General features: G+C 40.9%; 4 protein-coding genes across 10 annotated transcripts in view; 3 read left to right on the top strand and 1 right to left on the bottom strand.

The window, feature by feature from the left end:
- LOC127653188 (mitochondrial import inner membrane translocase subunit tim16) overlaps positions 1-6,796 on the top strand; it is a 173,255-nt gene extending 166,459 nt beyond the window's left edge. The window contains exons 1-5 of one of the 2 annotated variants that reach the window (XM_052139771.1): positions 1,102-1,255; positions 1,862-1,946; positions 3,341-3,477; positions 3,639-3,704; positions 6,259-6,796. In XM_052139771.1, coding sequence (XP_051995731.1) covers positions 1,253-1,255; positions 1,862-1,946; positions 3,341-3,477; positions 3,639-3,704; positions 6,259-6,354 — 387 coding nt within the window. In that variant the 5' untranslated portion in view covers positions 1,102-1,252 and the 3' untranslated portion in view covers positions 6,355-6,796. Of the gene's footprint in view, positions 1-1,101; positions 1,256-1,861; positions 1,947-3,340; positions 3,478-3,638; positions 3,705-6,258 lie in introns of those variants that run through there. The other variant, XM_052139772.1, reaches the window with a different exon arrangement.
- Positions 6,797-9,709: 2,913 nt separating this feature from the next.
- Positions 9,710-68,370, bottom strand: LOC127653027 (zinc finger protein GLIS2-like). Of its 4 annotated transcripts, none has more exons than XM_052139511.1 (7): positions 67,619-68,370; positions 22,057-22,282; positions 21,168-21,301; positions 14,576-14,758; positions 14,267-14,400; positions 13,457-13,575; positions 9,710-13,374 (listed from the first exon to the last, which is right to left on the bottom strand). In XM_052139511.1, the coding sequence occupies exons 2-7, from the start codon at positions 22,253-22,255 to the stop codon at positions 12,653-12,655; spliced, it is 1,491 nt and encodes a 496-aa protein (XP_051995471.1). In that variant the 5' UTR covers positions 22,256-22,282; positions 67,619-68,370; the 3' UTR covers positions 9,710-12,652. The 4 variants fall into 4 exon arrangements, with proteins under 4 accessions (XP_051995471.1, XP_051995472.1, XP_051995473.1 ...); XM_052139512.1 differs by having other exon boundaries at positions 21,168-21,298; XM_052139513.1 differs by having other exon boundaries at positions 22,066-22,282.
- A 9,070-nt stretch (positions 68,371-77,440) lies between these two features.
- Positions 77,441-95,070, top strand: LOC127653421 (transcription factor AP-4-like). 2 transcript variants are annotated; one of them, XM_052140107.1, is made up of 7 exons: positions 77,441-77,765; positions 83,684-83,849; positions 85,019-85,117; positions 85,324-85,494; positions 90,118-90,273; positions 90,823-90,990; positions 92,085-95,070. In XM_052140107.1, the coding sequence occupies exons 1-7, from the start codon at positions 77,677-77,679 to the stop codon at positions 92,232-92,234; spliced, it is 999 nt and encodes a 332-aa protein (XP_051996067.1). In that variant the 5' UTR covers positions 77,441-77,676; the 3' UTR covers positions 92,235-95,070. The 2 variants fall into 2 exon arrangements, with proteins under 2 accessions (XP_051996067.1, XP_051996066.1); XM_052140106.1 differs by having other exon boundaries at positions 85,321-85,494.
- Positions 95,071-100,196: 5,126 nt separating this feature from the next.
- LOC127652282 (sarcalumenin-like) lies at positions 100,197-130,456 on the top strand. 2 transcript variants are annotated; one of them, XM_052138425.1, is made up of 7 exons: positions 100,197-100,396; positions 117,504-117,602; positions 118,234-118,329; positions 123,306-123,341; positions 126,414-126,530; positions 126,785-127,018; positions 128,000-130,456. In XM_052138425.1, exons 1-7 carry the CDS (start codon positions 100,339-100,341, stop codon positions 128,809-128,811), a joined length of 1,452 nt encoding a protein of 483 aa, XP_051994385.1. In that variant the 5' UTR covers positions 100,197-100,338; the 3' UTR covers positions 128,812-130,456. The 2 variants fall into 2 exon arrangements, with proteins under 2 accessions (XP_051994385.1, XP_051994386.1); XM_052138426.1 differs by lacking the exon at positions 123,306-123,341.
- Positions 130,457-131,269: the final 813 nt, after the last annotated feature.

Genomic DNA, 131,269 nt, shown 5'->3' with positions numbered 1-131,269 from the left:
TAGCTCCACCTAGTCGTAGTTTTAGATGGTGCAACAGGTGTAAATATTTATCACAAGTCTGGACCATAGACTGTAAAAAAAGATGGACGACGCCCCTTCGCTCTTTTCCATTGGTGAGAACTGAAGCCGCCAGTGTCCCGATATGGCGCTGACATCTTGGGACTTGAGTCTGCGCAGTTGCGATTTCGGGACCAGACCTGCGCAGTAGTGAGCAGGAAGTAAAGTCACAATATCAAGGCCCCGCCCTCACTCTCGCTGAATCAATCGCAAGCACACGCCCCCGCACTTTTGACTTATGACTTATGACGGTGTGAAATAATTACTTCAGTGACTACTACGCTCAGAGAACCTGTCAATCACAGCTGTCAATCATGATGTCACAGCACCGTTTTTATAGCATCAAATAACTAAAAACAAACTTATTTTGAAAACAAACACTTGAAATGACATCAACGTGATAGAAACTACAGTAAATGACAGAAACTATCTTTGGAAAAAAGATATGTGAAGTGTAATTTAATTGTTTAGTTGGTCTCACGTCCCAGTGAATAACATGGGGAGGAGGGGTTTATGACCTATACTAGGACCAGTCACCGGGGGGCGATCGAGACGTTTTGGCTTCACTTTTGAGGGCTTGTGCGGCACACTTGGGCTGGACGTAGCTAAGCCCGGCGTAGGGCTTACACCCAACTTTTTTACGTCCAACTGGTGCAACCGGCCCCAGATCACTAAAGTAGTGTGAAGTTCCCTGCAGCTTTAAATGCTCCACCATCATCCCTGTCCCAAATAAACCCCAAATCACATGACTTAATGACTACAGACCTGTTTCTCTGACATCTGAGGTCATGAAGTCATTTGAGAGACTGTGTTGGCCCACCTGAAGGACATCACTGAACCCTTTCTGGATCCCCTGCAGTTTGCTTATTGAGCTAACAGGTCTGGATGATGCAGTCAACATGGGAATGCATTATACTTCAACATCTAGACAGACCAGGGACATATGCAAGGATCCTTTTTGTGGACTTCAGTTCAGCTTTGCAAAATCCATGAAATTATTATGACGCAGGGTAAGAGAATGTTCTGTGACATCATCCGTCCAATAGATGTCAGTGTGTGTCGAGTGGAGTTTGCGCGCGCCCTGTTCTTCCTCTCCGGTTCCATCAACCTTGATGGAGTTGCACGTGAAAATACTCTCCCTCAGCTGAACTGTGTGTTACTGTAAACTATCGCAACACACACTCACAGATCACAGATGGTATGTTCGTTCATGCATGTACATTTCTTTATTTATTCGTCTATTTCAGTAAGCGCTATCTGTTAGATTGAAGATTGTGTTCCTGATCATTCCATATCAGATGATCTTATGCAACGACCTTGTATTGCATATTGTAAACATATTAAGCATGTATCTGAAGTATGTGGATTAAAGATGATTAATGTACGTTTATGACAGCAGAGGTAACGTGAAGCGCACAGGCTATGCTAATGCCATGTTGTGCTATGATTTATCTAATAATGACATTACCTTTGCTTGGACTGCCATGTCCATACATAACATGGTTTATGAATAATTCAGTGCCATGGTAGATATCAAAGTATCATGGTAACACCATTTGTTACATCATTGCACCATGGTATTGCCACAGTAGTCACTCCTTTATATGGGGCATGTGGTATAAGTTATTATCAGTTAAATATATGGACTGCTTGTTACTTATTTCAACAGGATTGACCACTGTGTCAAATGTAAAGTGTATTTGGACAGACTCTCTTGTGCTTATGTTGATGTCTGTCTCCAGTCATTTTGTGACATTTTATTCTTCACTAAGTATGTTTATTGTGTGTTTTTGTGTGCACACAGGCGAAGTATCTGGCTCAGATCATTGTGATGGGGGCTCAGGTGGTCGGACGAGCTTTCGCAAGAGCTTTAAGACAAGAATTCGCAGGTGGAAAGCAAATTAGTATTATACATATTCTTAAATATTAATATAATTTAAATTAATGTTGTAGGCATACTTTTTATTTTATTTTTATGTCTATACAGGCAAGTAAGCAACTGGTGGGATTACTGGTGTTTCTAAAAGAAGATATTCTGAGCTTTTTTATGTGGTACTAAATGTTTGGGGTTGTGATATTAATTATTCATGATCCTTTAGGAATATGAAGCAAGAATAGTATTAAAATAAATGAGTTGAGCAGTACTAATGTAAAATATTATAATAATAGTACGATGGGGGTCTTGGGTTGCTCAGTGAGTATTGACGCTGACTACCAGCCATGGAGTCACGAGTTGGAACCCAGGGTGTGCACAGTGACTCCAGCCAGGTCTCCTAAGCAACCAAATTGGCCCGGTTGCTAGGGAGGTTAGAGTCACATGGGGTATCCTCCTCGTGGTGGCTATAATGTGGTTCTCGCTCTCGGTGGGGCGTGTGGTGAGTTGTGCGTGGATGCCGCAGAGAATATCGTGAAGCCTCCGCATGAGCTACGTCTCCACGGTAACGCGCTCAACAAGTCACGTGATAAGATGCGCGGATTAACGGTCTCAGACATGGAGGCAACTGAGATTCGTCCTCCGCCACCCGGATTGAGGCGAGACACTACGCCACCACGAGGACTTCGAGCACATCGGGAATTGGGCATTACAAATTGTGGAGAAAAAATAAATAAAAATAATAGTATGATGACATATAATTGTATTTGTTTTCTATGCAACTATTTTTTTTCTTCTTGTTAGCTAACAATTAGCATGTGGTACACCTCGGCCACCAGTTGCCACTATCAGTAAGCATGAAGTCTTATATTGAGATGGTGAGAGAATGTGTTTAAGGTCATCAAACAATCAGAAATAGCTCCCATTGTCACATTTAACGACGAATGTCATTTGAAACAAATGCAACCTGAGGTATATTCATTTAATTGTGGGATTTGATGTATTAGAAGACTCTGCACCATTTTTTCTCTTGATGAAGATTTTCAAAACATTCTTGTTATTCTATTGTACTGTAACTATACATTTAGACATCAACAGATAAAGTACCAGAGACATTCTGTCACCTTGTCGGCAAAAGATTTCATGTTTCCTCATAGTGGCACCTGGTGGCCGAGGCTGGTATCACATGCTAATTGTTAGCTAGCAAAAAAACACCTAGTGATTTAGTTTTCACTTTGTAGTTCAGGGCTTCCGTATGCAGCAAATTGTGTATTGTAAAAAACATCTTAGTGTCTCAGGAGGATTTGACAATGTTGCATATTCCCAGTACTCAAATGTCATCATTTAAAACATGACTAATGACTGTTTACAGTAATAGTAAGTGATAACTGTTGTATTGTGTGAATACAGCCAGTCAGGCGGCTGCAGAGGCCAGAGGTCGAGCAGGCAGACAGTCTGCGGCTGCGTCGAGTTTCACCGGAATGACTTTACAAGAAGCCCAACAAATACTGAACATATCCACGTTAACACCAGAGGAGATACAGAAGGTAAGAGATGCCAATCACTGCAGCATCTGTGCTTACATTTATTATATCATATATTTAACATTCACTGTTAATCAAACCACAGCACTAGTCTGTAAAGGTGTACGTTCTCTGTACAAATTTGACCGGTCACTGTCATTTTGATGATTTAATTTTCTCTTTAGAATTATGAGCATCTATTTAAAGTCAACGACAAAGCGGTTGGCGGCTCTCTCTATCTTCAGTCAAAGGTAAGACTTCACAGAACGATCATCTCAAGTGTGTTTATGCCAAAACAATAAGATGTTTTTGATGGGTCAGAGGCCTAAATGACACACAATGCTATATTGTGATCACAGGAACTGGGTCACACAAGGCTTTTGGACCCATAATTTATTAGGGATGCACTGATGTATTTGGCTGCTGATATTTATTGGCCAGTTATTAACCAAATTAAAACCATTAGTATATCGATTATGAAAACGTGGATGTGAAATACCGATGGTTGTTTTATAATTAATTAGTTACACACTTTGTAAAAACTCTGTTTATTCAAATGCACAATCCGGCAATAATAATAGCCATAATATGTTGAAGGGTTGGGACTCCATGGAGCATGTCATATTTCATTACTGAGGAAAAACCAGCATTACAGATGTGACCGTTGGTTCACCTCGTGGCGCCAAAACAGCTCTGACCCATCGAGGCACGGACTCAACAAGACCTCTGAAGGTGTCCTGTAGTATCTGGCACCAAGACATTAGCAGCTGATCCTTTAAGTCCTGTAAGTTACAAGGTGGAGCCGCCATGGATCGGAATTGTTGGTCCAGCACATCCCATAAATGCTCAATTGGATTGAGATCTTTGTCATGTTCCTCAAACCATTCCTGAACAATTTTTGTAGTGTTACAGTGCACAAACAGGCCACTGCCATCAGGGAATACCATTGCCATGAAGGGGTGTAAGTGGTCTGCTACAATCTTTAGGTAGGTGGTACAGTACGTGTCAAAGTAACATCCACATGAATGCCAGGACCCAAGTTTTCGCAGAAGAACATTGCCCAGAGTATCACAGTGCCTCTGCCAGCCTGCCTCCTCCTCATGTGCCCATTGTAGGCGCTTTCGGCGGTGGACAGGGGTCATGAACAGTGTACTCTGACACCTTTCTATCATGGCCAGCATGATGTTTTTCAGCAGTTTGTGCTACAGTAGCTCCTCTCTGGGATCAGACCAGACAGGCTAGCCTTCGCTCCCCACGCGCATCAATGAGCCTTGGCCACCCATAACCGTGTCGCCGGTTCACGGGTTGTCCTTCCTTGGACCACTTTTGGTAGGTACTAACCAATGCATACCAGGAACACCCCACAAGACCTGCTGTTTTGGAAATGCTATGACCCAGTTGTCTAGACATCACAAATTGGCCCTTGTCAAAGTCACTCGGATCCTTACGCTTGCCCATTTTTCCTGCTTTCAACACATGAAATACAAGAACTCACTGTTCACTTGCTTTTTAATGTTGTGGCTGTAAGTGTCAGTGTAAGCTACATGATGAGGGAAACCATCCAAAACACTTTGAAACCTGCAAACTTTGTCTTCTGAGACATCGTACGATATTAATTAATGCTGCATGATTGACTCAATCTGGCTTTGCACAATTACTCAACCTAAAAGCGCTATGTTTAAAGTCTAAATTCAGTGCTTTAGTCAGCGTTGTGTGAGCAGGCGGCGCCCTCTAGCGGTATGAATGCTTTGCCCACTATTATACCACTATTATAAAGAATTTAAAGGGGGGTTTAAACTGTTTAAATTCATCATGGCCTTGTTTCGACAACCTTATGTAACGCTACAACATTTATTTCCATCCAGAGTTGCTTTAGTCTTTGGCCGAGATCTTGTATTGATGACGGGAGAGTCGAAACACTCTGTAAAGTCTTCTCCAGCACATCCTAAAGACTTTCAATGGGGTTAAGATCAGGATCTGTGGTGGCCGTTTCATGTGTGAAAATATGATTCCTCACGCTCCCTGAACAGCCCTTTCTTAATTTGAGGCCGTTGAATCTTGGCATTGTCATCCTGGAATACTCTGTGCCGTCAGTTGACTTAATTTTATTGCTGTATAATGTCGCTGAGCCTCGACCTGACCAACTGAAGCAACCCCAGATCATAACACTGCCTCCAGAGGCTTGAACAGTGGGCACTATGCATGATGGGTGCATCACTTCATGTGCTTCTCTTCTTAACCTGACAGGCCCATGACTTTGGATAAAGTGTAAATTTGGACTCATCAGACCATTATGTACATAATTTTCTGGCAACAGACAACTAAAGTTTTAGACGATACAAAAAGTGACTCAAAGTATTGTTTGCTTTGTTTGGCACTAAGATGGATTGTTGGCCTAACATTCATCTGCTCTATATTTAATTGTTGCATCAAAATATAAATTTTACAACTTTGTTTTTATTATTTTGCAGTGGTTGAGAATTGTAACCAATCAGATGTCCAATGCTCACTTTGTGTACAATTTATTCACAATTTGAAAAAGACATAATTTACTAATGTATAAAACAATCAAGCAATCACAGTTTTCAACTTATTTTGGACGTGAAGCCTTCATATAGAGTGTGCATGCAGATGCCTCACACGAAACAAGTATTTAAATCACAATTACAATATCAAGGGAAATAATCAACAATAATTGTCATAATCGTGCAGCTCTAATTGCAAACAAAACTCCTGATAGTGAAATGGCAAAACGTGTACGCTTGATGAAGTTTAATTGCAATCTAAATGTTTTTGTGGTCGTAGGTGGTGCGGGCAAAAGAACGTTTGGATGAAGAACTCACTATTCGACAACAACACCCAACAAAACCTCCAGCAGACCAGCAGCAGCAGCAAACATGAGCTTCACCTCCACATCCGCCCACTGTAATTACAACCCAAAACCCCAATAAAGTGTTTTCTTTTTGTAGACTGACATGTCAATCATTTCTTACTCCGTCAGACTGAATGAGTATTTTCTGTGTATTTTGTGTTCATGAGGAAAACTTGTAACAATAAAAGCATGCGTGCATTCATCCTCTGAACAACACAATCCCTCCCGGAGTCCCGTCATACTCGACTTCTGTGTGCAGTTTGACTTTGGTCCATTGTTTCAGAAGAAAAGCTCCATCTGTGGAATCTTTTTTTTCCTACTCTTGAGTTCTAGAATGTTCTATCGATGTGTTGCTCTTGGAGAACATGTATCTTGTTTGATTTGCTCATGGAAGAATATTTAAAAAGTGTGTGTGTGTGTGGTGACACGGTCAAGGCCACATCCACAATAAAATGTTTCTGTTGGAAAATGCATGGAGTTTGCAACATTCACTCCTCTCACCCACACTAGAACGGTGTTTCCCTTCTCCAAAAACGGTCCTTGTGGATTTGTCCAGGACTACAGTAAAAGTCTCAGCATATTCTTTTTTGTTTAGCCTCCATATTTAACCCTATAAAGCAGTATCAAATATGATACACAATGATTTGACGACTCTTGTTTCACTCTCTGTTCAAGCTAATGAGCCAAACAACCTGTGGTATGTAAGTTTAACATGTTTATGGCACCATCTAGTGGTCATTTGTGGAAAAAGCGGTTTCAATGTTTATATCGATCTATTTAAAATCGTGGAGGACTTGCGTGAAAAGTGACTTATGTTGGGATAAATGAGAGCTTATTTTAATAAAGTAAAAGTGAATCGAGTAAAGATGCTGATTACCACACCTGGAGTCATGAGTTGGAATGACTCCAGTCAGTTCTCCTAAGCAACCAAATTGGCCCGGTTGCTAGGGAGGCTAGAGTCACATGGGGTAACCTCCTCGTGGTCGCTATAATGTGGTTTTCGCTCTCGGCGGGGCACGTGGCGAGTTGTGCGTGGATGCCGTGGAGAATAGCGTGAAGCCTCCACACTTGCTATGTCTCCGTGGTAACGCGCTCATCAAGTCACGTGATGAGATGCATGATTGACGTCTCAGACGCTGAGTCACTACGCCACCACAAGGACTTGGAGCACATTGGGAATTGGGCATTCCAATTTGGGGAGAAAATCCCAATGAGTATTTGTTGAATATAACCTAACTTGTGCTTGGTTAAAATGTTCTATATTATTTTATTGAAAGCCCTACTTTGATAGCATGTATCAAATATGAAACATCAGGAGATATTTGAGATATCTTACAATTACTATTACATCCCGTTCATGCCCACCACACACACGCTCAAAGTATTACAAGCTATTATAATGTAATCTTACCTCAAGTTCATGAGACCCAGAGAAAACGTTTCTACAATGTCCCATTTGGTGCATAAAATACATATGATTCAGTTGCTTTGATGAGTGATACATTTCAATCCATATTTATAGAGCAAGGAGAGGAAGTTGTCATGGCCAAACATTTGGGATCTCTGAAAAGCCCAGAGAGTCCTCTGATAATACCCCAAGAAGAAGAAAAATTCAGGAGGATAATGGCCTTAAAAGCCAAATGTATCGAAAATGATATGTAAAAAAAAAAAAAGTTTATTTAATTTTTTTTTTACAATTTATTTTTATAGTTTGTCTAACGGTAGCCTACTTTGAATTTTCGGTCAATTCTTTCATAATGTAATGTCTGTACAGACAGACATTACAGGATTAAGTGCGGTTGGTTGCCTTAAATTACGGTAATAAAAATGCCATTGAATTTAATATATGAAATAAATATTTTACGAGTAAATATTAGTGTTTCAAATATTATTTTTTTTAAATAATAACAATACAACAAATGATAATATTTGAAGGAATAAATATGTATTTTATATAATAATATCAACAATATTATAATTATACCCTTGTAATTGTATTTTCATTTAAAAATAAATATTATTTGAAACTCTGCTTAGCATTGAAGGAAATATACAGTAAATACAACATGAAACAATGGTCAATGTTTACAATGATTAGATTGTATCGTCTGTGCAAACACTGATTATTGAAATATGAGTATTTGGGATAATCATAAACACTTTGTATTTATATTGGAATCACTATTGTTTATGTTTTTAATTACTCGAGCAAGGATCGGTTAGACAAGGCAAGTGAAGCCAAACAGATGGAAAAGACTCTTTACAAGAATAACCAACATAAGTCAACAAAAACGACACAAAACACAATAAATCAAATGCAACTTTATTCAACATTTGTTTCTTTTGTTTTCATTGACATCCATATCAACATCGTAATAAAATTCCTCTAAAACAGAAGAACACACCTATTTTGTACCAACTGGAGACTTATAACAGCTTTAAAATTCTGCGTGTCCGGCTTCAGAACATTGTGCCGGCAAAAATATATATTTATTTATTTATTTATTTTTAATATACTGTATTACATCTACATTTCAACTATAATTAAAGGCACTTGGAAAAAAAATGAAAATACTGATAATAAAATATCTCAAAATGTGCAAAAACAAAAGTAAAATAAAAAAGATACCGGCCTTCTCAGGCCATAGTCTTATTGTTAACCCTATGTGCATCTCTGTGGCACTTTAAGAACCGTCTATGTTTGTTTGTTTATTTTATGTGTTGAAACTCGAATGTTTTTTTGATTATATTCAAATATGGTGCTTGATTTCTGTACCGTACATTTGCTGACTTAGATGGGCTTTAATGCATTTCATATTTAAATTTGAATATCTAGCTATGACGTCATTCCTGCCATTAAATATATTGCTTAAGTTTCAAACTATTACGGCAAATTAATTCGAGTCCACCGCCGGCTCGGTAAGGCTTTTGGAATATCTTGGTCGTCCAAGTTGGGAAAGTCCTGGTGACACCAGAGTGCTCAAAGGGTTAAAGGTTTAAACAGCTTATTTGATATTGAACATTGATGTAGACCTTGATGGGTCTGTGTCAGTGTCAGCTTTCTCCAACCAGCAACAGTATAGAGATTCGGAATGTCGGAATTTTAGGCGAGCTTGTTTGGTTCCAAAAACACCTAATTGACAGCAGAGCAAATCAAGGAAGCACCATCATACTGCTGTCTAAACTGCAGATGAGGAGTGGTGGCGGCGTAGTGGGCTAAAGCACATAACTGGTAATCAGAAGGTTGCTGGTTCGATCCCCACAGCCACCACCATTGTGTCCTTGAGCAAGGCACTTAACTCCAGGTTGCTCCGGGGGGATTGTCCCTGTAATAAGGGCACTGTAAGTCACTTTGAATAAAAGCATCTGCCAAATACATAAATGTAAATGTATATATATATATATATATATATATATATATATATATATATATATACCAAGCACCGCCCACATAGAGGTCACTGCCAAGTCAAGCAACTTCATATTGGATAACACTGCAAATTCGCGTGCCAAAATGAAACCCCTCGCAAAATTCGTGCTACGAAATTTCTTCGCTATCGAAAGTTTATCAGGTGAAATTCCTGATGCCACGGATTCCCATTGACATGACTGTAATTCGCCCATGGAATTTCCTCATGCAAAGATAAATGTGACTGAGCCTTAACTGTATATTAAATATCAAATATTGACCAAGTCTGGTCATACAAATCACTTCTCGCAAGTTGTCTCATGGCGTCTGGTTAGGACAGTGTCGACGACATGGTGTGATTTTTGTTGACTAGACTTTAGGATTCCCGACTCATAACACTCCTCCTATTTTTGTATATGATCTCCTCTAGACCCCTTGGCTGGAGAAAGCTGACCACAGAGCAGCGATAGCAGAAACGAGAAATAAAGCAACTTCAACATTAAGAAATGTCACGTCCAAATAAGACAGAAGAAATGTTAAAACAAAAGCGCATTAAATGTATAGTTTCCACAAACTGCGAAACATAAACATTATGGAGTAAGACTCTGAGTGGACAAAAGGTTTTGGAGGGAGGGCGGGGTACATGCTTAGGGAAGTGTGAATACTTCAGTCGGAATGTTTGCCACTAAAACTAAACTTTACATGGGACAAGGGACAATAATACGGAAAAAACTTCCCCAGAGAGGATATTCCATGTTACGTGCCTGATTTCTAAATCATAAGCGTACATGAAATGCGAATGATATCGGGTGGAAATACAATCTCCAATTTGGTCGCAACTCAATCCATTAGTCCCGCGCTCTTAAGTCACGTTAATGCTTCAATGCACCTACAAACACAAGCATGCCGCTTTGACTTCCACATGTAGAGCATTGGTTGGAAGGCCATTTTTAGCAATTAGCATAGAATATATATGGTGTATTGTATTGTATTGTATGTATAATGTATTTCTCAGAATGTCACGATGCACCTTTGACGATATGTCGCACAGAATCACTCTCCCATCTTAATACGTATTAATGCATCATGGCTGTGCATGGAATGGTCAGCGGTAAATGGGATCAAAGAGGCCGTAACTTGATGCTTAGCTCCGTAGAGTTTAATTCAGTTATCAGCGTATTTTTGTTACACAAGTCAAGTAAAACTGTCTTAATTCTTATCATTTTAAGATGTTCTGTTTTGCTATATAGCCGAAATTGTGCTTTATGCACGTTACTATTAAGTCCTTGCGTCAGTAATTTTGGCACAGTGTTTCTTGATTTTAAATGGGGCAGTGAAACACTGAAAACAAAGTTGCATTAAAAAGATAGGCCTTTAATCATTGCGATACACCAAAATTGGTACATGCATGTGTCAAACATTCCAGGCCAACCAAAGGTCCTTCGTTTTACCCTGCTCTGCATGTACACTGCAAAGCGGGACAATACTGTTAAATCAGGCCCTTGGTTCACCCAGTAGTGTGCACTACATCTGATGACCAGAAGATGGCACTATTTGCAAAATAGTGACGTGTTGTTTTCCTATGGGCTGTTAGCATAACTGCTAGCTGAGTTTGTGCCCTTGTCTGACTTGAAACTCAGTTACTCTGAGCTTTGCGTCTGTAAATCTCTTAACATAAAAAGAGTAAGTCAAAATTTTTGATTTCTCCCCCCATTAGGAGGCAGATTGTAATTCATACACTTTATCTATTCGTAATTCAAGGAAATATGTTTGCGTTGCAGTGACATAGCTAGCAGCATAAACAAGGTTTGTCATATAGCTCACAATAGCACGAGGGAAGTTCACTTGTAAGTGTGTTGAGGGTACCTGGTGCCTGAGGTGGGACTCAGGAGTGCTAGCGCTGTTTTATTGTCTGATATGACAGACACTGATTGTCATTAGAAACTAAAAAGGCTAAAAACCAAGCTCTAGTAAACTCAAGTTTCACATACAAGCTTAGCACCCCTTAGCAAACTTGACCAATCCTGTGTAAGCAGGTGGTTTCCCCTTGAGAATATTGGAAGCTCAAGCACTCTTGCTTTAATATGGATCGCTTTACTGTCAGACTGGCAGGGTACCCTTTAAGCATTTTGCCAAATCAATACAGGACACACACTGCAAAAAAAAAAAAAAACATTCTTACTGAGTATCCTTACTAAGGTTCCCCTTTATCTGCGCTTTTTTGTCTCGCTTGAGCATTTCACCACCTAAAACATAGGATGTTTATTTTGGGCCAAAATACAGAACATTGGGGTAATTTCGGCCAGAATATGGGACAGTTGGCAACCCTATGTGAAAGTGAGTTAGCCTCAAATATTTCTAGCTAGCTATATGCAGTCTTAGAGGTATTTTCATAACAGAATGGCTTGAGGATCCATTTCACAATATTGGTTCTCAAAGAATAAAAACGTACGTGTCTTTAGCGTATTGCATACACTATCTTGCTTAAAAATGTATGGCAATGGTCTCTTGAAACAAGGGCACCGATTACTAAGACTACCGTTTAGATCAGTGCTCTCGTGAAATTGAAAAAAAGCAGCATACTAGCAAGAAAGAAAGAGAATTGAATGGAATTGAATGTTTGGCCACTGTTGATTTTGAGAATATTTACACTAATTTTAAGGCTTGATTTGTTGGTTATCCACCTCAAAACACTGTTGCAATTACCACAAGAAATAAGTAGCAGAAAGTTTCAAATTAGGAGTGAAATTAAATGAAAGCAAAATGTTGAAGGTGGTGTCACCTCCAAGCAGTGCGGACTGCATTAGCTTTGTGAAAACCCCCCACAGGCTTGCCTCTGACCTTTGACCCTTGCTCCACCCCCACCCTTCCCTCTCCTTAGCATGACCCACCCCTGGTGTTCCTCTGGAATGTGGGGCTCAGTTGACCACAGCTGGCTTCAGCACGACTTGGCCAGAAGGGATGACCACCCAAGACAGGGGATCATGGGACGCTCCGTTAGAGAGGTTGAGAACACCCCTATGGATCTCATCCTCGCCCCCATTCTCTTCCCTGGCCTTGCCCCTGCTGTGGTCCCTGCGCTCTGAGCCCAAAACTGGTATCATGGGTAGCCCAAGTGTGGAAGATGAGAAGGTAGGTGATAGCAGGGGTGATTTAGCCAAGCCGAGTGGGGAACCACTGAAGGACAGGATGGACGTCCCTCCAAGCCCAGCTGGAGGGGAGCTCGGGCAGCCCAGAGTGCTCAAGTCCAGCGGCCGGGGACTGAGGGGCGACAAGGGGAGGGAGCCTCCCAAACCCTGCAGAGCATGGCTGCCCAATAGAGCAGCTGCAGCACTAGGGATGATGATGTGGGCCCCGCTGATGTAAGTGAGCTCTGATTCTTTTCCCGCCCCTGTGATCTGGCCCGGCTTCAACAAGGAGCCCACCCCACCTGGACCTCCCTGATCCTGGGCTACAAAGTGCCCATGAGCCTTGATATGCTTCCTCAGAGAGCTGGGGTCTGTGTAGCGTTTCAAACAGCCCACCATCTTGCAGTAGTAGGGCTTGTCTACATAGTGCGTGCGCGTGTGCTTGAACCGATCGCTGGAGTTGGAGTAGCGCTTGTTGCACCCCTCGTATGGACAGATGTAGGGCTTCTCTCCTAAAACACAAACATTGAGTTAGCCAGGTCATTTGAGTCTTACATGCATGAATGTATACAGTTACCCTGCCTAGTGTGACACCTGTGTGTGAGCGGTTGTGAATTTTGAGGTTCTCGAGGCGAGAGAAGCTCTTGTTGCAGGTGGGACATCGGTGAGGTTTCTCATTGGTGTGAGTGCGGATGTGGATCAGCATCTTGTACCTAACAAGGAAAACCATTAGAATTAAGAAACATCCATACGACGTGGCGTGTCGACACATCCACACTACGACTGCTTTGTGATAATCTTTAGTACAGTCAATGGCAGGAGCATGCACCGACTGGACTGCACACAGAGAGTCCGCTCATCTTTTGCTAATGACGAAATTTGTGTCCCGTGCACGAGACATCGCGCCATGCGGAAGCCGAAGTATCCTTATGTTAGTCTTTAAGGGATATGCAGGACTGTAGCATGGAATTCTGGGACCCCTGACTATATTGGTCTAGGCCACTTTCATATTAAAAAATATGGTTTAAAATTTGTTGAGGGCCGCTAGAATCGTACCACCTTTAGCTACGGCCCTGGGGATAGTATACCCAAAAATTCATGTCATTCCAAAACATTCTTTACTTTCTTCCTTTTAACACAAAAGGGGATGTTAGACCAAATGTTCACCATTCTTTTCTTTATCAATGCAATTAAATTGAATGGTGACGGATGCTAAAGTTCTGCCTAAAATCTCCTTTTGTGTTCCACCCAAGAGAGTCGTTCCCCTTTATGTCAAGTGGTACGATAGACTTGTTCTTTCTTGCATGTAGACACATTTTATTTAAGGTTTAACACACAAATATTTCTCCATCTGTGTTAGGGGTAAAGTCATATATTTCATTAACAGATAAGTAATAAATGCACCTTGCATTGAAGCCCCGTCCTTTGCGTGCACACCCATCCCAGTGGCAACAGTACCCAGAGTCCTTCTCCGGCTTCACATGGAAGTCATTGACATGGTCCACCAACTCTTGCAAAGAGTCAAAAAGCATGTGGCACTGTGATGTGAAGACAAAAACCAAACTCACACACTTTGTAAGGACAGAACATAGCAGTTCCTACAATGAACCATCAATACACTAAATTTGCTCTCATGAAACTTTTATGCTATATTAAATTTTTGGGTGAACTATCCATTTATCAATAGCTTTTGCGTCATGTCTTTTGCATCACCTTCCTCCAATGACAGGCCAGCTGTTCATCTGCGGAGAGGTCCGGAGAAGCTCGCATGTCCTTGGGTTGGCGAATAAACATGGATGACGGCAGGTGAAGTCCTCCTCCTCCACCAATGGGCAAAAAGAACTGGAAAGCTTGAGAAGTGGCCCCTCCCTCCACGTAACGGATATGAGCCATATCCTGAGAGAACAAAACGAGGAAAGAGTTTAAGGCAAACATAATCCAAGCCTCTTATTTGTCTGTTTTACACCAGGCCAGCAATTGTAGTTAATTGTTGTTAAACTGACGGTAACAGCAAGCTACAGGAGGCCTGTGTTCAGTAATCGCCCTCACAGCAGGAGACTCTTACGAGCGTTTTGTTGGTTATGGTGGCTCGTCGCCCCTCTGTTTCTGCAGCCAGCTGTGCTGTTCTGAGCTAATGCTTCATCATAGCCTCCACACAAACACACATTTCACACTTTAATGAGAGAAAGTGAAGGCATGGCACCAATAAACATAACTCAAATCCCATGCACTCAAACTCACATTCAACACATATGACGTGATTATGCACAAATGCCCTCTTCTGCCCTCCTATTTAAAAATGATTTTGTAATTAATATGTTAGTGGTTGCTGCCCACAATGCAAGAGTTTTGTGAGTGGTTTCAGGGCATTGCTATATAGTTAATAATTCCTTACATTTATATAGCAATTTTCTAGGCACTCAAAGTGCTTTACATAGTATAGGGGGATCTCCTCAACCATCACCAGTGTGCAGCATCCACCTGGATGATGCAACAGCAGCCATAGTGCCAGTACACTCACCAGCTATTGGTGGAGAGGAGGGTAAAGTGATGTAGCCAAATAATGGATGAGGATTATTAGGAGGCCATGATAGATAAGGGCCAACTTGGGCAGGACACCAGGTTACACCCCTGCTCTTTACAGGATTTTTAATGACCACAGAGAGTCAAGACCTTTTTTTTTTTTTTTTTTTTTTTACAGTGTAGTGTCTGGGGCATTAGGACCCACACAGACCACAGGGTGAGCACATCCTGCTGGTCTACCTAATAACTCTTCCAGCAGCAACCTTAGTTTCCCCCAGGTCTCCCATCCAGGAACTGACCAGGCTCAAACTTGCTTAGCTTTAGTGGGCAACCAGTGTTGAGCTACAGAGTGATATGCCTGCTGACTGTTAGCAATGCCCTGGAAACCTCCCACAACACCCTAGCAACCCTTTTTTCAGTGTGTTGCTATGTAGTTGCTAGGGGGCTGTGGGTGGTTACCAGGGTGTTTTTATGTAGTTGCTAGGCGGCTGAGCGTGGTTGCAAGGGCAGTGCTATGATGTTGTGGGTAGTTGTCAGGGTGTTGTGAGTGGTTTCCAGGGCTTTGCTATGTTGTTGCTAGGGTGTTGTGGGTGGTTTACAGGCCATTGCTATGTAGTTGCTAGGGTGCTGTGGGTGGTTTACAGGCCATTGCTATGTAGTTGCTAGGGTGCTGTGTGTGGTTTCCAGGGCATTGCTTAGTAGTTGCTAGGGTGTTGTGGGGGTTTTCAGTGTGTTGCTATGTAGTTGCTAGGGGGCTGTGGGTGGTTTTCAGGGTGTTGCTATGTATTTGCTAGGATGCTGTGTGTGGTTTCCAGAGCATTGCTAAGTAGTTGTTAGGGTGTTGTGGGTAGTTTCCAGGGCATTGCTAAGTAGTTGCTAGGGGGCTGTGGGTGGTTTCCAGGGCATTGCTATATAGGTGCTATGGTGTTGTAGGATGTTTCCAGGACATTGCTGAGTAGTTGCTAAGGTGTTGTGGATGGTTGCCAGGGTGTTGCTATGTAGTTGCTAGGCTGTTGTGGGTGGTTGCAAGGCCATTAATATCTAGTTACTTTGATGTTGTGGGTAGTTGCCAGGCTGTTGCTATGTATTTGCTAGGGTGCTGTGGGTGGTTTCCAGGGCATTGCCATTACTATGTAGTTAGTATGATGTTGTGGGTAGTTGCTAGGGTGTTATTGGTAGTTGCTAAACCTTCCCGTTAGATGATTTGCAAGCAATTCTATTATGCATAATCAAACATCCGCCTGTTTGCATTGTCAGACATTATTATCCTTTATTTAAATATTGGCTCAATGATTAATGCATCATTAGTATTATTATTCTGTTTGCAGTCAGGCATAAACCAAACATCCCCGTACTCCATAAATGTAAACATTTTTAAATTACATTTTTTAGCACGTGTATGTAAGCCCTTGTGCATCTTTAATCAATATTCCCATACATTGCAAATTGCCCCTCCATCTACATTTTGGGACTCCGATTCCACCGGAGCTCAGCTGTTCCTTAATCTAAAGTTTGTCCATGTTTGTCATACCTACCGAAACATGTATGTTATACCTGTATACATGTATGTTTCGGTACGTATGTGGGAGGAGTGGCACATATAGACACACATAGGCATACAAAACACCATGCATCTTGCCCCAGTGAGCGAGCACAGCAAGCAGGCTCCAAATTGAATTTAAATAATTGAATTATACAGAGAGAGTTCAGTACCTCACTGTAAATCTGATTTAAACCTCACGTCCTGCCCATCAAGCCATGAACAGAGAAAAGAGAGATGCTTGTTTGAGGAGACACAGGGGGCATTTGGTAAAAAACACAGCCCTCAAATCTGGGTCAGTGAGGCTAACACATCTGAATGTCTCGTGTTGAGGGAAAGAAGGTGTATTAAATGTTCTCACACTGTCCCAGAATCTGAGTAAAAACAAGTCTTGGGCTGCTTATTAGACCCTAATGCTGCTCCTAACCTCTCTTGTTTTGCAGAATTAACTTATTTAAAGGTATAGTTCACCCAAAAATAAAGATTCTGTCATCATTCACTCACCCTCATGTTGTTCTAAACCTGTATAACTTTCTTGGAAGTGGAACACAAAAGGAGATGTTACGCAGGATGTTAGTCTTAGTGACCATTCACTTTCTAGCTATTAAAATATCTTAAAGATAAATCGCAAAGAACCCACCCCCAATATCTCTATGATATTCTGCTGCTGAGATATGAGTGTTAGAATACAATATGGGTCGTTAACAAATAAAGTTGTCCAAGATGATAAAAATGATACATTTAAAAAATATATACTTTAAAACATATTTCAAATGCGTAAAAATGTACATCCATTTGTCCAACCATTTATAGCATTTTCTAAAAACAAAGGCATTCAAATAAGGTGATCTGGATCTGTTATGTCAATTTGACTTCTGCTGACTCCCAAATTTGTATTCCTGGATGAAATCTTTGAATGACAGGAAGTGATTATTGTGCAAGAGATGATGAAGATGTGTAATCCCTTTCTGGTCCCATGTGCAGTAGTAAATAGAGGGGCTTTTCCACTGCATGTTTCAACTCGACTCTTTGGGGGTTTTCCACTGTGGATAGTTCCTGGTACCTGATACTTTTTTTAGTAACAAGCGAGTCGAGCCGATACTAAATGAGACGTCAAAATCCTGCAGATCACTGATTGGTCAGGGAGAATCGTCACTACCAGCGTCACTGGATTTCTGACACGGGACATCAACCCGCTAGTTTTAAAGTTAGCAACAGCGATAACGGTATCATTTGTTCACGTGCGTTTCAAATTGTGAAAAAAGAAATGGCTGTGTGCAAAACCACACCGTGGTCATTAAACAAGGTGCAGACGGTCCACTCGTTAGCGATGAGCGAAACCAAAAAGTCTCTCAGGAAGTGTCCGCACATGGCTACCACCGGACCTCCCAACAGTGTAGGGAAAAGTTACAAAATTTAACGTAAAAGTGACTACAGAACCATCAAGGAAAAGTGGAAGTGGTTCGACCAAATGGACGCTATCTAAACCAGCGAGCAATGGGAGGGAGAGTGCCCTGGACTGGCGTTGATCCATGATGGAGGATGGGACGTTTTGTTACGTTAACTCTACGCTTGAAAGCTTCACTTTATTTAGTCGACCAGCAACTGGAAAGCTTCTAAAACAACCAGGCCAATTTAACTGTTACACTTGTGTAAAATCACCATGCAACAACTGCTTTATACAGCACAATGAGCTAGTAGCTAACAGCTAGCGGTCGTGTTATTGTTTTGGTCAGTTTGTGTTGTGTTTAAGATGAATCATTCTATAATCCCACCCACATTGAGGGACACAAAACTGCAGTGGAAATGCAAGCTCAGAAAAGTAAAGCGAGTTGAGGCGAGTCGAACCATAACGTGCAGTGGAAAAGTGCCATAGGAGTCTTGTGAAGGTGGAAGTCTGGATTGTGCCAGATGGGGGTATATTTACAAGGTGTTAAAGTAGAATTGGTGATTCTCAAATCTTTCCACCAGGCTGTGTGTTTTTAAAACAGGTGTGGTTCTTGAGCGAAGTGTTGAGAAATGGCAAATCTGCAAGTGTGAGGTTTTTACAGTATGTTTGTTCCAGTTGTACCCATGAGATGTTGTTATTGCTTTGATGAATCCATTTTGCTAAATATTGCAGTTGATTTGCCAGATAATAATAAAGAAAATGTGGAGCTTCTAAACCTCCTTGGAATTTATTTTTTTGTAATGTAGAGTATATAATTTTTGCTTTTTTATTCTTCCAGTAAAAATGGGAGATTGAAGAGTTGAGCGGTTGAAACCATTTTTATGTAGGCATGACAGGGAGCATTGAGAAGACATAATAAATCTGAGGGAGAATTTTCATTTTGATGTTTGCTATTCATCCTATTAGTGAAAGAGGAAGATTCATCCAGCATCTAAGGTCATCATCCACTGTTTTAAGCACTGGAGTCTAGTTAAGTGAGAACAACTCTGACAGCCTGGAGGAAATACTAATGCCTAAGTACTTAATATTTCCAACACAGAGTGGAAGAAGTGAATCCTGAGCTGCAGAATCCCAAGCATCATCAGAGAGCTGGAGTATGGAGGATTTATTCCAGTTTATTGTGTAGTTTGATATTTTGGAAAAAGTATTGATTACTTCAAATGTTTCCTGGATTGAAGGTTTAGGGCTCTGCAAGTACAGTAAGATATCATCCGCATAGAGGCTAATTTTATGTTGTGCGTTTGTGGTATGAATTCGGGTTTTTTTACTGTTCTGTCTTATTGCTGCTGCGAGCGGTTCATTGAAACTGGCGAGAAGTGAAGGAGAGAGTGGACATCCTTGCCGTGTTCCTCGGTGAAGTGTGAATGCGGGCGAAGTGATCCCATTTGTGGTGACTGTGGCCTTTGCTGAAGTGTATAATAGTTTTATCCAATGGATGAACGACTCAAATGCTTTCTCAGCATCCAGTGATATAATGTTTGTATTGATTTTGGACTGTTGAGAAATATTTATTAAGTATTATCTGATCGGGGTGGATTAATGTGGTGGCACTGTTTCTAGCCAGGTGGCTAAAGCTTTTGCAATTATTTTTAGATCTGTATTCATTAATGAGATGGGTCGATAGCTGGTGGGTTGCGTTGGGTGTTTGTCTGGTTTAAGTATCACTTATAGCGGTCATGTTCATATGCTAAGGGTTTTTGAATGTGTGTTTGAATTCCTTTTGAATAATTGTAATAGTGTGTCCAAGAAATGTTTGTAAAATTCATCAGGGAAGCCATCAGGTTATTATTTGACATCTGGAAAAGGGCATTATGAAGTTCTTCTGATGGTAGAGGAGCATCGAGAGTGTCAACTATTTCTTTGGAGAGTTAAGGTAGGTCTAGGTTATTTAAGAATGACTGTATTTGTCCCAAGTTTGGTTCTTGTTCTGATGAATATAACTTATTATAGAAGGTGCGGAAGGTGTTATTTATTTATAGTGGCTCTTGGGTGATTTCTGCTGCTGAGTTTCTTATTAATGGGATTATTGTTTTGTCTTTGTTTCTCTATGATTTCTTCCAGTTGGTCTTGAGCATTCCTCAATTCAGATAGTATTTGATCATCTAAATTCTTAGTGTATCTTAGTGTATTCTGTTCCAGCTGATTTTGGGAAGGGGGGAAATGTGCCCCCACCTTTCCCACTTGATCTACTGCCCTGGCTGGACCAATTCCATATTGCACAACTTGCTTCTTTTAATGCATTACATTAGTTGAGTACTGACATACGAACAAAAAGGTAACCTCAGAAATATACAAAAGAACAGGGTAAGCCTGACGGATGGTGGTCTGCCTGGAATGGGGGCATCCGGTGGGGCTGGGGATGATGGGTGTGCCCTGGGCTTGGGAGCGTCTCATCGTGGCTATTCCTTATGGAATAGACAGATACCCTTATAATTGCCCCCACATACACATGCTCACACACGCACAAATGCACACACCCTGAACCATACACTTAAGTCCGTGCCCACCCATATATACATACAAACTACACATTAACACCTTTTAACACCTATAATCAACAATTTTGTTTTTGATTTGTCTCATCTTCTTGTCTCTTCTCTACTTGTCACTTGCTGCCTGCCTAACTCCCTCACTGTAACATGAGTACTTAGTATTTGTCACATGTAAATGTACCATCTTGTCTTCCAATAAATAAATTATACCAAAAAGTATTAAAATACCTTCCTTGCACTTTATTGACCCATTAGCATACAGTAGTGACAGACATCGCATGCGATATAGACATATCTCACCCCAGGGAAGATGGGAGTCGAGCTGTTCCCATTGGTGAAATCTGGAGAGCAGGCGGTGTTACGGGACGATGGGGACAAACTGAGGTCCACAGCCGGGGGTGTGGGGGTCTCGGATTTATCCTGCAGGACACCTGCTAACATCAAAACACAGAATACACACCAGATCTGTCATATTCTATGCTTTATAGTGTACAATTATATGTGAAGTAATAAAATCACAGCCAATCAGAACATATTTGATGATTAAAGATTGATTTGATGATTAGTAGTGGCAAGAAAAAGTATGTGAACCCTTTTGGAATTACCTGCATTTGTTTAAAAATTTGTCTTAAAATCAGGTTTGACCTTCATCTAAGTTACAATAATGAACAAGCACAATCTGTTTTAAGTAATAACACAGAAATTATTGTATTGTACATATTAAATACATCATTCAAACATTCACAGTTTAGGCTTAAAAAGTATGTGAACCCCTAGGCTAATGATGTCATCAAAAGCTAATTAGAGTCAGGAGTTGGCAAACCTGGCATCCGATTAATGAAACGGGATTGGAGGTGTGGGTTAGAGCTACTTTGACTTATAAAAAGCACTCAAACATTTCACAAACAAGAGATCTTAGAAGACCTACGATTAAGAATTGTTGCTTTGCATAAAGCTGGAAAGGGTTACAAAGTTATCTCGATGAGCTTAGATATTCAACTGTCCATAATTAAAGACAAATTGTCTGTAATTGGAGACAAATTAGTACTGTGGCTACTCTCCCTAGAAGTGGCCGTCCAGTTAAGATGACTCAAGGGGAACCCTAGAGTGACAGCTAAAGACTTGAAGGAATCATTGGAACTGGCTAGACTGATTTGTTCTTTGTTCTTGAGCTGGAACTGATGTTTACCTTGTTTACCTGTGTGAGGGGAGGTAGGTGAAGCAGGAACGATGACTGCGGTACCGTCGTCTGCCATGCGCAGCTGCCCGGCCCCCTTGGCGTGTATGGGAGAGAGGTTGAGAGAGTGTGGAGACCTGGAGCCTCTGTCCCACCCACTAACCCGCCCCCTTGGCACTTTCAGGTCCAATGGCTCATCTAAGGATAGCATGGCGGCATGCAATCCAGAGCCGTCCACCTATGTATACAAAAACAAAAAGAGAGAAACAGAAATTTAGGTAGGATATTCTTAATATCTTGTAATATCATTTGTTGTGGATACACCAAATGCATACATAAATACCACCAGCCTGGTTGAAAAAAGGCCTTAATGGACTTGATGAACTGAACACATGGGTTAAACTCAACCAGACACATGCGGAGACAACCCAAACCTGATTATCCACCTTATGAACCCAAGCTACATCCACCTGTTGAGACCAGGTGTTCTGCAGATGCTCTTTGAAGAGCTACCCACACTGGAAAGACTGAAATGACAAAGAACGTCAAAATGGACTCGGCACCGTGAAAGCCTAATAGTGACCGCACAGAAACTATTATGAGTTGCCCGCTTGGCCAGAGAGCGGATCGTAAGGTGGGGTGCCAAGGACTTCGAATTCAAAGGACAAAACTCCCCAGGGTGGCAAAGATCAAATGTATGATCTCTGAGAAAATCAGCATAGAAACCTTCTCACAAAGACACCATCTCACACCCAAATGAGCAAGAATTGCCTCGTTGTCTTTCTACATCTGTTCTCTCTCCAGAATTATGAACGAGTACAATATAAAAGTATAGAATTGACTAGAATCATCAAGTATCTAAATCTAGATAAGATCTCAATTATTGATCAATAATAATTGGAATCTCGACCTAAATTCAAGGTCTAATACAACTGGAGATTATTCATGAGATTATTAATGGAATCAGATTCGGTCTTAACTAAATTAATTGTTATGATGCTACAGCCACACGTGCACAAAAAAGACAAACGCGCGGATACCTTCGCCACTTTGTCACATGTTCTCGTTTAATTCAGCCAGGGGTGTCAATTTATCATCTCAGAAATATAAATGGCCATTTGGACTTTTCAATCCAATTTTGTGTCAAAACATCTCTGGACAGGCAAATCAAATAGTGGTTCCAGAAAAAGTTTTGAGAAATTACAGATAATATTATTACCAGTACATTCATCACACTATAAATATAAGGTCAAGTCAGTCAAGCTCATTGCACATTTTGGCAAATATCGAGGATAAAATAACTTGGTCATAATCTGTTTTAACTAATAACACACACATTATTATATTGTTCTTGTACATATTGAATACATGATTTAAAAATTCACAGTGTAGGTTGGAAAAAGTATGTGAACCCCTAGGCTAATGATGTTAATAAAGCTAATCAGAGTAAGGAGTTGGCAAACCTGGCATTCAGTTAATGAGATGAGATTGGAGGTGTGGGTTAGAGCTACTTTGACTTATAAAAAGCACTCAAACATTTTAGGTTTGCTATCCACAAGAAGCATCTGTTGACGTGGACCATCTCAGAAGACCTACGATCAAGAATTGTCCACAGTTAGATAAATTGTCTATAAATGGAGATGATTTAGTACTATAGGTACTCTCACTAGAAGTGGCCGTCCAGACAAGATGACACCGCAGAATGCTCATTGAGGTACAAATGAACCCGAGAGTGACAGATAAAGACTTGAAGGAATCATTGGAGCTGGTTATCATCTCTGTTCATGAGTCTACTATACAGAGAACATTAAACAGGTGTTCATGGCAGGACACCCCGAAGGAACCGCTGCTTTATAACAAAAACATTGCAGCACGCCTGAAGTTTGTCAAAGACCTTTTTATGCATACTGTAATTTATAAATATATTTATTATTATAAATATACACACCCTATATTGCAGAAATATTTGTAATATGGTAGTATGCAGTGTTGGGTAAGTTACTAAAAAATAGTAATCCGACAAAAATGACTAATTGCTTCTTTAAATTGTAATCAGATTACTTTACTGATTAACTTATGGCTAAAGTAATCACATTACTAATTACTTTCAAGTTATTTTCTAAAACAAATTTAACAGAAGTGTTTTTCCGCTCAACAAATAATAAACAAATTTCTATATTTTTCTCATTGTACGTTATATTAATTTGTTACAAAATATTGATTACTACAAAAAATTATTTCAACTCGTCACTCGTTTATTAAATGTCAAATGACGCAATGAATAAAATCGCAGTTACTGTAAGGCACTTACAAAAGTGAATGGGGCCAGTCTCAAAATTATAAATAAATACTATTTCACAAGTGTAGCCAAAACAAGTAAACATTATAGGCGTTCACATGATTTTAGTGTAATTATATCTGTGTACAGTTAAATCAAATTTTACAACTTCATTGTCATAACGATGTAACGTTTAAAGGAATATTCGGGTTCAATAGAAGTGAAGTTCACTCGACAGCATTTGTGGCATAATATTGAATACCACAAAAAACGAATTTCGACTCGTCCCTCCTTTTCTTTAAAAAGAGCAAATATCGAGATTACAGTGAGACACTTACAATAGAAGTGAATGGGGCCCATTTTCAGAGGATTTAAAGACGGAAATGTGAAGCTGATAATTTTATAAAAGCACTTTTCTTGAATTCTTCTGTTAAAACTCATGTATTATTTGAGCTGTAAAGTGGTTTAAATTGTCATAAGTTTTAGGGTTTGTTATCATTACATCGTCATGGTAACAAAGTTGTAACATTGTCTATAACTTTACACAGAAAAGGTTTAACATTCAGAATTTGGCCCCATTGACTTCCATTATAAGTGTCTCACTGGACACCATCATTTTGCTTTTTTTAAAGAAAAGGAGGGGCGAGACGAAACACATTTCTGAGGTGTTCAACAATATGCCACAAATGCTGTTTAATGAGCTTAACTTGTATTGAACCCGGATGTGCTACACAGGTGAACAATGTGCTACTCAGGTAAATTAATTATAAGTAACTGAATAACTGACTGTCAGTAACTGTAATCTGATTACAATAAAAATGCAATGCATTGCACAAATTATTTACTTAAAAGTAATTAGATTGCAGTAACTAATTGCTTTGTTATGAGATTACACCCAACACTGGCCGTATGCCGAACATACTTATTATTTGATTAGATGGCTGAAATATTTTAAACAAATGTACACAAAAATCTTTTGGTAAAAAGTTGGTAATCTTGCTCAAATCTTCACTTGCTTTCACTTATACAAACACGGCACACAAATGCACCAGCGTGGGGTTCTACGAGGCAAAAACGTTTGCTTTCTCCTTTTCTTCCTTGTCTTTATAAACAATCCACAGTCAGCCCCTCTGCAAAAACATCACAGATTCACACAATTACTTCCACTAGTTCCCTCCGACCTCCAACACACACTTACTGTCCACACAGTGCACACAGGCAATTACACCAATTACAGACTCCACATTCCTCCCTAGAGCGCACGACCTTCAATGTGATATACAACATTTACAAAAGCTCCAAATATCTTTAATCCCAATTCCGATTTCTGCGTGACCCCCATATGGACCCCCAAATGTACGCGCATACATGCCTCGGTACATATAGAATGGAGGTCTTTGAGAGAGTTTGGCTTGTTTCCACACGAGGAAGGTCTTTAAGGTGAGGGCAGGGGGTCACCGAGTTCAGCAACCCATTAAGGGGGGCGCAAGCTAACAGGGCCAAAATCTGCAGATCACGTGCATACAAACACACACAGGGCCGATTCACGAAACGTGAATTTCTTATTTTTTAACTTCAGAAAATATTTGTTAAAACATTTCTTCTTAAGAATGTTACTTATCTTTTTCTTAGTCGGGACCCCGATGTGTTGTGTTTTTGGCCCCACCAGGATTTAGCAGCATTCAGAAATGAATTGAGAATGCCTAATATTTATTATTTATGTATTTATTCATATTTAATATGTTGAATTTTTCTGTATGGATTACCCCTAAACATGTTATCATTCCAACATTAGATGATAATCAATATTTAATATGCAATGATACATACATAATTTAATTAATTCATGTTCATTTTATGGAGCATTTAATATGCATATTTTGTTAAAGATACTTCAGTTCAGTTTGATGGATATTTGTCGTACAATTTAATTGTGCAAATCTCTATAAATTGACTGTAAACATTTTTGAGTGCATGCATATATATGCAATAATTGTTTAAGAATTAATTTGAATTAATATTGAATTAAATATTCCTGATATATTTCATTTTTCAATATGAATTACCCATAAACATGTTATCTTAGTCAGTGCATATTGGGGTATTTCCAGAAATATTTTATTATATTAATAACCATTGTTTAAAATGCAACTGTATTTCTAATATATATATATATATATATATATATATATATATATATATATATATATATATTATACAATGTGCATTTAATTTAATTAGGGCTGTAACAATAATTCAATATATAATGATTGAAAAATGATAAATATTTAGAAATAAATTATATATATTATTAAAAATAATAATACAGATAATTAAAATGCATTACATTATTTTGGCACACAAGTAAAGCAATAAAAAACAACAAAAAGCGGCTTTACAATGCAATATATTGTTTATTTCTATATTTTTGAACATAAGCATGTTATTGGCCTACAATTTACAGCAATCCACTTTGCAACTGAATTCATCAATCAGTCTGAGATTTATTATAAGGGCTTGTTTAAGGATGCGTCAGTGCGTCAGACGGACACTTTTGGAGCATCTCGGGTTGCGTCGCATCATAAATGCACCGTTTTTAGGTCGCTGTGTCAAGTTAAACAAAGTTTGAAACTTATAAAATGTCTTGAGATCCCTGCCTTCGGATATCTGGACCCGTCTGCGACTCCAAATCGTGCAGTGTGAAATATGTTTTGACTGAATACAACTGCAGCTTTGACCTACAGCCAATGAGAGAGCAAGAAATGGGGTGGGAAGTTTCAGTGGGAGGAGTCCTGATGCACCTGCAACAGAACATCAACTAGCATGACTGCGGTATCAATAAAGTCTCATTGGACCGAAGAAATGGAGGTAAAATTAGCGGAACTTTGGCAGGAGCACCAGCGCCTATTTGATGTTTCCACTGAACTGTCCCACAGCCGGGTGGAGAATGAGAAGAGTTGGAGAGAAATCGCCAATTCTCTTGGACGGTCAGGTAAACAAATTGGTCGATTTTTCAGTAGGAGGAACTTTATCATATTGTAACCAATAAAATACATGATTAAAAACATACACATCATATTCTGAAATGCATAACATATGATCATGCGTTTGTTTTCGTATCTCGCATCACTTCTCGCGTGTACTCTGTTGTGAAACGTAATTGGAGTCCAGGCAGAGTCGTCGGGGATTCGTCAATAGTGAAATGTTTTGTAATGTGTTCACCCCTGTCGCCGATTCCTCGAGTAATTCGAAAATGCCACGACTTCCATGACAAGACAGACAGTTGTGTAATATGAACGGTACCACGACCCGAAGTTTTTGAAAGTTGTGTAGTGTGTAGGAGGCATAAGCTGCGCGTTGCCTATACAGCTGTGCTTTCCCTTACTGCCCCCTGGAGAAAACAGGTGGTACTACAAGTCTGAATTGCTCAGATATAAGGAATATTCCTTATTGCGGATTAATGATAAATTGCGCACATTTTTTTACGTGTTATTCTTTGTGTAATTAAACGCACCGAATGGAGCCACATATAAATATATACGTCAGTTATCTGTATTAATGATATTGTGGCAGGGCGGAGGGCGGGTCGGGTCGTGATCCTACACACCTGGTCCCGTATTAGGCTAATTAAGCCTCCGTGAGGGATAAAGGTCGACTGCAGGGGATCGTGCGGGAGAGAGAGATCGTTAACGCCGCTCGTTAAGCTTCGCCTTATATCTGTTGGTGGGGGGGACCCGTGACGTCAGGGAAGTTGGGAGACGAAATGCTCCAGTACCACCATGTCGACCACTTCCACGACGTCGCGGGTCCCCCCCACCAACAGCCATTTCCGGCAGGCGTCACGGAGCTGTTGCGCAAACGTGAACGGGCGGCCGTCCTTGACGAAGCTTAACGAGCGGCGTTAACAATCTCTCTCTCCCGCACGATCCCCTGCAGTCGACCATGTCGGAGTGGGTCCAGTGCCACCACCCGGCATCGTTGGATGGGGCCGTCCAGCTGGCAGAGGACTACATGGCAGCGTTCCCAGGAGGCGGCGAGGCAGTATCTTCTCTCTCTCTCTCTATCTCTCTCTCTATCCACCCCCTGTGTCTTGTGTTCCCTCCCCTTCCCCCCGTTCCCCTCACTCCCGCCCAATTCAGGCTCCTCGGAGGTGGGGAGGCCCGCCCAGACCCCGTCCCCGGTCCAGAGGACCCTTTCCCTTTTCTGCCCTTTCAAACCCTCCTGTCTCTCTCTGCTATTCCCCCCATTTTAATTATTTCTGTTTCCCTCCCCTTGTCCCCTCCCTCGTCCAGGTAGATGGGGATGACCTGCCGGCAGACTAGACTTAAAGCACGCCCTCCCCCAGGGAAAGAGGGGGGGGTGTACGTCAGGCCGTGGGCTCCCCAGCCTGAGAGAACGAGGGAGGAATGTGGCAGGGCGGAGGGCGGGGCCGGGTCGTGATCCTACACACCCGGTCCCGTATTAGGCTAATCAAGCCTCCGAGAGGGATAAAGGTCGACTGCAGAGGATTGTGCAGGAGAGAGAGATCGTTAACGGACATGTCCGTCATGTGTGTGTTTATGTTGTCTTTTAAGTTTATCATTAAAACTATTATTTATACCGTCAAACCGGTTCTCGCCTCCTCCTTTCCATTGAATACGTTACAGATATCATTATTTATGTTTCCTCACAAAAATAGTTGAACTAATGAAATTTGTCTATTGAATTTCTTGGAATTGCAGTACAGTGTCCTGAAGTGAACCGGCAACAGCAATTGTCCAATTGGTCTCATTTGTTTTTGGTTTAATAACGTGCCAATGGGAAAAGCCAGCTTGTTACAGCAACTAACTTAGAAAAAAAGAAAGCAATGATTCTTCAAAAGAAATAACAAGTTGCGACACAGCAATAGTTCATGTGTAATCCGTTGTATTATTGGCCCTTATCTGGACTGGTTCTGTGTGCAAGTATCCTGAAACGGCGAGGCTATGCTTGTAGAGTGAACTCTTGGTCTTAGGTGGAGTTACAGCTATGTCAAGGGCTTAGTTAATGATTTTCACACAAAAGTATAACAGAATAGAGAGAAGAAAGAATCCAGCACACCTTTGTAACTCTGCTAGTCCAATCAGATTTCAATCAGACCCAAAAAGGGTTTAAAGTCAATATGAAATGATGTTCGCAACCCATTTTACAAACCTCTGTAATTTGAAATAAAACCCATTTATATTTAATTTGATCATGACAAGTGGTCTGTGACTGGAGGTTGGAGGTGAAAGGATAAGAAATAAGAGGGCTTGGGAAAGTAAAGTCGTTTTAGAGACATTTTGATGAAAGATTTCAAAGACAAACTTTATTTCCTAAAGAATAACATGGATGGATTTATCGTTCAGAACGAGACTAGGAACGTGTACTAAGTTAATAGGTTCAATTTCGACTTTAACGCCCTGATGTCAACCTATGTGTATCAGCAAAAATGCCTTCATTCAATTCTATATTGCAAAAAACTGGTTCTTATATATATAAGCAATATCACACAAGCAAGAGTGCGATATGGCCCTACATCAGCACTGCTGTGATTCGGCCGCAGGCACAAGGCTGCAGGTAATTACAGCAGTGCTGATTTAGAACCAGCATTTTTGCATGGAACTACATTATTACGCAGTGGATCAGAATCTGCCGTTGCTGGTCCAAGGCTTCGTTAGTAATTAAAAAAGTTCACTTCAGAAATAGTATCACGGCTTGTGCTGTTACTAACAAGTTATTGGATAAACAAGGATGTGTGTGTGTGTGTGTGTGTGTGTGTGTGTTTGTGTGAGTGAGTGAGTGTGTGTGTGTGTGAGAGAGACACACACCCAAGCAGAGATGCTGTCAGCTTTCTCAGTGGAATAATAGCCGTCCAAGTGGGGGTATTTCTCCCTATTTCGCGGTAGCTGGTGCCCAAGAGTCGATCACTATAGAAACCGCAATGTCCTCCGCCATTTTAAACAGCACCCATTGTGTAATCAATCAGTCTGTTGTGTCTCTCAGCTGTGATGAGCTGTAATGCTGAAGTTGTTCATTTAAAGCCGTTTAAAGCTGTTTCCTAGCTTTTGTAGTGTAGTAGTAATACAAGTGATCACGAAGAGCTGTTGTATAGACACTGGCTGACACGGATTCACTTCACATCACCTAACTGGCTCATATTACACACAGAAATTACCTTTTGCCGCCACCTGCTGGCTAACATATGTAATGTCAAAAAAAAAAGCCAAACAGTAGCTCTTAACACATCTGCACTGCTCTTACACTTTAGCTTAGAGTGAAGTGTCAGAGTGCTGATGGTGTCTGACAATCAGTGCTCATGGGACGTCTCTCGTCCAATCAGATTTGAGGACCTGGGTAGCTCAGCGAGTATTGACGCTGACTACCAACCCTGGAGTTGCGAGTTCGAATCCAGGGTGTGGTGAGTGACTCCAGCCAGGTCTCCTAAGCAACCAAATTGTTCCAGTTGCTCATCTGGTAGAGCGTGGTGCTTACAACACCAAAGTCACAGGTTTGAGTCCTTGAAAATTGAAATATCTGACAAGATAATTGAATAGATAGTGTGTAATTAAAACCTTTATGCATTTTATCACTCTTGTAGAATATTTTGTAGTTTGGTCAGTTGCCGTTGCCTAAACGTGGCTTAATGAGTAGTATTTTATTTCAGTATTCTGACAGCATTATTGCAAAAGCGCACATATACATTGTACAGTGAATATTCACAATTACAACTTAATAAATTAAAAATAATAGCTTACACCATTATTCTTTAATTTACACACCCCCAATGTAAAACATTGGATTTCCCAAAAGCTTCCCGCTGGTAATCACGAAGTACGCTCATCTCGTCAAAAATATGTTAGCCAGAATAACAGCCTCAGTCATTGACTTTCATTGTATGGAAAATAGATGCTATGGCTTAAAATTGCCTAATGTCACAAAAGAACAACATGAGGATTATTGAAAAATCACAGCATTTTCATTTCTGTGTGAACTGTACCTTTAATGATAAAGACTTATTGTCTATTTTAATGCTTCTCTTCAGAAACAGAAGTCGAACTCCCGTTCCTGGTCCACTAAACAGTCCCATAATATTCCTGAGCTCCCACATGCCTCAGCCCAAAAGACTTATCCACATCCAACCCCCCACACACACACACACATTTCCGAGACTACTCAGGAATGGTACGTCCAGCCAGTTTGAGGAGTCTGAGGGAATGTTGCAAGATTCTGTGAAAGGAATGAAATCTGTCGTTTTCTTTCTGCTCAAAGCTACCTGGTGATGAATGGCTTTCGGTTATGAGGCCGGTCAGGGTTGTGTTCTTTTTGGCCATTTTACAGATTTACGGGGTAAAACTGTCATGCGGATTCATGGTCACCTGACAACACAGGTCTTCTAGTTCTGCATGCATGACATGGCCACATCCCATTTGAGGTTAAAGATCATCCAAATTGTTACATAAATGTCATCCTTTGCACGTTTGCATTAGGAAGGAACTTCCGTTGACGGTCTTCAAGGAATATTTATAACTGTGCTGACTGGAGAAGGTAAATATTAGCTTTAATTGCTATGAAGGCAGTGCTACATCTTTCAAGCGGTATATCTTGCATTGGTTTAGAAAGTTTGTGACGTAAAACTGTCTTAGAAAAGTTGCATCTTTAAATTCATCCACTTCACAGTACAGCAGCGGATGTCTTTGACTATTCCGTTGCATTTTGTGCTGGTTTTTGTGCCATGAGCATTATGTTTATAAGACGGCATGTCAGGTTAAAATAGTCCAACTTTTAAAAACATGCCTTGAGACCCCTGTGTTCTGTTCCATTGAGTTGAGCTCGGTCTTGCTTTTGTTGAACGCGTCTTAAGCCGGGTTCACACTACGATTTTGTCTATGATTTTACCGTCTGTAACACATTTTGGGGAAATTTGCAGTCTTTGATCATTTAGTGTGACATGTTTACAGATGACCAATTGTCTTTGCGATAAAACTGAGGCTACATCCACACTAATACCTTTGTGATTGAAAACTAAATTTTTTCCTAACTTTTGTAGTGTAGTTTAGACAAGCGATCACGAAGAGCTGTTTTATAGACACTGGCTGACACGGATTCACTTCACGTCATCTAACTGGCTCATATTATATGGAGTGGTGGTGGTGTAGTGGTCTAAGCACATAACTGGTAATCTGGTAATCAGAAGGACATTGGTTCAAGCCCCACAGCCACCACCATTGGGCCCTTGAGCAAGGCACTTAACTCCAGGTTGCCCTGGGGGGGATTGTCCCTGTAATAAGTGCTCTGTAAGTTGCTTTGGATAAAAGTGTCTGCCAAATGCATAAATATAAATGTAAATATTACACACGGAAATGACCTCTTGCCGCCACCTGCTGGCTATGTCAAAAAAAAAGACAAACAGTAGCTCTTAACACATCTGCACTACTCTTACACTTTAGTTTAGAGTGAAGCGTTGTGCTGATGGTGTCTGACATCAGTGCTCATGGAAAGTCTCTCGTCCAATCAGATTTGAGGACCGGAACTAACTGCTGTATATATATATATATATATATATATATATATATATATATAGATATATATAAAAATACACTTTGTGAAAGTACATGCTTTATTCTTAGTCACAACTGTAACTGGGAAACTACTTTAGATATAGATTCATTTTTAGCCGGGTTCCGTCTAAATCTATATCTATATATCTTTATCTATATATTCCGGCTATTATTTTTAGTTTCCTCACATCATAGTTTTTCAAAGTATGCGGTAATGGAGAGCGTTTTTGAAATGCTTCTTTTTTGGTGGAGAAAAATGCTGTTCTAGTTTGTATGAGAGGTGTAAACATAGCAAAATGTATGTGTTTTTTAATGGAAATGTATCTGTTGGGGCTTAGCTTTAAGGCGGTCGCACACCGGATGTGATGCGCCAAGCAACACTGTGTCGTGGCTAGGACATGGTACAGGTATCAAACACAGGGCACGTTGATGCAGTTTAGGTGGCAGACAGTACACACAAAAGTTACCAAGGTTTCTCCCTTCTTCAAGAATGAACAAGGCTAGAGTAAATAATCTATGTCCTTTGTTATTGATTCGAAAAATAAGCGAGTTGCGCTGAGTGGCGCGGCAGAAATTTGAGCAGCCTCCGGAGTCATAGCTGGGCTAATTGTTTTCTATGAATATATGTACAACGCCGCCGCTGTTCAGCGTCTGTCAGTGGCTGGTATGCATACATTAATAGACACGCCATGACGTCCACCAGACGCATCCAGTGTGCGACCCCCTTTAGCCTCTGGCGAATTCTGGCAGTGTCAGAAATATAATGTCACAGCCTTGCGGTGTGACTGCATCTACAGCGGCCATGTTCAGTTGGGACGATAGGGACCAAAGTCTAGGCTAACATGTGTATCGTACAGTCTGACATAATGTCGCATAGTGTGCCATGACTTTTACCCAATATATTGCTGGGATCATATTGTACCTTCTGACAAGCAACAATCGTAAAGGACTATAAAAATCATACAGTCTGCCCCCGGCTTTATGTAAACGCCCTTTAAGAAATGTGTCTGATTAGGGTCCAGCCTAATTATATTGCCCTAAAAAGCTGAAATTCAGTGACTATGCCAGCACTGCAACTCAAAGTGTTTTGATTGTCCAGATTGTCTCAATTCGTTCAGGCAAACCGATCCATCAGACAACAGATTTCATTTATAACTCAATTTTGACTGAACCCTATCCTTGAAATGCAACTTACTCAACTACAAACTGTGGTGAAGAGTGTTTTAAAGGGTACAAAGTGGTGTCAAAGTAAAACTGAAGAGTTCCCTTCACTGCGGAGGTGCTGGGGTGAGACGGAGCCAAGCGTTAGTGCTTCAATGTGAAGTTTTGGGAGAGGGTGTTGCTCTGCCCCATGCAGTCATCCCCACCCTGTTGTGGAGTTGGCAAGGCTTTAAAAGGCAGCATTGTTCCTTTCCCCAACAGAGTAAACACAGGCAGCTGAGGGAGAGCATTTAAAATGGGACGCAGGGGGTTCAACATGGTGAATGAAATGTTTGTGCCTTCACTGTGACCCAGAGGCCATCTAACCGCCTCCTCAACCAGACCCCTCGCCCTTCTGAGGAAGTCACCAAATCTACCATTTCCTGGGTAGGGTGATGGTGGGCAAAGAATGGGGTCAGGACAGGGCAGGGTCAATGGGAGGGTATAAGTTTCACTGACCCCATGAGGTCAAACCTCAGGTTACTACTAAGCCGATCCTAATTAACCCAGTTAGCTCAAGTGAACAGTGTGTGCTATTTCTGCCCCCAAGTCATGTCGGAATGATCATATGAGTTGAGACAAAGTCCATTTCAAGGCAAGTCAGTTCACTCGGTGGCTGGATGTGCCCCAGGGCAGCTATTTTCTATGCATACAAGTGGCATAAAAGTATAGCTCCTATCTACCCTAACAGGAAAGACTTAAATCTCCAAAAAGTCATAAATCGTGATTCTTTAGCTCAGATCAGGAGATGTCTTTATCTGAAAGGTGATTGGTTCTTTTGCCTATAAGGCAGGACTTTCTTATCTACAGCTGCCATATTGGCCGTTGAACTCTTATCACATGAAGATTTCTGAAATCTTAAGATTGAACTATCTAAGAGGACTTGAAGGAGCTTATTGATGTATGGCGGCTGGTGTGTGATTGTGTGTTTTATGAGGCAGCTGTTGGGTGTGAGTGTGAAATGCATGTGTTTTTCAGTCAGGTTTCTTTGTACTGAAATGTTGGTGTAACTCAATATTCCCAGCGCTCTGGCCCTGGGAGGTCGACTGCAGGAGAGCTTTTCTCTCCAATAAAACATACAGACCAATTTGGCCCATTATCCCGACATTCATAAACCTTGGACTGTGATGTTTCTAATTTCACAAATCCAGGCTCAACTACATGTAAAAACAGACTCTCTAAACTACATTCAGTCCTTTTTGGCACACTTTTTGAGCCATTATTGGAGTACAACGGACCTGCGGGGGTCCAAGGACCCAGGTTCACCCAACTTTGATTCAAGGAGAGCTGTAACTTTCCGACAAGATAACAAAGTATTGAAACTTCATAAAAAAAGGTAACAAATTTGTGTCACTTGCACTGTACATAATACGTACCAGCATGCCAAAAACCGAAGTATGCATAGTGGTACAACATGACAGCAAGCAGTCCAAAGGTCCCAAATATACCACGATCCACAACGTGACGTTTTATATTATTCTGACTTTTTAATTGTCGTATCGGCTGATACATTTTCCGGTTGGCCGATTTGTTTCTTGAGTGCACAGAGAATCGCTTGCTTGCATGTGAAGCGACTGAGACATGTAAAGGACCAGTCACGGTTTGTTTTGTTGTTACGTGCCATCGTGTTACTACAATAATAGACACCGGTCTCAACATGCAACATAGTCTCATTTAAACGGTCCGCATATCAGAGCCGCGAAAGAGCCGTGTTTGAGCTCAATGTTAAAGTGCTTGCTGGTTTCATTCTCCCTATCTCTCCTCAACAGTTCCCTGTAACTTTGAACTGTCTTGTCTAATGATAAAATGGCAAATATCAATAAAACAATGTGGCAGGGCGGAGGGCGGGGCCGGGTCGTGATCCTACACACCCGGTCCCGTATTAGGCTAATTAAGCCTCCGTGAGGGATAAAGGTCAACTGCAGAGGATCGTGCGGGAGAGAGAGATCTATAACAGACATGTCCGTCATGTGTGTGTTTATGTTGTCTTTTAAGTTTATCATTAAACTATTATTTATATTGAAAAGCCGGTTCTCGCCTCCTCCTGCACGATCCTCTGCAGTCGACCTTTATCCCTCAAGGAGGCTTGATTAGCCTAATACTAGCTAGGATTAGCTAGTGTGGGCTTCCGGGAGAGGACGCTGGCGTTGGGTGTTCGCCGCTTCTCCGCTTGCTAAAACTGCTATAACTAGTTTTAATGATCTGTGTAACCGATAACAGATAGTGACCCTTCTGTCCAAACTTTGTTTGGATATTAAAAACATCTAGGCTCGGATATTTTCTACCTGGAACTGCCCTTGCTGCTGGAGTGGTGAGTGACTGGAGCTATTCTTCATCGCCCTGGGATGTTGGGGATCTCGTCGATCTGAGTGCTTTCAGTAATTTGAACAAACTGATGAAATAAACCTTGGGACATCCGCAGTTTTGTGGTTAGCTGAAGCCTTTTCGTTCATTGAGCTACGTTGGTCCGTGGCTAGGCTAGTCGCCTGCTACCACTATACAGGTGAAACTCGAAAAATTAGAATATCGTGCAAAAGTTCATTAATTTCAGTAATTCAACTTAAAAGGTGAAACTAATATATTATATAGACTCATTACAAGCAAAGTAAGATATTTCAAGCCTTTATTTGATATAATTTTGATGATTATGGCTTACAGCTTATGAAAACCCCAAATTCAGAATCTCAGAAAATTAGAATATTGTGAAAAGGTTCAGTATTGTAGGCTCAAAGTGTCACACTCTAATCAGCTAAACACCTGCAAAGGGTTCCTGAGCCTTTAAATGGTCTCTCAGTCTGGTTCAGTTGAATTCACAATCATGGGGAAGACTGCTGACCTGACAGTTGTGCAGAAAACCATCATTGACACCCTCCACAAGGAGGGAAAGCCTCAAAAGGTAATTGCAAAAGAAGTTGGATGTTCTCAAAGTGCTGTATCAAAGCACATTAATAGAAAGTTAAGTGGAAGGGAAAAGTGTGGAAGAAAAAGGTGCACAAGCAGCAGGGATGACCGTAGCCTGGAGAGGATTGTCAGGAAAAGGCCATTCAAATGTGTGGGGAGCTTCACAAGGAGTGGACTGAGGCTGGAGTTACTGCATCAAGAGCCACACACACACAGACGGGTCCTGGACATGGGCTTCAAATGTCAAACGTCTTACCTGGGCTAAAGAAAAAAAGAACTGGTCTGTTGCTCAGTGGTCCAAAGTCCTCTTTTCTGATGAGAGCAAATTTTACATCTCATTTGGAAACCAAGGTCCCAGAGTCTGGATGAAGAATGGAGAGGCACACAATCCAAGATGCTTGAAGTCCAGTGTGAAGTTTCCACAGTCTGTGTTGGTTTGGGGAGCCATGTCATCGGCTGGTGTTGGTCCACTGTGCTTTATTAAGTCCAGAGTCAACGCAGCCGTCTACCGGGACATTTTAGAGCACTTCATGCTTCCTTCAGCAGACAAGCTTTATGGAGATGCTGACTTCATTTTCCAGCAGGACTTGGCACCTGCCCACACTGCCAAAAGTACCAAACCTGGTTCAATGACCATGGTATTACTGTGCTTGATTGGCCAGCAAACTCGCCTGACCTGAACCCCATAGAGAATCTATGGGGCATTGCCAAGAGAAAGATGAGAGACATGAGACCAAACAATGCAGAAGAGCTGAAGGCCGCTGTTGAAGCATCTTGGTCTTCCATAACACCTCAGCAGTGCCACAGGCTGATAGCATCCATGCCACGCCGCATTGAGGCAGTAATTAATGCAAAGGGGCCCAAACCAAGTACTGAGTACATATGCATGATTATACTTTTCAGAGGGCCGACATTTCTGTATTTAAAATCCTTTATTTTTATTGATTTCATGTAATATTCTAATTTTCTGAGATTCTGAATTTGGGGTTTTCATAAGCTGTAAGCCATAATCATAAAAATTATATCAAATAAAGGCTTGAAATATCTTACTTTGCTTGTAATGAGTCTATATAATATATTAGTTTCACCCTTTAAGTTGAATTACTGAAATTAATGAACTTTTGCACGATATTCTAATTTTTCGAGTTTCACCTGTATACTGTCCTGAAACCAAGCTTTGCAGTCCACATGGGCTTCCACCATCTCCAGTGGATGCCACATTTGTACTCTGAGTCACTATATCCACTGCCACTTGTTCTGGTGTACATAGTCATCATTTATCCACGTCTGCCGGAACCAATGATAGCTGCTAACTGTAGCATTACAACGACTCTTACACCCACTATGCTTCGTTATCTGCCGAATCGGCTCTTGGAGCTTAACACTCGCCTTATTCCATCGAACACTGCTGCTCTCAAGGAACTGGGCATCCTTCGTCGACCCCCCTATATTCATAGAGGGTCACGGCGGCATCTTGTTTACTCTGAGAGGATCACCGAGAGCTCTATTCCGAGCCTGTGGACAGTTTACAGTACCGGCGCACACCAACGTCATCATCAGAAGCGTCATCAGAGCACCTATGGTTCACGTTTCAAAAACTGTAACCGACCACACCCACGCCCCCTGCCGGAGGAACTATGCACTGTGCGTCCTGAGAAACGCAGAGTGGATTCTACCGTGCTGCGCTCTCTGATAAAGGGGACTCCATCTTCAAATATTAAAATGGAACTGTTAAACTGTCAATCACTTACCAACAAGGCATCTTTCATTTACAACTATATATTTGATCAGAAGCTTGATTTGATGTGCCTTACTGAGACCTGGCATAAATCAGAAGTGTATTCTGCACTTAATGAAGCTTGCCCACCTGGCTATACATATCTGGAAAAAGCTAGGGGTAATGGTCGTGGAGGGGGTTTGGCGGTCATTCATCGTTCTGATTTTCACCTATCTTTGGTGACCTTGCCAAAGCTGTCGTCATTTGAATGTCTGGCTTTTAGATGTGAATTACCCATTCCATTTACAACCATCCTCATATACCGACCACCAAAATCACATCCGTGTTTTATTGCTGAATTAACTGAGTTATTTTTGCCAGTTTGCACCACATCAAACAATGTGGAAATTCTTGGAGATTTTAACATTCATGTTAACTCTCCAACAAGTCTATATACTACAGAACTACTACAACGTTTTGATTCACTCAACCTCAGGCAACTCGTGACAGTCCCTACACATACCAAAGGGCATACATTGGATCTCATTGTAACAAATTTTCCAGTTAACAATGTTCATGTACATGATTTTGGCATATCTGATCACAATGCCATATCATTTGACTTTTCCTTGCTGACCTCACTCAATAAACCTAATCACAAAATCTGCTTTCGCAGAACAAAAGAAATTAACTTTGAACATCTGTCACATGATCTATGAAAACTAATCATATCAGCCGATCACTCTACTACTGACGCGCTTGTTGATCATTATAATAGTGGATTAAAAGGGATACTTGATGCCCATGCGCCCCTCAAGACACGGACTGTAACATTTACACGCCCTGCTCCGTGGTACACTGATGCGTTCGTAGACAGAAGGCGGCTGGAAGGGTCCTTGAGAGGCGCTATGTTGCCACTGGGCTCACTGTCCATAAAATCGCTTATAGAGAGCACCAAAGATCAAAGATCGTAGAGTCAGCCCTGGTCAGAGTCACAAATGATCTTCTTGTGGCTGCTGACCAGGGCTCTCCATCTCTCCTTATTCTCTTGGACCTCACAGCCGCCTTCGACACTGTTGACCACACCATTTTACTCCATCGTCTGCAACACTTCATTGGCATCTCACATACAGCACTTCAATGGTTTCGATCCTACCTGACTGATAGAGTTGAGTATGTGGCCCTGGGGGGAGCCAGGTCGAGGCCCTACACAGTTACTTGTGGAGTGCCCCAGGGCTCTGTTCTCGGCCCTATTCTCTTTTCCATTTATATGCTCCCACTGGGCCACATCATCAGCAAGCATGGCGTTGCCTTCCATTGCTATGCTGATGATACTCAGCTCTATGTCAAGCTGGACCCCATATCATTTACAACTTCATTCTCCACTTTAAATGCCTGCCTGGAGGAGACAAGGGCATGGATAACTTCCTCTAGTTAAACAGCACCAAAACTGAAGGTCTCCTCATTGGGACCCCACACCAACTCCGATCTTCCCCCCTGACAGTCAACTCATTTGCTGGCCACGATATTTCCTTGACGTCCTCTATAATAAACTTGGGGGTTCGATTTGATGCCCACCTATCATTTAACACTCACATCCAAAGCACCTGTAAAACTGCACTTTTTCACCTCCGGAACATTTCCAAACTCCGCCCCTCCCTCTCTTTTTCTGATGCAGAGATGCTGGTGCATGCCTTTGTCTCCTCCAGGCTTGACTACTGCAATTCACTACTTGTTGGGATCCCTGGCAGGAGCATACAAAAATTGCAGTACATTCAGAACTGCGCTGCCAGGGTCCTGATGGGGGTTCGTAAAATTGAGCACATCACACCCATCCTCCAAAAACTTCACTGGCTCCCTGTTAGACTCAGGATTGATTATAAGATCTGTCTCCTGACCTATCAGTGTGTCTACGGTAGTGCACCAGTGTACCTTAAAGAACTCATTACTTTGCATAATCCACACCGACATCTCCGCTCTTCTGACAGCTACAAACTCCAGGTTCCTAAGTCCAAACTCCGTACTGTGGGAGATAGGGCCTTCCAGGTAGCTGCACCTCGAATGTGGAATGCTCTCCCTAATCACCTGAGGGCGCCACAGTCTATAGTGGTTTTTAAAAATAAATTAAAGACCCACTTATTTTTAACTGCTTTTTCTTAAAACATATCCTGTTCTTGTTGTCACCAATTGTTCTTAAATTTGTTATTAATTGTTTCAATCTATTTTTTTTTTTTTTTACCTGTGCACTTGTAGCACTTTGAGATATGTTCCTTCATGTGTAAAGTGCATTACAAATAAAATGTATTATTATTATTATTATTATTATTATACGGGACCGGGTGTGTAGGATCACGACCCGGCCCCGCTCTCCGCCCTGCCACATTGTTTTATTGACACATTGGGTGGACGGCAGTGTCGAGGACTCTGCAACGGGCATCCCTCCTCCTTCCCGGGTTTCGGCACCAATGTAACACAGTTAAGGATGGGCAAGGAGGAGGCGAGAACCGGCTTGTCAATATAAATAATATTTATTTAAACTGAAAACCAAAACACACACACGACGGACATGCCCGTAATTCTCTCTCTCTCGAACCATCGTCACCGGCCGCCTTTATCCCTCGCGCGCCTCATCAGGCCGATTGGGGACCGGGCGCGCAATATTCCGATCCCCCCCTGCTCCACAATATACTATAATAAATTGTGTGATATATCAGCATCGGCCATTAAAAGACCAATATCGGTCAACCACAACTCAATTTATAAAACAAGAACGAGCTTTGAAATACCAGGCGACTGAATCGATATTAACTATATATTAACTATTGTGAACCAAACCAAATTCATGAACCAAATGGATTTATTTTATATTCATAAGGCTACCCACACACTAAATCCACGTCAACATTGGCAGCAGCACCCATGCTTTTTGGTTGGATTTAATGAGCATGTGGCCAACTGGTTGAAATGTTGATTTTAAATGCAGGTGGTCGGCTGGTCGTGTTTAGTCATCTGTACATGTCCACAATCATGAGCTCACATGGAGATTGCATGAGAGACCACCTGCAGGTGATGAAACCGGCTGAAATTCAACACCACTGCTGAATAATTGCTCTCCACCAGAACCAAGAGTCTTTTCAAATATACCCCCACCTAAGGGCTGTGTCTAGGCTCGCTAGATTTTCACGCTGGGGGGTTAAATGTGTGGCCATCGATGGGCCTCAAACAAACAACTGTACATGCAGCAAAACGAGTCGTGAATTCTACACAAAAGGGTCGAATATTTGATAGGACCAATAGAGCGCAACAGTGCCATTTTTTCCACCATTTTGGTTCCGGAAGTATTTTTCCCCTTAAAATCAAAGTCATCTCAAGAACCCTAAAGAATGTACTTTATGGCTTTTTCACTTTAACCTTTTCTTTCTCTCCTTTCCTGACCTTCCCTAAGACTGACCCCACCTCTCCTGATGTGCGTACACCCAAACCGTAGTATGCATCCACCCCTCCTCCGCTGGCACACACTCAGTCCCGAAGCTGAGAGATATTTTCCTGCCCCCCTCCATCTTCAGCCTGCCGCCTTCACAGACAGGAAACCTCAGTTTCCAGTCCGCCTCCACAGGGCCTCTCTCGTTCTCTCTTTCTCTCCATCTCTCTCTCTTTGGATTTACTTCTCCCACCCCTGCTGTTTTCTCATCATCTACCTCCCAAAAATTTTCACAGGGTGCACTCTGCACACAAACGGATGCCATTTTTCTCCACCTTGCATATTTTCGAGAATGCCAATCGATCTGTTTTCTTTAAAGGACAAACACAAACAGCTTAAACCAGCCTTATCTGGGTCTCTCAGCCTGTTCAGGCCGGTCTGTTTGCTTGATTTAGAGGGGTTTTGGGCACTTTACAACTGGCCAGACTTGTCTGGTTTGCCACCTCTAAAACCAGCAGACCAGTCTGACTAGTTGAAAACTGCCCAAAACCCTTGTAAAACCAGCAAACCAGACTAGTCCAACCAGATGAAAACTGCACAAAAACCCTTCTAAAACTATCAAACCAGTCCAACCAGTTGAAAACGGCCCCAAATCCCTCTAAAACCAGCAGACCAGTCTGACTAGTTGAAAACTGCACAAAAACCCCTCTAAAACATCAAACCAGTCCGACCAGTTGAAAACAGCCCCAAATCCCTCTAAAACCAGCAGATCAGTCCACTCATTTGAAATCTGCCAAAACCCCTCTAAAACCATCAACAGACCAGTCTGACCAGTTGAAAATGCCCAAAACCAATTCTAAAATAAGCAAACCAGACCAGATAAACCAGTTGAAAAGTGCCCAAAACCTTTCTACAATCAGCAAACAAGTCTAAGCTGGTTCAAGGAGGTCTAGGTGGTCTCCCAGCCTGGCCAAGCAGAAAACCCTCTTAAACCAGCCTAAGCTGGCTTTTTTGGTTTTAGGCACTTTTCACTTGTTCAGACTGGTATGTTGCTGGTTTTAGAGGGGTTTTGGGCACTTTACGACTGGTCGATCTGATGTTGCTGGTTTTGGGCACTTTTCACTTGGTCAGACTGGTATGTTGCTGGTTTTAGAGGGGTTTTGGGCACTTTACAACTGGCCGATCTGATGTTGCTGTTTTTGGGCACTTTTCACTTGTTCAGACTGTTCTGTTGCTGGTTTTAGAGGGGTTTTGGGCACTTTACGACTGGTCGATCTGATGTTGCTGGTTTTGGGCACTTTTCACTTGGTCAGACTGGTCTGTTTGCTGGTTTTAGAGGGGTTTTGAGCACTTTACGACTGGTCGATCTGATGTTGCTGGTTTTGGGCACTTTTCACTTGCTCAGACTGTTCTGTTGCTGGTTTTAGAGGGGTTTTGGGCACTTTACGACTGGTCGATCTGATGTTGCTGGTTTTGGGCATTTTTCACTTGGTCAGACTGGTCTGTTTGCTGGTTTTAGAGGGGTTTTGAGCACTTTACGACTGGTCGATCTGATGTTGCTGGTTTTGGGCAATTTTCACTTGGTCAGACTGGTCTGTTTGCTGGTTTTAGAGGGGTTTTGGGCACTTTACGTCTGGTCCATCTGATGTTGCTGGTTTTGGGCACTTTTCACTTGTTCAGACTGGTCTGTTTGCTGGTTTTAGAGGGGTTTTGGGCACTTTACGTCTGGTCGATCTGATGTTGCTGGTTTTGGGCACTTTTCACTTGGTCAGATGGGTCTGTTTGCTGGTTTTAGAGGGGTTTTGGGCACTTTACGTCTGGTCGATCTGATGTTGCTGGTTTTGGGCACTTTTCACTTGTTCAGACTGGTCTGTTTGCTGGTTTTAGAGGGGATTTGGGCACTTTACGACTGGTCAATCTGATGTTGCTGGTTTTGGGCACTTTTCACTTGCTCAGACTGTTCTGTTGCTGGTTTTAGAGGGGTTTTGGGCACTTTACGACTGGTCGATCTGATGTTGCTGGTTTTGGGCATTTTTCACTTGGTCAGACTGGTCTGTTTGCTGGTTTTAGAGGGGTTTTGAGCACTTTACGACTGGTCGATCTGATGTTGCTGGTTTTGGGCAATTTTCACTTGGTCAGACTGGTCTGTTTGCTGGTTTTAGAGGGGTTTTGGGCACTTTACGTCTGGTCCATCTGATGTTGCTGGTTTTGGGCACTTTTCACTTGTTCAGACTGGTCTGTTTGCTGGTTTTAGAGGGGTTTTGGGCACTTTACGTCTGGTCGATCTGATGTTGCTGGTTTTGGGCACTTTTCACTTGCTCAGACTGTTCTGTTGCTGGTTTTAGAGGGGTTTTGGGCACTTTACGACTGGTCGATCTGATGTTGCTGGTTTTGGGCATTTTTCACTTGGTCAGACTGGTCTGTTTGCTGGTTTTAGAGGGGTTTTGAGCACTTTACGACTGGTCGATCTGATGTTGCTGGTTTTGGGCAATTTTCACTTGGTCAGACTGGTCTGTTTGCTGGTTTTAGAGGGGTTTTGGGCACTTTACGTCTGGTCCATCTGATGTTGCTGGTTTTGGGCACTTTTCACTTGTTCAGACTGGTCTGTTTGCTGGTTTTAGAGGGGTTTTGGGCACTTTACGTCTGGTCGATCTGATGTTGCTGGTTTTGGGCACTTTTCACTTGGTCAGATGGGTCTGTTTGCTGGTTTTAGAGGGGTTTTGGGCACTTTACGTCTGGTCGATCTGATGTTGCTGGTTTTGGGCACTTTTCACTTGTTCAGACTGGTCTGTTTGCTGGTTTTAGAGGGGATTTGGGCACTTTACGACTGGTCAATCTGATGTTGCTGTTTTGGGCACTTTTCACTTGGTCAGACTGGTATGTTTGCTGGTTTTAGAGGGGTTTTGGGCACTTTACGACTGGTCGATCTGATGTTGCTGGTTTTTTGCACTTTTCATTTGTTCAGACTGGTCTGTTTGCTGGTTTTAGAGGGGTTTTGGGCACTTTACGACTCGTCGATCTGATATTGCTGGTTTTGGGCACTTTTCACTTGGTCAGATGGGTCTGTTTGCTGGTTTTAGAGGGGTTTTGGGCACTTTACGACTGGTCGATCTGATGTTGCTGGTTTTGGGCACTTTTCAACTGTTCAACCTGGTCTAGTTGCTGGTTTTAAACTGGTTTAAAACAGATAGTTTAAGCTGTCTTTTTTTAGCAAGAATTTGCTATGTGCCCTCCCATTGTTTTTCTTATTTATTCATCAAGCGCTCATCTGCGTCTTTCTTTAAAAAAAAAAAAAAAACTGAGTTATGCAATGTTATGTAATTATCCAAAAGAGTGAGGGAGGGAGAAACCGAGATGGATGAAATCCTTGAAGGATCTGAGGCGAGAGTAAGCAGTGGCCAAACGCAGCGAGCTGCCAAGAGACAAAAATTGTCCAATTTCTAAAGAAGTGTGGGAGAGAGGGAAAAACAGAGAAGAGAAACAGATGCAAAACAGAGAGATTCTTGGTTACAAAACCTAGTGAGCTGCCTTGATGTATACTGCCTACATAGGCAGCATATTCTAACCAAAATAAAACCTTATAAGTGACTGATTTCAAATTTAGCAGCAACCGAGAGCCACAAAATAGAGCTTCAACCAGCCTAAGAAAGATTTCTGGTCTCAGCTGGCCACCAAGCTGGTTTCCACTGACTCAGACTGGTCTAGTCTGATGGCACTGGAGGGGTTTGGGGAACTTATCAGATGGTCAGGCTGGGAGCTTAGACCAGCTAGCCATCTTATGCTGGTTTTTAATCCAACAGGGACATTGATTCCAGCACAGTTTAATAATAAATAATTGATCTATTGTCACACATTATACATACATGTTTTTCACATATCCCAGCTAAGCTGGGGTCAGAGTGCAGGGTCAGCCATGATGCAGCACCCCTGGAGCAGATAGGGTCAAAGGCCATGCTCAACCCCCAACCTTCTGGTCAGTAACCCAGAGCCTTAACCGCTGAGCCACCACTGCCCCACTGAAGTTTGATGTTAGCACATTGCTAAGCTAAAGATGGGATAGTCCAATAAGCATAAAAATACAGCCCAGACACCCCAGCATCATACTGCTGCCTTTCTTTTGAAAAACCTGAGAATGACGTCTTAAAATATCAAGTAGGCAGCTCACTAGGTTTTGGAATAGAGCTAGGAAGTGAGGGAGGGAATCAGAGTAGATGAAGAGCTGCAGCCCACCGATGGCCTCCAGCCAGAAATCTCAGACACTCAGGAATTCCTTGCAGAGAGTCGGATGGAAGGGTGGGCGGGTGGAGACAGAGAGTCGTATGGAAGAAGGAAGCACGACCTGAGAAAGGCAATTAACCCTACTTTCACTACCAAGCAAACAGTCAAAACACTGAATGTTATAATGCAATATTTTTATATGGTGCTGATGGTCCATCACATGATTAAACATCCAAACTATTTTCTCAACTCTTCTTTGAACATGAAACGCCATTCGCCATGCATTTTATTTCCATGATCTGACAACTTTTCAAATTAAACAGGATATTCAATTAAAGGCCTTGATTTGAACTGTCAGGAATTGATTGGATCGTAAACAAATGGCTATTAAATACCAGAATGGAACCGGGTGGTTGGACGGGAGGGGCTGAGAAATTAGAAGGGTTTGTGATGTCATAAAGAAAGGAAAGTCATTTTAGTAGTAGAGTAAATCAGTGTAAATTGCTGGGATTTTTCTCTGTTTTATCTTCTGCGAGTGGTGGTGGTGTAGTGGTCTAAAGCACATAACTGGTAATCAGAAGGTTGCTGGTTTGATCCCCACAGCCACCACCATTGTGTCCTTGAGCAAGGCACTTAACTCCAGGTTGCTCCGGGGGGATTGTTCCTGTAATAAGTGAATTGTAAGTCGCTTTGGATAAAAGTAACAGAGGAAGTAACAGCACACTTCTCCACAAGTCAAGTCGAGTCAAGGTTTTTATTTGTTTAGTGCCTTTCACAACTGCAGAAGTAACATAGTTGCAATTGTCCTTGTTAACTGGCTGATGAAGGCTTTTGTTGGCAATTGATAGTCTATGTATTCCATTTCAAGAGTGTCGTCCATCAATAGAGCGAGGTGATGCAGGCAGAGATCAGTGAGGTGCATCGCAGTTCAACCTGGCCGGTAATTTCGGTGAGGTTCGGTGTGGTCAAAGTTTCAGTCAATGGCATATGAAGTATCCTTTGTCTTATGGTATATGAATGTCCCATGATCTCTATGAAAGAACCCCAAAGAGTCTACTGATGCACAAATAGTTTATATAGCAAAAAAATACCTAAATTACAAACAGAGGATTTATTGCTTACAAGGTAGTGCCAAATTAAGAAAACAAACAAATGGCACGTCCACACTAAAACCTTTTGGTTTGAAAACGCATCATTTTCTCTACGTTTTAAAAAAAATTGATACATTTGAAAATGGCGTCTTTGCGTTGTCGTGTGGACAGGGAAAATGGAGATATAGTAAGTATTTCTTGTCATGTGACGCAGTCATGTGATCCACTCAACCCAAAACAATCAAGATGGCGGTCCACACTGTAGCTGCTTTATTGTGCCTGTTAATCGCTTTGATAGCGTTAAGTATAAATGTTACTTTGTACAACCTTCGCAATGCATTCCTTCACAGGCAACACAGAGTTTACATTGTCCGACGACAAATCAAGAGGACAATTGTGTTTCAGCCCATACATGGTACGATGATTTTTCACATGCGCAGAAAAGCGATTTAGGCGTTTTTAGGTGTTTTAGTGTGGATGAGCAACTTTGGAAAAACGCTTGAAAACGCAAGTGTGGACTGAGAGCATTTCGAAAATGGAAACGGCATTTTTAGATGTATCTGGATTAATGTTAATGTAGCCTAAGCAAGTCATTTGTAGGCTGATTTCTATGAAAAATGTCAACACTGTGGTGATATCAAAACATTGCTCTGTTTGTTTGAGCATCCAGATCAGTTGGTAGAGCGGGTCGGCTGCTAATTGCAAAGTTGGCGGTTCGATTCCCGGCCCACACGACTCCACATGCCAAAGTGTCCTTGGGCAAGACACTGAACCCCAAGTTGCTCCCAATGACAGGCTAGCGCCTTACATAGCAGCTCTACCATCATTGGTGTGTGTGTGTGTGTGTGTGAGAACGTGTGTGTGTGAATGGGTGAATGAGTTACAGTGTAAAGAGCTTTTAATACCGTTAAGGTTAAAAAGGCTCTATATAAGTGAAGACCATTTACCATTTTACCATTCAGCTAGACAACATTGAATCAACCAATGGCGTGAGTTTGTGGCGGTCCTATCTATTTGTCCGACCAGTGTCAGAAATGTACTTACACTTAATTTTCAAGTGCATTTTTATTTTACATTTATGAGCCCTTTTATTACTTTAATATCTAATAAACAAAAATTGTGTCATTGACTTATATTCAAATACTCACATTTATTCAATTTGATTTCATGTGGTCTCATTTTGAATAATTAGAGAATATACTGTATATTAGCTCAAACATCAAATCAATGTGATATATAATTTATGTGATAAAGATGTTATAAATAACATAAAAAATCACAACTGAATTTCAGGGGCATTTTTGTCACTTTTGGGAGCATTTCTGACCCAGTGTCTGACCAACGGAAAACCATTTAAGTGTTCGTAAAACCATTATTAATTTCGCAATTGTTGATTGTTGAAAAATGACACACTTGCGTTTAAAAGTGAGCCCTCAACTTTAAGTCAGGAATGAGTCACAATACAAAAAATACTTGTATTAAAACAACTGAAAGCAGAACAGATAACACAAAACAAAAACCAGAACAAGTATAATAACTAAGACCATCCCAGAACAAGACAGGAACAGACTGACAAATACAAGAGGGAAGAGGGAAGAGGGTAGAATATATAGGCAAGGCACATGAGGAAGAGGTGAAGGCAATTAACATAACAAGGACTTAAACAAAGGAGAGCGACATGGGTAATGAGGAGGCGGGGACAGGGAAGCACACGGCTAACAGGAAAACAGACTTAGCCAATTAATCATACACATGACAAACACACACAAACAGAAAACAGACAGAGACCAGAGGGGCAGACAGAACAGGATCATGACCGTAAACCACAAGTATCTATCAAAGTAATGAGATTGCTTTGTGTCAAAATTATTTGGGCTCCTACTAAAAGCCTCTCAGTCCAACACTGACTAATACGCTGCTCCCATCTTAACTGTGCCCTAATTTTTCTTTTTCTCATATTACCCTCCCTCACTCCGTTCTGATTCCTGTCGCCTTTAGCCACAAACAGTGATGCAATCCACAGACTCCTGCATGCAATAACAGAGCCTGGAGAACGCTAGCAGGGCAGGGCGGTCTGAGTTTCTCTCGCTGTCTGAAACAAATAAAAAGTGTAATGGAAGAGAGCATGAAAGAATAGGAAAAAGAAAAGAAAGTTGGAATGGCGAGAACCAGACAGAACAGAGACGCCTCACATAAGGAGCTCGTTGTTTCGGGTTGTACTTTCTCGGAAATTTGTGCTGTCTTTTGTTCTTACAAGTTGTGCTTTTTTAACGTTTAGGAATATGAGCCACGTTTTATCGATGTGGTTCGGCTTTCTTCAAAAGTTACGTTTAAACATTGACTAAATCTTAAAGGGACAGTACACCCATAAAATGAAAATGGTCATTTATTCGACCTCATGTTGTTCAAACCTATAAGACTTATTATCTTATTCACGCGGAACAAAAGGAAACATTTCGATGAATATTGTGGTCTGGATTTTTGAATACTATGGCAGTGGATGATGACTCACTTTAAAGCTTAAAAAAAGCACTGAAAAGTATTATAAAAGTAGTCCATGCGGCTCATGCATCATATTCCAAGTCTTCTGAAGGAATACAATAGGTTTTAGTGAGAAACCTTTAGCGCTGTCCTTTTCCCATTCGCCCATTTCGCAGTCGCCTCACCGGCCCGCTCGGCTCTCCCGATGGCCAGTCCGCCCATGATTGGCCCCAAAGTGCGTCGGCCCACCGGGAAAATGCCCGAAATGCCGGATTACCAGTCCAGTGCTGGTGGTGCTACATTTCATTTTCGAGAAAGGACAGTGGAAAATTTTTACTTTACGAGTCCGCAAACTAGCTACTAGCTTTATCTAATTAGCCAGCTAGTGACCATTTCCAGCTAAACAGGTTATCTCGTGAGGAATTTTTCCTTTGTAGCAAAAGATTTATGATCAGTAGGATAATCTGCATTTATCTTTTTTGGGCTGAAGCCCAACTCACTTAATAACCAAAACAATGTTCCTCCACAAGTAACTTGCAGTTTTATGCTTCAATCGCTAGAGGGCCAAAAGTTACGTAGTGTAGCTTTAAGCTAATACGCTAGTTTAAAGTAGTTCACCCACAAATTAAAATTCTGTCATAATTAATTTTGCAGTACAAATCTTGTCGCCGGTTGCGCGTTCAATGGTGCTTTGTGAGAAGCTTGTTTAAAGTTGAATGCGTGTTTATGCACAAAACTTGCATTGCTATTAGTGTTAAAAACAGCTAGTTTCTCTCATAGCGCTAAAAATGTGCAATACATTAATTGTGGATTATTTGTCACCATTATTCATCATTGTATGCCTTCAAAACCCTTGAAATATGGCACATGTCACATGAACTACTTGTTTAATCCTGTGGCACTGTCAACTGCCATTGTATTGAGAAGACAGGCCGCAATATTCACCAAAACATCTCCTTTTTGTGTTTTGCATGAGAACCAATAGCATACAAGTTCTGACCTACATGAGGGTGAGTAAACAATGGCAGAATTTTCATTTTTGGGTGAACTGTTCCTTTACAACATTCGCGAATGGCTTTTGGCTCAGCTGAGCCAGTCTCTCCACTCCCCGGTGAACTCTAATGGACCAGAGTGTAGATGGGAGCATGATTACGGTCAGTTTATGGTTGTGTTTGTGCAAATTTGTGCTGATTGTTCCTCAGATCCACCCCTCTACTCCACTCAGCTTGGTTGGCTCTGCTCAGGCAGACCTCCCCTGAAGGAAAGGCACACGAGGTCAGCTAAGGAATTCCGGGGGATTGGCACCTGGCTATATCCTCGGAACATACGCTTGTTCACTTTTTCCACACTCCCACTGTCTGCTGAGACCGTGCGTGGATCATACCTACACAACCATGGCATTCCTGTGCATGCAATTACACAGTGTTGCACAGAAACTATACAGCTTGTGTACACACAATGTCAATGTGATGTGTCTGTCAAAGAAATACGACTTGAGAGCTTGTGGAGTAGATCATCCTAAAATGAAAATTCTGTCATCATGTACTCACCCTCATATATTCCAAACCCAAATGTTTTCTTTTATCTGTAGAACACAAGTGGAGTTATTTATAGCAGATTGTCCAAGCTGCTCTTTTTCATACAATAAAAGTGAATAATGACCACGACGGAAAAATTGTTTACATGAATATTGCACATGCCAGTGTTGGGAAAGCTACAAGCTACTCATAACTTAAAGTAGTTAAACTACAGTCTAGCTTCCCCTTCAAAAAAGCAGTTTTAAAATCCTTCATAAGAGTTTTAAGTCATGAGTCAACGCAACCAGCTCACAGCGTTACATGTATTGACATAATCGAATAAAAAAGGATGGAAATACACTAAACTATTTATTTACAATGGTCGCTGGAGAGCTCTTTTGCCTGTGATTTGTTTGCTGCTATTCTCTGATTGGTGGACTTCCTCCCTGAGGATTATGGGTAGTGTAGTTCTTCTCCAGGAATTCTGCCATTAAACTATAATTTTTTTAATTAAGTTGAAATAATGCCGTCTGATAGCTTCAGCAGAAGCATATACCATTGCCGAAGAACTTCCGGAACCAGACTGTTTGCTCTATTAACTAAATATTTAGCAAAGCCCCTTTAAGGATGCACAGGGCATAAGCAAATCATTTAAGTGAGCTAGTTCATTTACATGAATCGTCCAAATGAACCGACTCACTAAAAGGAATCAGATTTACCAAAGCTAAATATAAGTGAATCGTTTATTTTAACTGGTTCATTTATATGAAATCTCCAAAAGAGCCGATTCACTTTGATTTGGATTTCCGATACCGACAACTAACTATATATATATATAGTTGCTTTTTAAAACAATTGGCTATCTGCAAATATCTATGCCGATAGTTATTTTTTTATTCCTTCGTGATATAACGGCCTACCTCTACCCAGAATGTTTAGTTACTGTCAGTCAGTAGCATCGCTACTTTTAATTGGTTACACCACAACACTGATTCATATGTCATATGGACCATTTTTGGATGCCTATATGGGGCTTTTTCCATTTTTTGGAGCTTGACAGACTCTGGTCCCCATCCACTTTCATTGCATGGAAGAAAGCAGTCCATATACTTTGCCTGACTTCTCCTTTTATGTTCCACAGAAGAAAATGTGGATTTGCTATAGAGCTGATCATGAGTAAGGGATGACAGAGTTGTCATTTCTAGGTGAATTATTCCTTTAAACACAAATTAATGTGTAAGAAAACTCAAGAGTTCCCACGTTTGGCTGGGGTCTATTTGGGACTTTCCCATCTGGAAAGCAGAACTGTGCCTCAACATTTCGGCCATTGGGTGGGGTGGCAAATGTCTGGGCGTAGAGAGCGAGGGTCTGGTGTCCTTTATATACCACACTGTTAACAGACTCCAAGCCGCAGATTTACGGGAGCTGGCGAGCGCATGGAAACTCGGCACAATAAGCCACGGCACTCTGCCATATTTCAGCGTCACTGCAATTTACCGCTGCTGATGCCTGTGAACGCTAACGGATGACAAATGTGAGCTTGGCCACTCGTCTACACAGAGGCCCACGTGCATTCAAGGGGCTCCTGCTTTTATAAGAGGCATTAAACATACAGCAGACGGCACTTTGAGTTCGGGCCAACACTGGGTGCAGCGGGTGTACTTCAAATTTTGGGAGGTGCTGTCTATGACTTGCACTCATTTCCTGGATCCACATTTTCCTTGACTAAAGAAAAAAGAAACTTTGACTTTCTTTTTCTGCAACTGTAAAGCCCATGGTGTATTCTCTTGCATGGGAAGAATCAGTTAAAGGAATATTTCACCCAAACATTAAACTCATTTATTCACCCTCATGTTGTTCCAAACTTAGATGACATTCTTCCATGGAGCACAAAAGTTGAATTTGTAAAAAGCCTTCACAGGGTTTCCAAAATGACAGATATTATAGTAACCATCGTTGATTCAATAGACAGTTCTTTGTTAACATGATGTTGCACAGTACTACGCTAGACTCAAGCTTCATTAAAACAGAGATACCACAGTTTTTTGATTAATTGTTTGTACAGTAGCAAGTATTCCCAGAAAGTAGTGGTATACGGTTGAACTCGGTGGTGAAGCTGCTCAGACTATGAACCAAGGGTTGTTCAAACAGATGTATCGCAACAGAATAGAACAGAACACAAGGATCTCAAGGTGCACATTTCCAAATTGAACTGCTTTCCTGACAATGGTAAATGGTCTGCACTTTTTTTAACCTTAGCGATATTCAAAGTGCTTTATACTGTGACTCATTCACCCATTCACACACACCAATGACAGCAGAGCTGCCATGCAAGGCTAGCCTGCCATTGGGAACAACATGGACACTTCGGCATGTGGAGTCATGTGGGCCAGGAATCAAACCACCAACCCTGCGATTAGTGGCCGACCCGCTCTACCACCTGAACCACAGCCGCCCAAAGTGTTAATCTAAAACCGATTGATAAAGACCTCAACCTAAGGGGCATCGAACATTTGTTTTTCTACAGAAGCATGCTCTAGATTTACATTTGGTTGATGCTTTTATCCAAAGCGACTTACAGTGCCCTTATTGCAGGGACAATCCCCCAGGAGCAACCTGGAGTTATGTGCCTTGGTCAAGGACACAATGGTGGTGGCTGTGGGGATCGAACCAGCAACCTTCTGCTTAACAGTTTAGTGCATTAGCCCACTACACCACCACCATGTACATCTTTGATTGCAGGAGACTTTCTTCTTCTAGAACATACACAGGCATACTGTGTTAGCATGTGGACACGCTGCTGCTGCTGCACATTAAGAAAAACACAAGACATGATCAATCAAGCATGTAGGACATGCTGCTGCACAATTACACATAGATATAATCCCCCAACAGGGCAGAGAAGCTGCACCAATGCAAAAAAACACAACCCACAAAAGCAGATCCACCACCAAGACTTTTGTACTGCTGCTGCTCCAAAGACCCATGTGCACCCAGTATATGCTAGCTAGGTGTGCCTTGGCCTGCTTGGTCGAATGGCTGAAACAGATAGTGATCTGACTTATAATTTGTATCTGGTCCAGGAAAGCCCAGAGCTTATTTAACTAGTGACATATCCAAGCTACAGTGTGTGTGGATTTATTTAAACGAATGACCTATGACAGTGATGTGTTCCAGTGCCTGATTTGGCTACGGCTTAGAAGACACGCTTCTATGTGTCATGGCCAAAAGCTGATAGAAGAAAAATCCCCTGCAACCACCTGAGAAAATAGCATTTCCAGAAGATACCGGCTTACTTGCAAACTGAGCAAATTGACATGTTAGGCAAAGAGAGAGTATGCAAGTTGATTGGCTTTCCGATTACATCATGCTTACACCATGTGAGCCGATTGGCTTGATATATCACGTGTATATGAGCTGTTTGGCTAACAGATAATTAGTTAAAACAGCCATTATAGTTTCATGCCTGAACATAGTCATTTTAACTACTTTAATTTTTGAGTAGTTTGTAGATTGGGAAGCTACAATTTTAAAGTAGCTTTACCAACACTGGTCATGACGTCATGTCTCAAGAACCATATTTGATTTCAGAGCTTTAGTAATGATTTGATTTTAGATTGAATAATAACTTCTATTATCTACTATCATGTGGCTTCAGAAGACTTGGAATATAGTGCATGAGTCACATTGACTAATTTTACTGTAGTTTTATGGTGTTTGTGGTCTTTTTTGCAAGCTTTAAATAGCTTGAGTCACTATTCACATTTATTAAATGGCAAATTAACCCTGTTAAGACTTTCTAAAATGTACTTTTTGTGTTCCACAGAAAAATGAAAGTCATATGGGTTTGGAGTGACATTAAGGCAGGGCTGGACTGGAAAGAGAAATCGGCCCTGGGATTTTACATAGCAACTGGCCCAAAATCGCATCACTGTTTTGTGGTCCGTACTTTATAACACGCCGTCTCATTTTAGCTTATCATCGCCCATTTCGCGGCCGACCCACTGGCCCGCTCGGTTCTCCTGATGGCCAGTCCGCCCCTGATTGGCCCTAAAGTGCGTCGGCCCACTGAAAAATGCCCAGTATGCCAGATTACCAGTCCAGCCCTGCATTAAGTGACTTAATAATTACAATAATTCCCTTTAAACTCAAATATACTTTGAAAGGAAATGTGGCTCTATACGGCTACGCCTCAGAGAATATCTGAGCGTCACACAAGATTTTCTCTGCTGCTTCTGGTTTGAGGTATGCTGATGGACACCTGCGTACAAGCCACCCAGTGCTGGACTGACTGAAGTCTTGGAGGCCACATGTAGCAAGAGCTGAAGCCAGGGAGCCGTTTAGCTCCAGAAGAAAACTGGGCGGGGGTTCAATTCTCAAAATCAAAACACATTGAAAACAGGAAGACGCTGAAACAGAAGAACTTAATTTGCTGACCAAATGAGGTGATGTTAAACTAGTCATGCCAGTGGTGAGTTTTGAAGGGTTAGTGTTTAACCACATTGACCACACAAGGCTATGTTCACACAGGCTCAAATCTGTTTACGTTTTTATAGTCTGAACAGGACAAAAACACAAAATCGGATTTTTGCAAGCCTGATCCAAACCACATTTGTAGGTGGATTGAAATCTGATTAAAACGCATTGCAATTTTAGTGCTGATTGTTGCTGCCCGAGTTAATTTCTTGTTTTAAGGATGCTTATACAGGAAAACAAGCCAAAATCGGCAACTAATTGTCATTGTGTATTATGACAAATACTTTTTACGAGTCAATAAAGGACTTAAAGCTAATTTATATTTACTTGGCGAACTGGCAGACTGTCCGCACTATTAAATACAAGTGATCAAATCAGATTTGCACATTCAGACATAACCAACCTATCTGCATGGGGTTCCCAAGCGACGATGCTTTCAAAACAAAATGGAGGTGCATCATCTCGCTCTCCAAATAAGCGCCCTGTCCAGTCGCGGTGTAGAACTCCTTCGCCGCACAACAAAAACTCAGCAACGCAGGAGACTGGTAACAGCAGTCACCAATTTTTGACGTCATCGTTGTGTGTCGCGTTAAGAGTAACACAAAAGACCATTTGAAATCCGAATTGAGTAGCCAGAGCATCCAGACTGAGACGCATCTGAAAAAATCTGATTTCAGACGCATTTGAAACCACCTCCCGATGTGGTTTGAATCAGATTCGGAAAAATACGATTTCATGTGTTTATGTTTTTGCTGTCCAGACCAAGTGTGCCGCACAAACCCTCAAAAGTGAAGCCAAAACGTCTCGATCGCCCCCCGGTGACTGGTCCTAGTGTAGGTCATAAACCCCGCCTCCCCATGTTATTCAACGGGACGTGAGACCAACTAAACAATTAAATTACACTTCACATATCTTTTTTCCAAAGATAGTTTCTGTCATTTACTGTCGTTTCTATCACTTGATGTCATTTCAAGTGTTTGTTTTCAAAATAAGTTTGTTTTTAGTTATTTGATACTATAAAAACGGTGCTGTGACATCATGATTGACAGCTGTGATTGACAGGTTCTCTGAGCGAAGTAGTCACTGAAGCACCAACTGATTGTTTTTCGGGATCTTCAGAGGACTGAGGAGATTGGAGCTTTAAATTTAAAATCAAAATTTCTATAATTAATTATTTCACACCGTCATAAGTCATAAGTCAAAAGTGCAGGGGCGTGTGCTTGCGATTGATTCAGCGAGAGTGAGGGCGGGGCCTTGATTTAGCGGCTTTACTTCCTGCTCAATACTGCGCAGACTCAAGTCCCAAGATGTCAGCGCCATATCGGGACACTGGCGGCTTCAGTTCTCACCAATGGAAAAGAGCGAAGGGGCGTCGTCCATCTTTTTTTACAGTCTATGGTCCAGACTATCAAAAACTCATCTAGATACAATCTGGAAATGCAAAAAATCTGAAATGCACTGTTTTCAATGTGCTATGGTATTCATTTGGTGATATTACTCCTGTATAGGGTTGTTATTGATTAATTGATAATCGATTAATTGTCATGAATAATTTGATTGGTTAAGCTCAAAAGGTGTCGATTCATTATTTCAGGACTATTGGGTTCAGTAATAATGCCAGCAGACGTTAATAAGACTGTCTATCAAGTCATCCGCTGCTAGAGGGCGCTTGTGCGATACATATCACGTCTTCTCCGCATCACAGATGAAGAACCGCAATCAGTTACAGTGTCTCTATAAATTAACATTATGTTGTCTGCATACATGTGATGATGTGTTAAAGTACAACACGACAACAAGCACTATTGATCTGCTGGTCTCCTTGTTTCTTTCCAACCTAAAATTACGCCTAAAAAAAACTTTTTTTAAATTGGACAAAAAGACAAATGTCTGAGACTAAGCTTAACGTCTTTAATGAAGGAATAAACCATTGATCGTGTAGGGGGAGCGACTCAATTACAATTCATTTACAGAGTGTAATGGAAGTGGGCGGTCACTGCAGAGCTCTTTTACAGTGGTTTGTTTGTCACGACTCTCTGATTGGTGGATTTTCTCCCTAAGGATTATGGGTAGTGTAGTTCTTGTCCAGGAATTCTACTATTACCACAAGTTGAAATAAAGTGGACTGATGGCTTCCGAAGACAGATATATTATCGCTTTGCAGCCTTGGAGCTCTGTCATTAAAGGTTTATAAGTTATCGTTAATAATGTAACATCTTTTGATGGAAATTAATGAATTGTTACTTCCGTAATCCGATTATTGCGCTCTACTGTATGACAGCCCTGCATATCGCCATTACCCTGTAATTGCCAATCGTTGCTGGCCTTCCAACCCTTTTCATTTGGGTACTTTTGGGTACAACCATGGTACTTTGATATGCCAGCAGCCATATCACCCTGTAGCTCAAGTCTGGTTGCTTACTGAAGCTAAGGGTTGTGCCTGGTCAGCACCTGGATAGGAGACCTCCTGGGGAAACTAAGGTTGCTGCTGAAAGAGGTATTAGGGGGTGCTCACCCTGCGGACTGTGTAGGCCCTAATGCCCCAGTATAGTAATGGGGACACTATACTGTAAAAAGGCACTGTCCTTTGGATGAGACATTAAACCAAGGTCCTGACTCTCTGTGGTCATTCAAAATCCTTATATCTCTTAGAGTAGGGGTGTAACCCTGGTGTCCTGGCCATACTGGCCCTTATCAATCATGGCTTCCTAATAATCCCCCATCCATTAATTGGCTCTATCACTCCACTGTCGCTTCTCCACCAATGGTTGGTGTGTACTGGTGCACTATGGCTGCTGTTGCATCATCTAGGTGGATGCTGCACACTGGTGGTGGTAGAGGAGAGTCCCGTTCACTGTGTAAACCGCTTCAAGTGTAGCGTCAGAGAAGCGCTCTATAAATGTAATGTTCATTCATTCATGATGGAGTAGACTACGAAAGGGGGTTTGAATTCAATGTAGAATTTACAGAAAGTACCAAAAGATTCCTTCACTTCAACTGTGTGCCAAAGTTAACAAAGATACGTGATGGGATGTGGTAAGAAAAGAGTTATGTCCTTTAAACTCTTTATAATGAGGCACAACACAATGACATTCAACTTTCTTTGGGGCTCTGCATGTATGATGTATAACTCAAGAGCAACTTTGGGGAACTGGAGATCATGGAAAGTGGGAGGGAGTCTCGGACTCTAGCACACACATTGACGGGAATGAATTTGCCCAGACAGGGAGCCAAACCCAGTCCAGATTTGAATAAGCCTTGTTTTTCTTCTTAAAAATGCCCAACTCCCTAGTCACTCCTCCCTGCACTTACTCTTTTAATGCAAACATACTTAATGCAGTGTATTCCCATATTGTGTTACAGCTGCATTATTGTTGGTATACTTGAAGATTCAGGCAGTTGGCTAAGCAAATAAATAATAATGTAAAGCAGCTGTGCTTCCAGATAAACTGCTGTAGCTCTTGGCCTGTTATGATACAGTGCACATCTTATTGCTTACAGCTTACAGTTGGGAAACATCTGTGGTGATGTTTCTCTGCGATTTGGAGTCATATGCATCAAAACATTTAAACTATTCCCTCGGTTCTTGAACTTTACTATTAAGCCTGATACATATTCCTGGGAAGTCCATGAACAAAGACGCTTCTTTCTACGCAAGCTCAATTTTGCGTGTTGTTGCGTTCCAAAATATCTCAAACCGCGATCAAACACAATAAAAATACACATTGCTTTCTCACTGTTGCCACAAGGGGTGCTATAGCAGACAATAGTGTGAACTGTTTGCTTCTACGGTGAGTTCTCTATCAAGTCAACGACTATAATAGCGGAGCAGCAGAAGAGAATATTGGTGAGCAAGTGAGGTAAAGTCAATATATTTATAGCAACTTCTCTGAATAATAAAACATTGACCACATTTACGTGCACTTAAGAAATTGGTTTATTCCAGGATTTTTGCAGTAAGCTGCATTCTGAAATGTCATGTGTAACAAGGTAAAAGGGAAAGGAGGAGACAAGATAAACTTAAACATAAAGACACAAACATAAACACATGCAAGCCAGCTGCCCGTAACACTCTCTCTCTCTGGAACTGCCGCCTCCGGCAGTCTTCTCATCAGGCTTGATTAGCCTGATTAGGGGCCGGGTGTGCAGCATCACGACCCGGCCCCGCCCTCCTCCCTGCCACATCATGTAAACAAGAATGCAGATTTCTTTATGCAGTTTAAGGGATTTAACACACCCAGGTTTCACCCAGGTATCTTAATGTGGTCATGTAAACACAGAAGTGGCATTCTAACAGGTTTTTGTGGAGTGTGCATGTGCGAACAGACAATATAACAAATGTCATAGGATGGAGCCAAACAACAAGTCAACAAAGAAGAAAGAATCCAACATTTCTGGGAGTACAGAGGGAAAAGCACACTACAAACTACACCCAATTATACACACCAATGTAGAATATCGACTGTCCCTCACGTTCCCCTATATGCATTCATACACTGGGGGAATCCCAGAGTTTTACATAAGAGGAAAATCCCACAATTGAAGCGCAATTCCTCTGCAGGGCATGATAGAAAGTTAAGGAAACAAACACAGAAACAACTCTGGAATATCTGGGAATAAAGCAAAGTAACAGAGAATAAAATAGCAAAGTCTTCCTCGGAAGCCATGTTTGTTATTTACACAAGCATTGCGGGGAAATTACGTTGCTCTAGAGAAAGCTGCTTACAGGCTGAGCCGCATGTATAAGGGAGTAAAGTGTATGTCGCTTATACAGTGCATGGAAACCGGAATGCTGCTTTCTCCCAATATGCCACTTTCTCGCAATACGGCACTTTCTCCCAATACGCCGCTTTCTCCCAATAAGCCGCTTTCTCGCAATATGCCGCTTTCTCCCAATACGCCACTTTCTCCCAATACGCCGCTTTCTCGCAATACGCCGCTTTCTCCCAATACGCCACTTTCTCCCAATACGCCACTTTCTCGCAATATGACAATTTCTCCCAATACGCCACTTTCCGCAATACACCACTTTCTCGGAATATGACACTTTCTCCCAATACGCCACTTTCTCACAATACACCACTTTCTCGAATATGACACTTTCTCCCAATACGCCACTTTCTCGCAATACACCACTTTCTCGGAATATGACACTTTCTCCCAATACGCCACTTTCTCTCAATATGCCGCTTTCTCCCAATACGCCACTTTCTCGCAATATGCCGCTTTCTCCCAATACGCCACTTTCTCGCAATACACCACTTTCTTGAAATATGACACTTTCTCGGAATATGCCACTTTCTCCCAATAAGCCACTTTCTCGCAATATGCCGCTTTCTCCCAATACGGCACTTTCTCGGAATACGCCACTTTCTCGGAATATGCCACTTTCTCCCAATACGCCACTTTTTCTCGCAATATGCCGCTTTCTCCCAATAAGGCACTTTCTCGGAATATGACACTTTCTCCCAATACGCCACTTTCTCTCAATATGCCGCTTTCTCCCAATACGTCACTTTCTCGCAATATGCCGCTTTCTCCCAATACGGCACTTTCTCGGAATACGGCACTTTCTCGCAATATGCTACTTTCTCCCAATACGCCACTTTTTCTCGCAATACGCCACTTTTTCTCGCAATATGCCGCTTTCTCCCAATAAGGCACTTTCTCGGAATACGCCACTTTCTCGGAATATGCCACTTTCTCCCAATACGCCACTTTCTCCCAATAAGCCACTTTCTCCCAATATGCCGCTTTCTCCCAATATGCCACTTTCTCACAATATGCCGCTTTCTCCCAATACGGCACTTTCTCGGAATACGCCACTTTCTTGCAATATGCCACTTTCTCCCAATAAGCCACTTTCTCAGAATATGCCACTTTCTCCCAATATGCCACTTTCTCCCAATATGCCACTTTCTCCCAATACGGCACTTTCTCGAATACGCCACTTTCTCGAATATGCCACTTTCTCCCAATACGTCACTTTCTCGCATATATGCCACTTTCTCCCAATACGGCACTTTCTCGGAATACGCCACTTTCTCGGAATATGCCACTTTCTCCCAATATACCACTTTCTCGCAATATGCCACTTTCTCCCAATACGCCACTTTCTCGCAATATGCCACTTTCTCCCAATACGCCACTTTTTCTCGCAATATGCCTCTTTCTCCCAATAAGGCACTTTCTCGGAATACGCCACTTTCTCGGAATACGCCACTTTCTCGGAATATGCCACTTTCTCCCAATACGGCACTTTTTCTCGCAATATGCCGCTTTCTCCCAATAAGGCACTTTCTCGGAATATGACACTTTCTCCCAATATGCCACTTTCTCGCAATACACCACTTTCTCGGAATATGACACTTTCTCCCAATACGCCACTTTCTCTCAATATGCCGCTTTCTTCCAATACGCCACTTTCTCGCAATATGCAGCTTTCTCCCAATACGCCACTTTCTCGCAATACACCACTTTCTTGGAATATGCCACTTTCTCGGAATATGCCACTTTCTCCCAATAAGCCACTTTCTCGCAATATGCTGCTTTCTCCCAATACGGCACTTTCTCGGAATGCAGCACTTTCTCGCAATATGCCACTTTCTCCCAATACGCCACTTTTTCTCGCAATACGCCACTTTTTCTCGCAATATGCCGCTTTCTCCCAATAAGGCACTTTCTCGGAATACGCCACTTTCTCGGAATATGCCACTTTCTCCCAATACGCCACTTTCTCCCAATAAGCCACTTTCTCCCAATACGGCACTTTCTCGGAATATGCCGCTTTCTCCCAATATGCCACTTTCTCACAATATGCCGCTTTCTCCCAATACGGCACTTTCTCGGAATACGCCACTTTCTTGCAATATGCCACTTTCTCCCAATAAGCCACTTTCTCGGAATATGCCACTTTCTCCCAATAAGCCACTTTCCCGCAATATGCCACTTTCTCCCAATACGGCACTTTCTCGGAATACGCCACTTTCTCGCAATATGCCACTTTCTCCCAATACGCCACTTTCTCCCAATACGGCACTTTCTCGGAATACGCCACTTTCTCGGAATATGCCACTTTCTCCCAATAAATCGCTTTCTCGCAATATGCCGCTTTCTCCCAATACGCCACTTTCTCGCAATATGCCGCTTTCTCCCAATACGCCACTTTCTCACAATACGCCACTTTCTCGCAATATGACGCTTTCTCCCAATACGCCACTTTCTCACAATACGCCACTTTCTCGCAATACACCACTTTCTTGCAATACACCACTTTCTTGCAATACGCCACTTTCTCGCAATTTGCCACCTGGTGTCCATGGAAACACAGTCAAACAGTTCAATAGCACAGACTTTTGAAGTTAACTCTATCACCCCCTTGAGTTCTGAGGTTTGTTACCGCCAGAGTAACGCAAGAACGCAAGTTAGTATGTTCAAATGTACTGCTCATTGGCAAGACGTTGTCAAGACATTGGCAATGCGTTGGCCAAGTATTCACCAAGCATTGTCATCTGCATACATGCAATTGCGTAATGTATGTTTCTGGCCTTAGTAGTCTGGATTTTTCAGTGTCCACTGCAGATAGCAATGTATAGGGGTTATTTAGCAATATAAACTAGCTACCAGTAAAAAGTCTGGAACACTTACTTGTTCTTTGTTACACATTTTAGAACAATATGTGTCATTAAAACGACAAAATAACACAATTTGGAGTATGCAATCATGAGTGGCACTAGGGGTGGGCAACAGGAGCTTGCCCAAAAGTACATAGCAACTTGCCCAAAAGTACATAGCAACTGGCCCAAAAGTTGTTGTTCGCTGTCCTTTTCTGCATATCGCGGTGCCGTTTTGTGGTCCATTCTGCATAAAGCGCCGGCTCATTTTAGCTTATCGCAGCTCATTTGGCATGTTTCGCGTCCGACCCACCGTCCCGCTCGGGTCTCCCGATGGCCAGTCCGCCCCTAAATGGCCCCAAAGTGCGTCGGCCCACCGGGAAAATGCCCGGTATGCCAAATTAGTAACTACCACCAAGGTTAGTAGAACTGACACAAGGGGGAACTACCACTTCTATTCAGCCGAGTTTGTTATAATCGCAAAAATGGCCAAATATCAGCCAGTTAATCGCCCTAGCTTAAATTTATTGCTCTAGCATTATTTAACATTATCATATAACATAGCTTCAAATTTAGAACCGCTGAGCTATGGACTTCTTTTCAGTTTCACTTCCTGTAGCATTTTTTTCTGTTCGAACTTCCTCCCATTCTGTTGCAGAGATTGTAAGGAGAAATTGAAAGGCTTAAAGGCAGAAAAGAAACCAGAGAATGTAGAAATAAGTGGAAGAAAGGAGGGCTGTGAGCTGTGTATGCAAAACTGTCCCACGGAGGTGCTGAAGGGGAGAGCAAAGGGTCCTTGGGCCGAGGCGGGAACAGGCTCAGTGCAGCAGGGAGGACAAGAGTGAAACGTTCCAAGAGGAAACGGTGAGGCCACGCTGTGATTAGTGGTTGCAGAAAAATGCATGGTCCAAGCCCAGCGAGAGAGGGTGGTTTTCACTGGTCTGTGTGTCAGGACTCTGTCTGTGCTCCTATAAGCTACGTTTGTGCAACTCTTTTGTAGTGTTTTGTGGTATTTCCAAGCATTCAAAATGAATTGATGTCCACGTGTGTGGACAGTGGGACTAAGTTGTGAATAATACTAAATCAATAATACTAAAGAAAAGCTACTGAAACTAGAATGCTAAACAATTAGCATAATTAATTATTGTTCAAAGTAATGTCCAGCATCATCCAATCACTGCCAACCATGTTTAAATAAAATGATACATTATAAATTGTGAATCTATGTGCTGATGATCATTGTCCCATGTGTGTCAAACATGTTGAGTGATCCAAACATCATCTGCAGCCTGAAACTGAACTTTTGACTGTATTTTAGAAGTGAATGAACTTAGATGCATAGAGAGCTATAGGATATCCCCTTGCACCCTATGTAGGGAATGACTTAACCTCCAGTGTGCTGTCTGTCTGCACTGGTCTCAGAACAGTTCGAAATGCACCTTATTTTCATCCTAACTCCATATAAACCTCTGAAAGTGACTTTGATTCGAACTGCTAAACTGAGCTCCTGCGTTCACTTCAGACCCTCTGTTCTTTTCGGGTGATTCATAAAAAAAAGAGTCATTTGGTCACGACTCTCTCATGCTTTCTGGTCTGTGAGGGGTTTGGAGCAAACGCTGGAGGAGCTGTGAACATGCAGCACCAGTGGAGGCACTACGTTAGGTTTGGGGGGTTTGTGTTGGAGTGAGCCAAATGATGTGGAGGGGGGTGTTCGCTGTCCTTTTCTGCATATCACGGCGCTGTTTTGTGGTCCGTTCTGCATCACGCGGCGGCTCATTGTTGCTTATCGCGGCACGTTTTGCAGACGAACCACCGGCCTGCTCGGTTCTCCCGATGGGCATTGCGCCCCTGATCGGCCCACTGGGAAAATGCCCGGTATGCCACATTACCAGTCCAGCCTCATTTAAGAAGTTTAACCCTTAAATCAATGTTATGAACAGTATTCAGTCACTTTACATTAATTTAAATAATGCGTTGCACATAGCAAAGATAAAATACAATGTCCACGTATGTGGATGCGGGGTCACACAAGGTCATTATTGATGACTTAACTGTTATTCTAAAATGTGGGGAAATGATTGTAATAATAAAGAATGAGGCCAGAAACATACGTTACGCAAGTGCATGTATTCAGATGTGAATGCTTGACCAAAGCATTGCCAAGGTTTAGCACAATGTGCCTTCTTGCGTTACTGTGGCAGTAACATATCTCAGTACTCAAAGGAGCGACAGTTACCTTCAGTACGTTAGCACATTGTGAAACAGACAGTCCTACTGCAGAGCTATCGGTTTGCATCATGAAAACTCAAAGCCAGCACACACAGCTGGAAGAACACATATGGAGAAGCGAGGACTCACGGCAATAATATGCAATGTTTGTACAACAGCATAAGGCACAAAGCTGTGCGCACACACACACACACACACACACACACACATACAGTATGACTGACATTATCTGCACTCCACGGGTCTGTTTGCAGGTCTAGATTTGGCCAGGCAGGGCGTACAAAGGACATCTGGCCAGTTTGGTTCACTTTAGTGCAGGGATTCTCACATTTTTTCAGATGGTGGACCACGTTTGCACGTTGTTTCTTTTCTTAAAAAAAAAAAGAGTTATGAGAATTGCATGGGAAATGTGCTTATTTATCATATACGTATATAATATTACAATGCAAAGCGCATTGGTGGTCAAATAAGACCCGGCATGTTCTTTACAGGTTTCGAGAAATGGTCAAACCACGGGAGGGCTAGAGAGGTCAAAATGCCATGAAATCCTTTATACAAACTACACATACAGAAAATCCCCTCTCCAAATTTACAAAAGGCCCATTCTGCCTTCAAGAGATGCAATCAAACATCACAAATGCCAACAGGTACACAAAACAGTAGGCAGTTTGCACAATCAAGCAATGAGCCCAATGCACAAGCTTTACGCAAGAGTGTTATTGTCCCCCCAATGCGAGCTGCCCCTCTCTCAGTTGGTTAACAACGTCCTGGCAGGCATCTTCTTTATCAATGACCCCATGTGAACTAGCCAATGAGGACAGGCTCTGTTCCAAGCCACATCTCAATTGTGCTCACAATTAAGCACAGGGACAGAGGAATTGCCTAATTGGATGATGACTACTTTATATCCAAGCCCAAACCACCATAGATGGACAATAACAATACATTGGCCGTAATTGGATGCAATATTTCAGCGTGATATTAAGCTTTTCGTTTATGTCTATAAATCTAAATCTATGAATCATTATCCAAAGATGATCTTAAAGGGATAGTTCACCAAAACATGTTTACTCACCCTCGTGTTGTTCCAAAATGACTTTGTGGAACACAAAAAGATTTTCAGGGCAAATAAATAATGACTCAAATTTCAGTCTCACACTTAAGGTATTATATAAGCTATTACAAGTAGAGGTGGACCGAAATATCGGTTTTACCGATTATCGGTATCGGCGATCCTCAATTGGCCGACCACTGATTATACGTCCTATGGACAACTTTTATGGAGCTTTATTGTCCTTTTTGGAGCTTGACAACTCCTGGTCACCATCAACTTCCATCGTATGGAAGAAAAGTGCTCGGACATTCTGCCAAACATCTCCTTTTTTGTTCCACAGAAGCAAGATAATTCATATGGGTTTGAAAATGTAAGTATTTTCATTTTAGACTAGCATTTTATCAACATCTGTGATTGAACCATGTCTGGAATATGATAAGCAGCCCAAAACAACAACAAAGTCGCATACTAGATTTTCTCAGTCTAGCAACTTGCACATTTTGAGATCTCCTACATGCTTTCAGACAGTTACAACATTGGTGAAAAATGGTGGAAACGTAGTTTCTCTATCTCTGCACGTACTAGAGGCGTCAGCTCCTCAAAAATCCCAGAGATGACACTGAAACTGGGCATAAACTGACAGCACACTGTTGAAAATAGGTCAGGGTCTTTATGCTACCCGAACTGACTGTGCTCAATGGACAAACACTATAAATGCATGCTTATATTGACACAAATCCCCCCAAATCTGGCATGTAAATGCACCCAAAAGCAATGATGCAAGCTTGCTGTGCCATTTGAGTTCATTAGACTGGCTTACCTTCAGAAAAACCTCCTGGATGTGTTTTGACCCAGGCACCTGGTCTCCACCTTTAACTTTCCAGGGAGAATGATTGATCCAATTCCTTTTGATTGCAAAATATAGAGTCGGTTTTAAAGAAGGCCCCCAGGTTATATTAATGGAGAAAGCTCTGTAAGACACTGTCACCAGTGGCTGAATAATCTAATGCAGTCTGAAACCAATCAGACCCTTGTCGGCATACATGTGACAGTGTTACTAAAAAGCACAACGAGCGTGAATGCAACAGATCGATAGTTTATATCAGTTTCAGACCATGAGGATATTGCAATGAGCCTGAAACTCGTTAAATGTGCGTCAACACCAAGTGCAGTGTCCGTAATGTTATTATCTATCCTGGAATAAAAGATGAATAATCATGCTCAAGAAAAAAAACAACAACATAAATATGTCGTAGTGGATTAGTATAGTGATCGCTGTGTTGGCATCAGTGTGCTTCGCTTGCTCGCGACGCTGGTCCAGAGAGGGTTTTAATGGCTGGTCGTGCGCAAAGCCGATGGAGAGGAGACGTCCCGCTTTTCCGCTTTGTGACCAGATCGTGTCTCCGTGTCGGGTCCGGTATATTGTTCAGGTCGTTTCCTGTCCAGGGGCCTGAATGTTGTCCTTGGAGACGGTGAGTGGTGAAGTGGGTCTCCAGCAGCACCCCGGACGCGAGCCTATCCGTGTCTCCCTCTCCTCACCACGGGCACAGCGAGCGGGAGCGCAGTAGATCTGCCAGCTCAGCGCATGTGTGCTGCTCCGCCCCATCCAGCGACGAGGAGGGCCGGCCTGGGCTCACATCCAGAGAAGCTCCCCTCCCTCTCTCCCTCCCTCCCGACAGCTCTCTCAAGGTTTTTTATTGGCATGGTAATAGAGCTTTACATTGCCAAAGCATCCATAAACATTACCTTCTTGAGACCCTCTACATCGCCATTTATATTAGTCCAGTAATGGACATTGGTTTAATTGATATCTCTGAGATCATACATGCTACTCTTTTAAGTCCTGGTGCATTAAAGAGGATATCCTGGACTTTTCTTTAAAACTAAAAGTATATATAATATAATATAATATAATTTATAATATAATATAATAGAGTATTTTCCTGTGTTTTTCTGTAGTAGCAAGGGAACTGGGGGAATTTCATATATGATATAATAATAAATAGATAATAATAATGATACTAATATAAATAATATATTATTTAAAAAATATTTATTTCTTGATAATCAAATAATTGAATTGATTGTTTGGTTATTAATTTCATTATTAATAATTGATTATATTCTATAAATGTTATGACATAATAATAATAATACTAATATAATTAATAATATATTATTTTACCAAAATACTTGATAATCAAATAATTGAATTGATAATTTGGTTATTAATTTGATTATTAATCATTTATTATATTCTATAAATGTTATGATATAAGAATAATAAAAAATAGATAATTATAATACTAATAAAATGATAATATATTATTTAAAAAATATTTATTTCTTGATAATCAAATAATTCAATTGATCATATATATATATATATATATATATATATATATATATATATATATATATATATATATAATAACACTACTAGTATAATGATACATTTTTTTCATACAATCTTTGCTATTATTTATATGACGTAAAATTATATGTGAAAATATTATATAATATAATAATAATATAAAATAGAGAACATCTTTATGTGCTGTTCTGTGGTACTAAGTTATTTTTATAAAGATCAAATAAAATAATATTACTAATATAATTATAAAATCGTTTCTTTGTGTCGTATGCCCACACACTATGATGTAAATAATATTATTAAAATCATGCAATAATGTATTTAAAATTTAATATAATATGATAAAATATAATTTAAAAAAATATTTATTTTTTAATAATCAAATAATTTAAGTGATCATTTGATTTTCAAATAATTTGATTAGATAATAATAATAATAACTAAAATGATAATATATAAGAGATTTTAAATAATAATACTAGTATAATGAGAAAGCATTTTTATTTTCATACAATCTTTGCTATTATTTCTATGATGTAAAAACAAATTTAACTTCCTGGGCAAAATAAAAGTCCCACTCTAATATTTCGTTGGACCGCCTTTAGTTTTGATTACTGTGCGCATTCCTCCTGGCATTGTTTCGACAACCTTATGATACATTTATTTCCATCCAGAGTTCCTTTAGTTTTTTGGCCAAGATCTTGTATTGATGACGGTATTTCAATGGGGTTAAGATCAGGACTCTGTGGTGGCCAATTCATGTGTGTAAATGACTCCTCATGCTCCCTGAACCACTCTTTCACTATTGAGCCCGATTAATTTTGGCATTGTTGTCCTGGAATATGCCTGTCCTGTCAGGGAAGATAAAACCCATTGATGGGATAACCTGGTCATTCAGTACATTCAGGTAGTCAGCTGACATCATTATATTGCTTTATTGTAAATGCTCTTACTTTCACAACATTTATTTATATAATAATATTTAAAATAATAATACTGCTTTAATTGAATGTAATGAAAAGGTTATCCTAATTAAATGATGTGATAAGATAATATTGATCTTTTTGATATAATATTAATTACATGATAAAATACAAAGTAAACGCCAAAATATGTATACCATAAAAAACATTTTGTCAGGTAACCAAATATGATTTAATATGACTGAATCAACCTGACTACATTAGATTGTGCCAACAAAAAGTAATTTGGGTCAGATCTGCTAAAAAGAGCTCTTTAGGGTAACAACGTCACATCTCACAGTGCAGATCATTTTCAAGTTCAAATGTCTGGTTGAATGGATTTCACCCATAGCATGCACGGGACTGCTGAAAGACTTTGTGGAGGATTGGGAATTACCCCAGTCGAGTGTGCACACCATAGACTGTAAAAAAAGATGGCCGACGCCCCTTCGCTCTTTTCCATTGGTGAGAACTGAAGCCGCCAGTGTCCCGATATGGCGCTGACATCTTGGGACTTGAGTCTGCGCAGTTGCGATTTCGGGACCAGACCTGCGCGGTAGTGAGCAGGAAGTAAAGCCGCGAAATCAAGGCCCCGCCCTCACTCTCGCTGAATCAATCGCAAGCACACGCCCCTGCACTTTTGACTTTTGAATTATGACGGTGTGAAATATTTAATTATAGAAATGTAGATATTAAATTTAAAGCTCCAATCTCCTCAGTCCTCTGAAGATCCCGAAAAAAAGTCAGTTGTTGCTTCAGTGACTACTTCGCTCAGAGAACCTGTCAATCACAGCTGTCAATCATGATGTCACAGCACTGTTTTTATAGCATCAAATAACTAAAAACAAACTTATTTTGAAAACAAACACATGAAATGACATCAAGTGATAGAAACGACAGTAAATGACAGAAACTATCTTTGGAAAAAAGATATGTGAAGTGTAATTTAATTGTTTAGTTGGTCTCACGTCCAGTTGAATAACATGGGGAGGCGGGGTTTATGACCTATACTAGGACCAGTCACCGGGGGGCAAACGAGACGTTTTGGCTTCACTTTTGAGGGTTTGTGTGGCACACTTGGTGCACACTCATTAAACCAGCTGAATACAAAACCAGTCAGCATCAGACTGTAGTGCCCTGCCCACTGATCATATCATCTTCAAGACTGCTGCTGTTTTATTCATATATACAGTACATATACATATATACACACATTCTGATGTTTGATGTGAGCATTAACTGAAGCTCCTGATCCGTATCTGCATGATTTAATGCACTGCTGCCACACGATTGGCTGATTAGATAATTGCATGAATAAGTAGCTGTACAGTGTTACTAATAAAGTTGTCTGTGAGTGTATATATTGTACTAGTATTAATATTTTATTTAAAAAATGTTTTTATTAATATATATATATATATATATATATATATATATATATATATATATATATATATATATATACAGCTCTGGAAATAATAAAGAGACCACTGCAGTCAGTTTCTCTGTTACTCAGTCTGTGTTTGAATAAAATGAACATGTTTGTTTTATTCTATAAAGTTCTGAACACATTTTTCCCAAATTACAAATATAAATGTTTTAATTTAGAGCATTTATTTGCTGAAAATGTCAACTAAATAACAAAAGAGATGCCTGGTGCAAAAATTCAAGCAGCTCGGCTTTGTTTGGAGGCTTGTGTCCATCCAGCTTCCTCTTGATCACATTCCAGAGATTTTCAATGGGGTACAGGTTTGGAGATTGGGCTGCCCATGACAGGGTCTCGATCCTGCTGGAAAAACCAATCCTGAGACTTGGGGAACATGGTCTGAGCAGAAGGAAGTTTTCTTCCAGGATATTCTTGTACGTGGTTTGATACATGCATCCTTTGAAAGACGAATCTGCCCAATTCCAGACTTGCTGAAGCACCCCAGATCATCACCGATCCTCCACCTGGTCGTCTAACGGTTAGCGGGAGACATGGAGAGGCCTTCAAGCCACTGTGTCTCTGAAATTTGGTGGAGGATCGGTGATGATCATTGTTTTGAGGAATGAAGGCGACACAATGCTTGAAATTGCCAGAAAACTGCAGATTTCACACAAAGTTGTAACTACAGTCTTCAAAGACAAAGCACAACTGACTCTAACAAGGACAGAAAGAGATGTGGAAGGACCAGATGTGCAACTAAACAAGAGGATAAGTACATCAGAGTCTCTAGTTTGAGAAATAGACGCCTCACATGTCCTCCGCTGACAGCTTCATTGAATTCTACCTGCTCAACACCAGTTTCATGTACAACAGTAAAGAGAAGACTCAGGGGTGCATTATGGGAAATATTGCAAAGAAAGACACTTTTGAAACAGAAAAACAAAAAGAAAAGGTTTGAGTGGGCAAAGAAACACAGACATTGGACAACAGATAATTGGAAAAGAGTGTTACGGATCTTAACCCCATTGAGCTTTTGTGGGATCAGCTAGACTGTAAGGTGTGTGAGAAGTGCCCGACAAGACACACACATCTATGGCAAGTGCTACAGGAAGTGTGGGGTGAAAGGTCAAGTGCTACAGGAAGTGTGGGGTGAAAGGTCAAGTGCTACAGGAAGTGTGGGGTGAAAGGTCAAGTGCAACAGGAAGTGTGGGGTGAAAGGTCAAGTGCTACAGGAAGTGTGGGGTGAAAGATCACCGGAGTATCTGGACAAACTGACCGCTAGAATAACAAGGATTACACGTTATTAATGTTCTGAATATACATTGTGATCAGTTGAATGCCACTTTGGTGAATAAAAGTTCCAATTGCTTTCTATAAGAGCAAAATCTGAACATTATTCCAAACATTTCATTTCATTTTCATTTATTTATTTATAAAGCACAAATAAACACAACAGAAGTTGACCACTGTGCTGTACAAATGAAAAAGTATAAAACAAACCACACACAATACAGTAACAGACAATAAAACACTAGGTTAGGGTTTAGCGAAAGTTATGAGTGAAATGCAAGAGTTAAAAGATAAGCCTGTAGCTTAGATTTAAAATCATGTACAGACGTTGCAGACCTCACAGATAAAGGAAGACTATTCCATATCCTAGGACCGGCCACTGAAAATGCACGATCACCTCGCAACTTCAATCTCGATCTGGGATATGACAGTATAATGCTGTCTGAGTATCGCAAGGCTCTTATTGACTTTTTTACATTTACAAGATCTGACAGATAGGATGGTGCCAGACCAGTCAAAGCCTTAAATACTAGCAGCAAAATTTTAAATTCAACTCTATAACACACTGGCAACCCAATTTAAAGACAATAATATCAAAGTAATGTGTTCTCGTCTACGAACCCCAGTTAAAAACCTGGCTGCGGCATTTTGGACCATCTGAAGCCGTGACATGGAGGATTGGGGTAATCCAATATATAGTGAATTACAGTAGTCCAAACGAGATAAAACAAAAGCATGTGTGACAGTTTTAAGATCGTTAAAAGATAGAAAAGTTTTAACTTTGGACAGAAGTTTAAGATGGAAAAACAAGACTTTACTACAGAATTTATTTGTTGGTCAAACTTGAGAGATGAATCAAAAAGAACTCCCAAATTTTTCACAGTGGGTTTGATATAAGAGTTTAAATAATCAGTAGTCAGTAGTCGGGTTTGCTTTACCCACAGAGGGGCCAAAAACAATTGCTTCAGTCTTACTCTCATTTAAGTGCAAGAAATTCAAGGACATCCAAGATCGTACATCAGTTAAACAGGCAAGCAAAGTTTCTAGGCCTTGCTTGTCATTTCGTTTCAAGGGGAGATAGATTTGGGTGTCATCTGCATAAAAATGAAAAGACACTCCATGCTTCCTAAAAATTGAGCCCAGTGGTAGCATGTATAGTGAGAATAAAATGGGAGCCAGAATAGACCCTTGAGGAACACCACAGTTAACTCGTTACTGGCTAATTAATTATAATGAGATTTAAAAAAAAATTTATAATATATATATATATATCATTTTCTGGTAGCTTCTACCTAAAAAAACAAAAATATATATATTGTAGTAGTCTACAGCAATTATATTACATTAATAACACATTTGTTATTTTACATAGCCGAACCCTTAAAGCTCTATTATACAGTATGCCATCAATATCCCTGAGACAGATGAGGATTTGAACTAAAGTTGACCACTAGAGGGCAGCTGTTTACACCTGCACTCAACCTCTGCAAATGGACAAATATAACCAAATAATAATAATAAAATAAATAGATACGTTTTTATCCTCTCCATTAGACAATAAAAGGTCAATTGTTGTAATAAGTTGGTATGTTTTAATGAATTATAGGCCTAATGACATCACTTTTGGTGCATTATATTGTAATAAATATGATTAGCATCCACTGCATTATTAGCATGTTTTAATGTTGTAATAGATCTTCATTTATTACGATTTTCTCTTTCTTATTTGCTGCTCTTACCCTGCACGAGTTAACCCTTTTTACCAAATTAATAAAAGTCTCTTTAAACATTCTATATAATTAAAATGATATTTGTGATTTTATATGTTTAAGATGATTTAATGGCATAATGACATGTGCATTAGGTCTTCAATCTTAAATAAATAGCTGACAGAAATTATCAAATGCTTGACAGATTTTCAAGTTTTTCATTTTTTGCATTATTTTCTCATTAATTTGAGTGAAAAGATTCATTGAAATATTTACATGAATTTTGGTTCGTCTCTCCTTTGCTTTAATGACATCATGAGCTCAAGCTGGTGTGAACAAAACCAGATAATCCATGTTATCCAGCATGATGTTAGAAAGCTATAAAACATCTGGAGTGCCTCAATGGAAACAAGGAAATGCCACAAATGTGCTAACTTGATTAGCGACCCTAAATAGAGCAAAACTATTAATCAGAGATTAAAGGCGCACTCAGTCATATTTCCCAAATGAATAAAAGTTTTACCTCTTAGAAATTATTAGTTATTTTAATACATAAATATATACAAACATATACATGAGATGAAGACTCCAGTCATGTCAGTAGCCTTATAAAAGCGGTTTTATTCTACATGGAGAGGGTCCGCACATGGGGGCGGCCATGTTAGAATCACATGACCAGCCGAACAGTACTCGCTTAATCTCAGTAACCGCCCTGTTATTGGACATTTTCACTCATTGATATTTGAATATTGAATTTCTACAATGGCATTGGTAAATGTAAGCGCAGCGTAGTTCTAGCGGGAAGATTAACGGCTGTGCATCATCGCAACATTAGCTGGGTAATTCCCAGCCAATCACATGTAAGCCATTGCTTCATAAGTCTGCTCACAATCACATTGCTGTTTCAGTGCACTAACATGTCAACCTCCTCCACCCCACCACCACCTGTTGAGTCCTGTCCTGCACGGGGGTAGGCTCCTCGCCCCTGCCTCCAATCTCCGGCAGGATATGACGGTTCCGAGTACAACTTCTTCGGACTGCCAGGTGGGCCCTACACCAAAGAGGGACATTACTGTTTTATATTCATCAAATAAATGTCATCTTACATTTCACTCAAAACTGCGAGTCTTTCTGATAGAATTAAACATTATTGCGTTTGAACGATGCTGCATGTGTCACAAAGTCCGAAACGACATAAACAGAAATGACTGAGCCCACTTTTAATTTTCAAAGTCCCGCAAAATGTATTTCCATGCTAAAATGCAAAATAAAAAGCATATACTTATTGTCAGGCATTATAAATACACAATGAAGCAAATGTTAATTTTTAACTGAACATATTTTACACTTCTGCATTTTATGATATGGACAGGTCAAACATTTTATGATATGGACAGGTCAAACCCTGTCTCTTTTTTTTTTTTTTTTCATATTTATTATTTGTATTTAAATGCAACAGTAATGCAAGTGAAGTGTCTATGAGTTCCTGTTCGTATATCGCAGATGTTCTCCGTCCTCCACGCACATGTCCATGCCGTTGAGTCACAGCAAGACAAACATTTCCGGCTTCTTCATGACCGCTCCCATTTTGTGTCTGTGTATGTGATTTCTGCTTCGTGCATGCAGCGATTAGGTAACTCCTGTTCCTCCTCCTCCAACAACTACAACTTTCATGCACCCAAAATGGTGTGCACATATTCAGTTTGTGTATCAGCCCTCTCTTTGCTCTACTCCTCCTCCTCCTCCTCCTCTGGTTGGTGGTGTTGTTATAAAGCGCTGCCAGCATGTCAGCTGATCCGCATGTTTCACCCCCAGTCAAAGAAAAAACCTATTTACATGCGCTTTAATATGCACTGAGCAATCTAACCGATATAGACCTATATGATAATATATGCATTATGCAACGCATCATACTTTGGCATTTAAGTGTTTACATTTAGCTACATCCGTCTTTAACATAAAACGCGTTTGCAAAAAGAAATGCACGGACTAATTTAACCGACCATTTTAATATGCATTATGCATCTCATTTTGCATCGACATTTTACATGTTTACATATTGACGCATGCTTCTCAACATCCTTCTTTAATGTTTGTTTACATGCACTGGCTAATTTAACAGAATAAAGCAAAATTATTAAATATGCATTATGCATTGATATGCATGCTCATTTAATTAAAATAGCTCGCATACCAAAAAAAAAAAAAAAAAAAAAAACATTTACACGCATTTGTATTGAACGTGCACTATTCAACAGTAACGGTATATGCACATGTTTTAATACATGCATTGGACTGTGAATTCTGATTTTACATGTTTGCATTGATATTCATGATTTAAAACGTATAAAATGCGCCTTTACTAAAAATAACTTTTACATGCATTTATTTACTTTAAAATAAATAACATATTTGCATGTATTTTACGTGCAGTTACCAATTTAAAAGACCTATATACATGTTTTAATATATGCATGATGTATTGCACTGTGCATTGATGTTTTACAATATAACCAAGCTATAAAACTCCCTTATTTTAATATAAAACCTCTCGCTTACCAACCAATAATCTAATTACACACACTAATATCAATACTATATGAACGCATCATGTATTGCAGCGTCGATATTGCATATTTAAATGCATGCATAACAATACGCTTTCCGTCATGCAATACGCATTCAAAAGTCAAAGTGATTCTTGTATAACATGGTTAGTGTTAAAATGATGTTGCAACAGTCCTTTGTTTACATGCAAGTCCTCCTGTTCGGCTGAAGGACGATTTTTGGTAATGTTGTGCTGTGTGTGATTCCTACCAGCTGTTTCCCGCCTTGAAAGACATCCGATCAGCTGCAAACACACACACTCTCGTCCATGCAGAAGGAGGGAGGGAAATAGAGCGAGCGCGCGCCACACACACTACGAGGGAACCCCATCAGCTGGTAGAGTAACCTTTACAACTCAACACTCATCGCACGCGCTCATGCCCAAAATCCTCAGGATACCCGCAGATCTGCTTTTTAAATGCGAAACAGACACGAAAAAGGTGTTTTATTTTTAAGCCAATAAAAAGTACGTGGAATCGAGGAGCCAGAGCTGGAGAGAAGACGGAAAGCATGGAGTATTTCATGGTACCAGCTCAGAAGGTGCCCTCCTTGCAACATTTCAGAAAAACCGAAAAAGAAGTCATAGGGGGCTTGTGCAGGTATGTGAGACCCTCTATTAATCACTGCGTGGAACACGCATGCAAATGTGCATAATTCTTTAATCGCGCGCCAATATCACCAGCACATTACTACTTGACTTACACGCAATGCATGGTGTGATTTCTGTGTTATTGTGTACATGCTCTTATCTAGTGGGTTAAGACATTATATAGTCCGTGCAATACTTGATTTTCTATATTGTATATATCTCCCTGGGGTCTATGGAAGCCTCTTGACTTGCCAAGTCAACGTTACCTGTGAAATATCTCGGGAAAATCGATGCATTTTGTATCTAACAAACATAAACCACGTGGTTGCATGCACACAACACCACGCTGTTGGTCTCGCGCGTGTATTTAATAACATAATTCATGGCTATTTATTTCTAATTACACGTCAAATTATACATGTATAAAGAGGTCGTTTGGGTAAAAGCCTGTTTGAGCCTAAGTTCGGGTGTTCTGGAGCGTGTTTTCGGGGTTGAAGTTATTGTGGGCAGTGCGGCCATGCTTGTGGCTCGTGCATTAAAGCCAGTGAGCATTTGGCGTCGTCTGTTTCGCATTGCAATTAAACGTTAAAAGCCTTCAAAGTGCAATTTCATGCTCGCATCTCCGACACATGGGTCTGAAATGGGTGTAAAGGGTGAGAAATGGAACTGAGCGAGCGGCGGCAGAGGGATCAGATTATATTTAGACTGCGTCGGTGCTGCCGCATGGACGGAGGAAGCGCGAGAGGCGCATTGTTGTAATGGCGGATCGTTTCATCTGTGAACACGATGTTTCTTTATTTAGGCCAGAGATGGTGTTATTTATCTCGTTTAAGATTTCAGTTACGGTCATCTTGAATGGATTTTGACACGGTAAAAGCTTGATAAATTAATAACTGGTGTCTTTTAATATGGGGGTGTGTATATACTACTTAAGGAAGGCCCCGTCAATGCGTCTGCGATCCATGCTCGGGAGGGGGCGGGGCCACTGAGGGATTAGAGCGGGGATATCTGGGAAATGTAGTTTTAGTCACAACGATGAAAATTGGGCTACAGACAATGTACAGGATTTTTATTGGGAAAACTGCTCGTTGTAAACCAGGTTTCGTGCGATTTAAGTAATTACATTTTTAATCGAGCAATTTTATAAAGTGATGTCAACTTTAAAAGTATATAATATCAAAAAAGTGTTGAAAATGATGGTATTAAGGTTAATTTTCAGTGTAAAATAATTTTCTTTGATTTCTGGATGTGTTCGTTGGTAATAAAGCACAACCGTGTCCACCTGTTTTTCCGCCGTCTTGATTCCGGAAGTTTTTTTTTTTTTCCTATGTCCATTTCTTCCATAGGGATTTTATAAATCCTCCATAAATGAGCTCTAAACCATGAACCAAACAAACACACTCTTAGGTAAATTGTAACATTACACACTTTGATTTGAAGCAAAGTCTTATTTTAAAATCAGATAAAAGGCTACTTTTTCATAAACTACAATCCCATGAAGCATTGCAAATGATAATCAAATAAAAAAAATACAAAACTATTTATTTAAAGTATTGAAAAATATATTCTATGTTTGTTGCAATATATTCTGTAATTCGCAAGTGTATACGTAGTGTTCGCGTCAGTGCTCTGTATATGCTTGTTTGGCGTTCCTTGTTTTTACCGCGATTCTCTGATTGGTGGATCTTTCTCATTTGGATCATGGGTAATGTAGTTTTTCACCAATTCCACTGTTAAACATGAAGTTAAAATAATGTGGACGGATGGCTTCAACAGAAGCATGTACAACCACGGAGCTCACGATACGTCTGTCTTTGAAGGTTTATAAGTTACCTGTGGAGAAAATGAATGGGATGTTTACTTCCTGAACCAGACCACTGCGCTGCATGTAAACATGCATATTAAATATGCAAATAATTTATATGAACACTTAATTTGCATATTGTATTTTATAATACCCATTTTTATTTATTGTAAATGCATTTTAAAGGAAGCTTTAAACACAGACTATGCAAGGTATTACGCCCCATGCTGAAATTGTAATTATCTTTTGCCCATGTAGCCGAATTTGTGTGTGCACAGGGCGATACTCATGCGAATGGCTGGAACTGGCTGCTCCGTATCTCCCGTTTCACTCTTGGCTCCAGTTGTGATTTGGCATGTGATCTGTTTGCTGGATTTTGGATGTAAGGAAGCAAGCAGGGAAAGCCTCTCTCTCCCCTCACGAGTGTGTGTGCACAATTGTTCCTGTGTTTGAACTGAAGCAGCTGAGTCAGTACTGATAAGAGAAGCTTTTCCAGAGATACCCCACGAGATCCCAGACAGGACAAAGCATGCATATGACCGCTCGAAGCAGAGATTTCCAAAGACTTGAATTTAGAGGCAATAGGGTTGAACGAGCATCAATGAAAGTTGCAATTCTCCTGCAACGGATCCAACACACACTAACAGTGAAATCGTAAGGAATTGTACGACTTTTATAAATATGGCTAATTCGTATGTATGATACAAGTGTGCTGCACAAGCCCTCAAAATTGAAGCCAAAACGTCTCGATCGCCCCCGGTGACTGGTCCTAGTATAGGTCATAAACCCCGCCTCCCCATGTTATTCAACGGGACGTGAGACCAACTAAACAATTAAATTACACTTCACATATCTTTTTTCCAAAGATAGTTTCTGTCATTTGCTGTAGTTTCTATCACTTGATGTCATTTCAAGTGTTTGTTTTCAAATAAGTTTTTTAGTTATTTGATGCTATAAAAACGCTGCTGTGACATCATGATTGACAGCTGTGATTGACAGGTTCTCTGAGCGAAGTAGTCACTGAAGCACCAACTGACTTTTTTTTCGGGATCTTCAGAGGACTGAGGAGATTGGAGCTTTAAATTTAATATCTACATTTCTATAATTAATTATTTCACACCGTCATAAGTCAAAAGTGCAGGGGCGTGTGCTTGCGATTGATTCAGCGAGGGTGAGGGCGGGGCCTTGATTTCACGGCTTTACTTCCTGCTCACTACTGCGCAGGTCTGGTCCCGAAATCGCAACTGCGCAGACTCAAGTCCCAAGATGTCAGCGCCATATCGGGACACTGGCGGCTTCAGTTCTCACCAATGGAAAAGAGCGAAGGGGCGTCGTCCATCTTTTTTTACAGTCTATGGTATGATATCATACGACTGCACTCGTACTAACTCGTACGACTTTCCCTAGAGCCAATGACATCGTTGGAGATCGTTTCTAATATGCAGCAATTACTTGCTTTGCTTCTGTCACACACAACAGCTTCCTGTCATGTTTACACACACTACAGATCGGTTGGGTTTGGGTAAGGGCATAATATTAGTAAGCATATCCTTGACATCTCGCGGGCAGAACTTGCACTTCTGCATTACACATGCGGGCATTTGCATGTGATAAAATGGCCAACTCGTAAAATGGTCTTGCTTCAGTGCCTAGATTTGGTGACCCACCAAATTGTTTATCAAATGTAACTTTCTTATTATGGATTTAGTTATGAAGCCAATATTTAACAGGATAAACCGCATTGTCGTCAGCACACACCATGTTTATCGTTGTTCTCTGGCTCATATATTCTTAGTTTGATGGGGTGCGCCGTCTTTGACATTCACAACAACAGTGAAAAGAAGCGTTTTCTCCTTTTTTAAAAGTCTTTTTAAGCCTGTTTATTTTGCTAGCCTAACTAGATATGATTATATTGATATTTGCATTTATTATTTGCTTTATAACATCAGTTTTTGGGTCGTGACCCACCAGTTGAGAAACACTGATGTAATTGAATGAACGTCATTAAATCTCTGAGATTAAATTTAGAACATCTTGTCCAAAACATCTTTTTGGGCTTTTATATTACCTTGTTTATTGTGAAAAATAATGGTAATACAATTGCATTTTCTGAGGTACTCAGAAATCGATGATGTGACATTTGTTTTATTCATTTTTTTAGATCTATTAAATTATTCTAAAATACATAAATCAAATTCACATTAAACATTTAATGGAATACAACGCTGTTGAATTCCTTAGTTCAAGGTCATTTTGATATTTTTTTAATGGGGCTTTAGGGCTGGGTATCGTAAAAAAAAAAATCGATATCGATGCCGATATAATGACTTCGATACCGGTTCCTAAACGATACCTTTTTCTATACCAATTTTATAAAATCCTTTTTAACAAGATTACAAACATTACCTCAAAAAAACTTTGTTTTTTCGGTTTGTTAACTAGTTTAATCTGAGTTAAACTTGATCAGTTACTGTCAACCTTAAAGCATGTTTAGCATCGATTTAGCTAGCTAGCTATAGCCATACATCCAAAGAATATCTACTGTTATGTAGGTCCCAGTTTATAGGACTATGTCACCGCGCACAGAAACGTTAATTTAACAAGTACACAAGCATGTACCACTAGTTAGCCGATTCTGTTTGTTGGTTTGTTTGCTAAACGTTAACCAAACCTGTTGGAGTCCCAGTCATAGCGCCACTACATTCATCAATAGTTTTGGAGGAGTTTTTATTTTCACGTGGTGGGCATGTTCAAGGAAGCATCTTGCATGCTTGCATATTTGTGGAGTGGTGGTGGTGTAGTGGTCTAAAGCACTAAACTGTTCAGCAGAAGGTTGCTGGTTCGATCCCCACAGCCACCACCATTGTGTCCTTGAGCAAGGCACTTAACTCCAGGTTGCTCCTGGGGGATTGTCCCTGTAATAACTAATAAGTGCTCTGTAAGTCGCTTTGGATAAAAGCGTCTGCCAAATGCATAAATATATAATATATATATTTTGATACTCGATAGTTTAGAGGCAATTTGGTCGGTGCCTAAAATGTATTGAACTCGCTACTAAGCCCTAGGCTTAAATAAAACCATCGAAGTGAAAGTCTCATTAAAAGCTGAAATTCTGCAAAAAATAAACGTTAGCATGAGTAGTGCAGAATAATCTTTTATGACTATTTCTTTAAAACATGAGTAGTGAAACAATTGTTTTAAAATATGATTCATATTTGAAAATGGTTTCCCTCCCATGTAATCAAAGTCATGGTGTAACCAACATATTGTTAGTCATTTTGTAGTTTATGTTGACAAAATCGATCAAACAGAGATGACCCTCAAGCAGTTTAAACATCATTGGCATGTGTAGTCTCTGATATATCGCAGAGGCCAATACGTTGGCCGATATTCTGAATTTTTTAATTATCGGCCGATATATGTTCCCACATGGCTGATTATTTTAAGGTCGTGATGGTGCCGAAAATCGCCTGCTTGCATGTTAAGTGTCTGAGACGTGTTAACGACCAATCAGTTATTTTTTTGTTACGTGCCATCATGTTACTACAATAATAGACCAGTGTCTTTTAAATGGTCTGCATAATACATTTTAACGGTCTTGTCTAATGATAAAAATGCAAATATCAACAAAACGAATATCATATACCGTCTGCAAATATGTGGTTCCTCGTTAACAGATGTAATAAACCGTGCCGTGCTTATATTTATATCCAGCTTCTCCTCAACATTTCCCTGTAACTTTGAACTGTCTTGTCTAATGATAAAAAGGCAAATATCATACTTCTATCATGTACCGTCTGCAAATATGCAGATGTCTCGTTTAAACGGATAATTCACAAACCTCACTAAAATCCAGCGCTAGCGCTCAATTAATCTACGTATTCTGCGCGTATTCTATTGGCCAGAATCGAAACTTCAAGATCAGGATTAAAAGTTCCTCTGATTCATAAATCGTCCATGACAATCCAAGCATTTTAGCAATTTTATTTTTATGTTATTTACTATATTAAATTGTGTGATATATCGGCATTGTGTCAGCCTATCGGCCACCCTGCACTCTGGATATTGGCATCGGCCGTTCAAATTTAGTGTTCACTAAATTATGATGATATTTTCCCCCACAGTTTAGCGAACATTCCCCTCACGCCAGAGACTGCGCGGGACCAGGAGCGGCGCATTCGACGGGAGATCGCCAACAGCAACGAGCGCCGGCGCATGCAGAGCATCAATGCTGGTTTCCAGTCACTGAAAACACTCATACCGCATAGTGACGGAGAAAAACTAAGCAAGGTGGGTCACAACTATTCATGAATGAAGTTGAAAGCATAATTATCAAGGGGCCAAAACAACACAAGAAAGGGGACGGTTGAGCCCAAGCCCATTCCTGGATTTATACTTCTACTGTTTATTGGTTTCATTTGATTTGTAGATTTAATATGAAGATGAGTTGCAGCTTAAAAGGATAATTCTGTCATAATTGACTCGCCATGTCATTTCAAACCCATATGGCTTGCTTTCTTCACTGGATGTCCACATTGCTTTTTCCAGACAAGAAAAGCAAACAGTGTCCACATTAGGGCTGGGCGATAGGACGATGTTATCAGATATCGACGATGTCTCGCAAAGATCCCGATGCCGATTGTGACACTCATTGACAGACGATGATCGACAATATCGAGAAATGGCAAAACCACGGATCTGGGAAGTCAGCAAATATATTAAACAGTGGCCCAGGGTGTGAATCTAGCACTCGCAAAATGCGACCAGGCTCAATCCGGTTCGCGAGCCCCTCGTCCAAATGTACCCGCAACAGGTGGATGACCTGTAAGACGTCTCGGAGTGACACATGACAAGAAATGTTAGTCAAAAAGACAAGCGCTTGAAGAAACACACTTTATCATATTTTTAAGAACGGACAAAAGAAAAGCCGTCAATCCTCGTGTCTGATTCGCTGTTTGTTCAGAGGTGTGCAGCGGGACCATGTCTCGTGGAGCAAGCGCATGTAAAGAGTTTTCACTCCATTGTCTCTGTTTCATTCGTCTGAAAACTGTTTGCAAGAATAATGTCGTCTATGAGAATGCTGCAAATTATCTCTGAATATCTCAGGAGGTGCTGTGAGTTTAGTTCTCTTTATTTCCTCGGACCAGTTTGCGGTTTACATGCATTGTGAACGCAACTCTACAGGTTCAGTAATGTATATCTTTGTAGTAAAGAAACAAAGTCGAAAGTGATTCAATCATAAAATAAGAGACGCTTTCACCTTGAACCTGGAGTTTTATTTCAGGGAACACGGAAAAACTTTAAGCTGATTATCGATAAAATAAATTGTACATATCACCCAGCTCTAGTGATGTTATCTCTTCCAGCATCCATCACCAAATATGTTCTGCTCAAGCTTGTCCGATATGGTCCATTATGCCTGTGTATTGAGAAGGATGTAATGTGTCTCTTTCTCTCAGGCTGCCATCTTGCAGCAGACGGCAGAATACATCTTTTCTCTGGAGCAGGAGAAGACGCGGCTGCTTCAACAGAACACCCAACTCAAACGCTACATACAGGTAAAGCCCTTGACCTGGGACACCAGGTCTGGTCTGGATCAGTGGGTCTGGTCTGGATCAGTGGTAGACAAACATGTCTATCAGACTCTAATATCGGCCAGTGTTTGACCATTTTTGAGATTTTCATATCGAGTTCAAATGTACTCCTCTCTGTGTTGCCACGTTTTTCTTTCCTGTCTCATGTCCTGTTTTCCTCCCGTCAGAAGGAGTTCAGCGGCTCGTCCCCGAAGAGGAGGCGCACGGAGGAGAAGGATGAAGGCATCGGGTCTCCAGATATTCTGGAGGAGGAGAAGGTGGAGGATCTTCGGCGAGAGATGATCGAACTCCGCCAACAACTGGATAAAGAACGCTCCGTTCGCATGATGCTGGAAGAACAGGTACGTCGGCAAAGGGAAAAGTAGTGATGAGTGATATATTGTGAGCATAACGGTATCTCCCAGCATTATCACTGCACTGAGCAATATTGGAAGCAGATATACAGTATAAATAAAGGCTTATTTTATCCGATTCAAACACCCAAAAATCTTTAACAGTCAACTTTCAGACAGTCAAACGGTCAACAAGGTGGTGGAAAAGGCATATAACCAATTAATCAACCAATAGATTTTAAAAATCCAAAAAATCTTTGTTACGGCCACAGATATAGAGGCAACAAGAGTCCAAAATGAATAAAATCCCAGATGCAGTTTATTTTTCAACCAAAATCCCAATAATAACCAGAAAAACAATTAGACTTGCCGCATGACACGGGACTTTTAATAACAAGTGGTACTATTGTTTGAAATGCCGGAGACCTGGTGCCATCACAATGCTCTGTAGTTAAAGTCAGTATGAAGCTGTAGTTGCAACCAAGGAAAAAATGTCGGGCGGGGATTTGAGTTTGTCTATTGGTTGTTGAATGGATTGTGAAAATATGGGCATTGCATAGTGGAATGGAGCAGATGTGAATGCCAGTTTGCAGTGGACACACCCATGCCACCGTGGTGCTCGAGCCGGTTATCGGTGAAATTGAGCCACGATCTCAACACATTGATGATCAAGCTGACAGTATAAATACACAAGCACATCACAATCTTTACCTACGAAGAGGCTGTTGCCGCTGACAAACGAGTGAGTAAAAGATAACCGTATTTAAACATTTTGAATCACATAACACTAAATATAAAGGACTCATGCTCTGCATCCCGAGATAACTGCATTCAAAAATATAAATACACTCCAGAGGCATCCGAAACTTTGTATTCATTAGTGATCACCTCAGCAATTCAGGCATGAAACATCTTGAACACAATCACGAATTCGCCGTTATTCCTCCACATTCGAAATATAAATGCAAGCCAGCTGACCTGCAACCAAGGACGTTATTTTTGAAGGAAAACACACCTTGCCATCTTCACCAACATGCGATTGACGCTCCGTTCAGCTCTACGCAAGGTTGTGGTATTTATAAGAAAGGGGCGGGGTTTAAGCGGACTAAACGATTGGAGAAGTCCTGCTAACGTCACCAGAGAGAAGTCTGTCGTTTCACCGGAAGATTGAGTCATATGGATGAATCGTTCGCAATAAGATCAATAACATGCATTTAGAAAATGGGTATGTTGGATTTTCATTCAAGCCGACTTTAAGTAGGCTATTTACCAAATAAAGCGTTTTATTCACCAGATGAGGTTTAATTAGGAATATGGTTTATTGTTATAATATATGAAGTTGGAGATGCAAGGTTTCTATATAGTCGCATTTTCTTTAATTGCATGCGCTCACTTCAAATTTGAACACTTGTGTATCTTATCAAAATATGCATTGAAGTTAGTCTGTGAAATCAGTGATCAATCAAAACTCCCCTGAGAGCACGATTCAGCTCTGAACAGCACACTTAGAATTAGGGGTCGGCCGATTATCTTCCTTGTACTCCGTATTCGTGGGGGAGAGGAAAGCAGCAAGAGAAAGATGCATCACTGAGAGAACGAGGTGTTTTCAAAAGTAAGAATGCGGATACTGAAGTTGCAGTTAACATCACAATACTCTATGCCAGCGGTCACCAGTTAACCGTGAGATGGGGCAACCTTTGTCATGATGTCTCAGAGTTTAGACCCGGACGGCAAGACATCATGACAATGGTTGTCCCATCTCACCGTTTCTACACTTTAGGATAGCAGCATGACAAAGCAGTGGAGCTGTGTACATCGCAAGTGCTCCAGGGCATAGCAGCAGTAATCTTTAAGCGCTATGTCCCTCTCTAGCACCAGACACGCTTCATTAATGCCTTTTCGCTCTCCACACGTGTTGCCTCTCTCCACCAGCCTGCCTAGTAGAGCTACACTAATCTTTGGAGATATTCATGCAACTCTGTAAAATAAATTCCTCAGGCAACAGATGTATATAGAGGAAACACTGGCCTGTTTTATGTGGAGCTCCATAGAGGGCAGGGCGGAAATTACTATTATTATTATTCTGAAATAGATTTGTGTGCCATTTTAATACATTTACCATGGTTTTACTATATTTTATCCTTGATATTTGTAGTAAAACCATAGTAATAATACAGGCAAGTGAAAACTATGGTAATAAAAATCATTATTTTGTGGTTATTATTAGTGATGCAACGAAATGAAAATTCTGGGCCAAAACCGAAAATTCAGGATGCACTTGGACGAAAACCAAAAATATATTTTTTTGAAATATAATTGTATTAATATTATACTTTTTTTTTATTAATTTCATGAATTTAATGAAGCTGAATTGAAAAACTACAAATCAATAAAATGATCACACTTCTATTGAAAGTAACGCACCAAAATTGGACCGAAAAAATATTAAAACAATATTAAATATATAATTTTTTTTATTCAGTTCTTTAACATTCAGATTTTTTTTGTTTTTTTACCAATTATTCAATAAATGTAACGTTCTAGAAAACTCTAATGATATGCAAAACAGCAGTCAAGTAATGAACTTAGCAGCTCTAGATTAGCATCTAAGTTTAAATATGCTACACAGTCATTTTAATGATAACAACAGGCAGAACACAGAACGGCAGAGGACCTCTATTCTGTTTATGTAAACGTTTATATGCTTTAATATAAAATTATTGTGCAAAACAGCAGTAATATAAGTAAAACCAACCTCGACTGTAAGATGTAACAGACGTAGCCTCAAGTGAAGAACAAAGTTTTGCAGGGCTAAACTAATTTTAATGTAATTGCTACACATTGGACTGCGTTCCTCTTCTCATCAAGAACTGAATAATCTCTCTCTCTGTGCTGGTGCTTGGGGCGGATAAATACCTGCGTGCAGTCCGCGCAAGCAATGGAGAATGATCTGTGTTCATGTACCAGTAGTCAAGAGGAGTGTCGCGTTCACGTGATATGAGCGTGAAGTGATCGTCTGTGTTCCGCAACTGCTTTCGGGTCCTTGAATAACGTATAACGTGCGAGGAAGGGCACCCGGTGGACTTTCTAGTGCCCTCCTAGGGAGTTGGTGCCCTACGCAGACTGCGAGGTATGCGTATAGGGAGCGGCGGTACTGCTTTGGTGTATTTCCACACCGCTGACATCAGCATTTGCTGGGTAGCGCCGTGATTATGATTCGATCGAGAGTGAAACCTGAGCACTGAGGGGCGGGGAGGCATATATTTCGGCTCATATTTTCGGCCTTTTATCTATTTCGACCAAAACAAAAAAATGCCATTTTCAGCCGAAAATTTTCGGTGGCCGAAATTTCGGTGCATCCCAATTTATTATGGTATTTTGTGGTTATTACACGTGTAGTAAAACAGTAGTAACCTTAATTTTCATGTTTACTAAAATCTAACTATAGAAAAAGGATTTCCTGTGAAAAAAACATGGTTAATACCGTCTACAATAAATTAATACCATAGTTAAACTGATATTTGTATCGTAAAACCGTTTTTATTACATTCGTTTTCTTGTTTTATCACTTTGGTTTTACTGCGAATATCATGTTTTAATATGGTTACTCTCACTCAAAAGTTAATGCAAGGGCACATAAATCTGCATGTGAGGGCATGCAAAACTATTATGAGGGAATGTAAACGTATAGCATGGGCACACAAAACGTATAGCATGGGCACACAAAACGTATAGCATGGGCACACAAAACGTATAGCATGAGCACACAAAACATGTAGCATGGGCACACACAACTTATTGCATGGGCACACAAAACGTATAGCCTGGGCACTCAAAACGTATAGCCTGGGCACACAAAACGTATAGCCTGGGCACTCAAAACGTATAGCATGGGCACACAAGACGTATAGCATGGGCACTCAAAACGTATAGCATGGGCACACAAGACGTATAGCCTGGGCACTCAAAACATATAGCGTGGGCACACAAGACGTGTAGCATGGGCACACAAAACGTGTAGCGTGGGCACACAAGATGTATAGCATGGGCACACAAGACGTATAGCCTGGGCACTCAAAACGTATAGCCTGGGCACACAAGATGTATAGCCTGGGCACTCAAAACGTATAGCCTGGGCACACAAGACGTATAGCCTGGGCACTCAAAACGTATAGCCTGGGCACACAAGACGTATAGCCTGGGCACTCAAAACGTATAGCCTGGGCACACAAGACGTATAGCCTGGGCAATCAAAACGTATAGCCTGGGCACACAAGACGTATAGCATGGGCACACAAGACGTATAGCATGGGCACACAAAATGTATTGTGAGGGAACGCAAATATATTTCAGGAAAAACATTCCCGCCCTGTCCTCTAAGGGACTCCATAGTTTTTTTATGTGTACTGACCAAGGGATTCTATGAGCCCGTTTACACCTGTCTGTTTCGGTCTATCTGATTCCCCTGGTGTTAACGGGTCCAAAACATCTTGTGATTGGATCACTCAAACCGCAATCTGGGGTGGTCAAAAACTGTGACCTCATTGCATTTGTAGTGTAAACGCTAATCTGTCCTGATGTGATCTTAATACCAGATGTAAACGGGGCCATTGTGTTCTGTGTTTCTATCAGATCCGTTCATTGGATGCTCACCTGTACCCTGAGAAACTAAAGGTGATCGCCCAGCAGGTACAGGAGCAACAAGTGCAGACGCAATCTCTGCTTCAGCTACAACAGCAACAACAAGAACAGATCGGGAAAGAGAGCACCCCTACCCGCAGCCCACTGGTAAGACATGGTACTCTCACATAACATGAAATACTAACATTAAGTCTGTATTTGGACTAACCTATATCATAAAGGTTTAAAGTGAACTTGCTGCATTTTCAATTTAAGAGGAGTCTGTAATATGTGTTGGTCTGATGTGTTGATCCACTAGAGGGCATTAGAAGAGTTAAAGACAACATTAAATTACATTGGCAACACATTTAACTTGAGTGGAAAAAGTATTGAGCTGGAAATATTGTAGGGTTGCAGCTTGGCTTTATAAACCGGGATTGGATTGCGAGTAGAGGGGTTGAATGTTATTCTTTGATATAATTAATGAATATTGTTTTTGTTGTTTTCATCGCCCACGCTGTCTTTGGTTGTATCAGGAGTAAATGCATTTCTGAGGTGGAGACTGTATATTTTTATAAATGATTTTGGAAACATGCTTTTCTGTAGAATATCAAATAGCAAGAAAGTAAATGGGGTCCATTTTGGTATCTTGTTGTATTCTATTGAAGTTAAATGATGTGTCGTAATGCTTCGCCCTGGCCTGCTTTATTTCATAAGGTGTTTTCCCCTGCCACGCCGCCTGCACCCACCCATCACGCCACAGTAATTGTTCCTGCCCCAGCGCCGCCTCCCCCTCCCCATCATGTCACTGTGGTCACCATGGGCCCCACCTCCGTGATCAACACAGCATCCACATCACGACAGAACTTGGACACCATTGTGCAGGTAAAATACGTTTCTATCCAGTGCAGGGAGAAAAGTTTTTGGGTTCAAACACCAGCGGGAGCAATTATTGATTAATAAGCACTACCATTGTGTCCTTGAGCAAGGTGACTAACCATTGATCTGTAGGAAACATCTGATGTAAGGTTGATTTACTCTAGAGGTTTTGGTGCAACCTGGAGCTGGTTTTGGGGAGTTCGGTTTGTTGGGGAAAAAGCTGTTCTGAAGCTAGTTCCCACGGTCATTAAAATGGTTGGAAATTAGGTGCTCAATGAACTAAAAAGGAGTGGTGGTGTAGTGGATTAAAGCACATAACTGGTAATCAGAAGGTTGCTGGTTCAATCCCCACAGCCACCACCTTGTGTCCTTGAGCAAGGCGCTTAACTCCAGGTTGCTCCGGGGGGATTGTCCCTGTAATAAGTGCTCTGTAAGTCACTTTGGATAAAAGCATCTGCCAAATATGTAAATGTAGAGTATTATTCTAGAAGTTGCACGCTACCCATAGAGATGACTGTTTTGTCAGTGAATCATTCTTTTGAGTCCGTAGTTTTCCATTGAATTAGTCAAAATGGTTCACAAATCATTAGTGAGTCCATCTGAATCAAAATGATTTATAAAAATCTCTTTCCAGTTATCACAAATGAATGGAAAAGTCATAAATTAATTGGTAAAAAAAATGGGTGGGACCCCTGTACCATGTTCCAAAAACCAGCTTCGCCAACTTAAGCTGGTATGACCAGCTGGTTGCTGGTCCAAGAAAGTCTCCCAGTTTGGACCAGCTGAGACAAGTGAGCCATAATTGGCAGTGGTGGCTCAGCGGTTAAGGCTCTGGGTTACTGACCGAAAGGTTCGGGGTTCAAGCCCCAGCACCATCAAGATACCACTGTTGGGCCCTTGATACTATCTGCTCCAGGGGCGCTGTTTCATGGCTGACCCTGCGCTCTGACCCCAGCTTAGTTGGGATATGCGAAAACAACTGCATTTCATTGGCTCTGTACCTGTACTCTGCACAATGACAATAAAGTTGAATCTTAATCTTAATAAGATAACTTGATATAGAAAGTCACCTCACAGTTTCTTCTTGTTTTTCCCCTTAGGCTATTCAGCACATCGAAGGCACGCAGGAGAGGATGGTCGTGCCCGAGGAGGAAAAGCGTCGGGCAGTTATCGTCACCTCAGGGCGTGTCCTCCCAGACACCGCCGACTCCGACACCGCCTCCGACAACGAAAGGTCCGAGGACTGTTAACTGTCCCAGTCAACCCCCCACCTGTAATGGGGGGGGGGCACGGAGAGGGGGGATCAGAGGGGAAGGGCCTCCCACAGAAATACTCTTTCTTTCTCTATCCGCTCTCCCTGATGCTGTCTTCTTCATACTTGCATTCGGGACTCATAAATAACGTTGACAGACCACATTACTTGAAGGTTTATTGACATGAAATGATGTTACAAGATGTGCTGCAAACAAACAAGCACTCTCATGTACACAGTACACTGTAACTCCATAGCACTCTGATAACTTGATACGTTCATATGCTATAGATATGAACAGATATAACATGCTCTTTTTCATACTCAATTGAATTTTCTTCCGTTTCACCAATGCACGCTCATATGTACTTGATTTTGTGGAAGAGTCACAAAATCTACTTGGTATCTACCACATGAAATACAATACTAATAGTCTTTCTCTTCTTTGCTCACCTGTGGAGGTATGGAAGACTGATTCTGGCCTTTTTAATGCCTCTGCTACATCAATTCCTGTCCCACATCCTGCCCATAAGAGGGCAGGTGAGTTTTCTGTTTGGAGGAGCCCAATCCCCACTCTGCAAGAGGGCATCTCCAACCCTCAAAGTCTCATCTCTCAAAACGAACTTTTTAACCTTTGCCCTGCCCCTTCGGGATTTTTAAATTCCTCTTTCTGTTCTGGGGAGTTTTGAAGCATCACTGTGAGCCAATGAGACTTCAGAAACCTGTTTCCACACCATGGCTTCCAATACCTTAGAGGAAATGTTACTTTTTCTTTTGTCGTTTTTGGTGCAGATTTGTTTCCATTGCCGGTGATCTGTAGGGGAGTGCTTTGGATCACTAAAGAATCAGTAGTCATTTGTCATGCTTAAACGAACTCCAGAGTTCTCAGTCGAGGGCCAAAAATAGCCGCCGTTTAGAGGGGCTTCTTGTTGTGTGCACTTTGTAAATAACGCAAAGTCTTTCCTGTGTCGATGGAGGGGGACGGTGCACTTATTGTAGCTCAACTTTACTGGGCTGGGTTCCCAGTATGCACGTATGTGTAGGTGAGGCACTCCCTCCGTCATGTCAAGCATCCAGTCTTGTCCTCAAGCCCTTCAAATTCTGGCCAGATTTTATGTGTCGTTTGTATGTCAAGTGGAATAAGCTAACCGACAGGTAGGTATACCTGCAAGGAACTATGACTTTTGCGTGCAATTCCTAAGCACACATGCTTGTAGAAGCTTAAAGGTCATGTTTTAACGGAAGTGTTAAAAAGGCACTACCAGGGTTGTCATGGCCCTATTACCGCCTATGCAGCTCCACACCTTGATGGCTCTTTCGTCAAGTACCTTTTGGTTCTTGCCCCCAACAAGAGGACACTTTTCGAAGTATCGTAATGTCCATCTGTCCTTAAGTATATGCTCTGCAGCCTGTAGTAATGTTTACAGCTGCACGGAAGAGTGACTAGCCTGTAATCTCGTGCACTAGCTCGATGCACTCGCTGGTTCGCTCGGCTCGCTTGAATGTTTTATTTTTCCTCTATCTTGCCGTGTATGATGATTACGTTCATACATGTGCCACAGATAATCCCATTGACAATTTTGCATTTCCATATGAAGCCATGCGATACTGTGATCCCTCTTGATCCCTGTTAGGATCAGGAGTGTGTACCCTGTGAACAACTGCCAGGTTTGTAGAAGGAGGCGGTGACTTGCCTTAACACAGCTTCACTGTGCGTGGAAGCACAGAGGCCTGCCTTAAAACTAGCCCTGAAGGTGGCGCTGGAGGGCGGCAGTGATGGCGCCGCTTCTCGCAGATGTATATGGCTTGACTGTCGCAAAAGTAGCCTGCCCCACGTTCAGCCATTCTTGCAAGAACAGGGTTGCCGGTTCCAAACATTCCAGAACATACTACCACTGCGTTTGTGTTTTGTTGGGTTGCCAGTGGCAAGATATATGGTTTCGCCATAGATGAAGAGGTGACGCGTATCTTTTTTTAAATTTGATTGAGAAAAAAAATGGAAGTGTTAATGTCCCCCTCCCCTCTTGAAATATTACAGGGAATCCTTTGCTGCTGGACAGATTGTTTTTCCTTCTGGATTTTTAAGGTGCTCTGTGGACCTTGTCGTCTTTATCGCAGTCAAAGACTTCAGGGAACCAGGGCTTTCAGAAAATGGGCTGGTCGATTATTGGCAAAAAAAAAAAAACAATGTTTTATTTGAAATCACGCTTTTGTATTTGAATAATGGTTCGCTTGGGTCGAAGAGACTTCTGTCCTGCTCGTGCTGTCTTTTTGTTTTATGTTGAATCTGTAATAACGGTTTTGTCTTTGAAAACAAAACAAATCTCAAATCTCTCTGATCTCCCAGATTTGAACATTTCCTCTACCGAAGCCACAGTGTGTCTTTCTTTTTTTTGTGTACTTTCTACTCACAGATAGCACTGTAAGAAATCTAGAGGACATATCAGAGGTTGTGTGTGTTGAGGGGAATGGACGAATGGGCGAAAATGAACCTGAAGCACTTACTGTAGTATAACGTGGAGGGAATCCTCTTGTTTTCAAAGAGGTCTCTCCTCGATCAAAGCTCTTTCTGCTGTGATTTGAACCGCATAGCTATGTAACCCTCAACGTTTTCCTAGCACACCACGTCCCTCTGGTCATCTCTGTTCCTGCAGTCTCCAGACTTGTCTTGTCTCTCATCCTCTCCCTCTACTCTTTGTCTGTCATCCCTTTTTAATATTTTTGTTTTTGTTGTTTTTTTTTTCTTCATGTGGGACAGTCAGTCCATTTGGTTGTTGAGAAGCTATTGTATTTTTTTTTTTAAACTGGGTAAAAGAGGCTTGTGCCTTTTGTAAAAACAGAATAATAAAGTTTGTACTTTGTTTTTTACAACTTTTCATTGTAGTGTGTCATTATTTCTCCATCTTGGATTTAATAGAGTGTAAGGGGATTCAGATGGGCGAGGAGGAGGCGAGAACCGGCTTGTCAACAAATAATGTTTAATTAAACTCAAAACATAAACGGCCCCGCCCCCCTCCGCTCCACATAGAGCCAGGTCTAATTTCTGCACCAAACAGAACTGCAATCCAACCGATTGAGTGACCTGGCCACGATTTGCCCCAACCAATGCCACGAGTTGGGGGTGGGACTACCTGTCTGGCGTTTGCCATTATTTTTCAATTCCGTTTGGTAGTGCCGCAGAAACTACACACTTCAGCTTTAAACTGGTACTTAAATCGCACTTTATAACTCCTATAGGTCATGAACGTTATAAAAGGCCGCGGTGATGGTCTTGCACTCAACACGTAGATTACAACGTTTGGTGTCAAGGAACAAATGGGTTGAACTTAAACAATCAAAAGACTATTTTTTTAAATCGGACAGTAACGAATAGCAAGGACATTTGAATTGGGTTTGGATGGGTTATTGATGGAAACTAAGCACCGTGAACAAGACTAGCTCAAATGTAATGCCAATTTAGGGTCAACCAGGTTGCATAAGATGAACCTCAATAGATTGTGCCCCAAAAACGACCAATATCTAACATTCCTGGCATGTTTATGTAGAACCAGCTAAAGAGAGAATTCCTTCCTAGATTTGTGATACTGGAGATACCTTTCCAGCGCTGGTACATCACCTCGATGTCTATGGTATTGTGTTTGCTCATCTACAATATGTCTATAAGACGTTTCCTCCAGGATATCAAAAGGACATTCAGCAGATGTCTTAGAGACGTTTATGATATTGGAGATCTGCTCTTTTTTTTTTTTGTTTTCTAAAATAAATATTTATAATTAAAACCCAACACATATACAATGAATCAACATTTCACCTTCAACCCCTACTAATATCCCTTCACCAACCCCACCCTGACCCCCAACGAACACCCCTGTGGTCCCACATAATAACACACAACCAAAACTAACCTACACACTCCACATCTCCTCCCCGAGAGTCCCCCCAAAAAACAAAATAATTGCCCCATTTGTTTAACAAACAAGTCCCAAAACCCCAGCCTTCTACCTACCACTTCCTCTAAAGCAGCCACCCTCCCCATTTCCACACACCACTCTGAAAAAGAGGGCGCTCCATCTGACTTCATCCCAGATTTGCTCTTTTTAAGATTTTTAATCAGATGTTTGTACAGAAAACAATAGAATGAGATGCTTTCCAGAATAAACGCTCTCATACGGACATCTTGTAGATGTGCGTATGCTACTTCGTTTACCACCTTTTGCTCCTGAAAGTTTTTCCACCCCTTTGAATATCACATCACATCAAAGTGCCAGCAACCAGGTGTTCCCACTCTTTTTGAAACTAATTGGTGCTAAGAATTTGAGCATGCCAGACATGTTCATACTGTGACCATATTATTATTGGTTCTGGACAGTTGGGGTATGGGACTAAATCCCATACCCCAATAACAGAAATAACCCACTGTTTGCTTTTGTCTTGTACAATTGAATTGTGCATGTGCAATATACAGTATACTCACAGATTAATGCAGGGAGGGTGCATGTGCCTGTTTAGTCTGCATCTGCTGTGAAACGATAAACTGTTAATCTCTGCTCTCCAAGGAAATGATGATGCTTAATTTAACACCTTATTCCCACCTGTCAACTCCTGTCATCCATCCCAGCGTGACTGCAGTGGTGATTATTAACAGTGCCTACTCCGACAGACTATGTTAACTTAATTCATTATTTTTATTTATTTTAATTGGTCTAGAGTTATAGACGCTAGTTTAGGTTGTTCTAAACCACGCAATCAAACAGTTTTTGATAATTTTATGTGTAATAAAATAGTTGAAATGTCTAAATCAAAGGAATAGTTCACTCAGAAGTCACATGGACTGCTTTTATCGTACTCTTGGGTCTTATTTGCGAGTGGTGTGAGTGGTGGTGGCGTAGTGGCTAAAGCACAGGGCTGTTAATCAGAAGGTCGTTGGTTCGATCCCCACAGCCACCACCATTGTGTCCTTGAGTAAGGCACTTAACTCCAGGTTGCTCCGGGGGATTGTCCCTGTAATAAGTGCACTGTAAGTCGCTTTGGATAAAAGCGTCTGCCAAATACATAAATGTAAATGTTATTTAAGCTTTTGAGTGCATTTACATGCACAACAATACGATTAAACCCTAAACGGGTTTCCTTTATCAGGGTATGGTCATAAACAATTTAAGCCAAAAATGATCAGCACTTTTAGAGCGTGTTTACTACACGGATTACGCTTAATAGGCCGACAAGGTGTGTGGTCATGTAAACGCATTAAACTGCTTTCATTAATTGGCCTAAGGTCATAAATGGCTAAGTGACCAATTGACTGCATTACTCAGATTTTGCGTGGCATATAAACTCCTTTACTAGCATTCTTAACAACATATCCAATGTACGCATGTGTTGTGTGAGTGCCTCTATGAGGTTTTGACATCAAAAGCAGAGAATAATAAAAGGTTTATGACTTTTCCCCCGATAAAGAAAAGACGTTTATTTACGTTGTTACATATAGACATTACATAATTGGTGAACGAAGTCATGTATAAAAGCGCTCACTATTAATTGCCATTATATTGAGAAGCGTACCATAATATTCAATAATATTTCTTTTTGGGTGAACTATTCAGTTAAAAATGGTTCATGTTAAATTAGGTGCAAAATAAAGTATGGTATTTTATTCTATGTATAAATTTTTGTCTATTAATCTTCAACTCTTTGGATCCGCCGGCGAGTCCGAAAGCGAGTGCTATGTTGCAAAAAAAATGTAGACTTAAAATGTTTAAGTCTCCGAACACATAAGTCATGCATATGGGGTATCATTTGAAAGCTTAGAATCTGACCTTTTTATAGATAACCATCAATTCTGCATTCTGCCTGAAATCATTCGCGACGCAAATCGGCGCCTAGAGGTCATGTGGTAAAAATATTAATAAGAATATAAAAGTCTTTCAAATAGCACATAAATAGACAAATCATATATCAAATGAAAGCTCTCATTCTCATTCAGTAATACCACATTAGAAACATTTCAAAAGAATCACAAAGTGAGATATGATTCATATCAGGAAGACTCACAGACTTGAGTGAAATGTAAGATGACATTTATTTGATGAATCCATCCATCCATCTTCAACCGCTTATCCGAAGTCGGGTCGCGGGGGCAGTTGCTCCAGCAGGGGGCCCCAAACTTCCCAATCCCGAGCCACATTAACCAGCTCTGACTGGGGGACCCCGAGGCGTTCCCAGGCCAGTGTGGAGATGTAATCTCTCCACCTAGTCCTGGGTCTTCCCCGAGGCCTCCTCCCAGCTGGACGTGCCTGAACCACCTCCCTAGGGAGGTGCCCAGGGGGAATCCTTATCAGATGCCCAAACCACCTCAACTGACTCCTTTCGACGCAAAGGAGCAGCGGCTCTACTCACGGATGACTGAGCTCCTCACCCTATCTCTAAGGGAGAAGCCCGCCACCCTTCTGAGGAAGCCCATTTCGGCCGCTTGTACTCGCGACCTAGTTCTTTTGGTCATGACCTAGCCTTCATGACCATAGGTGAGGGTAGGAACAAAAATTGACCGGTAGATCGAGAGCTTTGCCTTTCGGCTCAGCTCTCTTTTCATGACAACGGTGTGATAGAGCGAGTACAATACCACCACCGCTGCCCCGATTCTCCGGCCAACCTCTCGCTCCATTGTCCCCTCACTCGTGAACCAGACCCCGAGGTACTTGAACTCCTTCACTTGGGGCAATACCTCCTTCCCTACCCGGAGTACGCACTCCATCGGTTTCCTGCTGATGAATATTTGATGAATATAAAACAGAAATGTAATGTCTCTCTTTGGCGTAGGCCCCGCCTGACGGTCTGAAGTTGTAGTATTCGGAACCGTCATATCCTGCCGGAGATAGGAGGCAGGGACGAGGAGCCTACCCCCGTGCAGGACGGGACTCAACTGGTGGTGGTGGGGTGGAGGAGGTTGCCGTGTTAGCACACAGAAACAGCAATGTGATAGATTGTGAGCAGATTTATAAAGCGACAGCTTTCATGTGATTGGCTGGGAATTACCAGCTAATGGTGCGATGATGTACAGCTGCTAGTCTTCCCGCTAGAACTACACTGCGCTTACATTTCTGTAAGCCATCAAATGCAAACGTCTCTTATGCGCCGATCACTGCTGCTGTAAGCCCCAAATAAGTACAGCTGCTAATCTTCCCGCTAGAACTACACTGCGCTTACATTTCTGTAAGCCATCAAATGCAAATGTCTCTTTTATGCGCCGATCACTGCTGCTGTAAGCCCCAAATAAGTAAAAACTTTATATATGCTTTTACTTTGGGCATATATATTAATCTCAAAAGGGGGAGAGGGAGGGGGGGATCTCAGCTTTCTTATGACACCTAGATTGAGCTTCTAGTCCACTCAGAGGCCGAGATATTCAATGAAACAATGGGGATGGTGCCTGAACTGAAAATTAGACAATGCCTATGGATGAGCAAATCTGTGAGGGCTAAAATGCGTTAGAGCACCACCTTCATTTCAGAACGGCATTTTGTGACGGAAATTATTTGTGGTATAAAATAAGACTGTTTGGAGGGAGATGGTGTGAACATAACCAGAATTTCTTGCTTACAAAGTTAGGACAACAACAACGAAAAAAAGTTCTATTAATCATAAGATTGTCTTTATTTATTGGTCCACAGGATGTGCAAATGGTGACCTTTTGAATTTGAAACGGCAGTCGGCAGCCCAAAAATGCCCCAGAGTTGAAGAGGTTAAAATGTAATGTCATGTCAGTAACAGTCTTTTCTTGTTATACTCTGAATCATGCTTTCTCAGTTGTCAAAATCATCACCAGCTAAAGTGCCAAAGCCCCCTTGTACAAACGGGCTGGTTGAGATGGTCGCCCACCCTTGTTTTGACGTCAGCCATGACGGCTCTGCTAAAAGTGACAGTCAGCTGCTCGGGTGCATAAAGCACAGAGTCGCCCCGTTCTGACACCTATGGCACCAACCCTCTCCATGTAGACATGATCACCCAGCAACCCCATCTGTAAGACCACCTCCTCGTTGGCGCCCTCTGACCTTCTCTGCCTGGTATATATAGCCACAGAAGCTACCAGAGTTCTCCTGGCAGCCAACATGAAGGTCTTAGTCTCGCTCTGCTTCTTTGTACCCCTTATGGTACTGGCCACAGCAGGTAAATGCATTTTATTGGTTGTTAATTGCTTAAAAAAGAAGGACTGAAGATGAGGTTTGCATAATTTGAAGGTAAAAGTGAACGACACTTGAAAGATCAGAATCCATCTGCTAGACTGTGAGCTAAATCCATATACTGGTTTTAAACTTTTTTAGCTCAGCTTGAAATAGAAAAACTTTGATTTGAGGGTAAATGGAATCAATGATCACATGCTTTTGTCTCCCGAAAATAGAACAAGATGGTTGCAAGCTGTTGGTACAGCATTGCTTGTTGTGCAAAATGTAATCTTGTCATTTTGACATGGTTTGTAGGAACTGTGGGCCATTTGAATGAGTTAGGCATGGCAGTGTAAGTGGGGGGTGGGAAATACTCCTTAAAACTGTGACGGTCACCAGCAGGAGATTGCCATATCACCATCTGCTGTCGTCCTCCACTGGTCTGAGCTATTTAAACCCGCAGTGTTCAATAATAACTCTGGTCTCTGGATGAGTTATTCTAAGGACTTAGCATGTCCAATGTAACAAAAAGTCCCTTCTTGATGGTGAACGAATCGTTTATCTTTTCAATTTGTGTTATGTATTCCATAAGAAGCAATTGTAAGCCCTGAGGTGCTGACTGCTTCACAGCTGGGGAAATGGAAAGGGTTTTATTTTCATATAGTCGACGTTTTAGCCCATGCATTGAGCGTCAGCTGTTGCGAGGCACTGAACCAGCTGATGGAAAGACTTAGAGACTGGGGATGAAGGACTCATTGGATTAATGTTAATGAACTTTGTACTTTGTTAATGTACTTTCTTTAGTAGCTAGATGTTCAATATCATAAAAAAGCAATATTTTGTGATACATTTAGATTTTTTGCAGGTTGACAGTCCTTGCTTAAAAAAACCTGCATCTTAAACCAGCATAAACTAGTTTGCTGGTCTTAACTGGTTTACTTGGTGGGGTTTTGGGCACTTGTCAGACTTGCAGAACAGATTGCTGACAAGCTACAGTTAGACCAGCAAACCTGATAAGTCTAGAAAAGGAGTTTAGGCTGGTTTAAGATGCCCCCCCCCCCCAGCAAAGTATAAAAACAGCTTAAACCAGCCAAAACTGGTTTGCTGGTTTAACTGGTCTCCCATCTTGGGTTTTGGGGATTTTAATGGCTTGAAGACCAGATTTTCGCATGGCTGGGAAACAAGTTAGACCAGTTTAATCCTGCTTAAACCAGAAAAGCAGTTTAGGCTGGTTTAAGATGCCCCCACCCTCCAGCAAAGTATAAAAACAGCTTATACCAGCCTAAACTGGTTTGCTGGTTTAACTGGTCTCCCATGTTGGGTTTTGGGGATTTTAATGGCTTGAAGACCAGTTTTGGCGACCAGCTGAACACCAGCTTTTCGCATGACTGGGAAACCAGTTAGACCAGTTTAATCCTGCTTAAACCAGAAAAGCAGTTTAGGCTGGTTTAAGCTGCCCACCAGCAAAGTATATAAGCATCTTAAACCAGCCTGAACTGGTTTGCTGGTTTAACTGGTCTCCCATTTTGGGTTTTGGCTATTTTTCAGGTTCGAAGTCCAGATTGGCGAACAGCTAAACCAGCTGAACACCAGCTTTTCGCATGACTGGGAAACCAGTTAGACCAGTTTAATCCGGCTTAAACCAGAAAACCAGTTTATGCAGGTTTAAGCTGTTTTTTTCAGTAGGGTATTTCTTTTTTGAAATGCTGTTTTCATTTCTATTACTTTTCTTATACAAGACCATCAAATGTTCTGCCTCGATTAGGCTATAAATGTCTAGACCTTCTGCCTTTAGCTATCAGACTTTAGCTTCGGTTGAGATTTCCGAGGGTTCTAGCAGTTGTCATTACCCTTGCTCCGTCCTTGGGCTCCTCTCGGCCCAGGGTGGGCCTTCGTTGCCCAGTCTCCCATCAGGTGTCTAAGATTGGAAGTTGTCCTGTAACCAGACACTGTCAACTATAGATTACCCATTCTCCTCTCCCTCTCTCTCTACCCCTCTCCTCCGTGCTCCTCTTTGGATCCAGTGCACAGCTGCTGTCACCCTGACACAATCGCAATTTATTTATTCCCAGCGACTGGCCATATTAGGACATGCATTATCTCAGTAGGCGGGGCAGAGGCTATCTATGCCAGGCCAGGCATAATTTTGTATATGCCACAAGATAGCACTGTCTCACCTTGTGCTCAACAACACTTTTGTGATTTGAGCTTTGTGCTGGGTAGCACTCATGTGCCAGTGGCCTCAAATGGACAACAATGTGGCTGTTAAAATAATCCTAACCCTAACCCGTGCTTTTTTACATGTAACGTAGGAGTTTCGATGGCGCTAAAAGCAAGTCAGTTTTTCCCAAACAGATGAGGTTTTCAAAGCTAATGTTCTATCGAGTTTTAAATCAACAAGATTTAAATCTCCCACCCCTAAACCTAACCGATAAAAGTACATGTGACATGAAAAATGCAACTTCTAAAGCAATCAGGTCATTTTGTGTTGCTTCTAAGACACTTTTGGCTACCGTGTCGACTCGCAGGCTCTTCGGGACTCGTACCCTAGCTCTTCTCAAGTGCAACGGTCTATCAGTTGAGCAACCGTGCAAGTTGATTGCATTTGAACAAGCCTATAAATGTAGTTGGTTAATGCAAACGTTAAAATGTATCGCCTTTCAGATTATGTACTAAAGTAAGTGTTTTGATGTTGTAAGAGACAACTGGCTCAGGTGGTAGAGCAGGTCGGCTGCCAATCGCAGGGTTGGCCCACATGACTCCACATGCCTTGGGCAAGACACTGAACCCCAAGTTGCTCCCAATGGCAGGCTAGCGCCTTGCATGGCAGCTCTATCACCATTGGTGTGTGAATGTGTGTGTTGATGGGTGATAGGGACACAGTGTAAAGCAGTTTTGGTAACCTCTAAGGTTAAGGTGCAGACCATTTACCACGAACACTATCGGTATCTATCGGGACAGTGAGATACAACTGTCCCGATAGATACAACAAGCTATGTAATTCATTACTGTATGGTAATGTGCTTTTATGAGACCAGGTAAGCCTTTAAAACTCATCTTATGAGTTTATCTTAGTTTTCATTCATAATGTGGCATGTAAATATCACAATCTTTGGCTTCATCACAATTACGCCAATGCATATCTATGCGTAGATTTTTCTTTACCATCTTTATGTATGAGACACCTGGAAACTTTGAGACTTTAGGGTTATTGTGCAATACCCAAGTCTTTAAAATTTGACAGCATTAAACACAGTCTTTCTGTCACTACAGACCTCCGGTGGAACTTATATCTGTTACACCTTTAGCTCTTATGAACCTCGTAAAGCCATTTCTATCAGGAAGACACGCAGGCTTGAGTGAGGTTTAAGATGCCATTTATTTGATGAATGTAAAACAGAAATGTAATGTCTCTCTTTGGCGTAGACCGAGGGAGTTGTACTCGGAACCATCATATCCTGCCGGAGATAGGAGGCAGGGGCGAGGAGCCTACCCCTGTGCGGGACGGGGCTCAACTGGTGGTGGTGGGGTGGTGGAGGTTGCCGGTTAGCACACTGAAACATCAATGTGATAGATTGTGAGCAGACTTATCAAGCAATGGCTTATATGCGATTGGCTAGGAGTTACCCCGCTAATGATGTGATGATGTACAGCTGCTAGTCTTCCCGCTAGAACTACGCTGCACTTCCATTTCTGGGCAGAACCCCTTTGTCTTTCATCTGTGATCACACAGATGGTAAAGAGGGAAGTACATTTCAACATAGCCCATGGGTTTGTAACTTTGGCTGTCTTCAACTGTACCAAACATCAGGGATTTGGAGTAATCTTGACAGGTTCTTGCCGAAGGGTCTCTCAAATGTTGATTAAGTTGGGGAGTGGATTCAGTTGACAAAACACTCTCTCGATCCAGTTGCTTTGTAGTAGGTCAAAGGTTTTAAGACCTTACGACCTGGCATGGCCATCTGTCCGGCTTCCAGAGAATCTCACCTTCCTCCTTTTTAGCTACATCAAAAAGTGTCTTAGGGTGACAAGTTTAAGGAATAAGGGGGCCTGTTCTATAATAAGAACTTTTCTGTTAAAGTCCAGTTTAATAGCAGTCATGGTGTTTGAAACTGTAGTTTACCCAAACATTTTAATTCTGTCAAAATGTCCTCACTCTTACTCACTCTGTCAATTTTACTTTCTTCTGCGGAACACAAAATATATATATATATATATTTTTATACATTTCCAGCCTTTTCAATACAATCACAGTGGAGACGGATTCACCATCAAGCTTCAAAAAGAATGTAAAAGTATTCTGTGTGAATTCTGAGTCATATTCCAAGTGTTCAGAAGGCATTCCGAAGGGATCATGACATGCCTTTTTATCATTTTAATGTGTGCCTTAAGGTTCGCTTATAATATTACAGTTTTTCTCAATCGCTTTGGCTCATTTTATAAACAGTCTTAACATTCATTAAACTGCCAATGCAATTGTCACAGCTGTTTTATGGGACATCATCGCTCTATTGCATGTCTGCAAAATGCAGTAACTCACCCAAAACATTTGATTCATGCTTCCAAACCTACAGTAATTATTGTGTCAGTAAATTGGCAAATATTACCAAATTGAAAAGTTTTTTTGTCATCGTGTGCGCCGTACTTGTCAAACTGTTTAGATGTTTTTTCCCCATGATAGTCAACCCTGGAAATGTTTGTTACATATAGATACAATTTTGTTGACACTGACTGCTTACTGTACTACACAAGAATGTCAGTTTTGTCTAGCTGAATCAGCTTTTTAGCTAACAATTTCAACTAGTTAAATGTTTACTGGGAAAAGTCAATACTGTACAATACTGTAGTGCACAGAAACAGGATATGCACATTTGTATGTATACAGTACATTTATTTTTGTAGTAATTTGTTACATGTAAACAGAAAATTCACATTTTTACACATTTCTTACATGCAAAGTCATATATACCAGGAGTGGTGGTGGCGTAGTCGGCTAAAGCACATATCTGGTAATCAGAAGGTTGCTGGTTTGATCCCCACAGCCACCACCATTGTGTCCTTGAGTAAGGCACTTAACTCCAGGTTGCTCCGGGGGGATTGTCCCTGTAATAAGTGCACTGTAAGTCGCTATGGACAAAAGTGTCTGCCAAATGCATAAATGTAAATGTAAATATATAGTGAAGAGAATATTGCCACAAAATTATAACCATGCAAAAAAATCAATCAATAAATAAATGCAACAATGATAAAACTTTCGGTAGTTCTGTAAAAAACAATAAATTGTACCTCCTTCACAGCAAACACTACAAGTTCCCATCTTCTTGGTGGACATCCTGTTGCTCTTGTTGGTCTAGTTGTGAAGAGTTTGACCATTAAACTGAGAATCAACTCATCGGTTTTGATCAATAAGACACGTGCGGTTAGTTATTGTGCAAACTGTAGAATTTGTACTTACTCTTGCACACGTCAAAACGCATGCAATTGGCTTAAACCTGTTGATGTGCATGCTTAAATGAGTTCACATTTACTATATAGTCTAGTCAAAAAAGAGTTAATGATGTTGACAAATTAGTTTATTTATAAAGTAAATGTGAACTCATTTAAGCAAAGTAAAGTCAAACCCATGGGCAGGGTTGGGAGGGTTACTTTTGAAATGTATTCCACTACAGATTACAGATTACATGCTGTAAAATGTAATTTGTAATGTATTCCGTTAGATTACTCAAGGTCAGTAACGTATTCTTAATACTTTGGATTACTTCTAGATTTTTTCACTTGTTTTGACTATAAAAACTCTGACAAAATACACATGTTAAAATACATTCTCTGAAAACCGAGTTGGAATTCAGGGCGTGCTGAGTGACACCAGCCAGGTGTCCTAAGCAACCAAATTGGCCCGGTTGTTAGGGTGAGTAGAGTCACATGGGGTAACCTCCTCGTGGTCGCTATAATGTGGTTCTCACTCTCGGTGGAGCGTGTAGTGAGTTGTGCGTGGATGCCGCGGAGAATAGCGTGAAGCCGCCACACGTGCTAGGTCACCGTGCTAACGCACTCAACAAGTCACATGATGAGATGCACGATTGACGGTCTCAGACGCGGAGGCAACTGAGTCACTACGCCACCACGAGGACTTGGAGCGCATTGGGAATTGGGCATTCCATATTGGGGAGAAAAGGGGAAAAAATTACAATCTTTTTTTTTGGTCTTAATATCAAAGTTCTTACTAGAAAAAAGAAATTATGATCCAACGTGAATTTTCTTAATATAAAAATATGATCGTGTCTGGTAACGTGTGCATGTAAAATGGCTAGAAATAGCATTTTAGCTTAGCGTAAAGCTAACAAGTTACACAAGGTTTATTTCTATTTCTTCTGCTCCAAACTTACTTCAAACGTACTTCTCTGTCTGCTCACACATCATAAGAAAGTGTTTCACCGCTGTTCAGATGCACTTTGTATCGCATCATTTATATGCATAAATGTTTTCCATCTGAAAGGACAAAATATTAAACGAAACAAATGACAATAAAATGCAAAATAATCTCTTCAGTAATCAAAATACTTTTTGAATGTAACTGTATTCTACTTACCAATGTAATGTGGAATACAGTTACTTTTATTTTGTATTTTAAATACGTAATCCCGTTACATGTATTCTGTTACTAACCAACCCTGCCCACACAAAAAAATTAAAACTGTAATATATTTGTAAAACATGATCATTTTCCTCCCTCATGATTCTGACCCTAGTTCAGAAATGCTCTGTTTTGGTGCTGTTTCTCTTCTGTGACTTGACAGTAAACGCCCTCTGTTATGATTGGCTCTCTGCTCTTGACTGGCTAGCTCTCTACTTGCTATCTCACCGCTACTGGGCGGGCTACGGAAGTGATTAAAAGTAAGCTAGGTGTTGATGTGTTGTTTTGGAGGCAGTCAGATGCAAATGTCTTCCACAGTGTGACATCACAATGTGGAGGAAGTAGAAAACAAGTCGTTTTTGCAGCTTGGTTTGATCAAATGCTCTTTTTGCAGTGAGGAGGAAGTTTTGAGTTCTGAAACTTACAGTATGTTTTCATAATACAATGACCTCTTTATGTCAAAAGTTCAAAGAAAATCAGATTTCTCTTATATTTTTGCAGTACAAACCTTGATGTCTGCTAAAACTATGCAACTTTCAGTGTTAAATCGCAAGCCACATTGTATGGTTTCAAAGTCGCAGGAATTACTTTTGTGATACTTTTGGATCCTTTTTTAAGCCTTAAAGTGAGTTATATCAACTACCAATGTATTGACAAGAAACACCATGATGTTTATAAAAGAGGAATGAAGGAAGGAAATCATGGTGAATAAATTACGACAGAATAAGAATTTTTAGGTGAACTGTATCTTTAAAAATCAAACCACTTGTCTTGGCCACAAGTCCTCTATCAAGTAACACATATGTAATGGAGAAAGTCATTTGCATTGACTATGCATTTGATACGGGTACTCACTGAGAGTAAGGGCTCTCCCCACCTGACAGTAATGCAGTACAGAATGCATGCAATGCCCTTGCTCTTAAGGGACTTCCCTCAGATAGGAATTGTGGGACAGGCCACAAATAATGATTCCCTAAAAAGAGAGAAGCTTCAACGCTAAGGTCATGCATTGTGGCTTTGTTGAACGAATCATGCTTAAAATCCCCTCTACCCCTCTGTCCCATGTGATGGTCTTACTGTGTCCCACATCTGATACCCATGATTCCTCTGTGGAATTACTACCCGGATACAATCCTTGTTCTCAAATTCAAAAATGTGTCACGCCCTGGCACTGCCATTTTGTGTCGTGCTATTAAAAGCTTTGAAGTAAGGAGCTAAAAACAGCGCAGAAGAACTTCTGGAATCCTATTCCACGACAAAACCTTAGAAGTTATTGGAAAAATATGTCCCCTTTTCAAGATTGATGTTTGATCTTGGGTATTGAGACATGCTAGGTGTTCATTTAGATTCTTACTCTAGATTCTGCTTGCATTGATTTGCATTTATGTGGAAAACTGATGGTGTCTATAGAGGCCTAATTTTAATATTTCGATTATTTGGACATTTGATGTGTGCACCATGTGTGATTATTCATTCCGTCTTAATGTCTCTGAAGATCAGCCTCAAACTCTTGATCGACAGAAACTCAGGACCTGCACAAAAAAGGCCAGCAAGTCTCCAGCCCCCACTCTTTCTGAGGCATGACCCATTGTGGAGCTATTTCTGTCACCAATTGGGACCAGAACTCGAAAAGCTTGGCACCTGTTGCAATTCAATTCTCTCAGTGATATGCCCTGCACAGACACAGACAGATAGATAGATAGATAGATAGATAGATGGATAGATGGATAGATGGATGGATGGATGGATGGATGGATGGTTGGTTACAATCTAAGAATTGAAAGATAGAGTTTTGTAAATCTGGAAATCTCTTGGCCCAATTTAAAGGTTGTGTATACCTCTCCCGTGCTCCTGTTAAGTCTGCTGGATTCAGATGTGTCTCAAGGCTCATCTGCCTTAATCATGTTCACATTCATTCAATTTGTTTCTTGCATCTGCCAATAGATAGATTCAGGGGGGTTTACTTTAATACACCAAGGAGCACACCTATGCACCACTGGAAATATATTAGTTAATTGGTATGATGTAACAAGCATTGCTAGGTAGAGAAGCAACCAAAAATGTCTTATTTTTTGTATAAAGTACCATCATACATTTTAAAGGAGCTGTCGAACAAATTTCCTAATCAGACCATTATTACCAGTGATGCCATCCACTGTTTAAGTTACTGGATATCATCCCCCCAATGCATAAATGTGTGTATTTGACGAATAAGCCCCAGACAACAGTAGTCCGATGGTGCATTCCAACAGAATGAGCTATAGCAACAGCTGTGTTTTTTCCAAAGCTTCCATCGCTAGGCGACAAGCTCATTGGATGTACGTAGTCTGCACGACAGATGCTAGTCGTTTGCGTATTTGCCCTTCCGGTATGTACAGAGTTAAATTAGAGACCACTCAACATTGACAGACATCATGCTAGTCTGAAGTGGATATATTTGTAATGGTGTTGGCACTATATTAGGTGCTGGAGGTGTTATAGTGTGTATACAACGTGCCCAGTGTACATTCATGTAGCCTAACTCCCTGACAATCTTGGACTTGTTGGGTGGTTAGATGCTTGGCCACGTCAGAGTCCTTAACACAATTGCTTATATTCTCCTTACTGATTGTATAACGTCCTTAAGTGTCATTAAAGACCACTCAACTGCAAGATAAAAAGGAGTGTTAGAGGCGGTTAACAGTTATATTTGGTCTCTGTCCCTGTCCATTTTATGATGGATGGTTTAAAAGACAGATAGATAGATAGATAGATAGATAGATAGATAGATAGATAGATAGATAGATAGAAAGAAAGAACAATGGTAGGTGGATGGATGGATGGATGGATGGATAGATAGAACATATAATGGATAGATGGATGGATAGATAGATAGAACATACAATGGTAGGTATATGGAAGGATGGATGGACAGAACAATGGTATGTAGGTAGGTAGATGATGGATAGAACATACAGTGGTAGGTGGATGGATGGATGGATGGATAGAACATACAATGGTAGGTATATGGAAGGATGGATGGACAGACCAATGGTATGTAGGCAGGTAAATGGATGGATGGATTGTCAGACAGACAGACCAATGATAGATAGATAGATAGATAGATAGATAGATAGATAGATAGATAGATAGATAGATAGATAGATAGATAGAACAATGGTAGGTATATGGATGGATGGATAGAACATACAGTGGTAGGTAGATGGATGGATGGACAGACCAATGGTAGGTAGATAGATAGATAGATAGATAGATAGATAGATAGATAGATAGATAGATAGAACAATAGTTGGTAGATAGATAGATAGATAGATAGATAGATAGATAGATAGATAGATAGATAGATAGATAGATAGATAGATAGATAGAACAATAGTTGGTAATAGTCAGACAGACCAATGATAGATAGATAGATAGATAGATAGATAGATAGATAGATAGATAGATAGATAGATAGATAGATAGATAGATAGATAGATAGATTGATAGATAGATAGAAAGAACAATGGTAGGTGGATGGATGGATGGATAGATTATTAGAACATATAATGGTAGGAAGATGGATGGATGGATGGATAGATAGAACATACAATGGTAGGTATATGGAAGGATGGATGGACAGACCAATGGTATGTAGGCAGGTAAATGGATGGATGGATTGTCAGACAGACAGACCAATGATAGATAGATAGATAGATAGATAGATAGATAGATAGATAGATAGATAGATAGATAGATCGATCAATGGTAGGTATATGGATGGATGGATAGAACATAAAGTGGTAGGTAGATGGATGGATGGACAGACCAATGGTAGATAGATAGATAGATAGATAGATAGATAGATAGATAGATAGATAGATAGATAGAAAGAACAATGGTAGGTGGATGGATGGATGGATAGATTATTAGAACATATAATGGTAGGTAGATGGATGGATGGATGGATGGATAGATAGAACATACAATGGTAGGTATATGGAAGGATGGATGGACAGACCAATGGTATGTAGGTAGGTAGATGGATGGATAGAACATACAGTGGTAGGTATATGGATGGATGGATGGATGGATGGATGGATGGAAGGATGGACAGACCAATGGTAGGTAGGTAGATAGATAGACAGACAGACAGACCAATGATTGATAGATAGATAGATAGATAGATAGATAGATAGATAGATAGATAGATAGATAGATAGATAGATAGATAGATAGATAGATAGATTGACAGACAGACAGATACATAAATGGAAGTTAGATAGAAAGGATGGATGGATGGATGGATCCCTGAATTGTTCGGAGTTCACACATTTGAACTCCACACCTCGCCTCTAACCTTTCACAGTTTTAGCATTGTGTTGTGCTCAACATTACAGTGCTGTATTTTTAGCAGCTTGACTTGGCTAGCATGGGCTGAACACTTGTATTCTTTAACTAGCATGTTGTGTCATCGCAACATGCCTGCAGGCTCTGGTGCTGGGAGCACCATCTGTTCCGAACACTTCTGAAGCTGTGGCAGAACAATATGCCTTCACAATCTGAGGGACATGCCATCAGCACACTGGAGAAATTGTGTGAAGTGCTTGGCTTTAGACCTTGACCGCAGCAAGAGGTCTGTGATCTGGTTGTGAAGCCAAGAGAAACAAAAATATAATAAATATGTGAGATCATGAGAGAGTAACTGTTTTGTTTGACACCCTTGGTGGAAAATACAGATAATACCACCCACTGGTGGTACAAGCTGGTCATTTATGGGTCAATAGCTGGTCTGAGCTGGTCTTGAGGGTTGATAAGTCATTCTACCAGCAGATGGAGCTGGTTTGTACATGGTTGGACCGATTGGTCAAGCTGGTAGGGGCTGGTAAACCACCTTTGACCAGCAAGAAACCAGCTAATATGTTCCAAAACCAGCTTGACTGAGATGGTTACATTTATTTTATTTTCCAGCAGGGTTAAACGCAACAGTGAGAGAAACATGGTGGTTTAAGCTAGTTTGTGCTGGCCGACCAACTAGTGGACCAGCATTGCCCTACTTTTCCCAAGCAAAACTTGCTGGTTAAGCTAGTAAAGAAGATCAACCACCCATAAATGGAGACAACCATTTTAACTGTTGTTCACAAATGTTGTTCGTTGCAAACAACTTGAGCCCATTGCTTATATAATCAGTCTAAGAAATTGGCCTCTGCTGAACTGCAAGTATATATCTTGGTAAGATGTAAACAGATGCCTGGCTCTTCAGTAGCTTGGCTGCCCTATATTCACAGATGGTTTATACATTTTCGCTGATGCAGGTTGATGCATATTACTTGAGCAGAATCATTTCAGTCAAGGGTCACAGCCATCTAGGAAGGCTAATGCTTCCCTAAACTGGTTTCAAATAAGCAACTAAATGCTAATGGACACCTAATAACAAAATAAATAGACTGTTTAACGCTAAGGGCTGCTAGGGGGTTTGTGCAATGGTTGACGTTAGTATAAGGTTTTCAGGACCTTGTGCAACCGAGCCAGACTTAATATCCATTTTAGAGCTTTCTTGACAAAGCAGTTTTTGTTTTTTAAGATCACTTTCATTGTATGGAAAGACACAATTATAGTGAACTGTAACTCAGGCTAACATTCTGGCCTTAATTGGCTGCAGGAAGAGAAATAATGCTAGCTGATTCGTCCATGTGTTTGATTCCTACTTGGTTATTTCTGGGCTAATATTATAATACTATCCTTCACCAAATGGGAGCCTTCTGGAGGAATTTGGAGCCTTTGTTTGGGAAATACTTTGAGTGTGATTATGCCAAAATACTTTCTAGTAAGTTCATTTTAGACAGACAAAACTCTTTCGATGTTCAGCTATTTTCTAAGTTGTAAAGTTACGATTGGAATAAAAAGTCTACCCTTACAAAATACATTACTGACCTTGAGTATTCTACGGAATACGTTACAAATTACATTTTACATTTCATAAGTAACCGTCCCAACCCTGTGTATATACCATAGTTCTGAATGATTACCATATTCTGTACCAAGGTATTTACATGGTATTCCGAGGTACTTCAAAGAATACCATGGAACAATTCTAACCGAAAGGCTACGGTAACTGAGATAACTACTCTGTACATTTGTAGTGAGCAGAATAGCATCTCAGAATGCACAACACGTCGAACCTTAAGGCGAATATGCTGCAACAGCGGAAGACCACGTTGGGTTCCACTTCCGTCAGCCAAGAACAGAAAGCTGGGGCAGCAGTGTACCATCTGTGTACCTCAGCAGAAATCCAGATTCATGAGACTAGGCTATGTTTTTCCAGGATTTAACTGTTCAGTTTTGGTCAACCTTTGCCCACTGCAGTCTCAGCTTTTTGTTCTTGGCTGGCAGAGGTGGAACCCAACATGGTCTTCTGCTGTTGTAGCCAATCTGCCTCAAGGTTCGACATGTTGTGCATCCTGAGATGCTATTCTGCTCACTACAATAGAGCACAACAGTCTGGTTCCGGAAGTAAAATTCCCATTCATTTATACCATAGATGAACTGATTTTCAATGATAACTTATACAACTTTAGAGACATATCGTGAGCTACGAGGTTGTTCACCAATGGTATATGTATCCGTCAAAGCCATCCATCTGCGTTATTTCAACTTAATTGTTTAAAGATCGTGTTTGATAGCGGAATTCATGTTAAACAACCACATTACCCATGGTACAGCAAAGAAAGATCAACCAATCAGAGAACAGCTGCCAAGGAAACCTGCGAAACTTTGCAATAAAAGTTAAATGTATTGTTTCTATACTTCTAATCAATAACCTAAAATCAATAGTTTTATATATTTCCAATTTCAATTCCAATTGAATTTTTTATTCAATGACATAATTCACAATGCTTCATGGGATTGTAGTCTGTGGCCTCACGAAAGACGATAAGTACACAGGCTTGTACCCTTGTCTTTATGTCCGATTTTAAAAAATGTTTTTGCCTCAAAACAAAGTTTGTGATGTTTTGATTCTCCTAGGAGCTGGTTGGTTTGGTTCATGGCTTCCAACTCTTGGTGGGCGGTCACTGTTGCGCTCAAATGTACAGAGGGGTTATCTGAGTTACCGTAGCCTTTCTGTCAGCTCAAACCAGTCTGGCCATTCTCTGTTGACCTCTCTCGTCAACAAGGCATTTCCGTCTGCAGAACTGCCGCTGACTGGATGTTTTTTGTTTTTGGCACCGTTCTGAGTAAACACTAGAGACTGTTGTGTGTGAAAATCCCAGAAATACTTAAACCAGCCCGTCTGGCACCAACAATCATGCCATGCTCGAAATCACTGAGATCAAATTTGTTTTCCCCATATCTGCATGATTTTTTTTGCATGGCACTGCATATTAACATGTTAACTGCTATTGGCTGATTAGATAATCGCATGAATAAGTAGATGTACAGGTGTACCTAATAAAGTGGTTGGTGTGTCTATATATATATATATATATATATATATATATATATAAAATAGGCATATATATAATAGGCATATTTATTCCCACACGAAAAGCAAACACTAAGTATGTGTAGTATGTTTGTGTGTGTCAATATCAATGGCTGAACCTGACATCAGACACTTCCGAGTATTCCAACGGGAAACATACATAAATAGCAGTATGTACATGAAGGCGAGAGATGAAACCAAAGTCTGTAATCCCTTAAGGTGTGAAAGTGTCAATCAGTGTGTAGTGGCTTACTAAAACAGAAGTGCGGTTCAGCCATACAGTGGCCATAAAGTGAAATATGGTCTTTTGGCGCACAAGGACAGTCCTACTGGGCAACTCCCCAATGCAAGTTATATTTAGAATGGAGAAGATCTGTTATCTCTCATATCAACATATAATCAAATCATTTGGTAGACCATGTGTCCCCCAACCCCCCGAGGGTCAAACCTGTTATGAAACTAGGGAGTCCCCCCATATGCAACCGCCCATGTTATGAAATCATGGCTACATTACACTCAGCCATTGTTTGATTTTATTTTTAGGCTTGATACACTAAAATAAGATGCATCAAAGACAATTGTCAAACAGAACAAGAGACACTTTTTAAAATTGGAATCCAAACTTAAACGTAATGCATGTATTTTTATTTGCACTTATATAGCGCTTTTTTAACCTTAGCGGTATTCAAAGCCCTGCGTCCCATTCACACACCAATGGGAGCAACTTGGGGTTCATTGTCTTGCCCAAGGACACTTCGGCATGTAGGGTCGTGTGGGCCAGGGATCGAACCGCCAACTCTGTGATTAGTGGCCGACCTGCTCTACCACCTGAGCCACAGCCGCCCCATTGGATGTCATTGTCTTCTCTTGGTCCTTCCTCCAAAAGAGATGTCATGCTGCATGCTTATAAAAGAGAATGAACTATAATGAATGGTAGAGCTACTAAATCTAAGATGATGAGATGTGGTGACTTTCTCTCGGGCTATATTTATGTCTTCAGTCCTGATAACAGCAAGCTAGCAGTAACACCCCGAGGCATTGTGCATACCTGCAAACAAGGTGGGGATTGTGGTGTGAATATCAATGGTATGAATTTAAAAGTACAGCAATGATGAAATTAGTGAAATAATTACAAAAAGCAGTATCGACAGCAAATAATTAAGTCTATTCATAAGTTAATACATTGGTGATGCCTGCTAAGGGATGGTAGCCACTAAGTTGCGGAATTAGTTTGAACGAATGATCAACGCTCTTCGACTAGCTGATTTGTCCTAGGTCAAACATTTCAGGGATGTGCTTGAACAGGAGAAATATCACCAAACCTACAAAGCGGAAAGTGTTGTTGGCACGTGTATCTGTCTGCTTCCCGCAAAAGACAACAAGGAACACATACTACACCAGTGGTTCTCAACCAGGGGGCCGGGACCCACTAGGGGGCCTCAGCACACTTCCATTGAGGCCTCAATATGACTTTAATTAATTTAAGATTGGAAATATTAGAATAAGTCAAATTATCCTACTTCATTAAAATGCTAAAAAATAAGATCTATGCATTATAAACAGACTCTTTCTGAAACTTCTAGAATCCAAAATTATCCATGATTTTACTCTAGACATGTCTAGTTTCGGGCAAGGGGGCCTTCAAGTACTGTCTTGGACAGTGGGGGGCCTTGGAGACAAAAAGGTTGAGAAGTACTGTACTACACATCACGGCCACGCTAACACCCCCAGAGCATAAAGCGATTCTATTGGCTAAAGTAACTATTACATTCCTATGCAATCGCTGTATAAGTCATGTTGTCTAAATGGTGTAAATATAACAAAGAATAACTTTGTATAATAATTATATGTCACATATCATTCTGTGTTCTGCTTAGGCTAACCGGTTAGCTCACAAGCTAAATAAGCCTATTAGCTTAGCATACCGCTGGCTTCTTCTCCTCTTTATTTTCATCACATTTCTCCTCTCTGTTGCCACCTAGTGTTATGGCGGTATAATTGTATTACATTTATTTATTTTTTTACTTTTGAATAGTTTTTATCTTCGATCCCTTTCAAAAAAAAATCTAAACTAGACGCAAACTTGCTACAAATTTGCAGCATGCAAATAAGCTTTTGATTAGCTCCACTTGCCATGTGAAATGTCCACTGAGGGGCGCCAAAAGAGAGTGGTGAAGCAAGATGTTTCGAGCTGTAAAGTGTGTATTTTATAAACTTAACCCCCAAACCTAAATCTAACCATCAGTGGAGTAAAAATGTTATGTTAGAGTGAAAAATGCAATTTCCGTATCGCACTCACCTCAGATTACGCCAACGTGATTACATCCTGGTGTCAACGAATAGGGTCCGAAACCGGGTCTTCCACACTGCTGACACAACTCTCTTCCAGTCACGCCGCAAGGGAATGCAATCACGCCGAAACCGATGCAATAATGTGTAATGGGAGATTGCGCTTGTCAGTGAGTCAGCATAATGTGTCCGATCCCAGAAGAAGTATATGGCTGCAGGTAGTGCTCCAAAAAGGGGCGGGAACTCCAAACCAACATTAAAGACATAGGGAACCCCTTACCTAACCCTTTCCCTAACCTTAACCGCAAGTGGAAGTGATGCTCCCTTTTGGAGTTGGCACAACGACCTTTTGGAGTAACCCCGCCCACTTTTGGATAAACTACGCCCTCTTTCGGAGATTCAATCCCCATTTGGAGGTCTCCGGCCTCCGACTTTGGCAATGGATAAAAGAACTGCTTTATTTTGGAATGCCAATCACAGAACCTAAGACAGGGAATTATATATAGGCTGTAATGTCTTCCTGGCCTAGGATTCCCAGATGAAAAAGGCTGGTCTCGCTAAGGTCTTCCAGTCTTGTTATACTTCTGTGGTTTGAGGGTTTCAGAGGGGGTTTGAGCACTTGTCTGCTGGGCCAGCTGAACACCAGCTTGGCAAGGAACATGTTAGGCTGGTTTAATATGGGTTTTTAAAAAAAGCTTTAACTTGTTTGTCTTGTGTTTTCTACAGAAGAGGAAGAGGAGGTTCTAGAATCCATCCTGAGGGACAGATCTCACATCGAGGAAACTCTGCGGCTCGCAGCAGATGAGAAAGCAGGAGACTATGCTGGTAAGGAAATTAAGCTCTTTGGATGCTGGTGTGGTGGGTAGGGTTACACCAGCCATGCGTAAAGTCTCACTTAAGTTTGGGTATAAGTCTTTAATTTGGTTCCACCACCTGTAGCTTGTACGCTCTCTGTAAAGCAATGTGTAGTCGCATAACATGACATATACCTTTACTGATCCAATAAATAGCCTTCAAATTTGTACGGTTGCTGTTCAAGCCTTTTTTGCCTCGCATAACTGTCATCGCCCCTTGCAAACGTCATCAGACAAATTTCCCACTCATTATTTTCACGTGCAAATGAGCTTGTGATACACCACAACATTTGCCAGAAGTTTGCAGTTCTTCAATGGTAGTGTTGAACCTACAACCAACCATTGGCGACAGCGAAGAGCTTGCCGCAAAGCTGATTCGCATGTAAAAATAAGTGCTAAATTTGTTGCAAGTTTGACCAGAACTCAGAGTAACCAACATGTTGAGTAGACGAACAGACACTTGTTTTTTAGGTATGTTTACTTTGCAGTCTCCTCTCATTTCCTCTCCAAACCCATTATCCACAACACCATCTGCACTCTTTCTTCTCCCCACATTATTTTCCCCAACCTTCGAAAATGCACACTTTCTTTTGTTTTCTCAGCTGCTTTGCAGGGATTGAGGAAGATCTACCACAACTCCATCAGACCCATGGAACAGGCCTACAAGTACAATGAACTCAGACAACATGAGATCTCAGGTACCATCAGCTTGGTTTTCCACTGCTTTCTCTAGTTTACGATTATATGTGAATGTTGATCGATTGTTACATCCCTTCATCGCCATTACATCATTTTCCTCAACCAATCAGAGCTCACACTAGTTAGTTCAGCAAACTACCTGGCACACTCAAGTGACCATATTCATAAGGAAGAACCCGGAGGTTGCAGAGGTTAAATGTGTTTACATGATAAGGTAATCATTAAGAGCCCAACTATAGAGCTTGTAAGCATTCTTGGAGTCTGAAATTTGGCGCACTGGTAGGAGAGAAACTCATCTTTAATCATGCCAAATTTGGCATCTATAGCTGAAATCCTTTAGCGCCACCAACAGTCCAAATTTGTAAGTACGTTTGAGCTCATTTAGACCCAAATTGCTGAATTGAAGCCAGTAGTTTCAATTCCACATGTGTTTTGTTTTGTTGCTTTTTCCCCAATATTCTCGTACATACTGTATTTACACCTATATCGAAAATCATCAGCAAATGTGGTTCTTCCATATGGGTATTTCTATTTTCGATTTACTCACAAAGTTACAGATACACCAACGCTGATAAACACAATCATTCTACACAATGAACGGCACAAATGGTGAAAGTGCTATATTCTGAGTATCTGAGTGGATTGTATGAGCTGTAACATGTGCGGCCCGTCATTTCACAGCTGTAGAACTGATGCACATCCGGGCCTACTCGAGGGGGACTGGACCAATAACAGAGAAAAGAGAGAGAGCTTAAATAGACAACATAGTAGAAGAATGCATCTGAAAGCAATCAAAAGTTTGTCAACAGCCCTCACTTTATATAAGCCTTCATGTGTTTTAGTCCCCTGTACTTCTGAATTCACATGAAATATCCTCTTTACAGTCAATGTGGTTTAATTATCCTATGATTGCCCACTAAGGGGAGGTACTACAGGGGAAATGGTGATGTTGTGTGGACTAAACCATTCTGACTTTCTGCATTATTTTGCCAAACACGTGACACAATGTGGAAACATTTCAAATGAAAGATTTTATATCACCTTTCTGCTGAGTTTAGCGTCTAAATAACCATTTTCTAGAATGTTTCATTTTTGATCAATAGGTACAAATGCCAAATCTTCTAAAAAATATTAAAAAAAAACATAAAAATAAACATATGTAAGGGGGTTGAGATGGGCAAGGAGGAGGCGAGAACCGGCTTGTCAATATAAATAATATTTTAATTAAACTCAAACCAAAAGCACAAACATAAACACGCACACATGACGGACATGCCCGTAATTCTCTCTCTCTCTCGAACCGTCGTCACCGGCCGCCTTTATCCCTCGCGCGCCCCACCAGGCCGATTGGGGACCGAGCGCGCGACATTCTAGCCCGGCCCCGCCCCCCTCCGCTCCACAACATATAAATAAAGATTTATGCTTTTTAATTTCATATGAAAATTCCATCAAATTGAATTGAGTAATCTTTAACTAAACAAAACACCCTAAATATGTAAATAATTTTTTATTTAATTTAGTTATAAATTATACAGTTTCATTTGATGGAATGTTTAGATTTTAGCCAATGTATGCATTTCAATATCATAAATATATTCAGTCAAATTGAATTGTGTAATAATAATAATAATAATAATAATAATAATAATAACAATAATAATACTTAAAACATTTTTTAATGTTATTTTGTTAACGATATTTTAATGTATATTAATGCTATTTATCTTTAGCTTCTCATTAGCCTTTAAAAAAAAAAAGGAAACGCAGGAAGCATGTTTATTAATAATGTTTATTTATTAATAGAATTCTGTTCCATTTATTTTAGCTTTTTATTAAGTAAAATATTTATTCACTTTTTATACATTTAATTTAGTTAAAAATGACACAATTCAATATGATTGTGTTTGAATTTAATTTAATTTAATTTGTTTTGAATTTAAATGTGTAAATCTTAAAAATAAACTCAAATATTTTTGGGGTAGATTTTTCTCACCTTGCAAAAAAATTTAAGCAAATTTGTTAAGATTTACACTTTTCAATATCATACAAATATTCAATCAAATTGAATTGTGTAATAATAATAATAATAATAATAATAATACTTAAAATATAATTTTCTTAATGTTATTTTGTTAACGACTGCACAATTCAGTTTGATGTAATTTTGTTATGAAATTTAAATGCATAAATCTTAATATATATATATATATTTTTTTTTTTTTTTTTTTTTTTGAGTGTAGATATTTCTGGTAATTGGCCGAGGTTATTTATCTTTAGCTTCTCATTATCCTTAAAAAAAAAAAAAAGGAAATGCAGGAAACATGTTTATTAATAATGTTTATTTATTAATAGAATTCCCATTTATTTTAGTTTTTTTATTTAGTAAAATTTGTATTCACTTTTAGTCATTTCATTTAGTTAAAAATGACCCAATTAAACATGATTACATTATTGTTATGAATTTAAATGTGTAAATCTTTTGTTTTTACAAGCTCAAATATTTTTGGTGTAGATTTTTCTCACCATAAAAAAAATTAATTTAAGCTAATATTTTAAGATTTAAATATTTCAATATCATAAAAATATTCAATAAAATTGAACAGTGTCATTTCTAACTAAATTTAATTAAATAATATTTATTATTATTATTATTATTATTATTATTATTATTATTATTATTATTCTCAGTTCATTTTGATGGAATCTTATGCAATTTAAATGCTCAAATCTTATGTTTATTTATCTCTTTTCTCATTAGCATTTTTATGTAGCATTTTATATTTAAATGATCTTTATCTCTATTTTAGGGTTTATTAAATATTTAGTAAAACCTTATACATTAAATCAAGCCAAAAAGTCTTCTGTAAAGTCTATATCCATTGTGTATTAATATGTAAATGTGTATATTTAATTAGACGATGCCTCATTTATTAACATTTAAAAGATCTTGTGTTTGGAGTATTTGATATGGCCTATTCAACTGTATTACCTCCTTTAAGGACTCCAGTTCAGATCTAAATTGTGCATTTGTTTCTGGATATAAAAGCCTTAAACTGCTCAAACTGTAGAGGGCCTCAGTTGTAGGTTGTGTCCTCTGAAGGCTGACTTTCATGAGTGGCTGAGTCCGAAACGGCATACTGCCATACTACTCACACTATCTCAGCCACAGACACATATGGTAGCAGTAGTGAGAGTAGTGTGGGTTGTATGTCATTTGGACCTCAGCCTGTGTCCTGCTAACCTCTGACACAACACTGGGATCAAGCTTGCCCCCTTGTGGTTCAGCATGGTACCTAACCCATACACTCACCACAATAATATACACTGACTCACTGAGCTATGAGACTAGTTAGGGGACTGAAGAAAACTTAAGCAGGTCTTCCAAATATGATCTGTTGATCAAAGGCAGCTGGTTGGGATTCATCTTGTGACATCACATTTTAAGGGAACGTTAGTTTAATGGGCACACATACTGGCATGGAAAGTGCTTCTTGATCATTTCCAAGCATTTGTTTTGTCCACCAAAGATTTGACAGACAGTACTGTCATTATTGATGGATGTTTTACTTTTAAGGTGAATTTATCTGCTAAGAATGTCTAAGTGCATCACATAAAGAGCATTTACAGGTCACATTTCACATCAAAATCGACTGAAAATGAATTGTTTAAAGAACATGTGAGGCCGTTCACACAAACAACGTGTTATTTAGAAGCTGTGTCAAGTAAATAGACCTTTTAAAAACACGTTGCGTTCTGTTTTATTCATTACACTGTATCTTGCTTTTTGTAGCGCAAGTAGGCGTTCGGTGTGAACGGCCCCTTAAAGGGATCATTTACCCAAAAATGAAAATTCTCTCACCATTTGCTTCACCCTCATGCCATCCTAAACGAGTATGACTTTCTGTCTTCTGCTGAACACAAATGAAGATGTTTAGAAGAATTTTTCAGCTCGGCTGGTCCATACAATGCAAGTGAATGGTGTCGAGAACTTTGAAGCTCCAAAAAGCACATAAATGCAGCATAAAATTAATCCTAGACGAATATGACTTTCTGTCTTCAGCAGAACACAAATGAAGATTTTTAGAAAGATATCTCAGCTCTGTAAGTCCATACAATGCATGTGAATGGTGACCAAAACTTTAAAGCTCCAAAAAGCACATAAAGGTAGCATAAAAGCAATCCTTACAACTCTAGTGGTTTAATCCATGTCTTCTGAAGCGATAGGAAGAGTAATCGATCTTAAATTTATGATTGCCAAGCAGACTGCTGATGTCAATATTTATAGTGAACCGATTGGATCACTTCAGAGGACTTGGATTAAACTACTAGAGTTGTGAGGATTGCTTTTATGCTACCTTTATGTGCTTTTTGGAGCTTTACAGTTTTGGTCACCATTCACATGCATTGTATGGACCTACAGAGTTGAGATATTCTTCTAAAAATCTTCATTTGTGTTCTGCTGAAGACAGAAAGTCATACTCGTCTAGGATGGCATGAGGGTGAGTAAATGATTTTCATTTTTGAGTGAACTGTCCCTTTAAGCCTATTTGTAGAACCATTTATTTAATAGCAATCAAGCATATTTTCTTCCCAAAAACTCTCATTAATTGAACACAGTAATTAAAACTATCCTGTCTTGACACAGGAATTAAAAATAAATAAATAAATAAATAATTATAAATTAATGCTATAGATAAACCTACTTAAGTTATAAAAAATAGTTAGGATTTTTGCAGTGTGTGTTCTCCTGTAACGCAGTCGTATCTGCACATCTCTCAAACATCCTTCACACACATTTGAACTCATCACTCTCTCCTGCTTCACAGGAAAAGTGTAACTTCTTTCTTTCTTTTACCCCTTGGCATTCTCTCTCTCTCTGCCTCCACTTTTCCTCACACTTGTCATTTTCATCCTTTTCACTCTGCCTGTGACTCCACCCCCTGACATCACCCACCCTGCCCCCTCCACTAAACAGCCTATCCTGGACGCACACTGGGGGATTCAGCTACAGGTGGGTATGACAGGGGTGTTCACTGCATGGCATTGCCTGTGTCTCTGCTCCCCTGCAGTGTAATTGCAGCTAGCGTGCATCTGCACAATTACCATCAGCATCACAAGCTAATTATAGGTTTCTAAGTAATGAAAGTTTCTATGTTGTTGCTCAGTAGTCATTCAGCCACTTCAAAGTTGTCAGAATGAAGAGAATTCACATTAGTACGTATGAAGAGTGAGTGTCAGATCGTCCAGCACACGCAATCATTCAGCATACTGTATTTAGGTTTAAAGTCTTGATTTGGTTCTTGTGTTTTTATTAACTCAACTAATCAGACACATTTTCATATTACTGACATAATAACCCACTAACCCTATGAGATGTTTTGACTGTAGTGCAGTTCCTGTGTTGACGTATTTCCTGTTGGAAAAAGGAAGTTTCAGGAATGTCTAAACAGCCGATTGCCTTTAGTTTACACCACAGACTGGCAAAACATCACTCGATGTACTTTCAAAACGAACAAATTCCAGACACTTTTTCTAACAAACAATTGATGGTTTTGATAGTAAAAAAAAAGTATACACGGACAAGATGATGACATAAATATTTTTGGTTTGTTTTTCCGGAAGAGATTCTTTATATAAAATGTGCATATCGGCTAAAAGTTCATTTTGTCAACTTTTAGGAGTATGCTAGCATATATACACGGATGAGCCAAAACATTATGACCACTCACAGGTATGGTGAATAATGTTGATCATCTCTCAACAAGGCCACATGTCAGGGTCTGGGTAGATTTGATGGTAAGCGAACAATCGGTTCTCGTAGTCAACGTGTTGAATGCAGGAGAAATGTGCAGGAGTAAAGACCTGAGCGACTTTGACAAGGGACAATCTGTTGTGGCCAGAGCATCTCTGAAACGGCTTGTGGGGTGCTCCCGGTCAGCAGCGGTGAGTACCTACTGACAGTGGTCCGAGGAGGGACAAACCACAAGGCTCATCGATGCGCGAGGTCAACGAAGACTATCCCATCTGGTCCGAACCGACAGAAGGTCTACTGTGGCATAAGTCACAGACAATTTTAATGATGGTTACAGGAGGAATGTGTCACAACACACAGTGCAATGCACCTTGCTGCGTATGGGGCTGCATAGCCGCAGACTGGTCAGAGTGCCCATGATGACCCCTGTCCACCGTTAAAAGCACCTACAACGGGGCCACGAGTGTCAGAACTGGACCTTGCAGCAGTGGAAGAAGATCTCCTGGTCAGATGAGTCCCGTTTTCTTTTACATCACGTGGACGGCCGTGTACATGTGCGCCATTTACCTGGGGAAGTGATGGCACCAGGATGCACTCTGGGAAGGCGACAAGCCGGTGGAGGGAGTGTGATGCTCTGGGCAATGTTCTGTCTGGCCATTCACGTGGACGTCAATTTGATACGTGCCACCTACCTAAACATAGTTGCAGACCAGGTACACCCCTTTATAGCATGGTATACCCGGATGGCAGCGGCCTCCTTCTGCAGGATAATGCATCCTGCCACACTGCACATATTGTCTGGGAATGGTTTGAGGAACATGATGAAGAATTCAAGGTGTTGCCCTGGCCTCCAAATTCCCCCAATCTCAATCCAGATTGAGCATCTGTGGGATGTGCTGGACCAACAAGTCCAATCCATGGCGGCTCCACCTCGCAACTTACAGGACTTGAAGGATCTGCTGCTGATGTCTTGGTGCCAGATACCACAGGACACCTTCAGGGGTCTTGTAGAGTCCATGCCTCGGTGGTTCGGTGCTGATTTGGTGGCATGCGGACGACCAACTGCATATTTGGCAGGTGGTCCTAATGTTTTGGCTCACTGGTGTAGATGGCTTCCAAGATAATAGACATGGACTAAAACCCACAAAACTTCTGTTTCACAAGAATCTGTCACGATATGAAGGGGTTTGTATGCGAAACATGGTTGGCATGTGTAATAATCTGTTCAATTGTCTGGATGTATCTGATAAATGAGCGAAGACCACAGAAGAGTCCGTATTGGCAGCAAGTACCGGCATTCCCATGTGGGTGGGTTGGGATGGGCACAGATGACCTTCATAAAAATTTGATATCCTTTCTACTTCAAGACGTTTTTCGTGTTCTCATGTTTTATTGCAAGGCTTTATATCACAAAAGAGTAAAACAACTGTGCAAAATGTTCTTCGCTGTCAGATCAACTGCAATACATTCTAGCTACCCCTAAAACAATCATTGCATCATAAGGTACTATCATGTTTATTCATTCCTTTTTTGTGATTGATGCATATTGTACGTTTGCTTGTGGGTTCCTAATGCTGATAGTGATTCTCCAACTAACAGGTCAGAGCTGAGGTTAATTATATTAACATATAACTTGCCAACCAGGTAACTAGTGGAAACATTAAGGGTTCCAATCAAAGGTACAGGCCTTAAAGGGATAGTTCACCCCGAAATGAAAATTCTGTCGTGATATACTCACCCTCGTGTTTTTCCAAACCTCTATGACTTTCTTTCTCCGGTGGAACATAATGACAACCTTGCCATTCACTTTCATTGCACACACACCCCCCCCCCCCCCATGCAATAAAAGTGTGTAGCGACTGAGGTTGTCATTCCTACTTACATTTCCCTTTGTGTCCCATGAAAGAACGTTATTTGGGTTTTTAAACAAAATGCAGTTTGGTTTTGGTTTATTTTTGGCTCAACGATGTTGCATGGCACATTCTTGTTGCAATGCTTGCTTTGCTGTGTCGTGGTTATCTCCAGTGAGGTCTAAGGTTACTTTTTTGAAAATCTAATATTTTAAGAAACCCAAAGAATTAAGGACCTCGGGATCAGGCACTAGAATGAGGAGCCTCAGCAAACGATCACTCTGTGATCAGTTGAGACAGGACTCAGGTCTTTAATAACGATTAATTAATTGTTACATTTGTGTAATTGATTGCTTTGAATTGATATATTGTCATAAACATTTGGAGAACATGAAATCTTTCATTTTTGATAACCTGCGACTTTTGCAGCTATCATCTGTGACTTTTTAATCCTAAACTCTCTCACTTTTTTCTCAAACAGATGGAGAAATCACCTCCAAGCCCATGGTGCTGTTCCTTGGACCCTGGAGTGTGGGCAAGTCCTCCATGATCAACTATCTGTTGGGTCTGCAGGACACTCCCTACCAGCTGTACACGGGTAAGCCAACTAGATAACTAGCTGAACTTAAAGCTGTCCGCAGGCTTACATCTCCCCAAGTGGTGTTTGGCATTTGGGGTTCAGTGTCTTGCCCTAGGACACTTAGGCATGTGGAGCCGTGTGAGCCGGGAATCGAACCGCCAACCCTGCGATTAGTGGCCGACCCGCTCTACTACCTGAGCCACACCCGCCCTGTAATTCACACTACCTTTGTTTTTCCCTTCAGTGATCTACGTCATCTTCTGTTCCTCTAGGTGCTGAGCCTACTACCTCAGAGTTTACTGTCATCATGCACGGTGAGAAGATCCGTACGGTGGAGGGCATTGTCATGGCTGCTGACAGCTCTCGCTCCTTCTCCCCACTGGAAAAGTTTGGCCAGAACTTTTTGGAGAAGCTAGTTGGTATCGAGATGCCCCACAAGCTCCTGGAGCGGGTGACTTTCGTGGACACACCAGGAATTATTGAGAACCGCAAGCAGCAGGAGAGAGGTAATATACAGGAATGCAATTAAATAATATGCTGAAAAATGTCATTCTGTTATGCCATGTTCTAACCAGGTGCAACGTAAATAATTTCCAGCAATAAGTCATTTTTCGGTCCTCACTGAAATCACAGTCAATAAGAACAGATTTTATGTTAATACTGCATTTTATTCAAAGTCGGATGTGGGAAATTCCCACTTGATATCTCCGATCCTTGACCATAAAGGCATTCCTTTGCCCGAAGTGTAAGCATACAAAGCTGCAATGTTAGCTTAGCATGTGTTTGGCTGTCACACTGGGGGATTCAGCTGGTGAACCAGCTTCACCCGCAAGGTTTAGCTGGTGAATAGCATGGCTATGCTGGTGCACCAGCTAGACCAACACCAAGCCAGCACTAACCAGCATAAACCAGCCTAGACCAGCATGGAAACTGCATGCAACAGTTGAACAGATTTATACCACTGGGAGTGCAGACAGTGACGCTCACGTGATCCACCTCCTGATACAGTTGGATTAAGCAGTCAGTTGAAACTTATACTAATCACTAATAGTACAGTGACATGGCGACATCGATTTAATCGATTTAAAATTTAAACGCTGTTAATCGTAAGGCCTCTAAGCCCCAATGAGCTGTCCTTTTCTTCATATCACAGCGCTGTTTTGTGGTCTATTCTGCTTAACGCAGCGGCTCATTTTAGCTTATCACTGCCCATTCGTCACATTATGCGGCCGACCCATTGGCCCGTTGGTTTCTCCCGATGGCCAGTCCACCTCTGACCGGCCCCAAAGTGCGTCGGCCCACCGAGATAATGCCCGGTATGCCAGATTACCAGTCCAGCCCCGGCCCCAATGTCTTGGCGCTTTATTGCATTGCACCAGGTTAGGGCACTAAAATGTATCAGTTGATTCCATTATTATTATTTTAATCTAGTCTATCATAATTAATTTTCCTCTCTTTCCTCACCATGTCTCTTCCCCCACCTCAAGGCTACCCATTCAACGATGTGTGCCAGTGGTTTATCGATCGTGCAGACCTGATATTCGTGGTGTTTGACCCCACCAAGCTGGATGTAGGTCTCGAGTTGGAGATGCTCTTCAGGCAGTTGAAAGGTCGAGAATCGCAGATCCGTATCATCCTCAATAAGGCCGACAATTTGGTGACCCAGGACCTCATGCGTGTCTATGGTGCTCTCTTCTGGAGTCTGGCGCCCCTCATTAATGTGACTGAACCACCACGTGTCTACGTCAGCTCTTTCTGGCCCTACGACTACGCCCCCGACACCAGCCGTGAGCTCTTCAAACGTGAAGAAATTTCTTTGCTAGAAGACCTGAACCAAGTGATCGAGAACCGTCTGGAGAACAAAATCGCCTTCATCCGCCAACACGGCATCCGCGTTCGCATTCACGCCCTCTTGGTGGATCGCTATGTGCAGACCTTCAAGGAAAAGATGAGCTTCTTCAGCGATCCCGAACTGGTGTTCAAAGAGATCGTAGACGATCCCGACAAGTTCTACATATTCAAGTCTATCCTGGCCAAAACCAACGTCAGCAAGTTTGACCTCCCCAACCGAGATGCTTACCGTGACTTCTTCGGAATCAACCCGGTGAGCAGCTTCAAGTCACTCTCCGCCCAGTGCTCCTACATTGGCGGTTGCTTGCTGGAGAAGATCGAGAAGGCCATAACCCACGATCTACCCGGCTTGCTCAGCAGCATCAGCTCTGGTAAGAACCCGACTCTGTCCTCCTGCGAGGCCACTGGATGTGGGGAGAAGCCCAAGAACCGCTACCGGCGAAACTGAGAGAAGATATAGAGGCGGGAGGGAGATTGAGGAGGAGTGCAAGAATGGAGGGGATGTGGAGCAAACAAACAGAGAAAGAGCAGTAGAGCTAATCCTGCTCTTGCTACGGGTCCGTTTCGGAGTCAATACAAACGGATCTCATGGGACTTTATTTTTTCTTCAGAAGAACAAAGAGGTTTTGTGTTGGTGAGGTTTGAGGGAGGGGGACTCTGGGTTTTGGTTGGAGGGAGGTATTTTTTGTGAAGTCTTGAGGTGGAGCTACCTGTGAATGTGAGGAGAGTTGGCCAGAAATAACTCTCCTCTCTTTCCGCACTACTTTTATAAACTATCCGCAGTTTTGGAGGGAAAATGTGTACGCATGGAAAACAAAATGGCTGACACACTTGAAACATGTAAAAAAAAAATTGCAAAAATAAAACATCCTGTGAACGAAAATGCGTTGCTGCAGTGAATGTGAACAAAAAAGGCAAAATTAAGAGGTGTAACAACTTTGCTTGCAGATTTTGTATCCATAATGACTATACAGTAGCATATACACTCAGTTCCCTGTACATCCATTGTTCTAATGTCTTTAGCATTGATTTAATCACTTGCATTGATTGGTAATTTGTAAATATGGATTTTTCTCTCTCTCCTGTGAGATATTGATAAGCTAAGTCTCTGGGTTTTGCAATGAATAATTTTGACTTTGCATGCTATAGGAGACAAATGATGTTAAAGCTGTGTCTGATTTCTCTCACACATTTCCGTTTATCCACTTTCTATACATCTGTTCAGAATTCCACAGTTAAAGGTTATGGTATACTTCGTTTATCCACGTGCTGTCTTCTCGCACATGGTCATTCTTACGTTTTAAAGGCCGTGAGCCTTTATGGATGCATTTGCCGCACTATGAATGCTTTTTGATGCTCAAAGTAAACTTTGGTTTTATACTAGCATATGAATACAGTCAATCACTCTACCATTAAAAGTTTACTCTATTTGACAGTCATTCGATAGTGATGCAAATTACATCATCAGTAGGGTAGACGAGTGTAACTGGTCCTACTCGGCCCGTTCCGAACGGGATTCGAAGGAGGGTGCGCTAACAAGGAGGCTACAGCGTCAGTCGCTAGTGCACCTCTTGAGGTCAGGAGAGTGAGGTTTACACACTGCACAGCTATCTATCAGCTGGCTCCCGTTACACGAGCACTGTGAATGCAAAGCCGGATTCTTCTAAACCGCGCACAGTGCTCGTCTACCCTAATGATGATGAGATTTACGTCACGATACGTTAGGTAAAGTATACTTAAAAAACCGAAGGATACTTTGGGCTGAATGAGCACAGATTTTGCATACTGTGCTGGAATGTACTGCGCACGAGACGTAGCAACAGGTGGAAAACCGAAGTATACTTAGCCCTTAATAGCCAGGTCTTATGTAATTGTAGGGGTTTTGTGTGGAAGAATAATGTATTACTTTAATTATCCAGCTCGATATTATTCAGAAGTGTTCAGGGTGAGTTTCTCTAAGCCTTATGCTTTTCGAAACCTTTTCGCCTCAGTTATGATGATGGTGAATAGAATAACACTTTTACTTCTCAGTGAAAAACAGTTTCTATGGGAGCGACTTAATAGCAATAAAAGTGTTATTAACCCGATCAGCCTGTTTACTTGGAGTTGGGTCATTGCAGTTAATAGACTCATGCCAGAAATAGACACGAGAGATCAACTCTGGAGTCAAGCTTGGACTCTAACCGCAGGTGTTGTTCAAAGATGAAGTCAGCTGAATCTGTAGAAGGTTCGCTTTTTTGTTCAGGAGGGCAGGTGGAAGAATATTGGTGGTGTGGATAAATGTAACAAGTCTCTGAAACATGCAGAGGATGTGAATGATACTGAAAATGCATCAGACATACTGATCATGCTCTGATATTTGACAGGCGGTCTGATTCAAGAGGGAAGAAAATCAGTGTTTCCAAGTTATGAGCAAGAAAAATGGTGTCAGAAATCATTGTGACTTTGCTCTTTTGACTTTGCCAGTAAGCAACCACCCAAAAAAGTCACACACTTTCTACACCAGATGCCAGCAGTGCGTCCTCATAATCAGTGATATGTACCCTGTAGAGAGGTTGTCAATGGCTGGCCATATACAGTGTGTTGAGATTGCTGTGGCGCTAATTGTCCACTAGACCGAGCACAAAAAGCAAAGAGTTTTAGCATCACATTGACTTCATGACAAAATGAATTTCAACAAAAATGTCACCCCACATAATGGTGAGGTGGCAAAGATAACTGGACATTATTTGGCGACAGAAAGTAAAGAAATCGCAAAATAGGTCAAAGAACAAGATACTCAAGTATTACACAATGCACATTATGAGAGTGAAAACATTTAATGCTTGTGTACGTATGTGCAACGGGTTCAAATGACATTTACATTTATGCATTTGGGAGACGCTTTTATCCAAAGTGACTTACAG

Source organism: Xyrauchen texanus, chromosome 12, assembly GCF_025860055.1.
Source record: "Xyrauchen texanus isolate HMW12.3.18 chromosome 12, RBS_HiC_50CHRs, whole genome shotgun sequence".
NCBI lineage: Eukaryota > Metazoa > Chordata > Actinopteri > Cypriniformes > Catostomidae > Xyrauchen > Xyrauchen texanus.
Note: the sequence above shows the minus strand (reverse complement) of the source record. Positions and strands in the feature narration are given on the sequence as shown.

Bases quoted from the DNA above. Each gene is read 5' to 3' on its own strand.
- LOC127653421 (XM_052140106.1), top strand. From the start codon at position 77,677: ATGGAGTATTTCATGGTACCAGCTCAGAAGGTGCCCTCCTTGCAACAT. The intron at 83,850-85,018 runs GTGGGTCACAAC...TCTTTCTCTCAG, and splicing joins ACGGAGAAAAACTAAGCAAG to GCTGCCATCTTGCAGCAGAC. The intron at 85,118-85,320 runs GTAAAGCCCTTG...TCCTCCCGTCAG, and splicing joins AACTCAAACGCTACATACAG to AAGGAGTTCAGCGGCTCGTC.
- LOC127652282 (XM_052138425.1), top strand. From the start codon at position 100,339: ATGAAGGTCTTAGTCTCGCTCTGCTTCTTTGTACCCCTTATGGTACTG. The intron at 123,342-126,413 runs GTGGGTATGACA...TTTCTCAAACAG, and splicing joins ACTGGGGGATTCAGCTACAG to ATGGAGAAATCACCTCCAAG. The intron at 127,019-127,999 runs GTAATATACAGG...CCCCACCTCAAG, and splicing joins CCGCAAGCAGCAGGAGAGAG to GCTACCCATTCAACGATGTG.
- LOC127653027 (XM_052139511.1), bottom strand. From the start codon at position 22,255: ATGCTATCCTTAGATGAGCCATTGGACCTGAAAGTGCCAAGGGGGCGG. The intron at 21,302-22,056 runs GTAAACATCAGT...TTTTGATGTTAG, and splicing joins CCCTCACACAGGTAAACAAG to CAGGTGTCCTGCAGGATAAA. The intron at 13,375-13,456 runs GTGTCACACTAG...TTTGTGTTTTAG, and splicing joins TCACAACCGCTCACACACAG to GAGAGAAGCCCTACATCTGT.